Genomic DNA, 112,310 nt, shown 5'->3' on the forward strand with positions numbered 1-112,310 from the left:
GAGGGAAAGAGAAAGTGTGGCACAAGGGCAGCCGGAGCCGAGTTCCTGGGGTTGGGTTGCACTGGCAAAAGGAGGCTGTTTACGTGGGAAGGTGGCAGGGCTGGAGCAGCAGGAGAGGATGACTGCAGTGGAGGAAGTCAGACCCGGGATGGGGTTTCCACTAGGAATGACAGAGCAGCACTAGAGGAAATGGATGCTGGGGGCGAGCCAACATTGTCTTTGCGATAGGAGAGGGTGTCAGAGGAGGAGGAGCAAGGAGGCTGGAGAGACCCAATAACCAAATAAATGTAAGAGAAGGGAAGGGGAGCCGGGAGCGGCTGGATAACACCCGCGGGAGGCTGCGAGCGAGGGCCGGCGGAGGGGGAAGACCTGGCGTGAGCACAGGGCAGGCCCGAGCAGCAGCAGGAGCAGCAGCAGGTGAGGATGCGGTGCCGAGCCGAGCCGAGCCGAGCCCCCCGCGCCGCAGGGCGGCCGCAGGGCAGGGGCGCGGGGCGGGGGCTCCTCCCGCGCTGTCCCCGCCCCGCTCCGCTCCGCGCCGGGCGGGGCACACGGAGCTCACGCAGCGGGGCTGCGGGACCCGCCGCTCCCTCCGCACAGCGCGGAGCCACCCGGGCAGCGCCGAGGTAGGGCCGCCAGCGGGGGTTTGGGATCGGGGAGCAGGGATGGGGGCGGCCCCGCTTCCCCGGTGCGCAGCGCGGCGCGGGCGGCTCCGCAGCCTTTCCGCAGCCCCGATGGGCGCGGAGCGGGCTGGGCGCTGTCAGAGCAGCCCCGCCCTGCCCTACCCTGCCCTGCGGCGGCCCCGGCCCGTCCCCGGGGGCCGCGGCCACCGCCCCTTCGGCTCCCTCCCTCCCTCCCTCCCTCCCTCCCCGGCCCTCCCTCCCCGCCCGCGGTGCCGCCTCCGCCGCGCAGCCGCACGCCCCGCGCGGTGCGGTGCGGAGAGCCCGGCTCGGCTGCTGCTCCTGCGCTATTCCTCGCTGGACCCATGTAATTCCTCCTTTATTTTTCTCGGTCGGGGCGGGGCGCGGGGGGCGGCGCGGGGGTCGCGGCGCCGCTGTCAGCCGGGCCCGCTGCGGGGCTTTGTGTGCGGGAGCGCCGCGCTGAGCCGGGCTGAGCCGAGCCGAGCCGAGCCGAGCCCAGCCCGGGTGCGGGGCTGCGGTCCGGGCGCGGCCATCGCCCGCCGCCGCGGTGCCCGCAGTGAGCGGCACGATGCGTGGGCTCGCTTCGGCTGGCTCGGGGCTGGCTCTGGCGCTTAGGTGGGTACAGGCCTGATTTAACAAAAAAAATATGGCAGACTTGTGCTAGAGACCGTGAGACTGCAGCAGCTCTGAAAAACCCTCGTTAATGCACCGGGGCTGACGTTTCATTCAGCAGCTGATGTTTTTCCTTGTGGAGTGAGGATACAGGGCTAGAGTGAGCACTGAATTTGTGATGTTGATGTCTTAATGGTGAATGAGATTGCATTCTTGTTTGAAGGTGAGTAGTGGTCGGTGTTTCTACGTTGTGCTGCTCCGCATTGTCCGTGGGTAATAATTGCTAAATGTTCAAGATCGGGATTGCAGGGAGAGGGAATAAACACAAACTGTCAAGATCCGGAGCGTTCGCTCATCCTTCGACCTTTATTGACAGGATAGCAGCATTATGAAACCTGCCTATTGAACAGTTCGGGAAAAGGGCTGGAATTCCCGCAGCCCGGCACGGGGCTGACAGGCATCTTGGGGAACAATGCTCCCCGGAGCCGGGCTCGGAGAGGCAGGGCAGGGACAGGAATTTATTCCCAGAGATAGCAGCCGTGTGGAAATGTCAGGGGAGGCTGTGACTCCTCAGGCCATTGCAGGAGAACTCTGCTGGAGGAAGGACTTGCATATGCTCAGAAGGCTCTGGAGAGAGAGAGACAGGAGTGAAAATGGAATGGGATAAAGGGCTGGGAAGGTGGGTGATGGCAGCGGGATGGGATTTTTAAAGGATTGTTCTTGTCCTTTAACGTTTTGGGTTTTTTTCCCTCCGTGTTTCTGGGGAGAACAGAAATGGCTGTAGCGATGGCTCCATGACTTAGCAGTGGTTGTGGGGCTGTGAGGAGGGACGAGGGGCTGGCTCATGTGTCACAACTAGTGCTGAAGAGGCGAGAAAATAGGGAATATTCTGTTACTTCATGCAGGAGCATAGGCGTGGAATTATGAGCGTGGAATCTGGAGGTCGGGTTCTGGAACAGAACCCGCTTCGGGTTTTTCTCTAATGCAGGTTAGGTGCAGCAAATGACACTCACTAAAGCAGGATGCAGCATTTTGGGATAAAATAGGAGCTTGCAGCAGCCATGTGGCAAAAAGCGTTAGAGATGCTGTTTCATCTCCGTGGTGGCACGGATCCTGCAGCCTTTGGAATTGCTGTGTGCCCCTGAACCCTGCCTGCACACAGGAGTGGGGCAGAGAGGGGCAAAACCCCCTTGCTGCATATGTGGAGACCTGATACCGCTGTGTGCTGCTCCGGGAGCCCCTGGGGAGCAGGAGTACAAACCATTTTATGGAAGATGTTTTCTTTTTTTCCTTCATCATCTGTAAAATGGAACCAGCTAAAGCCCCTTTATTGGATGGGCCTGGATTGCTCGTTTGCATGACGTCACCTGACTAAGGATTTATTTTTCATGTGGGTCAGTTACGGGATGTGATATTTGCAGCTGGACCGCCTGCAAAATTATTGTGTTTCGTTAGCAAGGAGTGCGTGGACATCTCTCGTGGAACACGGAGGAGAAAGTCTGTTTGTGCAGACGTTTAAGGGTCAGACTGCAAAAGTTATCTAGCTGTTAATTGCTCTACGCACCTAAATTCCTTAGTCATCTGATCTGGGCACAAGTGAACGAGCAGTACAATGGTTTATCATTGCCCCTTAGCCATGAGTCAGCTGCTAAATCCTGCCCAGGCTGGTGTCTGTGGCCACAGGCTTCCTGATTGCCCTTTCCCTGGGCTCTAGGAATACCTCTGGAAGTGCTGGAGCCTCAGGGGCCGGACAGGTGAGCTGACCTCAGGGCGAGCAGCCACCAGCTCCCCTGGCATCCCTCTGGCTGAGCTTGTGCAGGGCAGCAGTGCAGGCTCTTTGCTGGGGTGCCTGGAAGCTCCTGATGAGAGCAGGCCCATGCTCCATGGTGGGAGCCAGAAGGGCTTTCCTGGCATGCAGCTCCTGCCATTCCCAGCTGATGGGAGATGGCCAGCACGTCAGACCCTTACCTGCCGAGGCTCCTGGCAGCTTTGCCGAGTGAAACCAGCAGGAATCTGGCCTGGAGGTGTGACATGTGAAAATCCAGTTGCCTTCTCTTGCCTTAAACCATCTCGTGTTGGGCTGTTCTGAGCAGACACCACTTGTGTGGAGAGGCAAGTGTTGGAGCTGCAGCTCCACACCGAGGGGAGTGAGATCCATGTCCTGCTTTGGATCCTGCTTCCCCCACTGCTGGGTTCTTCTCCCCCCACCCACATGTGGTTTTCGTTTGTCAGCCTTTTATTAATACTCTTAAAATGATCTGTTGTGAATTTGTTTTTCTAATGAACATGGATACAGCGTTGTAGCAGTTACAGCTGCACCTTTTGGAGGCTTTTCCTCTAATGAAAAAAGGGTTTCAGAAGAGATTACATGGGTTTTTTAAAAGAAGAAAGACATGAGAAAAATTCTTCTTATTCCCAGTAACTCCAGTTTATTCAACAGCTTCATCAGAGTGACACAGATCAATTCCATATATATTTAAACAGACAGGGGTTTTTTTTCTGTTTTGCCCAATTTCATTTATTTTTCATGTGTTGCTAATCCCAGACACATTTTTTACTGTCCACTCCTCATTAAAAAAGGCCAGTTTTACACAGAAAAAGCTTTGATGTGTATTGTTAGGTGAGGGTTGAGTTCATAACAGGTTTTATGGCTGGGGGGGCTGTGTCTAGAAGTGTAATTTCTGCTTGCAGTGAAATGTATGTGATTATCAGAAGGAATGCACCAGTGTATAAAGGTTGTACTCAGGGGTTGGGTACATCTCCCTATGCCCAAGGACAGATTAAGGTTGAGGATTATGTTGAGCTATTGTTTTTCATCACTGTTAACATTTTCCTCATCATCTTCTCTGAGAGGTTTTTCCTTGTTGAATGGTGATAATTTGAGGATGTTCTTAATTTATCATGTCTTTTCACTTTTCTGCTACTCTCTTAATACATTATTTGACTGTTTAATGTATTTAATCTCCTATTACATTGCACAAACTTGCATTTGTTTTGAAGCTGCCTGTGTTTTAGCCTACCAGAAACCCCTTTGGTGTGTCACTGCTGCCACCAGAGAAACACATTCACTCTGCTGTGCTGCCACTTTTACTGCACAACGTGCTGAGTGCTAGAACTTTAAACAGGAACGGTGAGCTGGTTTGGTTTGTTCAGCAGCCCCCTCGTGTCAGGAGGGCACTGGGGACTGGACAGAAGAGGCACTGCATGAGCAGCCCTTGTGGCAGCAGATGCTGACCCACACCTGTTGGATACTGGGAATAGCCTCGCTGGTCATAGCTGTGCCCTTGGAACAGGAGAGGTGTGCCATTAACACTCTGTCCTGAGAGCTAAAAATACTCTGCCACCAAACTGTTCACAGGTAAATGTTCCAGATTTAGCCTTTTTTCTGTTTACTGGGATTCCAAACATAGGATCTTCCCTATTTTGGGACAAATAGCCAGACCTGCTGAACAATTTGCCTGTGATCTGTGAAACACGTTCAGGAATGATGTTCCTGGATTTCATCTCGGCTTTTGTTCATGTGTGCACCAGAGAAACAATTTCTCCTTCTCTGTGAGACCAGGGAACACAGATGCTGTGGGTTTGCCATGAAAAATGAAGTGTTAGTGTTTAATTTTTAAGACAGGAATAGGGATTGACTGACAGCTCAGTTTGATTGGTGTGACCGCTGGGTTTGGTTTCGGCAATCGTGTCTCAGTCCAACGTGGAATGATCCCTGGCATGGGCAGCTGCATGAGGTGTGGGTCTGGGAAGAGGTGTAGCTGCAGCCCCAGATTTAGGATGTGAGCAGAGAGGAGGAGATGCAGACCTGGAGCCACCCAGCCCACGTGAGCCCCACTGGCACGGGGCTAATGGGTTTGAGGTTTTGAGCTTAATGAACAAAGCATTCGTGCTTCATGTGTTCAGTGTCCCTGTGGGAAGTGCTGGAGTGGCTGCTGTCCTTCCTGCCCTCTGCCTGTGGGGACTCGGACACCTTCAGTTCTGCCTTTTGTTTTTTCAGCTTGCCTCGAGGTTTTGGAAAGCAGCATCGCATTGAGGTCATGCCTGTGCTAAAATCTCCTGGCCAGGGCTGCAGCGGTGCCTGCAGAGATCAGGGAGGATCGTGCCCCACCCCGAAACTGTGCAGTTGGATTTTCCATTTTCCCCCTTCTCTCAGTGGCCAGGCCTGGGTGGGAGGTGCTCCGAGGTGACGCAGAGGTTCCTCTCCAAGCCTGGCCTGACATTTTAAGGTTATACTGATTACCCAGTTTATCCCAGGCAGACATTTTTCCCAAGGCAGACCTACAGGCATCATTGGGAAGTCTTTAGTTTTTGCTGTGGGATTCAGTCCCGAGAACGTGGTTGAGGTCTTCTCTGAGGAGTTCCTGCCATCCAGCAGTAATCCAGATCTCCAGCTTTTGGTTTTGTAAGTTCCTGGCTTTTGTTCTGAGTTAATCCTGTTGCTCTATGGATTGATTTATTGCAGAATGACATGGGTATCTGCTTTCGGTTCTTTCGTGATAAAAGGGAGCCTTGTGTTTGGAAGGGCAGGGAAGCAGTGCCTGGTGAGCTCTGGCAGAGCCTGGGGTACAGTGGAGCTGATCACTCTGGGGTTGTGCACCAGGACCAAAAGCTGCTTTTTCCCACTCATGAAATCAATTTTGCTTAGTGCCTAGACACCACAAGTGCTCCAGCTAATTATAGCAAGTAGCTCCTCTGGTTTTTTGGCTTGGAAGGGAAAAGGTGCTGCCTGCTGTATATAAACTAATTTAACTCAGATACATTTATTTGAACACCCACAGGTTTTGGGTTTGGGCATTCCAGGTGTTGGCTTTTGTCAGTAACTAAACCAATGGTGAGATTTTTCTTGCCAAGGGCTTTACTGACTTTTCTCTTAGTAAACAAATATTTAATGAAAATGTTTCAGGGTGATCTGCGCTGGTCCCTGCGGATGAGGTGGATGGCTCATGGCTTAGGGGTGCCAGTGGCACACACATTTACAGCAACACTGGAATGCATTGGGGTTAACTTCTGAAAGGGGCTTTGGGCCTGGATCTGCCTGATAGAATTCTGGGTGTTTGAGACAGGAGGATGATCCAGTAGATCACCCTTTGCCAGAGCCTGGGACATGCAGCAAAGAGATCAGGAGAGTTCTCCTTGAGTTAACAGGAATTCTTTGTCATGTAGGATCCATCTGGGATGAAGATAACCTGGTTAGTTTTGCAATGTAAAATATTGTGACCTTCTTTGGGGCATAATGCCATGAATAACTCTCTACAATTTCATCATAGTAAAAGATGAATGGATTAATTTTTACCTTTTTATTTTTAACCTTTTTTTTTTTTTTGAGTAATGCATCGTTACAGCAATTTTGGATGCTTTTAGGAGGCTGAGCCTGAAAGAAACCTGGCTGACTTTGGTGGGGCTACACTGATTACCACAAGTTGAAGAATCTGCCTTGTAGTTTTCAAGTTTTCACGAAACAAACACTGGAGCCTGTTGTGCTTTATTCTGTTGGTGTTTTTGGCATCAGAGAAGCTTTTCCTGATTGTTTTCCTCATTTGAAGGCTGATTGTACTGAGTGACCTCTTGCTCCTGAAGGGTGGGTCAGTTTATGTGGGAAAGTCTTAGTCAATGTGTCTGGGAGATAAGTGGGACTGCATCCCAACAGCCTTGTGCGTTAAATCCTGGAATGTGCTGGGGACCTGCCAGGAGATTGGAAGCAGGACTGCGACAAGCCCAGTGCAGTCACACTCTCCCTAAAATAGCACCGTGGATAACAGGAGATCTGCAAAGTTATCACTTACCTCATTTTCGCACAAATTCTTGCCTAAAAATGGAGTATTGACTGAGGGTTCAGGCGGGTTTTTCTGCTGATATATTCCATTTACATTTTGGGAGCAAAGTCTTTGGCTGTAGGTAAGGGGGAAAAAGCTGTGGTGAAACCACACGAGTCCCAGCACAGGAAAAGCCATTTGTACCATCCTCATCATCACCTGAATGAGAAATGAAATGGGTTTTACCTCAGTGTAGGTCAGTAGGAGCCTCTTCAACTTTGTCCTGAACAGTCTGGAAGTATCAAGGCAGAGATGAATCAATCCAGCAGCAGCCTCAGACGTGCCTGGGCTGGCTGTGGGTGACAGGCTTTTGGCACCAGCTCCTGGATGCAAACTGCCAGTGTTTGGATATTCAAATGAGCAGTGGCTTACCACTGCAGACCGTAGATGGTTTTGTTTGAGGGGAAAAAGAAGCAAATTTGATTTCTCGGCCCCGCGTCAAATTTGTCGGGGGAAGAATCTGATTGTGCAGCTTTAGTGGTTAGCATAAGCCAGTTAAACTTGAAACCTGGGGTTAGTTTCTTAGGGAAAGAGGATGAGTTGGCTGCTAAATGGGATAGTGTGAGGAAAGTGCGGGGGCGGCCGCGTGGGGAGCAAGGTTGGGAGATCCTGAGTCAGCAGGTGGCTGCTCGGGCCACCCAGGAAAGCACAAACCCCACTAGCCATTCCCTGGATGTGTGCTTGCACTGCTGCAGGGACCTGCACGAGGAGCTCTGAGGGAGGGAGAGGAAAAGTGGGATTGTCAGGGAGTCATAAGATTGAGAACACAAAGTCTGGAGCGCTCCAAGTCGTGACCTTTCGGGGCCTGCAGATTTGAGGACGCGGCGCTCTTGGAAAGGCAAATGGATTAGAGGTCGTTTGTGGAAAATATCCCTCAGCTTGTGCTGTGCACTGCCAGCCTGGTGTCAGGGCTGTGACAAGATGGGGCTCCCAGCAAGCCTGGACCAGGACAGACACCCCTGGCCCCAGGGATTGTGTCGTGTCCCCAGTGCCACCAAGGCTCTCCATGGAAAGGGCACTCACTGAGCCACACTGCCAGGCTCATCCTTACCCCGCCACAGTGCCTCGGGAAGGGAGAGCTGGGGCACTGAGCTGTGCCCTGAGCTCCTGGGGAGGAGGATTGGCACAGCAGCCCCACCCTGTGCCCCCCGGGGGGATTCCCTGACCCCAGGTGCCCCGCTGATCCAGCTTTGCAGCTGCCCGGGTGTGTAAAGGAGCTTTGTTGCTGCTCCAAGGAGGGACATGGTGACATCAAACCCAGGTAAAAGGGAAGGAGAGGTAAAAAACTGCAATCCAATGGAGTTTCACTGAGCTCTGCCTTCTGTCTTGCTCACTTTCAGGTTTTGTGTTCATAAAATTTTCCAGAAATTGCAGTTTATGTAAGAGATGTGAATAATGGCTAATAATAAGTGAAACTGCCGTGAGGAGCTGGAAGAGGGGGGAAGAAGGTTATTTTTAGAGATCTATTCTCATTGTATGCTAGACAAACAAGAATAAGGTGACTTTGCATTAAATATATACCACAGAGAAGTAAAGATATTTTCCCCAGACAAGTCCCCATGGTGCAGTAATGGTCTGTACTATCTGCCAGCTTAGCAATGCGACTCCAAACTGCTTCTTCACTGTTTAGTTAAAAAAAAAAGAAAAAAAAAAGAAGGGACCTTCCATGCTCATTTTCATTGCAGTACTGTGATTCTTCTTGCTCTGTGAAGCTTGAAAGTGAAGTATCTGAATCCCCACTTGTGCCAAGTTACACAACTACATCCCAGCATGGGATGTTGTGTCCATTTACATCATCACAGTCTGGGACTTGAGGTTTTAAATCCTCTTCATGGAGAAATACGCACAACAACATCTCAGAGTCACAGAATCAACTAGGCTGGAAAAGATCTTTGAGATCACTGAGCCCCACCTATATCTGAGATAATTTTCTTGTGTTTCAGAGCCATTTTAGAAGTGTAAAGATTGTAAAAAAAGTGACAGGATCCCCAAATGTCAGTCAGGGATGGTGATCCCTCTCCGTGGACAGGTGACAGGGAGCACACAGCTCTTATGTAGCTGTGTTTTTAGTCTGAGTAATCCTAATCAGGTAGTAAATCCTGAGTGAGATTATGCTGCTGCCAAGATCAGCTGGATCTGGAGATGCCTGCTTGGGTATTCACTGAGGCAAACCAGAACTCTGGAGGCTTTGTGGGATCTTCCTCTGCAGGAGTGGGGAAGAAGCCCAGCAAAGACAAACGATGTGTTGGCTGCAGCAGGGCTGACAGGTGAGGAGCACATGGACATTCCAGGGCGAGGCAGAGCACTCAGGGATGTTTCTACAGCTGCTGCTGACCAGCAGAAAATAACATGAACCACTTGGGGTTGCAGTGGCACAGCAGAGCTGCTGCAGAGTTCAGAGAGTCCCAAAGTTCCTGGGATTCCTGGCACGGGGCGTGAGCCCCCACGTCACCTTTAGGGCACTTTTCTGAGCAGAGCATCCATGTCATTCCAGAGAGCCTCAAACAGGAGGACAGCTGTTTGCAGTTTTAACTCCTGCTTGTCATGAGCTGCAGAAGGAATCCAGGGAGCTGTGGAAGAGCCTGACATTAATTTCCAGCCAACTCGATTAGCTCGGCACCCGTAGCAGACTTACCGCTGCAATTGGTGTATTTTGGGGTAAATGCAGCCCCTGGCTGGCCTTCATGTCTAAAGGAGAGCTTGGAGGGCATGCAGGTACATCAAACAAGGAACAGAAATATCCTGGTATGCATTTTTAGTGCTCTGCTTTGTGGATTGATCAAACGGTGCAATTTGGTGGGGATGAGCATTGAGAAACGGTCACAGCTGCTCCATCAGAGGGGAATGAATTCCCAAACTGCATCCCAAGCATGTTATTAGAGGATTAAAGAGCTGGGCAACTCACCTTGGGTAACTGTCCTGAAACTGTGCTCACACCCATCATACATATAAATAACTATTATGCAAATATTACCAGAGCAACAAAGCAGGTTTTGAATTTGCTTTGTGCCTTGTAAATGACCAAGTCTCTTGTCTCAGTGTTCCAAATGATAATGTTGTTTTCCTCAAGCACAAAGCTGAAATTACCTGTGTAATAATTGGAATATACCACTCCATTCCTCTTTCTCTGGGTTGGTCTCAGTGTACAGTAACAGACTGAAATGTTTGGTACGTAATTTCCTTCCTTGATTAAGTTAAAATTTAAGATGATTTCCCATTTGGGCTGTCAACAAGAGCAATAAATCTTTGTTCCTTTTAGAAATCTTCCCATTCTGGTTTTGACTGACATCCCTTCACCTGCTGCCTGCATTTGTCTCTGCAGGAGAGGTTTAGTTTGGATATTAGGGAAACCTTCTCCATGGAAAGGGTTGTCCAGCCCTGGAAGGATTTAAAAGCTGTGTGGATGTGGCACTTGGGGACATGGTCAGTGGTGGCCTTGTTGGGTTAATGGTTGGACCTCAGAGAGTGTCAGGAATCAGAGGCTGGATGGATGCTGGTTTCTGCCTCTGTGTGCTCGTGGGTTTTGTGCTCCTTGAACATTGCACCTCAGGGATCTGTTCCCCAGGAATCACTTGGAGAACCCTTTGCTACTCCTTAGAGAAGCCTTGGATGTGACTTGCCACAGAGAGCTCCCTGTTCCCTGGGGTGGTGGTTTGGGAATCAGGGTGTTGTGATGGGAGGCTCCAAATTAACTGCAGATAATAATAGTAGTAGTAATAATAATAGTAATGATAATGATAATAATAATAATAATAATAATAGCACTGTTAACAGCTCCCCTGTCAGTGGAATGACCGTGTCAGCCTTGCCTGGGGTTTGAGTTTCTCCTGCAGGGGCTGATGAGGCAATTCCCAGGAGTGACATGTTTGGGGAAATGATGTGCCCCTGAGTTTGGTGGCTAGCACTTGGCACATTTTCCTAGATTTGTTGCTAGAGAGCCCAGGTCTCCTCAGGGACAATGAGGAATTTTCCTGGCTCTGTTGGCATGGAGTTATTTTGCTCTACCTGTTCCTGATGTTGGCAGGTGGGAGCCAGGGCATCCTCCATGGGATTGGAATGGGATTAGCTTTGTGCTAGGAAGTGTGTTGTTTAAAAGCTGCATGTTGTGGTGGGGGAATGCAAACACCCCAAATTCACGGGCTTGTTCCCAAGCTGCTGGGTTTAGAAGGAAGGCCAGGGGCTGTCTTGTGGTGTCAACAACAAGGGGGAGGAGGCTTTGTAATTTGAGTGTTGCAGCAAACAGAAACCCGGCAAAGGCCACAAGAAATGCAGCTGAGGGAATTTTTATACAAGCCTATGGTTAATTTTAGCTGGGACTTTGGGATGTAGGGTTTTTTTAATGGCTTTTAATTTCATGGGCTGCTGAGGGATGGGGAAGAAAGGAAGAAAGGATGGTGTGTGTGTGTGTGTGCTGACCTCCCAGCCCTGGTTTTAGCTGTGACACCTGGCTGTGTTTAGCAGCTGGATGCTGGAAAGCTTTCATAATCAGTAATTTTGTGCTTTGTGCATGGTGGTTTCTGTTGCAGACTATGATGAGTCTCCCCAGCTCTGTTTCCATGCAGAATTCAAAATGGCATGGGCAGCACAAGAGCTGTGCCACAGCCTCTCCCTGTTACAGTGCTGTGATTGTGAGGCATCCATAAAGCCAGTGCTTTGCTAAAAATAGGCCATTCCTCTTGCAAATGCTATTACAATTCTGATATTCAAATATTAAACCTTCTCTGCAGTGTTAAAAATAGCTGGGAGCAGAGAAATCCTTTCCTTATTCTCAGCTGAGGGGTTGAATATTGAACGAGTCAAAGGCTCAGTCCCGAGGCTGGGGCTGTGTGGGAGTTGAGCTGAGGCTTCTTCACCCCTGTTTCTTCTTCTTCTTCTTCCTCTGCTGTTGTTGAACACAGAGGACAAGTGGGGGAAGAGAGAAACGAGCAGGAAGTGGATCAAAAGAAAGTGAGGAGTAGCCAAAAGGAAATGGAGAAAATAAGAGTGGAAGCAAAGCGAGAAGAAAAATCAGGATTTAAGTTCAAAACTGCATTGGGAGTGTTTCATCAGAGCAAGATTCCAGTCCCAAAGGCTGCCAGACAGGGATTTGGGGAGCAGCTGGCAGAGGCTGTGGGGCAGACCTGCCTCTCTCTCAGGGCTGTGGGTACAGCCCTCCTGCCTGTGGCAGGAGCACTGCAAATTGCAGCAGGCCACTAATTACCCTTGGGAGGCCACTTACAAGGGTGGGAGCATCCCGAGGGCTGAACTCAGTGGGAAGATCAAGGGCTTGGCAAGCTGGGGTGTGTGCTCCAAGTGCTGATATCCTCAGCCTACACGTTTCAGGAATGCACCAGTTGAAAGGCAGGTGTTTATTTTTCTCCCCCTTCCAATGCTCTTGTGCATGAACTAATGCAAAATTTAATAACAAAATACCATTTCAGCAAAATAATTTCCTTCCATTTGCCGTCAACAAAGGATGTATTGGGAAAGAGAATTTCCTCTGGGGTGAAATAAAGGACGAGCAAACAGAAGTGACTGTTGTAGATTTAATGGGGGGAAAAAATGGATTTATCACGTGGCTTGAAAGTCATCTTAATGATATTATGAGGCAAGGAAGGAACCAAACAATGCCCACCTTTTATCATGGAAATGAAGCCCAGGAAGGCTTTCAGCAAACACTGTTTAGCCAAAAAATAAGGGTGAAGGAAAACCTAATTTGACAATATAATCCTGTTGGTCCAGGTGAGTGATGGCAGGACTGCTCTCTTTTCCTTAGAAGTTGCAAGGGAAAGGAGATCCTTTTTCCCTTTCTGCAGGGAGGAAAAGGATAAATAAACCCAGCATTTATCAGCTTAAGTTGGGTTCAACCAGTTGTGTTCAGCTGGAAACCCCTCTGATGATCATCCCTCACAGCTGGAGTCTTCTTGGGAGAGAATCCTGGAGCAGGTGGATCCCACAGGGCAAACCAGAATGCTTTTTGTCTCTGGCAGCATTATCCATAGCCTTGTCCTGGATTTCCCCCAGCAAGAATGCCATTTGGGCTGAGGGGACAGAAGGCTGGCAGTGAGGGCAGAGCTGGATAAATCTCCTTGTCGTCGCTGTGTCTGGAATCACTTTGGGATGGCAGCTCCCCCTCTGTGCCCTGACAGCTGTCCCTGGAGCTCTTCCCTCCTTCAGGAGGTGCTCCAAGAAAGGGAAGTGTGTGTGTTCTCCTACCTCTGCTGGCACAGCCCAGATCTTGGAAACCCAGCAGGGCACAAATTTCCCTCACAGGTGAAAAGCCCAGAAAAAACCCAGACATGCTGTGGAGCGGGCATGGCATGGCTGGGCACACACCAGGACTCACTTTGGTTTGCAGTGGCCTCTGGCTGTTGCTCAGGGTCTCAGTTAGCCACTGATGTTTCCTTTGTCCCCAGGTCACCTGTTGCTGTAAGTGGAGCCAGGATTGCTGGGCTTAGATTTGTGTCAGGTCCCCCAGGTGTGGCACTCGCGCCTGTTGTCACACCAGTGGCAGCAGATCTGCACGCAAATGAGTTAATTCCCCTTGCTTTAGCAGTCCAGGGAGAACTGAGCACCTTCTCTGGGAGGCAGTGCTGATGTGGTGAGGTGTCCATGTGTGCTGTGCTGTCCTGCAGGCCACCAGTGCCCCCCTTAAGGCTTTACCTGAGTCCTATTAACCACTTTGCATGCAGAGATGTTGACGCACTTCTCACACCACACTGCTGTTAAGTGCATTATTTTAATTCACTAACATCCTGGAGGGATTAAATTCTGCACACTGGCATTGTTTCCTGCTCACAGGAGATAACAGAGGTTACCAGGCCTCCCAAATAAGTTAATTTTGTTTGTCCTCTGTTACATTTGAGTTATGGATGAGGATGGGTGGGTGGTGTCAGCTCTGGGTAGTCCAGGTGTGCAGATTGTGCATTTCCATGGATGTGATGGCACTGATCCTGGTGCTTCCTGCCAGGTATCACCTTCACCTTTCTGTCTGGCATCCCCACATCTTTTGTCTCCTTCAGTTTTATTCAGTTCTTTCCATTTTCAAATCACAGTGTCCTCATGAACCTGCCAGCCTGTTGTTGCAGCCCAGGTTGTTGCAGCTGTGCCTTGGGTTTTCTCAGATAACTTACGGGGGATATGAAAGTAAAAATATCTGGAATATCTTAAGGGACCTTCAGTGCTCATTTTTCATAGGAAAGGTGAGCAAAGTTGAAAGTTATGTCAAGAAGAATGCAGAGCGTTGCTCTGCAAGGGAAAGAAAAAGAAATTGTTCAGACTTATGGCTGGCTGTGCTCAGGAGGGCTGAATTGCAGATCCCTTGTCCTCAGCTTGCTCATAAACCATCCTTGATTAATCTGGTAGCAGGTCCAAGTGGGAGGAAGGAGAGGGAGCTGTGCTAGTCTTGATGAAAGAAAATCTGCCCGAGGAGCAGACAAATCCAAGCTGTAATTCCTGCAGAGCTTCCAACATGGCCTTAATTTTGCTGACTCAGAACTTCTTTTCACCTCATCTTGGCATGGATACCTGCAGGCAAATTTGTCCGTGTCTTCATTTGTCAGAGCAAAGCAGGGAGGGCTGAGGTAGGGACCAGAATTCCCAGGACACAGATTAGTAGGATGTGTGCTCCCAGTGCCCTGTGATGCGGGGAAAAAGCCCTAAATGGGGAAAAATAAAAGCCAGACAAAGCCCTGTGACAATTCCTGCATAGCCCTGTGACCACCTGCTGCTCTTGGGGCTCCTCCCAGGATGTTCTGTGGCGTGTCCACTTTCCTGTTCCACTTGCACTGAATTAGATGTACTGATGGGTGTGATTTTTATTTTTTCTTGGTTGAAATTTTAGTGGGTATTTCCTGGACTTGCAGAGCAGATGATGGCTCTGTTTTCCCTGCTCTGACCTTGTGAGCCTTCCCAAAGCTGGGGCAGGGTGAGGCATCCCAAAATCCCTGTGCTAGAGACACAGCTGCTGTAGGCTGACTGTTTGGGATAATGGAAGGAGGGAGATCAGAGTTTTGCCTCAGGCTGGGAGCATTGGAGACCCAATTAATTTTGATGGGAGCTGTTGGTGTCCAACACCTGTGGAAATGAAGCTTCCAGCATTTTGCTGCAGGTAAGGAAGTGGCTCTGGGTTGGGATCTCGGTGCTGTTTTGTCTCAAGTGAGACCTACAGAGTTACAGAAGTAGCCACTTTGGGGATAAAACGTTGCTTTTGATATTTTAGTTGCTGAAAGGAGTGCTGGTGAGGCTAAATTTGAACCCCTCAGTAGAAGTGATTAATTAATGTGTTATTTGTGCTCACTCAGTCACAAATCAGTAGGCAAAGGTTTAACATCAGAGAGGTGAGGTGGAAATGTGAGTATCCATTTCCCCAAACGCCCAGCCTGCCCCCTTGCCGGTTTATTTATTGCCCTGCACAAGGACTCTGCTGTCAGACACTTGAGGGTGGCTGTTCTATTTTAGCTGCTAATTTGTCTGTGGTTGGGTTACTCCTGACTGACACTTGCACACAGGAGCCCAGAGCCTGCCCTGTGCCGGTGGGAGATGAGCTCATGGATGCCTGCTCGGCTGGAGGAGGCTGTGAGTAAGGAGTCATTTTTGTCCTGTGAAATGCCAGCCCTGGTGCCTGGCTGGGTCCCTCTCCAGGGGAGGAGGGAGCTGGCAGCCCTTGCCCTGCACAGAATGTCTGAGGCTCTGCGGAATTTCCTGCTCTCCAGATCCCCCTCCTGCCTGGAACCCACACCCTGCTTTGTTCTGGCTTTGGCCAGCTTGGAGAGGTGCCTTGCTGTGCTACAGCTCCCAGGACAGCAAACCCACTCCATCTCACCGTGCTCCAGGCTCTGGAATTCCAGTGCTGGATGGGGCTGGGGTGGTGGCAGGAGGTGCCAGAAATGCTGATCCTCAGGGATAAGAAGCTCTAGGGAAAATGGCCTCGTTTAAATCAGGGTTGCTGTTTCTGACATATGTGTGGGCTCCTGGCATTAACTCAGGCTTGAATGGTCCCCAGGTTTGAATTTCACCCCCTCTGTATTCCCTGCAACAGCATCCTTAAATCTTGTGCTTCACCAGGATCCTGGGAGAATCCAATAGCAGCCACTGGGGAAGGGAGCAGAGGAATACAGGGGAAGGTGCCCTCCTTGTGATGTTTGAGATTTTCTGCAGCCTTCAGGAATTCAGGGGTTTTATTTCAAATCAGGGTTTCTATTCATCTTTCAGCTAAATTCGCAGGTAGCTCCAAGCTTCTGTAATAGCATAGCTCTGGTAATTTTGCTGCTTATACCCACTTTGTATCAAAATTCATCACAACAGGCTCTGAAGAGTGTGCAGCAGAACTGAGCTGCAAAACAACCCCTCTGTTGTTGTACAGAACCTAGGGTAACTTTGAATGGCATGAAGTTTTAATAGGCATTAAATCTTTGTAACATACCCAGTACAACTCCTGTGTATCTGCAATTAATAAGTAATTCAGCCATGCCAAAGTCAAGCTAGCACAAATCCCCTTTATACCACACTGTACCATCTGTCTAATCTATCTGTGTCAAATATGGCTTGTTTGGGTCTGTCCTTCCACAGGCTCTTCTGGGTAGATTAAATTAAAATTTCTGCTCAGGGGAATACTTTTCATGTTTCTAGCTCAGAGAACAGACATGTGTTTGGTGCTGGTTTTTTGTGATGTATTTGGTAAACAAGGATGTGGTAGTCAGCACAAATATCTTTTTGTCATGGTTGACCAGAGGGATTTTACAGCTCCAGCACCTTTCCAGCAATTCCTGGGGAAGAGCTGAGGGAAGGGATCATCCTTCAGGGACCTGCAGGTGGACAAGCACCAAAGTGGATCCTGTGGGTTCATCTATTGCCCAGAGCTTGTTTTCTGTTTGCTCTCTGCTCCTCTGGGAGGGCTCTGTTTGCCTGGAACTTGCATTAGGGTGGTGGGATGTCAGAAAGGAATATTGAAAAGGACTTGGTTTGCTTTCTGTGTGAGTTGGAAGTGCTGGGGGAGTGCAAGGAACAGCACTGCAGTGGGCAAAAGTAAACTCTGGGATTTGCAGGTAACCTTTTCCTTGGGTGTTTTCCCAAAGCTCCTGCCCTGCCTCTGAGTGCCTGCACACTCCTACAGCTTGGGAATGGGAGATTTCCCTCTGGGGCTGCTGTTAAAGCAGCACAGACACAGCCTGCATTCATCACCACCCTCTGGAGAGAACCAGAGCGCAGAGCTTTTCCTGAGATGCCTGTTTGGAACAAGAACAATCTAAAAATTCTCCATTTTAACTTATTCAGTCGCATTACCTCGCTCTGCTGCTCACCAACCCCCTCAGCCTCACTCAGGTTTTTTTTGTGTCTCCATCCCTCACTTGCATGTGCTTTACAGGCAGAGATCCCTGGTCTCCAGACTGCTGTGCAGTGCCATGTGAAGGGAAAGCAAACTCCAGCCATGCAGGAATTAAAATGGCTGAGTTGGAGTGTGGTGAGCTTTAAGATGGAGTCAACCAAGCAGATCGTTCTAGAAACTACAGGGGCTGATTTTGCTGTCCCTGGTGAAGTTGTGAGGCTTCCCCTTGTGTGTTGTGTTGGCATTGATGGCATCACTGATAGAGATGTTTTATTTCCAATCCCACTTTCAGTGCAGGAGTAGGAACCAGCAGTGGGATCCTCTGGAAGAGAAAGGGCAAAGCCAAGCTCCAAGGTCTGCTTTAACCTCTTGCTGCCAGTGCCAGGCTTTTCATGGAGAGCATGATAATTGAAAAGCTGGCATAGTGTAATCCTGAGGTTTATATTAAAGCCTCTTACGAGTGCATCACGTATTTCCAAACGCTCCTATTAATATATTCTCTTTGAGAAATGCTCTGATCCAGGCCTTTTCTGGTTTACCATTCCAAATAAGGATGCTTTAATTACTGCTGACCTGATTTGAATAAGGGCTGGACTGATTTCAGGTAAAATATGAATTGTAGCTCATTGGATTGGTTATGCTTTTGCTTTATTCCACTGTCCTGTATGTTGAGGTCCTGTCTTACCCCAATTCCCATCAAAAGGGATGCAGTGCTGACCTGATCCTCTCAGTTTAGAGTCCCATTGTGCTTTTACCTCTCATTCCTCCCTTTCACCAGGGGTTTTGGAGTCTGGTGCGTGGGTGGAAGCCACGGAGAGGATGGTGGTCAGGGCTCCAGGAGACATCTGGTCCCATCCCAGGCCTGTGTGAGGTCTGGGAGCTGCAGTGGGGCTGCACTTTCCCCAAGGAGCTGTTACACTGCATTTTTGGTAAGGAGAGGAGCTGGGCTTCCTCCAGATCCATGGGAGCTACGAGGGGGAGATCAAAGCACAGCTGGCCAGGAGCAGGGAGAGCATCCGACCACAAATAATTGTTCCAGCTGGAAATGCCAAGTGACAGTGAATGGCACTTGAAACAAGTGGTGGGGTGGCTCTGCTCACATCTCTTCCTGCCAGGGGTCAGGGAATTACAGAACTGGTCCCACTTCTTTTAAAAGCTTTGAAATCTTTGGAAAAAACCAGGTTTTCTGGTTGGCTTTATTTTTTTCCTCTCCATGCTCTCACTCGGTGAGGCTTTGAAAGCTTGGAGGTTTTGATTTTGCCTTGCAAGTGAACCAAGGCTCAGGATTTCCCCTGGGAAGAGGAGCTTTTCCAGGCTGGAAAGGAGAGCTTTCTGCTCCAGAGGTTTGTCCTGCCCAAGATGGCTGTCAGGAGGGGCTGTGGGAGAAAGGAAAAGCAGGAAGATCTGGACAGCTGCCAAGCTTTTAAAAGGGCTGTGTAGTAAACAGTCATTAGGTGGAAAATGATCAGGATTAGCGCTTTCTAAATGGCTCCAGGGCTGGTCTGGGGTTTGTTGGGTTGGTTTTTGTTATACTGTAAATCTGCAGGTGTAAATCTGAAATTTGTGGGAATTTGAGCTTTTAAAAAGTGAAAGCTAAAGAAGGTTCTACCACTTGTTTGCAAGCATTCCTTCATAACCATATCACCCCTGATGTACTTATTCTCCCTAGGTAATGCTTGAATTCTTATTAAATTAAAGAATCATCCAGGTACATGAAATAAGATAACATTGACATAAAGCCCAGTCTGCTCAGGATCCAAGGCAAGTGATCATGGCAAGTGAAGGATGTCTCTCTCTTCCTGTATGGGAATTACTTCACATATTTCCATAACCCAAGATGATTCCAGCCTTCTGTAACCCAGGGAAAGGTGGAGGCTGTCCATAGGAAGCCCTGGGTGCAGGGAGTGTGACTCAGGAAACCAGAGAGAATGGGCTCTTTGCTTTTTGTGACAGCTGTTGGCTCGGTGACTGTGACAGAACATGGGGGGAAATGGAGCTTTTCTTTCATTCTCTGCTTGTCCTTTCCTCATGGTGCTTTTGCCATCTGAATTCCCTTCAGGAATTCGTCTGACACACCCCAGCACTGTGCTCTCTTCACTATCTCTTCACCCACATTCAGTGTACAGGCTGTAGTCATCTTGTGTGAGCTCAAGTGAGCAGGAGCAGTAAAACATTTTAAAACTTTTTTTGAGCTAAAAGTACAATTGTGACTGATAAAGTCGGTTTCAGAGCTGTGGGAAAAACATTATCTCCATAGGTTTGTTTGCAACCCTCCCAATTTTCCAGATTAACCGTTTTTCAGATGGGAACTGAGTGCCTAAATCTGTAATGAGGTCCCTGACCTTTATAGGATCTGTGCTGTCGGGAAGGATGAAATCATTTTTCAGGAAGAATTCCTCAGCAGCTGTGACTTGTGGGAAAGGTGAAGGGCGATGTCAGGTTATCCAGCCAAACTGAGGTGTGCCTTGGAGAGGAGGGAGGGAGCCTGGGTGCTCCTTGAGGGGTGTCAGAGCAGAAACTCAGTGGTCCCACACACTGCTCTGCAGAGATACAGCCTTTTCTGATTTATCCTCCTTTGTAAATGCTTGGAAAAACAATTTCCCAGTGAAATGCACCTTGTTTTGCCATTTTGTGCTGGTGGAAAGAAATCGTTCCTGATGTAATTTGAAATGGCAAAACCATTACAGGTCACTTATGAAAAATGCCAGTGACTTCCTTGTGTTTTCACTTTGGTGGTGTTTGCTGTCAGCTGCAGAGCTTTGCACATTTAAAATATTTTGCAGAATTAATTTAATGGACCGAGGTTCAGAAATCTGGATGGGAACTGAGATGCTTTTGCAGGCAGCTTAAGCTGAGTTTGGGCTCTGTGCACTGGGCAAGCAGCAGTCCCCAAAAATGCTGAGCAGATGTTGTTTGCCAGAAAATAGGAAAGAAGGTGAAGATTATCAGGTGTTTTGAATGCTGAGAGATTTAATCGTGGATTCTAACTTGGCATGATGTGTCAGGTTTATTTTGTGGGCCATGAAGTAAGAGTGAAATTGTCTGATTGCATTTGAAAGTTGCTGGGTAATGAAAACAACAGCCAAGATCATATTTAAATATGAAATTAATATCAAGTGGCATTTATGGAACTCTGAGGAGAGAGGAGACAAGTGGAGATCAAAAGTTATTGGTTTTTGAAGGAGGAATTCTGGAATATTCTTCCAGGATAGCACACATAGTTATCTTATTAAAAACTCCAAAAGCCAAACAGGTGATAGAAACAATCTGTAAGATCCTGTCCAGTGGGGAGAGCTCCATAAATCTTCAACATCTGTACCCAATTACTGAGCTATTTTTTTTTTTCCTGTAGCGCACATTTCTCACTATGAACTAATAGTACACAATAATAACGTGCTGGCCGTGTGCCAGCACAAACAGGGCTCTGGCGAACTTCGCGGTGTTTGTGGAAGTGGAAAAGCAATGCAGCTGTTGGGCTGGGGCCGTGCCAGCTGAGCACCCATTTCCCAGACAAAAGGCTCGGATCGGGAGGGAATCAGGTATTTCACACATCTCCGCCTCGCTGCTGCTCGGTTTGGGCTGTGCCCCTGCAGTGATCACCCAGCTCAGTGCTCTCCTTATGCCTCCTCCTGCTGCAGGAGCTGGCCTGGAGCCCTCGGGGTGACAGTGCCTGCTACGATTTCCCTGGGGAGCCCATGCAAAGGACCACGAGGCTTTTGGACCCTTTGGAGCCGTTCTGTGCAAGGCAGGCCGTGTTTGTGTGCGGCCACAAGCTGCTTGGATCAAGAGCCAATAACAATAGCTGGCTGCTTTGAAGGAGCCGGTGTCGTCGGGGTGTTTATTTGCCTGTTTGGCTTGGAGAATCCAGAGCTGTGAATAACACGTGGCACCTCGTGCTCTGGGCTCCTCTCGTGGCCCCAGGGAATTGAGGAGCCCTTCTCCTGGGAAGGGATCAGGGCTGGCCAGGGTTTGCATCCTGGCTGGACTCACTGGGAGTGGCATCTTGGGGATGGTGGACAAGACAACACCCCAAGGATTAGCAAACCGATGTGGAAAACCTGGGAAGAGTCATCACTCTATCATATATAAAATGATAAATATCTCTTATCTCAGATGAATCAGCACACAAGGATGTGCACTAAAATATTTATTTAAAAAAAAAAGGCTCAGCCATAGTGGAAACATCAAAGAACCAAAATACTGACCCAAGTTATTTAAGACATAACTTTTTTGGGGCTTTCTCTTCCCATCTATCATCTTATTTCCCGGGGTTTTACATTCTGGACCATGTTCTTTCTCCTCCCAGGATGCAAATTGTTTGCTCACAAATGTTCTGAATAACAAATTGACTTAATTTAGATGGCATTAAGGCTCTTTAACCCATCTCAAAGGGCAGGGATGTACTGAAGATCTACAGGCATGCATTTAAATGAAGGCAATAATGAGATAAATTTCTTTTCCTTGCCTAACCATTTTATCTATGCATCAGATGAAAGTTGGAGGGGGAAGGTTTCTGTTAGTCTTGTCGGGAGTTGGCCAAAAAAAAAATGTGAAGAATGTAGAAAGGAATTAACAGCTGGTGTCCATTTAAAACTTCCATGTGGGCAAATGCAGCACAGGCTGCTGAGTTTTACCTGTTGTGTGCCTCTGGTCAGTGCCCACTAACCCGTGAAATGTTTAGTTCAGAGGAGAGGAGACCAGCCTGGATGTGGTGCTGTTGATTCCCCTGCCAAGAATGGGATGATGTGTGTTGTGTGTCCCCTGGGAGCACGAGACACGTTTCCTGCTCTTTGGGAAGCAGTGGCTCGAGCTGGGCTTGGTTCCTTGAACCAGGAATCTTGTTGGCCCGATGGAATCGTGACTTGGTGATTTACTCGTGTGACATCTGACATTTCCTGGGGAGGGATCCTTTTCCAGACTGCCTTCAGCCATGGCTCTGGTTTAGCCTAGCAGAAGATGTGCATGTGCATTGCTGTGCTGGTTTGCAGGACAATTCTTGACACTTGTTTGTTCAAGTGGGTGTTTAGTATCGAGCTCCTCCATTTCTCAGGTCACTTTACAACCAGCTCTAATCCAGAGAAATGCTGGCATAAAAGTTGTTATTCCGGGTTTATTTTCATTCAAGAGAGAACATTTAGAATCCATGTGCTACTTATAACATATTCCAGTGCAAGGGATGAAGCTTTGCATGATCCTGGCTGTGACTTGGCCTCCAGCATCTGAAGGAGGTGCTTGTTCTGGAGCTGGCTTTGATGTGCCTCCTCTGGGACCACCACACCGTCCAAATCCGAGTTCTTTCTCAAATTCTTCTTGACCAGGCCAGCTCTTTGATCTTTGGTTTCCAGATCTCAGGAGCTGATTGAGCATCTCTGGCTAGAGCAGAGCTCGCTCAGCGAGGGAGGTCTCGGCAGCCTCTGGTACCTGGAGCCGGTGCCTGTGTGGGAGCAGGTGGATCATCTCGGCTTTGCTGTGGGGTAATTAGCGCTGTCTTGTGTCTCCTCTTAATGACAGTCTCTGCGTGTCTGGACTCGGGGCTGCTCCTTCCTGGGCTGCTGCTGGAGCTGCTGAAATCAGCTGTTGCTTCAGCTCTGTTGCCTTATGGAAGGTGTCAGCAAATCCTTCCCCACTCCTGCCCCCAGAATCCGGTATTTGTTTGTTTGTTTACTGATTCCAAACCTGCGGGTTTTTTACTCCAGGCTGGCCCTTTAAATCGCTTCCCTGCTCTGCCTGCCCGGCTGTGAAGTGTCGCTAATAAACAGAGTCCAGAACAAAAGCCTCCACAACAAAACATCCTTTTTTCCCTGGGCGTCTCCCTGGGTGCGGTTTCCCACCGCTGCTCTGCAGTTTGGGGGCAGAGCCAAAGCAGCTCAGGCTCATTCTTCCTCCCTGGAAGTTGTCACCAGGCATCCTTCCCCGGCAGCAGCTCCGAGCAGGGAGGAGGTGCCTGTGCACAGCCTGTCCTCGATTTCTCCTGTTTGGCTGGAGCGGTGGAGCCTTTCCCTGCGCTTCCATCAAACCCTCCAGCACGGGGGAGGTTTGCCTAGGCGTTGATCAGGGTAGCTTGACATTACTCCCCGTTTTTGTGCCCTGCCTCAGGGACATTCCGGGATTGCCAAGCCGTGAGTGTGCTCAGCCTCCCACGGCCGCATCTCGTTCTGCCTGTGCCTGGGTTCAGCACTGCGGCACGGCCCGGGTCCCTCCTCCCTGCGGGAAGCGAGCGGGAGCTCGCAGGGATACCGGGAAGGGAAGATGGGCAGAGGCTCTGGCTCACTGCCGCTCGCCCACAGGTGGAACGCCCTTTGGATGGGCCGGGACCTTTCGGAAGGGTGGGGTGTGGAAGTGGAGAGGGACAGGAGAAGGGCAGGGGAGGCAGCAGTCGGCTGCCTGGTGAGCCAGGGCTGTTTACTTGGCAGCCCTCCGCCCGTAAGGAGGTCAGAGCTATCGCATCTCGGCTCCGGAGACCGAGCACAGGGGCAGGAATGTGCTCCGGATGGAAGTGTGTCAGTGCCTGGAGTCAGCTCTGCACCGAGGGGTGCTCTCCTCCTAAAAGTGATCCATCATTTCTGTGTGAGACCCCTTCACAGGAGCAGGAGGTGGGGCAGGATCTCCAGTCCCAGAGCCATGGCACAGCACCTCGGGTCCCTCTCCCACCCCCAGAAAATTGGCTGCAGCTCTCTTCAGTAGAATTCATACAACAGATGAAAACTGATACTGATAAATTGTGCGGTCAGAGGCAATCGCAGCATTTCTTGAACGACCCAGTGATGCCCAAGTTGTCTTTTTTCCCTGAGGAAAACTTCCCTGCAGGTTGCAAAGGAAGGGGCTGTCTCCATGATGCCCCTCAGGCAGGGCCACCTGGCACTGCCAGTTTGGTACCCAAGTAAACAGTGATGTCACCGAGGGCGTTCAGGCTGCCAAGCGAGGGTCACAGCCAGGGTCGAGATGTGAAGCTTTTCCTGCCCTGACAGCAGGAACATCTCCAGTTTCAGTCCTTCCCTGACACACAGCAGGGTCCCAAAGCTCAGAGCTCTGTTTCTCCTGAGCTGGGTCATGAGAGAGTGGAGACCCAGAAATGGGGAACTCCTTTCTGAGGGCACCTGGTTTGCATTGGAACTCTGCTCTGCGTGAGCGCTTGAAAAATAATAAAAGGACTTTTTTGTTTTGTTCTGCTGAAGAACAAAGGTAAATACCACTGTAGACAATTGTCCTGTATTTTCACATTCTTTTGGTGAAGGTCAGCCCACAGATTGCTTCTAGAACAGGGTGATACTAAATATTGTCCTTTAAATGCTCAGTGACTGCGGAAGGGATATTTTGGGTAGTTTCTTTGGAAATGTGTTGATAAGTAGTGAGATACATCAGTTTTCCTTCCTGACAGACAAGCTGTCCCTGGTGTCCTCCACCAGTCCATCCTCAAATACTCCTTAGAGGTGTTTGGAAAGAGGATCTTTGCCTTGCTCCCTGATCAGGATGGCTGAAATGCAGAGGCCTCTCACGCCTCTACAAGGTGGTTTGGTGAAACAAGGTCCTGGTCCCCTCTGTGGAAATGGCTGGGCTGTGCTAAAGCTGAGGGGTGGATCAGAGTAAAGGTCATCCTGAGTGAGAACCTACATCAGAAAAGTTCTTCCTGTAGTTCCAGAAGGGACTCAGCTGACCTGGAGCCTTTTTGATTCCAGCTCCTGTTCATTTCCTCTTGAGGATTTCATTTGGGGCTCAACCCAGAGCACCCTTTGTGGTACATACAGACAACATATTATTAATCCCACTCAGATTTTTAATCACTTTTTCTTAATTTACCACCATCAGAACATTTTTGCTGTTACTTAATTTATCAAAAAATTCAGGCAATTCCATGGCCAAAGTTTCCTAAGAATTTTTTGTACAATAAGTGCATGGGCTGTAAGAGCAGAAGGGCTCTTGGCCTGCGGGCAGTGATATTCCCCAGAAAAAGGAGTGGCATGCCAGCTGCTGACCCCACAGATCAGAGCACACAGGTGCACCAGCACACACTGGCTGTCTTGTGAAGCCCTCCCAACATTCAGGATGCTATTCCAGTCCTAAGCAGAACATAATCCCTGCTTTGCTGCTCATTCCTTCCTTTTCAAAGCGACCAGCTGCGTTTGCACCAGAACAAGTCTGCAGAGTCTCAAGAGCAGATTCAATTAACACTCATGGACTGGCACTTGAATTTTCCTCCATGGGAACATCCTTCCTTGGCCTGGGCTTTGGAAAAGGCGCCTTCTGGATGGGTTACCCTACTAAAAAATGCATCTCTTTCTGAAAATGGGTGGGAAATCTAATAATTGGAATGCAGAAGTTATAAATAATGCAAGAATGGAGCTGGAGAGAGAAACTGCTGAGCTGAGCTGGTCCCCCAGGTTTTTTCCAGCTAAGACATGTGCATGGCAGGACATTCCCAGATATCCTAATAATTTCAAGGTCTGTCTTTCACTGACACAGGAAAGAATAACATGATGTTGAAAGTGTTTTTAAAAAGTGAATGACCAAGAGCTGCATGAATTTAAATCTATGAGAATTTCTTTGCTGACTTACTTAGAAGCAGAGAGCAGGTTTAGAAAATGCCCAGCTGATGGTTCATAAGATTTTTTGGGTCCTGAGTTACATCTCCTTTGGCTGTGTGGGATACAAAGGTGGTTTGTGAGTTGGAGTGAAGCTGTATTTGATTCTTGGATCTCACTGGAGCAGCCATGGACTATTTGGAGTTGAACCAAGCTCTTGCTGCTTAAATACTAACCTTGCCCAGCAGTGCTTGTTTAGGGAAAACCACAAACACATGACTGAAGAGGTCGAGTACTCTGTGTTTTGCTTAAAAACGAAATGAGGAGTTTAGGTCTTTGAGCATTCCTTGAGCTGGGCCCAGTGTGTGGAGTTTTATTCTCACAGCCCTCGTGGGTGTTCATGCTCTGTGTGTAACTCCAGGCCCTGCTGGATCCCTGTAGACTTTCCCTTTCTGGAGGGATGCAGGAATGCTGCTCCCTAGGAGCTGCTGATGGCTGAGACAGAGCCCTCCCCTCAGCAGCTTGGCAAAATGTGTTTTACATTCTTCAAGTGATGGGGGGAAAAGGAAGGGCAGTCCCAGAAGGAATTCGGTGCTCGCTCCACCCTGAAGTGTAATGTGTGGTAAGTTCAGTTCTGCTTCATCTTTTTATTATCTTCTCTCCAAAACCAGCCACTTTCTACCTAAAATGTCCAGTTTTTATCTGGTTTAGTGTGTTCATGGTTTGTATATAGTTGTTGGTGGGGCATGGCCTTCTTTGGGGGATGCTTCAGAGGTAATATCTATTCCAGGATATTCCACAGGGAAATATAGAGGCCTAGAGAATCTCACCCCACAACTCCTGTTATGTCTCTGACCTTGGATGAAACCCTTATGAAGCCTCCTTCCACCCTCTTGGTGTTTTAAGGAGGCTCTTCCAATCACCTTGGCACATCTTGGGTTCTATCCTCAGCTGGATGGAGCTGCCTTGGATTACAGAGGGCAAATTTGGGCCACATCTATCAATTAAATTATTCTGGGATAAAATGTTGGAGTCCAGATCTTCTGGTGTATGAAAAACTGGTGAAACTTCATTGCTCCCAGTATAGAGAAATGAAGACCAGAAGGTTTCAGTGGTCTGTGCTGGAACTGAAAGGTTTGAAATCGAGATTTGTGATTTAAAATAAGCTGTTTTCAGTCATTTAGCGTTTCTCTGCGCCCTTGGCTGTGCTTGGTTGTTGGAATTCTTGTCCCATGTGGGACACGTGGTGCTGGGTGTGCACTGGTCACCCCTGCTGGCAGCACTGGGGGCTCCAGGACAGTGAGGCAGTGTCTGTTCTCAGGGAGCAGCACAAACACTTTCTGAAGTCGTTTCAGCGCTTATTTAATTATGTACCCACCTCCCAGCTAGAGTGTGATATCCTGGGGACCTCAGAAGGAAAACAAGAGCCTGGAATCCACTCTCAACTGCCTGCTCTTTGGAGTGCTGGGTTATCTGAGGTGTGGGAAGCAGACCTCCCTCCTGAAGGACAGGCTGCCTGATTTTAGTGACCTTTGCACGCTTTTCCAGCCTGTATTGGGAATAAAGAGGCTTCAGTCTTGCCTTGTTTGTGCATTCCTGCAGTGCCCCACACACTGATTGTGGCATTTGGTAGCACAGCCTGTCCCCCCTTTGCTGTGACCTTTCAGGGGTGCTTTGGGCTGGTGGGCTCCGCGTCCTGGAGTCAGCACAAAGTGGGAAGCACAAAGACATGGAGCACTCTGGGGCTGGAAAATGCAGGAACAGCATGGTTCTGTTTGTGGAAGGAAAGATGGGATTGGGAGAGGGGATATTAGAGGTCAAGGGAGTTGCAGCCCTGCTGAGTTACTGCCTATATTATTTTGGGATTGGTTCAGCAGCTGAAACAACAAGGCAGAGCATAAGTGAGTGTGCTGCCGTCTCTGCCCTGTTGGGACAGGGGAACTCCTGTCCCTGGAAATGTGCTGCAGTTCAGGGGCTGAGCAGGGAGAGAGCCTGGAGACACCTCCTGGGCTTCAGGATGAGGAATGGCTGCAATTGGGACATGCATTTTCCACTCTTTCTAAGCTTCGTGCTCTGGGCTTCAGTTTCTCAACCCAGAAGTTCTGTACAACCCCTGAGTTTCTACACAGTGTTGGTAAATGCTGGCAGAGTTTGACCTGTGGGGGTGTTTGATGTGTATGTTCATTTGGCATCCAGCCCTGAGCCTCTCCCTATTGACTCTGACCAGGCCACTTTGCTCTGTGTGGAAGTTTTTTTTTATTCTAGGGTGAGAATCTCACCCTGTTGGGTGACAAGATGTGGGTGGACGCTGAGAATTCAGAGGATCTTCCATTCTCCTGGTTAAAAACTGTCTTAAAATGACATTTAAAAAACCATTAAATGTCTGTTGTGCTGCTGTTAGGAGGGAGCTGAATGTTGCTCAGAATAAATGCAAAGTTTGGCTACATTTTATCTAAATTTCCATCTTTTTAATAATAATCTTTGCTCTAAAGTGAAGAGCTGATCTGAGGCATCAGTAGGGGAGAAGGACCAGCTGGGAGGGAAAGCATCCTGCAGAGAGGGTAATGGAATTGCTTTCTGTGCTCACCCAGCCTTGGTTTCAGAGGGCTACCAGAAAGGAGGCAGTGTGTAATTTTGGTTTCTTGGAGGTACACATCTGATCTGTGGGGTCAGGACAGCACTCTCTTTGTCACAGTGGTTGTGTCCCTGCTCTGGTGACCTGGAGATGGGAGTGGCTGTGTCCCCTTTTCAATCCTGTCACACAACCAGTGGGAGCCAGAGATGAATTTACAATTTATCTTTAATGCCAGGAAAGCTGCAATAGGTTGGGCTGTGTGTTAGCCAGGGAACAGACTATTTACATAAACCATGAATTTGGGGATTGCTGTTCAAATGGCTTTTCTTCAATCACAGCACCATAAAAACCTCTTGACAATCCTTAGTTAGAGTAACATGAATGTAACTACAGCTTAGCATGTTTCCTGGAAGAATAGTAACTCTTGAAAAAAAAATGTTTACTTTAAAGATAAATGTAACTATTAGGAAGTAATTCCAGATGTGTGGTTATGGCAGAATTTCAGGGATTATAGTCATAGCCTGTTTAGTGAATTACATGATTGCATTTAAGGGTAGCCAATGAATTTTTTAGAAATTAATTCATTCTTCAGATGGTCTGAATAAAGCTGTTTGTTTTCTATTATCTGAGAAACCAACAGAGCAGAATCTGGTCTATTTATGAAAGTAAATACAAAAGGTCTGACCCCTGGATGTGGCCTTTGAAAACTGTCTGAGAAAATGCTCTTCCTGGTAGCTGATTTTTTTTCTTCAAGCCATTCCTTCTTTTTGAAGATAATGCCAACCTCCCGCCCTCAGATTATGCAATAGGTTTGAAGGAATGCTTTGAAATGAAATGGTTTGATCTCTTTTGTCTCATGAGGTCGTCTAGCGTGGTACCCATGGCAGAAGGCAACAGAGTTATATTTTATCAATGAGGAAGCAGTTTGGGAATTTACAGATTTTTCTCGACCCGTTACAGTGGGTCTGTGGATTCAGGGCCTGGAGCAGTTCCATGCTGTTTATTAGTTCACCCCTGTGCCTGCTTATCCCTGGAATTCTGCTAACATCTCCAAGCCAGGTGCATGCAGCACTGGCAGATGAGTTTAAGAGGATGTGGATTAACTGAGAAAGCCCAGTGCTTGCTTTCTCTGGTTTTAAGCACTGTATGGCATCCTGGAGTGACTCTGAATTGTGAATAGGAAAGGAACTGTGACCTGCCATCTCTGAAATGCCTTGTTCCCAGTGTGTTTATCCAGGCTTGCAGGCTGCTGCTCGGGATGTTGGCAGCTGAAATTCCTGTTACCTCTGGCTCTCTCTGCAGAAAACATCATTCCTTTATTAGAGGGGCATCCCAGCTTAAAGCCAGCCAGGATGTTTGAGTGACAAAGGTTGTTCCTGCTGGAAAATGGGCTTCCCTCTGTCCCTGTGCTCCGTGGTGATCTCTCTCTGGATGTTGGTGGGTGCTTCATGCAGAGGCTTAACCTGGATCTGTAAATATATGTGTGTTACATGTTTGTGTGTGCAAACCCACACAGAGGGTTTTCAGCATGCTCCTTCAAGTGCAGGGCTGCTTTCACAGGTGGGTCACACTCAAGGTCATTTACAGGAAAATTCCAAACCATTTCCCCTGCTGCTCCCTGGGCAGTTGCTGGTGTTGTTCCTGTCAGATATGTGGACACAAGATGTGCTGCAGGACCTCCATCCCTGCAGGTTTCTGCCAGAGCTCGTGTTTATCTTCCCTCCCTGTTCCCGGAGGCACCAGTGGGTCATGCTGGATCAGAGCTGCAGCAGGGCTCAAGAAAAGCAATTTTCCAGCTTTTCTGCACCCTCTCTAGCTGGGTTTGTCTCTGGAATCATGATTCCCCTGTGTTCCCCTCACCTTGCTTTGCTGCAAGGTGCTTATTTTTATCCCTGCAGCTTTCTCCTGCTCCGCTGTCCCTGTGGCAGGGAGCTGCATCCCAGAAAAGGGAGCCAGGTGTCAGGGAGCGAGGCGCTGCTTTTATTAGACTGGGAAGAAGGATGCAGGTTTTCCAGCCCTATAGGTGTGGGATAACAGGCCATTTCATGCCCAATTTAGCTTTATCTGGGATAGATTTTGCTTGTGCAGTGCTCAGGGTGGGAGAAGCGATAAAGCACAAGTTAGAGTTGAATTTGCTCTGGATCGAGTTGTGTGTGTTTCTAACAGCAGTGACACAGAAATAAATTAAATCCCATGGCTCATTCCATCTATATTAAATTACTTGTCACTGCAGCCCGATTTTGGGGTCACTGATTTTTACGGTTGGAGCTGCAGCTTTTCCAGCAGCACATCTTCTCTTCCTTGGGCACTGCTGAATATAAAAAAGACTGAAGATGATGCTGCTGTTCCCACTCGTTGTTTATACGCTGCCTGCTCCGTGGATTTAATTGGAATTAACCCTGATCTCGGCCTGCGTGCGGGGATCAATGGGAGGTTTTTGTCTAGGCCTGATGCTCGGCGAGGATCAGCCGGCAAGGGCTGTGCAGAATCGCGGCGAGCGGGGTTTAATCCTTGCCCCCGTCTTTGCTCCGTGCTTTTGTTTGTTCCCAGCGGCAGGATCCCGATCCATGCCCGGCTCCTGCGGGATGCGCCGCGGGAGCATCGTCCCCGCGACCTTCCCCGGAGCCAGCTCTCCTCGCCTTCCCTCGCTCTGCTGGCAGCTTCCCACACGGCTCCAGCGATCCCTTCCCACTTTTTGTCAAGGTTGAACCCTCGCGCCCGGCCCTCGCTAACAGCTCCTTATGTAACAGCCGCCCCGGCGCGGCTCCGCTCCTGCGCCACACACCCACATCTGTCCGCGGGGAAACGCGGACCGGGGACAACCAGCCGGCTCTGACATCCCGGGCCCGGACGGGGAATTACGGGCGGTGAGCCACGGCAGCCTGTCGCGGGCCGGGCGGATTTATGTCGCGACATGCGGGTGGAGAGAGGGGCCGGCCGGCAGGTGGCGCCATCGCGGCGGGCGGGGAGGGCCGTGAGGGCCGTGAGGGGAGGGTTCGGCTCCTCCGTGAGGGGCGGGCTCGGCCCCCGGAGGGCCGTGAGGGGCGGGCTCGGCCCCTCCGTGAGGGGCGGCCCTGGCCCAGGGGAGGGCCGTGAGGGGCGGGCTCGGCTCCTCCCTGAGGGGCGGCCCCGGCCCCTCCGTGAGGGTGGGCTCAGCGGCCCCGGCCCCGCCCTGCGCTCCGGGCGGCTGTGTGGCTGCTAGTTTGTTAATCTTGATTTTATTTCAAAATAAGAAAGTGAGATAAAATAGAGAAAAGACGAGCGAGGCGGCGGGCGGGGCGCCGTGAGGGGAGGGCGCGCCCCGCCCAGGTATAAGGGCGGCCCGCTGGCTCCCCCTCGCCCATGTATTTAACTGCATTTCTGATAATTATTGCGTTCTGCAAAGGTGAAGTTTGTGTTTCTGGGGAGCACACTTCCTCAGGATCTCTCTGAGCTCTGACTGGTGTCGGGGATGCTCAGCGCTGTTCTCAATGCTCTCACAGCTGTGGATAACCTCCCTCCTTCTCCTCCTGAAGTGTCTGCCTCTCTTATACCTGATAAATACATGGAAATAAGAAAACAGAATGAATATGCAAACAGCACCCTGAAAGAAGAGAATCTCACCCCAAGGGTCGCGTTGGTGGGTGCCATGTTGTTCCTGTGGAGAGTTCAAAGTAATGCATCATTTAGTTGGTTTTATCTGGGTTAGTTCATAAATAAATTGCCAGGACCAGTCACAAAGTCAGTATTTGCATGTGGAGACAGAAATATTTCTTCAGATACATGTTAAAAGACTTCTGCTTGTCAAATGCTTATGTGGCTTTTTGAGGATCTGTATTTTAGCCCCCATCAGTGTTTGCACCATTTTGTAAAGGTATTGAGGTCATCTTTGTGCTTGAGGTTTTTCTTAGCCAAATTATCCACAGCTCCGTATGCTTTAGCCAGCACTCACAGATCTCTAAAGCTCTGGTAAAACACTTATTTTTTGAGAATGTTTGCTCTCTGAAGGAGTGGCTGGTATCTCACCTGTCCTTGAGCTTGTCTTCAAGTAAAAGTCACTGATGTTTGAAACCAAAACTCCTGAGCTTGACCTTTACGACTTTCTTCCAATACACGTGCACCATCGAAACAATTGTTTTTCTGTTTTTCTCTGACAGAGGGTTTTAGGAAGAGTCTGATGGTGAGGAGAGGCTAAGGAGAAGGCTCAGGATGACGACGACGGTAGCGACAGATTACGACAACATTGAAATCCAACAGCAGTACAGCGACGTCAACAACCGCTGGGATGTCGACGACTGGGACAACGAGAACAGCTCTGCTCGGCTCTTTGAGCGCTCCCGCATCAAGGCCCTGGCTGGTAAGCACTACCTCAGATTGGGGAAATCAATAAAATGTGGGTGACAAGGCTCTCCTTCAAAATACCTCCATCTGGAAGCGTGCAAAGCATCTCCCTGCTCCTGGGAAGGAGGAATGTGGTAGGTGGAGGTAGTTGTCATGTGGTACTTGAGTGATGGGACTGTGCATTCTTTCTGAAATACTTACTGTCTTCTGCTGAATTCCACTGTCATCAGCAGAGAAATGAAACTGGGTTGGATCTTTTCTCATCTGAACTGAGATTGTTGCGTATTAAAGGCTCTGCATAACCATAGCTGTTGATAGAGCAAAGAGATTATGTCATGTCCCCTCAGCTCTGAAGTCACTGCCCTGCAAAGCAGTTTTTACGCATTCTGTAAATGATTTCCTGACTTTTATGGTAACATGCCCACATTTCTGACCTCTGAACAAAATGCCTTGGCAGAGTGGGACAGGCACAGAAAACAGCTCAAAACTATGCCGAGCATTCTGCTGGTGAAATCTGAGCTCCAGGGATGGCTTTAAACCCAACACTTCACAAGGTGTTGAGACAGGTTTATTAAATCAGCTGCCCTGAGACAAAGGTATCACCTGCTTCCATTTGTGATTCCAATGGAGTGCAGCGTGCCCTTTCCGCTCCCGCTCCGGCCCTGGGGGTGCATTGGATGCCGAGCACCTCTGCGTGTCAGGCACAGGCCGGGATCAGGTGTGGAGTAGTTCATGCAGGTGGGCAGAGAGCAGATCACATAACTCATCCTGGGGATAGTAATGCCAGTGACTCAATGGCGCTGCTCACTGGGAGGGGACGTGTGTTAGACTGTGCTGCCTTTAATTGCAGCAGTTCCCATCAGTGTGCACTTGGAGTGAGAGGGAAAGTGCCTTATCCTGGGCAGGGCTGTGCTGAGTGGGGTCCGAAACAACTTGCTGTACCTGTGGTGATAGGCAAAATGAATCTCAGCTTGGGTTGCTTTATTTTATTTACGCTTGTTTGAGGAAGAAACTGTGTTTTACTCCTGACACATTAGTGGTTGTGGGTTGTATCCTGTTCCTTGGGTGGGGAATGCTTTTAGTACAAAGCTCATGAGCTGTGCTTGGGTCCCAGATCTCACCTTACTGAAGCTGCTTGTTCCACTTACTTTTGTAGCAAGCAGAGCTCCCCACCTGAGTAATGAATAATAAACATGAAACTCTTATTTCAAGGAGAAGTAATGTAAGGAAAGTACTTGAATTATTTAGCTAGCCTAAAACACACACCAATGTCAAAGCAAATAATTTTACTGAAGATTCAATTCAGATATTTAAACATTTTCCCACAGTATGGTGTATTTATTTTTCTTCTGAATAAGCATTACTCATAGTTATTTTAATTTGATACATTTCCATACCTGTAATTCTCTATGGTTGGTGCTGAGAATGCTGTGTGCTGCCAAAACTTGGCTTAGCATCCTGCATTGCTGCAGCACTGCCTGAAAGCTTAATCATGGTGCAGGGCTGAGAGGCAGTGAGGAGAGGTTTGTATTTCAGATCCAAGGTTATGGTTAAAGGCTGAGCTGTTCTACTCCTGGCACTGTTCAGCATATGTCTGCTGGCTCCTTGCATCTCCCCAGAAAGGCACTGGCAGGTTTTTAACAGCTGCAGCCTGGAGCTGGGCTGGCAATGATCCCTGTCATTGTCCTCTTTCAGTGGAGACAGCTCTTTCTGGAAAGGTGTTCTCTGATTCAGCTGCGCATCACAGGACCGGGCACAATGAGCACCGGGTGAAAGCCTAGCGCACACACAGTCAGCTGGGGATGTCAGGGGGCCCTTCTGGGCTCTGCAGCCCCTGCCTTTGGCTGGCTGCTCCAGCCATCACTTTCCTCTGGGTGAACTTCACTGCTCTCTGCAGCAGGAAGTAGCTGTGTGCCGCCTTTGGGGTCTGGATTTACTGAAGCAACACTCTAGCTTGACTTGGTGAGAGCTGGGCACGAGCGCCTTTGTGGGCACGAGCACCTTCCCACATCCCTAAGACTCGGCATCCTCTGACAATGACATTCCTCTCTCCAGAGGTCACGGATGGGCTGTATCTCAAGACTGCTTGTGGCTGTCCCCTTGCAGTATGTCAGGGACAAGACATAACAAAAGACTAGTCAATGCAGTCTATGAAAAGCTCATAGCCTCATTATCCCCTTGTCCTAATAAGAAAGGTTTCAAACAAACACACCAGGCACTGGTTCCTTAAATTCTATCACCAAGTATGCAAGCTGCTGTATTCTAAAGCAGAGCAGCCGTGGGCATGTTACACTGCCTGACTAATGGCTCTGTACTCTCTGTGGGTGCAGGCATCTTCTTTCCATGACTCTTCCACAAGCTGTGAGGTGCCTCCTTGGCAGAGCTTCCATCTCGTGTTCATTCCACTTCACTGTAATTGAACTGGAACTTACTTCCTTTAAGGTAAAGTAAGGTAAAGAGTGAGGGAATAAGAAGTGAGGTTTGTAGCCAGAGTCTGATACTCCACTGCAGGAGGAATGCTGATGGCCCCACATTCCATCAGGATGTTGAAATATTTAAACAGCAAAGGCAGGAGGCGGTGGTCAGAATAATCGGTGATCAGAACAATGTCCTAAAGGAAAGCTCAGGTAAAGCAGGTGTGATACAATAATAGCAGAGTACCTCTGTTGTTAGCACAGCAGCTGATAATCAATGTCATTGAAGTGGTCTCTGTGCCATGAAAACCACAATGCAAAGGGTTGTTTTGGTTTAAAACCGAGAAATCATCTGGGAACTCAACTTTCAATCAGAATCCAGATTTGGAGGGATATGCAACCAGATTGGTTGCCATTCATGTTGAGCTAACTCACTCTGCAACTGATATGAGAAGAAGGTAACTGATCCCTTCTTCGCCAGGTAAGGTATCCCACTGTAGGAAATCATCTTTCACCTGTCCTTGTTCTCCCTGGTTCTTTGGAAGGTCTTGCTGGAAGACCAGGTAATTCTACCTGCTCTGTAGGAGCCAAAAAGATATCATGTTTGTGCAAGATCCTTCATTCACAAATCCTCAAGGGGTTGGATTTCAGTCTGTCCAGGACCATTAGCTAACAGGATTTGTTGTGCAGCTCCTTGGTACATGAAGGCTCTTGCAAAAACCTTAAGGAACAGTTCAGTTGTTCAGCAGAGTTTTTCACACTCAGCCTTTGGGCTGTGAGGTTCAGGTGTGCCAGGTGCTGTTTTCAGGTAGCGTGAGAGTTGTCACCTCCAAAACTTTCCATTTCTTCAGTTAGCTAATTCAATATTAAACTTGGCTACAGTTACTTTTCTGCTCATTTGTATTTTGCCCTTTTATCCTCTGGTTCATCCAAGTGACCAGAAGGTCTGTGACTCTGCTCTCTGGCCCATGAACTTAAAACCAGCTTCAAGGTTTATGAGATGAGGAGTTTCCTGGTGTGAGCAGGAATGCCTTCCTTTTCCAGCTTCACCCAAGTGGCCATGAATGGGTTGGGGCACTCAGGGAAAAAGCATTGAAATTGTTCCTGAAGTTATGCTATTGAAAAGTATTTCTTTTTATGGTAGTGGAATAGCCATTTCACAAGGTTCATAAAAAATTACAGCAAACTTCCAGCGGGAAAATTCTGGATACCTCATGTGGGGCTAATTAGCCCCCTGTGGCCCTGATATTTGAGGCATTTCCCCCACAGCTCCAGTACAAAAAGTCAGCAGAACAACCCCACAAGGAAGTGAAAAGGACGATTCTGCTTCTAATACTCTTCAGTTATCACACCTGCCTGGCCCTGCTGTCGAGCATCTCTCTCACAGCAAAATTTCTGTTTCACTCTGAGCACACAGGATGAAGTTTCAGGTCTCAAACCAATAAAAAAGGGCAAAGTACAATGATGTAGAGCTTAAGAGAATAAGCCTTGGATTTGTTCTTGGCTTTGAAAGAGCATACTGAGAATAATCTCTTAGCAGGCTGTTTCCTGAGTATCCTGCACCTGAGCTATCCAGGACTTAAAAATCAGTCACTAATTTAAATAGCAGCAAGTGGTAAGGAAGGGAGAGCTCAGCATTATAGTGATGCTCATAAATCAACTTGAAAGGGCATGTGAAGGATTCACTTGAGACTGAAGAGAAATAAAAGCCTCAGAGCAGTGAAATCTGCTCTGCACCGGCGTGGCAGAGCTGGTTATCAGCCTGTGGGTTTGTTTAGAGCTACAGACCTAATGCAGGCGTACCCAGATGAGCATGACAGGGCTTATTTTGAAAAATCCTGTTTTGTTCAGATAAAAGTGGATGGAATTATTTCAGCAAAAGCTTTTCCAAATGTTGACCTCACCCTATGCTTTCCTTCTGGATTTTACTTCTGGAACAATTTCTCGTGTTGTTTCTAACCTTCCCAGGATCCGCAGGGGCGGGTGTCAGGAGCAGCAGTGTCATTTGGTGTGTTGTGTGTCATGCAGGCATGAAGGGAAGGAGCAGGGCAGCAGAGAGGCTGCTGTAACTGCCTGCCACATGTCACCTGTGGTGCTGGCTGGCACTCCTGATGCACACTGTGCTCTTATCAGAGAGCAAGGGGAAGCTCAGCCCATCTGTCACTGTGCCTTGGCTTTTAAAGTTGCCGTTGAGAACCGTTTCTAAAGCAGGCAGCAAAAAGCAGACAATAAATAAGGCTTTGTTCTTAGTGGGTTTATTCTTAAAGATTATCAGCAGACTGACCCAAAAAGAAGAGCCGGTATGTCTGTGAAACATAACTTGCAAAAAGAGGCAAGCAATGTATTCAATGATCAAAAATGTAACGTAGGTGCACATGTCTTTTGTATCTTGCTGCTGTAACAACGTGATTTTTAGTTTCATTTGGGCATGGTTTGGGGGTTTGCCCTCTCTCTCTTCAGAATCAAGGAAGTCGTGTTGCAAACTACATGGAGGTGTAGGTCAGGTTCTTGGTAGTCTGGTTAGATCCCTGGTTCTGTGTATGCTCTAGAGGAGAGAGCCAAGCTACTGAAAAGAAATCCTGCTGAATGTACCTTAGGAATTGTCTGGAACTGTGAGTGCTTGTCTGCTCCATGGACAGGATTTATGAGTACTTAGTAACCGAGTGGTGCAGGACACTGGTTGCATCCTGGTGAATGCTGTAATCTGGCACGCATTGTTCAGGCAGGATGAGCTGGGGCTGGAAAAATAGGCTTTTTGTTTCTGTGGGACAGAGCAGGATAGGAGCAGTTCTGGCAGCCCTGCTCTGGAAAGTCTGAACGCTGCCGTCATTTTGCACCTCCCCTGAACTCCTTTCAGGACTGAGCACTGTCGAGTTGGACACGTATACAGGAGAGCCCAGCATCTTGCCAGCATGAGCCTGTGCTGATTGATTCCCTGGATCTTGGAATTCCTGTGCATTAAGCTCCTGGGCTCAAATACAGGTCCATATCTTCTTCTCCTAGTTCCTTGAGGAGAGCTCTAGCCATACACCAGTCCTCCTGCTCAGAGGGCTCTGTGCTTGAACAGCAGTGCAGTAATTTAACAAAATAAGGTACAAGAGAATTCTGTGCTCTAGTTAAGACTAAATATAACAAGCCATCTGTACCCAGGGGAAGTCAATGGAAAGCTGATGTATGTGTGCTGGCTCTGTGTGCATAGGTGTATTTGCCTTTGGGATATTAGCAGTGAAATGTGCATGGGGATTATCCTGCAGCAGGTCAATCTGAGTGCTCATAACTGGGCATTCTGATAGCATGGCACTGCACCGACTTCCAGAGTGATCTTCCTTAGGTGGGAGCTGTGCCTTCATTCCCAGAGCAGCACAGCACACTGCTCTCCTCCTGCCTACTCCACTTTTCCTCATCCTTTCATCCCATGGCATCAGTGAAGAGCAAGAGCACCAGGGGACATGCTTTTGGCTGCCCCAAAGCACTGAGCTGAGTGGGAGGCAGCGTTCAGCAGCAGCAGGGCAGGAGCTGTGAAGGGAGGGTAAAGAGCTCTGGCTGCAGCAGCTGCTCTGGGAAAGGAAGAATGCTCCCAGAGAGACACCCTCCATGGAGTCAGTGAGAGCTGAGCCAGGCACTGCCTTAAGCCTGGGATAATATGCTGAAGTTGACAATTTAGAGGAGACCTTCCAGCCAGATTGTCACCTGGTATAAACTGGATTCTCCCCTGGCTTCTCTGAGGCCATGCTGTCTTTCACCAGCTGGGAGCCTGACCAGAGGTGGCCCCTCATGGGAAACCTGGAGACTGAAAAGACTGCAGATGTTCTTTGCTGTTGGAGTCAATGTTTTAGGGATATTTAGTCCAGAGCAACCATGAGACCCTTCACTGAGATAATGAGATTGTTTTTAGATGAATTTGCTGAATAATCTTAATGGAATGGATTTCTTCTTTATAGAAACTACGTGCCAATATTGGCAATATATGTATTTTTTTAAATTATGACTTCTCTCAGGGGTGAGCTTAGCTGTGGATGAATTTCAAAACCTAGTCATGAGTCTGTAATTCCAAAGAAGTCTTTCCACAAAAAATGCGTATGCAGAAGAGAATGTTCTCGTCTCATGTCTTTAGCATCTAACTAGCAATGTTTCTGTATTTATGTTATTTATTCAGCCAAATCTGCAATGTGCCTTGCATTTTTTCCTTCTATTTGTTGCTGGGATACTGCCTGAAAGCACTCCCTGAAGTATAAATAATGTCTAACAGAGCACACTGCAAAGGGAAATTCGGTGCAGGATTCAAACATGTTTACTAATTTCTGTTAACCTTGGAGCTTTTCTAATGGGAAAGATTAGGGATGAAATCATTCCCTCGGATCAGAGCTTTGATTCTTATCTTGAGGTAATATCCTGGAGAGATATAAACCCAGATTGCCTGGAGACGAATTTCCTTGATGGGGAAGAGGCAAAAAGAGCAGGAATAGGGATGAGAACCAGCCACATAGAGAGGGTGATGAAAATCCACTTCTAAGTTCCACTTCTTTAGTTTCCAGCGTTCTCCCTAACAAGTTTTGAGCTCTTCTAGTGAGCAAGGAAATCACTGCTATTCTTTTTGCCAACCATTTTATATGTGTATGTTGTACAAGGTTTTTTTCAAGATTCTCTTCCTTTATTAAGCCTTGAAGGCAGAGGGGTGTCAAGTGACAGTGTTTGTACATCCATTTGTATAATGTATTATTTTTTCAATTCTTCATATAAAAATGAAGTTGGTTGCTCTGCAATAACAACTTCATGAGTTGGACACAGTTAATATTTGTGAATGGATCACAAAGCATTTTTGTGGAGAGAGGCAGTTTCCACATGGGGACATACTCTGGCTTGTGGAGATTTGTAAAGGTTGGTGTATTCTGCTGCTTGCTTTCATCCATTTCCATTTTGCTCAAGAGTAGCAGGACATTGAATTGTCATGCCTGAGTGATTATGGTGTAGCAACAGTGCATCTTCTCTGTTCCTGGTGAGACTGGAAAGAAAATGGTGCAAAAGAGAGAAAAAGGAGGGTGGGCGTTTCTGTCTCTCCCATGCATATAAACATAGATGCAATTCAGGTGGGAGACAGGAGGGAGAGGCAAAGGCAATAACCCCAGCTTCTGAAAAAGCAAATCAAAACCCACAGAAAATGAAGAAGTGTTTCCATGACAAAATTCCACAGCCAGCAGGTGTGTTAAGTGTGTACCTGTGCAGTGTGCTTGATTTGAACAGGCATTGCAAGGGCTGTCCATCCATGCCAGGGAGCAAGCCAAGTGCATTTCATGGGCAACAAATAAAACCTGGGAGTGTAGTTACAGCCTTTCAGGGCTGACTTCCCTGTGTTGGTGAGTTCATGGAGTATGGGAAGCAGTACAGGTTGGAATGCAAACCAACAGAAACCATCACTTCTTCTGAAATGTTCCACAAGTGCCTCCTGTAGCTCTTCCCTGCAACATTGACTCCTGCAGTTAGCAAGGACATGCTGTCACAAAAGTCATGTCAGCTTCCCTGTTAATCTGGGACTTGTGTAAACTGAAACCCAAAACCAGGTGGAACTGACCCAGTTTCAGTAATAAATTGATATTCTGCCCTGGTTTGTGAGAAAATCCCCAAAGGTTTTGGTCTCAGATGTCACAACCTAGAGACTGACCTGGAGCCCAAAGCTGGTTTGTACCTGGGACTCGGAGCAGAGCTGCTGCATGGCAAAAGGAAAACATGTGAACCGACCCTTCTGTAATAAAAATCCTTGTCTCCTGCCTTTTAAAGGGCCCCTTTTCCTTGCCTTTGGGTTGCACTGGCTCTGCACAGCACACGTGAGTCACAGGGAATGTATCTGGAAGGGACTGCGTGCACCCCCAAATCCCCTTTGAACAGAAACGTTGAGATACTTTGTGCAATGGAAATGTTACTGCTGGGGAGAGCTCTGGGTTTGCTTGTATTCGTTTCACCCCTTGTGAGAGAGTTACCAAGTGTTGCAGGACGCGGCAGGTTACCAACTGGAGGGCTCTGTTCCCTCCGATACCTGCAGCAGAGATAATGAGCTTGGCAGCTCATTTCTGCTTGGTGTGTGGGCTGCTGCTCCCTGCTTCCAGCATCTTAGATAAAAACTGGAGGGAAACCAGCTAACTCTTCAGGATTCATGTTGTGCAAATTGTCAATTAGGGTAAAAATAACTATTTCCTATTATGTTCTAGAACAATCCCCAGCAAAACCTATCTCTCCCTGTCCAATAGACAAGGAAAGGTTTTGTTTTTACTGTGAGGATGGAGGCAAGAGTGATAATGAGTTTTCAGTTCCTAATTGTAGCACTTAGGGGATGTGTAGAAACTTTACCCACCTTCAGGAGAGGAGCAAAATGTTACGTGATCTCTCTGGCATTTTAGTTTAATAAATCATCCTTTTTATCTTGTAATTTTTTTTTTTCTAGTTAGCCACCAACTAGAGAATTTACAAGAGTAAAGAGAAAAGTCAAAGGTGATGATTAACCAGGCTCATAATTATTGTAAGCTCTGGCTCAAAAACATGGATAATTAGGAATTTGGAAGGTAATTTTGCTGGATCTAACATTAGTCTCTTCCTTAGAAACTCTAGGGTTTTTTTCCCTTTGTGTCAGAACCTGTTTGCTCCAGCAGCGTTTTTCAGAACCATGTAAAGACAGAGCCCAGGAGAGACCCTTTTGTGTTCTGGGATAAGCAGCTGTTTCTAAATGTCACTTGTACATTCATAATATTGCTGAGATCAACCTGTCGCTCTCCTTGAGGCTTTGCAAAGCTCTGATCATGTCAGCTAGGACACTCTGCATTATGGCTAAGTGGAAAATCACTTGTGTTTTGTTTACTCTGAACGAGTACACAAGCCATCATCACCTGGCAGGTGCTCTGAGACAGGGGCAATTCAAACCGTGCCAGCAAACTTCTTTGACACTTATGGGCAAAAAAAATGAGAACAAAATTTAGAGGGTGAAAAAAACCCCCAGCACACCCCTCCCTCCTCAATATGCTAAGTTTAATGTATGATCTGGCTCTTCTTTTCCTCCAGTGCTGAGATCAGTAATGAATTACACCACGGACAATTTCCAGCTGCGCTGATGTGATAAGTTGCACTTGGCCCAGTGCTCCAAAGCTATCTATGACTTTAAAGCATTCAATCCCCTCCATAACATATTGTCTAATTAGTGTTGTCAAGGGCTTAGTCAATTAAAGATAAACAGGGAAAATGAGTAGAACTGGGTGTCACAAAGGGCTTTGTGCACGCAGAGCCTTGTGATCGATCCGGTGCATCGGCACACGGCAGCAGGAAAGGGCTCAGGTTCTCTCATTTGCACTCAACAGCAGAGCAATGGATTAGGCTCCGTGTGACTCACACAAACCGGGAGCTGGCAGCACGCCCGCTTGGAAGCTGCCCTGCTACATACGGTGTAGCATTTCACAAACACAGACGTGTCCCCATTTTGCTTTGCTCTTTCCACTGAATTCCCACCGACTTGTTCAGCAGAGCCTTCAAGATGTACGGCAGCACCCAGCAAAGAGCAGGAGGGCCCTGGCAGCTGTGCCTGGCACCAGCCCCAGGAGCTGAACCATCAGCAGCAAAGTCTGTCACAGCTGCTGCTAGGGGCACATGGGTCAGCCCAAATGCCAACCTGGATGGCAGCTCAGATGAGGTCAGATATTCACAGCAAGTGCTGCTGACAACACCTCAGGGTCCGGTGTCTCTGTCTGTCAAACCTTGCACAAAATCAGCTCAGTTCAAGCACAGGTTCTTCCCTTTTCCTTTAACTTTCCCCCCTGCTGCCGTGTAGCCTGCATTGCTCCATACCTGCTGTACTTCCTTCTCTTTAAGGCAGTGTTCAGTGCTGCTGGCCAGGCCAGAACTGGGAGGGACAGAGAGGGGACAAAAAAAAAGTCAAACCTCAAATTTTGTTCAGTCTCTCCTGAAGCTTGCCAGCTTCAGCTGTCCCACAGGGACATGTTATGTTAATGTTTCATGATGGGGTGGGTAAGGCCAGTCTGTTTTATATGGGCCTAAGCCAAATAATTATTTTTAGTTTTGAATATTTCCCTTTTGTAATAGTTTACTTTTTAATATTTTTAATAATGACCACGTGCATTAGCGCGTTGCCTGCCAAAGGTTTTGGGAAAGCTTTCAGCTGGGGAAAAGTTCCTGCCTTGTGGCCTTCATGGTGTTAAAAATGCTCCAGTTTTCCCGTCAGTCACTTGGACTTTAGTTTTACCTTCTGAGCTCACATAGCAACACCTGTTTGCTCAAGGTGGGACAGAATGAGTTGATATGCCTGCAGGTAGGGCCTGGCTGCCTGCCTGCTCTTGAGGGGAAGGGTTTGCATTTAATTATAGCGTAGGTCAGGCATGGCAGGCAGAAGCTGCTGTTGGTAGGAAGCTGCAGGAGAAATATCTGTGATGGAAATAAGCCTGTACTTGTGTGCTGGGCAAAACGTGCTCCTCCAGCTTGGCAGAGTTCACCTCACTGTGCTAACGGCTGGGAATTGGGGAGCCTTTGGTGTTTTGTGCTGCCCTTGTTCCTTGGAAACCCCTGGAAATGCCAGGGCTGGTGTGTGGGTGCCTGTGTGCTGGAGGGACAGCTGGCTGCACAGAGATGATCAGGGGAGGGTTTAGCAGGAGCCTGCCACACCAGCCCATTGTTGTCTGGAGAGCAGCATCCTGCCTGCTGGGGCTGCAGCTGCAGGTGCTTCCTCAGCTCCCCCTGACGCCTTCCAGACACGTTTTTAGGGCATGAGCCTGGTCCCCTACACAGCCACCTTCCTCCCTGGTACTGTCAAACCTGTCTGGGGCAGCTGAGGATCCTTTGTGACCGAGTGGGGGTAGTGCTGAAGGGGTTGAAGGCCAGCTTTCACAAGTGTTTTAGCTCTACTGGGGCTGTGCTGTGGTACCAGGAGCCTTGTGTAAATACAGCTCTACTGAAACAAAGGGATGCACTGAAACACCCCAGAAAAAGCCCTTCTGTATCAGTATAACTCCAGACTAGAGCTGTGGTGGTGCTTTAAGTAAAACAGTATAGTTAAAAGCCATCAATATTTTAAATGCATTTATGACCTCAGGAGCAGTGTGCCAGACATTTTCAACAGTCCATGTGTTTCTGGAAAGCCCAGCTTCAGCTGAGAAGTGTTGGCTCCCATCAGTTCTCCCTAAATTGGCAGTGCTCGTGGTTGGACTTTGTGCACATTTGTTCCCTGGTGTGCTGGTGAGGGCTGGTTGAATTTCCACCTTGCACCAAGCAGGACCTTGGGCTGCAGTGAGTCAGGGGAGTGGGCTGAGCTTCTCCCACAGAAATTGTCCTCACAGAAATTACTATATCATTTAAACCTTGTGAAATGACGGTATCGAAACAAAGGCAACATTTTGAAATGTTTCGTGAAGGGATGGAGTGGGAGGAGGAGAGAACATGGATTCCAGTGGAAAGGAATTTGGAAATGCAAGAGAAGAAGAAAAAAGAAAACATTTGTGTGAACATTATCAGCAGTTTTTAAAATGAACAGGCAAATGTTATGTACTGAGACTATGAATGTGGAATTGACCTTTTAATTTCACTTAGAACTAAGTGAGGGCCGGGAGCTCATGTCCCTGAGGGAAAACTGACATCCTGTATCTAATACCATCTGCAGGAACTGACTTCCAGGGCCAAGCCCAGCTGCTGCTGCTGTGCACGTTTGTATTTCGGCAGGGTATTGAGGTGCCAGTCAGAGCTCGGCATCCTTATTTACGCTAGAGCCCTCCCCCGAGCGCACAGCCCATTAATCTTGCAGTAATACCCAGCACACTGATAACTGGGCAAGGAGCCACATGCACAGGGCATGTCAAAATCCTCAGTATCGTCGAGTAACATAAACCGAAGTGACAGGAATTGGCTGTTTAAAGAACCTTTCGACAAAGCTTTCGTTTGTTCCCGGTGTGCTGGAGCGTACATCTCCCCGCGTCCCCTCCTCGGCCGGTGCTAAATACTGAATGAGCGCTTCTGTGTGCGTGCGGCGCTCCTGCAAGCCGACAGCCCCGCAGATAAATAAAGAAAAGTGCCCTCCTTTTCAAGTGATAGTAATCTGAGACTTTTCCGTTACATGAGGCTCCTAACAAAAGGTTGTAATTCCAGCAGCTCGGCTCGGGAAGGTACCACCGTGCGCGGCGGCGGTGCGGGCGGCGCGGGGCCGGGACCCCGCGGGCAGCCGCTCCCGGGGCGCGGCGGAAGGACTCGCTGGGGCGTTGCATGAGCCGGGCCGCTCTTCCCCTGCTCCGCCGCCCCTTCGCCCTTGGTACAGCCTTCCTTTCCTCCACCGTGCCGTATGGTAATCGAGTGACATCAGCCCGCGCCCGGGCGGCTGCTGTTTATATTACAAACCAGCAGAAAGGTCTGAGGTGTGCGCGGCTCCTGGGAGCGCCGGCCAGGGCGGCAGCGCGTGGCTCCATGCTGCCTTCACTTCGGGCTGAATCGCACGCTTGCTTCTATTCCGCTTGGTTTTGGAGCGTTTGAACCAGATTCAAGCACTTGAGAGTTGCCTGTTGTGGAACTGGGGGAAAAAAAACAACCCAGAAAACCACCCTGCTGGTGCTTTAAGTTTGAATCCATTACAGAGAGCTTACCGCCAAGCCACACTGCTGGATTTTGAACCGAAGCTGTTATTTACTTAGGGCTCAGGGGGGAGCGTTTTCGCTAGGGACAGACGCCAAACGACTGGAGGAAGCTGGGATTTACCTGGATGTGTGGTAAAGAAACCTGTGGTTCCTTTATGCTACAGTTCATCGTATCCCTGCGCTACCTGTAAATGGAATTACAAAAATCAACCAGCATGCCCGGGCCGTTGTCCCCAGGATACGCAGCTCAGGTGCCGTATAACTATAACCAGTTAGAAGGACGATTCAAGCAGTTACAAGGTAAGCCTGTGCGGGGGTTTTGGAGGTGTTGCCGTGCTGTGATCCTTGTAAACACGTTAGCCCGGCCTTATTCTCGTTGCACCAAGGTGTTAATGGGAGAGGACAAGAGTGGTGCTGTGGGAAAAAGCTTTGGGTTCTTTTAAGGGATACTGTGTGGCTTTTCTCACTCCCGAGCCTTACACAGCGCTGAGGTGTGTGTTCAGCCTCTGAGCCACTCAGCCTTGCAATGAGGACCAAGCCTGTCTCCTAGAACAATAAGAGGGAGAGTGAGGAAGCAGTCTTGTGGTTATTTTATCCTTAAATAAAACGCAGTTAGAACTGGCCATCAGTCCTAACTCCTCGCTGTGTTTGGGAGCAGTTTGCAGTGCAAGGGCCCTTTCCAGCCCCTGTGCACCTCCTGCAAAGGCGGGCGGCTTCACTTCTTCAAATGAAGAGCAGTTGCATAATTCCCTAACGAATCAGTTTGCTCACACCACAGATATCTGAGAAAGCACTCATGTGCTTTAACATTCCCAGTTTTCCTTGCTTTTAGACAGGGAGGATGGCCTTTAATGTTTTCCCATTGAATTCCCTGTCTGTGTGAGAACTGAGGTTTCTTTGGGGTGCCCGTGTGCTCTCTGCAGGGAGGGCAGGCCTCGGCCCGGGCTGCAAACCACCCGTGCAGGGGGAGCATGGTGCCCAGCAGCTCTGAGCCTCAGGCAGGAGCAAACAAGCTGTGCTGTTTCTCTGTGGCAGACACGTCCCAACAATGAATGAACTCCGGCGTTGCAGTTGGGAAATAAAAAAGAATTCTTCACTGAAACCAAACCTCCTCCTCCTCTAGATCCATGTGACTCGGGAGATAGTCCCAGAGCAGCCCGAGTGCAGCAAAGTGCTGCCCTTCTGTGCATGTTTCTTAATTTATTCTGGTCTGTGCTGCAAGTGTGGTCTGTGGTTCTGTCAGAGAGGGGGCAAGAGCTTGGTTAGTGCAAAGAATGTTCCTATTTGTTGGCTTAAGGAGGGAGGGAAAAAAAACCTTTCATTCATAGCACTTGGTTTATCTTGTAAACTGGCTCACAGCAATGGCTGCACACTGCATGTAATGAGGCAAAATGACAGCATCCTAAACACTGGGAACATGGAAATTCCTGGGACAAGGCATGGAAAATCCAGGCTCCAAACTTGCACACCAGGGAATACATTACAGGCTTTATCTTGGACATCTGTCAGATCTTAGGCTGTGGTACTTGTGTGGAAAGAACTAAGTTTGTGGCATGAAGAAAAACCTGGCTCATGCCTCTTTCTTTGCTGATTTAGTTAGCAGTCTAAAGAAGGCAGATTTTATCATTTTCAGGGTCACTGCTTCAGGAATCCATTATCTGTGTGTTTACATCACACTGAGAGAGGAAAGCAGACTGCATTGTTGAAAGCACAGAAAGTGAGTTTTCCCTTCTGTGGAATGCACTGAGTTGACTTAAAAAAAAAAAAAGGTTAAAAAAAGATGCAGTGCTCTCCCTCAAGTACAGCAATTTCCTCCAGCAGAAGAGATAAAGTGCAGTAAATTCTGTGCAGCTTTGCAGCACACCATCCTGAGGGTTTTTAGTCCCATCACAGGCTTGAAAATGAGTGCTGCCAGTGATCTTGTTCAGGGTTGAGCTTAGGTGTAGGCAGTGTTGTAAATTATGCACCAGATACTCCATGAAATGCTAAATAACCATACAAAATATTGTGTGTGATGGAAAGGGAGTGGCTTAGCTCTGCTGACACAGAAGAGGTCTTTCCTCGGATTAGTGGCTCTTTGCTTGAAGAATGTCTACAAAACCATTGTTTTGGGGTTGTAAGATTTCCAGGGGATCCTTGCTGGAAGGCTCTGGTGTGAACAGGGAGTGTTCTGTGGTGCTGGGCAAGGCTCAGCCCAGCAAGGATGAGCTGAATATATTTAATTTTTTGAAATTAGAGATTTATCACGGGTTTTACCTCTTTCACAACAGAGGTTCACAAACAAATAAGAGCAGATGTATTTCAAATAATCAAATGCTCCTTGATAATTTTTTCACCCCTCCTGCTTCTGAATTTACCCCTCTTTTCTTCACAGCTCCTGCAGTTACCATGTGAATCCCCAGCTTTGCACTAGATTATAGTAAGGCACTGTTTAGATCTAGTGAATGGTAAATCTACCTCAAAAAAAGCACTTGGGAGTGTATTGTGTTGTCTGAAATAACACAGAGCAAGTGCTCAGGCCCTGTATAAAGAGAAGTCTGAATCAGCAATGAGTAGAAGACAATTCTCTCTGATCTCTTCTTTCCTAAGATAGACAATACACGAGGTTTGACACTGCCAGCTTCACATGAGGAGAGGAGCCAGCCTAATTCTGCCCCAAAATGCCGTGGACAAAGCAAATTCACATCATTCATACGTGATTCCCTAGGCACTCCTGTGTTCCACCTCTTTTAAATGCCTTGAAGTGATGATTGTAAGGAAACTCTCGTTCAACTTGATGATGGTTGTGGGGTGATTAAAGCAGATTTTCCAGCCCGGTCCCGCTTAGGCTGTGGGACTGCACTGGAGGGACCAGACCGGCTCCTTCTGCACCTGCAAGTGTCACCTGGCAGGGGATCCCAGCTCCCATCTGCCTCGATGGCCCAAAGAGAAGCAGGATGTGGCAGAAGCCATTGCTAGGGGTGAATCAGTGCTGTCTTTGTGTCAAAAGAAACCCTGAAGTCCAGTGCACGGGTTCACCATACCCAGTCCTTGTGCCCATGAGAATGCTGGCACAGCTGTGGGGAGAAAAATGCTGCGGCAAGTTGTGTTTCCTTGATGAAGCTTCAGTAAGTTCCTACTGTGCTGAGTTCACCCGGTCCTGGAATGATAAGTGAGCGATGCTATCAGCGGTTGCTATCACCTTAAACCTAGGTGTGGAGTTTTGGTTCTCATGGCCACTTGTGCAGTGGAGAGGGATCAGGTTGCACGGCTGCATTTGCTCGCTGCAAGTAAAGACAGAACCCCAAAACTTGTTTGTGGGAAACACGATGCCATGAAGCTTGTGCAGGTTCTGTCGGTGGAGAAAATTTGTCCTGCTACATTGGGGAATTAAATGCAAGTCAAACCAGATATGTTGTTGATGCTAATGTGGCAGGATGCTGTGGATTGGCCGGGCACGGCTGTAGGAGCTGGCAGGAAGAGGTTAATGCAAGTCAGGAATTTGGAAGGAGATCCCTGCAGCTGTATCAGCTTCCAGCGGGAAGGGTGCGCAGGGAAGCAGCTATCCGTCACTGCTCCAGGGGCTCTTTCCCAGCTTAGCAGGACAGTGGTATTCATTAACATCTCTGGCATTCGGAGCTCGGTGACACTGTCTCCTGCCCTGTCATTGCAAAGTTGGGTCTCAGATCCGGGGCTGTGCCCGAGGTGTGAGATTTCCAGCGGTAATTACAAATGTGGAATCGCGGGGGGTGGGGGTGAGCTAGATCGGCACTCCCGATAAGTCCCAGGGGAAAGGCAGCTTTCAAAGGAGCTCTGCCGTGTGTCCTGTGTGGGATTTCAGGTTCGGGCCGTTCTGTAACGCTGCCTTTCAGGCTGGACACTGGGCATTTTAGTGGGAGCCTGGTGTGTTTTGGTGCTCAAGCTGCATTAGAGGTAGAGCCTTTAGCTTGGGCCGTGTTAGAAACTGTATATTTGAGAAGCTGGACACTGGATAAGCTGTAGGAAAGGTGAGCTGCCTTTCCCATCAGAGCTGTTTAGGATCAGTTCTAAGTCGTGTTTCAAGGCTAACTGTGGCTGCACAGCACTACCTGCACCTGTAAAGGCAATGCAAATGTATTTTGGGTGTTTGGGCAAAGCCTCTGTCTCTGATAAAAGAGCCTTTCAGCAGGGGAGCTCCTTGGCTTGGAATCCTTTGATCTGCAATGACCCAAGGAGGTTTGGCACATAAAGAGACACACTTGCATTTTTAAGTGGTCACTGGTAATCAGCTTGATCATGTACGAATATATGTATAGGTTGGACAGCAGGAAGATTTTCTTGGGTTTCCGTTCTCAAGCAGGGCTTTCCCACAGCTTTTGCTGCAAGAAATTCTTCCCCCAGCTCCCTGTGTGTGCTCGAGGTTAAGCAGGGAGCTCCTGCCGCCGACAGAGCAGCCTGCAGAGTTGCAGTGCTGTCCTGCACTAGGCACAGACTCCCTGTGTGACACCGGGATCCTCGGAGTTCCTGCCATGGGTGCCCTTGGAGCAGGCAGCTTCAGCAGCCGCCTTCCTGCTTGGGAGATTTACCTTGGGAGGCTTTGAGTCTGCTGGGAGCAGTGACCTGCATAGCTGCAGGCGCTGATTACTGACCTGGGACACCCTACTTTGTCTACCAAATGGGTCACTGGCATTTCTTGTCATGGTAATTTCTGTTACAGCTGAAATGCAGGGAGGCTGAATTCCATCCTGGATGAGATGTGTCTGGGTTACACGGGGTTTTGGCTTACCCCCCATGTTCTCAGATCCACCAAAGGTGTGGGGATATGAATGCTTTCATCATGTGGGCCTGTAAGGCTCCCTGGCCCTGATAGTAGCTTTAAAATGCTGTTAAGCAGTGAAATTTTTTGTGGTGATGATGATAAGAATTCAGCAGCCTGGGCAGGTTGAGGAGTTTGGAGATCTTTCTGTTCGTGTGGCAAATTCTGCTGGATTTTCTGGTGTCTGCACCGCTCCAAAGCCTGAATGTGTCACAGCATCCTTCAGTCTGCTTTGGGTGAGCACCTGAGCACAAGCTGCAGCTTGGAAACCCTCTCAGATGTGCAAGGAGTCTTAAAGGGATCCCAAACTGACTTAAATTGCGTTTCTGTGATAGCTGGGCCCTTATTCCTTCCAGTGCAAAGATCCCTGCAAATACATCCAAGCCCTGACTCAGTTATTGGGCATAAATTTACCTTTTCTGGTCATGGATTTTGGTGCTTGTGGAGATAGAGAAGGCAGGTTAAAGGAGCTAAGGGTAAGGTATTTCTGCTCATGTGGTCAGTGTTGATACAGGTCAAAATAAACATTTAAATTGGATTTGGCTTTTCACTGAAATAACTGTGAACATTTACAACTGTGAGTTGTTGGCTCAGGTTTTTTGTAGTCTGTTCAGTTTTCATTTAGAGTATGTTTGTAACATTTGGTTTTTTAACTGTGTGTGTAAGGAACTTAGTTTAAAAACAATCAGAAATCTCTATGTGCTCTAGCCTAATTTTGTTTTTAAAAGGGCAATTCTGGAACACTTTTTATGGCTCTGAAATGAAGTAAACAAAGCTTGTCAGCAGATATTTTCACATGGGATGTGTTTTGAATACCCTGCAGGAGATATGTAGCCAGAGTAAAATGATTTGTGTGGTGCTCAACTGGTGTAAATCTCCACAGCTCAGGGATCTGGGAATGCAGCACAGGAATCAGCCCTTGGGTGTTTGTGCATTCCATGGCTCCAAGAAGCTCCGTGTCACAGACCATCCCAGTGTTTCATGGGCATGTTGTAATCACCTGGGAGTACAGGCTCCTACTCCAAATATTTTTCCTATTCAAATGGATTGTGGGTTTTGCCATTAAGTTGTGTGGAAAGTGGGGCAATAAAACAAGCCTACGGACAGAGATGAAAGTGGTGATAAAACAACAGAACAATGGTTGCCTTCCATTCCTGAGCTCTTTCAAATCTGTTTTTGTGCTTTCCTCTTTTTCCTTAGTTTCTTTCATCTCTCTGCTTTCTGTTGTGACTGTTAAATGATGAGTGCTACCTAAGCTTAGTAGAAATGGTGAAGAAAATGGAATTATGTGATTCACAAAATCCCCATTTTCTCTTCCCTCTACCAAACTCCTCTTCTGTGAGATCCCAGCACAGGGTGTGGAGTTTGGTAACTCTTCTGCTCAGGGCCTGAATTTCATGAGTATTTTATTACTGACAGCTCTGAAAGTCTTTTTGTTCCTGTTTAAGTTGAATTGAGAAGTATAAAGTATCAGCTATTAAGTAGCAGGGTATGACAATGACATCTTTTCCGTGTGTGGAAATGAATTATCTTCATTGAATAGATGAGTTTGGGAAAACTCTTACACCAAATATTGGAAATGGGTCTCTGTTGGCTTTCAGAGCTGTGGTGAAGGAGTTAGAACATCACAAATAAGGTGGCTGAGAATCTGCTTTGCTCTTCCCACAAGAAATGAAATCTGAAATTCCATTTGGATGTTTGTATCTGGGCCTGGCAGGTAATGGCCTTTATCCCAGTGTGATTGTCCGAGTGAAGTGACACTCTATCAAAGATTAAAGTTGTTTAATGAGGATCAGTAAACAGCTCCCCTCCCACTCCAAATGAGTCCTCTCAAAGTGAAGGGTCATTCGTGGACAGAGTAAGAAGCTGGTGGATTGCTCTGCACTGCAGCAGCTCTGAACCTCAGTGCAACAGGAATGGGGTGGTGGCAGCAGCAGAGGGGACCCCGATGAGCACAGGGGCGCTGTGGGGAGCAGGGCCTCACTCCCAGCTGTGCCTCGAACGTGTCCCTGGTGGGAACCAGAGCCTCTGTGGCCCTGCTGTCCGCACAGGGAGCCTCGTGCAATTAGGGAGAGCAGGGAGCCCAGAATTGCTCACTGCTCCTGAGAATGCATGGAGCTGAGTCCTCACATTTCTGTCCGAGGAGAAAGGCCCAGAGGGATGGGAAAGGCCCCGAGGCATGGGGAGCACTCATGCTTGTGACTTGTGATGCAGAGCCCGAGGTCGCGGTGGCCGGGAGAGCCCACGCTCACACAAAAGCCCTTGTGCACTTGCTGCTGGAGCGAGGGTATCCCGGGCTGAGAGCCTCCTTTGTTGGGAGAGCACTGCTGTAGCCAAACTAATATTAACCAGGCTTGTAGCCCTGCTCAATGCCCCACTGTTCCCGAGAAAGGAGCTTACAGAGAAAGGCCCTTCAGTGTGCAGGGAACAGCACAGCCCGGCAGACACGCAGGCAGCCACTGGGACATGGTCTGGGGGCCACGCTCCTGCCTTTTCAAAGGGCTTCTGAAAGAGCTGGCATTACCCAGTGGCCTTTCCATGGGGTAACTGCAAGTGCTGATCATTCCCTCTTCAGTCAAGTTGGGTTTGTGCACAAAAATATAAGCTGGAACTTGAAAGGACAAGCCCAGCTACACGTATGTGACAAAGGGTCAGTTTGCTCTTTGGTGGGAATCCATGCACAATCCTGCACTGATTTTAGCTCAACTGTTTGCAAAGGAGGTCACAAATATGATTCTTATGTATCACTTTTATATTAGCAAAAAGAGAACAGTATCATCCCAAATGGCATTGTACAGAAGGCATATTTGGTGTCCTGCAGAGACTTCAAACATCTCTGCCTACATTATTGCCAAAATGGCCAGGCATGTGCTTCTTAGGACTGGTCTTGAGATTAGTGGCTTTAAGTTCCATTGCCTGTTTTAGTTCTGTTAGGACTGTTCTCAGGTTGAGGAGCTGGAGAACTGCTCGCCAAAGGGTCAGTGAAAAAAGTGCAGTGGCAAGGTACAAACATGATCTGTGTGACCACAGCACTCTAATCACAAGCAAAGGGTGACCCTATGCCTTCAAAGATTAAACAACACAACATGTGGTTACAAAGAGATTTAAGAGTTTATCTGAACAGAATAAACGCTGGCTGCCCAGATTTTTCTTGGAATGGAACCCCTGTGGTTTAATAAAGATACCTAAACTTCACTTAATGGCTTGGCAAACTGCAGAAAATCAGCCAATATGCAGCACCCACTTCTCAGATAGTCTAAACCAATGCAGCCCCATTAAAAGGAACTGCACAAACAACACAGTGCTGAGGGATTCTGTCTCTCAAATCCACTCCAATTCCTACATTTTTCTCAAATAACAGCTCCCTGTGCTAATACCAAAAGCCTCAAAGTCCAGTTCTTAATGCTCGTTTTGTCCAGGAAGTGTTTCCAGTTTTTGACAATATGATCTGATTATGGTTTTGTTCCAGGAAAAAAGAGAAGTGAATACCTGACCATCCCATCTGTAGCCAACGAACTACGGTTTGCTTTGGATAATAATTAATTCTCCATCTACTTTAGTATCTTTCCACAGTTATTTGGAGGGAAGCTAGACCTTGATAGTGCAACGGCTGCTTTTTCCAGGGTGTGTTCCTCTGTCAGCTCAGATTGCCCGGCAATATAATGGGAGAGACTGCAGTGAAATCACGGATGTGACTGTACCGTGATTGCAGGCTGACATGAGTAAGAGCCATTACGGAATGGCACTTAAGGCAGGCTCTGAATAAATAGGGGAGGTGTCTGGAAACATCAAATATTGGTGGTGCTCTGAACTCCTGACCTTTCAGTTATCCTCGTCACAGGCAGCTCAATAATTTGGGTTATCTTTACCTCTGAGCGCTGCCTGTCTCGTGCTCTCCCTCCCTGTGTCCTTGCTCACCCTGTGGGCTGTGAGGTGAGATTCAACCTCAGCCTCCCCTGGGATCAGGACCAGAGTGTGTCCGTTGTAGCTCAAGGAAGTCTCTTCAGAAAACTGGCAGTGCCTGCACACTGTTTCCCAACTGCTCCCTGGTGAGTCCTGGCCACTGTCACTTGTGCAGGTGCACTGATAATCTGTCAGCCTTCAGCAGCAGATTGAGTGCTGCTTGCATCTGGAGCTGTTTGCTCTCAGCTGTGGCCCAAGTCCTTAGGAGAGGAGCTCACAAGGCAAGACATGGAAGTTATGGAACATTTTTTCCATAAATCCCCTGTTGCTGATATATTACCAAACGCTTCTCTCTCTGCCTCTCCTCCAAAATAAATACGTCTGATAGCGTATATAATAAAATTCCCATGATATAAACCTTGTTTACTGGAGCCTTTGCTCTCAGCAGTTGGCTTGCAGTGGTGTTTGCCAGCACACCGATGCTAATGATGCTCTGTGCAGCTTGAAGGATGCTGCTGTATGCTCAGCGCCTGGCGCCAGCCGTGCTCCAGCTAATTCCTCACTGCACTCACTTTTTTCCTAAATAAAAGCAGTCACAAGTTGTCCCAGAGAGCAGACAACTCTTAAGGACACCTCATATGTAAAAGCTTTGACCACGCAGCACGTCCTGGCAGTGCCATCCCCGCAGGGATGGATCGGAGCTCTGCCCTGGCGCCAGCAGAGCTGCTCCCCAGGCTGGCTATGGCAGGGCTGGGACAGCATGGAGTAAAGCAGCAGCTCCAAGGGGACTTCCCCCTGTTTTCCCAAATGACTGGAGTGGCTGGGCAGGGCGCTGTGATCTCTGCAGTGCCCGTTTCAGGGTGCTCTTTGTGGCTGGGCAGGGTGCTGTGATCTCTGCAGTGCCCATTTCAGGGTGCTCTTTGTGGCTGTCCTTTCCCTCTCCTCCAGCTCCTGAGCGTGACCCGTCCCATCCAGTTCCTGGCAGCTTTCAGCTGTACCTGTGTGAGCCACCTAATGCCAGAACACCTTTTGTTTTCTGTGCTGCACAACTCAGCTCTCCCTTCTGGTTTAGCTCCTGTTGCCAAGTTTAGAAACATTTCCCTGGCATCAGCTGCAGGTCACAGTGGCCTTCACGGGAGTGTATTCATGTCACTTTTCCTTTTGCATAAACATCTGGTGTATCTGAATTAGGCTGGAATGTGTGAAATGTGTGTAAGTTTGGAGACCTGAAAATCAGTGAGTTGTGGCTGAGGCTTCAGGAGCATACAAATGAGCGTGAGGTGCCCCAGTGCATTGTCGTGGCTGTGCACCCTGTGTCCATGTGAACTGGAGGTGTGTAAGGTGGGAGCAAGCACAAACAGCCTGTGCAACAGTTCTGTGCTTAACCAATAGCTGAACTACATTCTAATGACATTGCTGTTACACTGGCAGACTACTGGGAGCATTAATTAGACACTGAACTTTCAGAAGCTGCTTTTCCTTTATTAACTGCCATTACCTCATAGTCTGTTTGGGGATTTATTCTGTTTTTTGGGGGGTTTTAAAGAAAGCACCGAATCACCGATTCATATTTTGAGGGGGAAAGCCCAGAATGTGCAACATGGCTAAGGAGGCATCAGTGAAATTACTCTGATCAGGAGTCTCTGAGTGCTTTTATAATTTTCTCATTGTGCTAAAAATGAAAGAAACTGAGGGTGAATGCTTGGGAGCTCTCCTGGATCCCTTCCACAGGAGCCACACCTTTGTCCCTATGTAAGGCCTTCCAATTGTTGCAGTCAAGGCCTTGCACAATCAGCACAACTCACAAGTCCACTTTTCAGACTAGAAAAACAAGAAATAAGTGATGTTTCTGGATGAAGGTACACATTTAAGATATTCAAAGTATAATTTCACTCTAATTTCTTCAAATTTGCATCACCTTTTAAATCTGAGAGAGACTTTCGAGGGTTTCAAACACAGATTTTTTTCTGGTGCTGCTTTGAAAGTTATTACCCAGGCAGGAAATACTGTGCTGGAAAGGGATCCCTTTTCCCCACTCTTGCATAATTCCAAAGGCTAAAATGATTTTGCTTAAACCTGCCATATTGTCCCACAAAAGCAGATCATAAATGACCTTTGGATTGGAATCAAACAGGCAAGTAAGAAAATTTTGAGGTGAGATGAGGAATGCATGTGCAACTTGTTTGTGCCTCACAAGTCCCAATAACGTAGGTGTGGCATGAAAAGAAAGATTTCTTATTATTGTTATTTTTTTAATTGCTACATGTATTTCTTAAAGAGCTCCTTTACCATGCAGAGTGACAAGTTGGAATGTGTGTTCAAGCTGAGATCATGGTTCAGTTTTCTGGAGCTTTTCTTAAGCAAGCAAACAGGTGAAGGTGTCAGCTCTGCCAGTCTCAAAAGACACCAACTCCAGGACTTTCCTGGGAGCTCTGCATGATGGGTTTGCAGATTAGAGCCAGAGAAGATTAGGGAGTTTTCCTCTAATGCTTCTTATTAGCAGTTTGTCTCAAATCTCATTAAAATTAATGCATTTTTTAAACTCCTTTTTTAGAGATAATGCCATTTTATAAATATCAAGGTTCCTTCAGTTACACAAGTGATTTTTATTGTAACCTTCAGTATTTTGGTTGCTGTTACTCATTCACTTTCCACCTTTGGGATTTAGTTTGCTGAGCTATGGTCTGGCTTACCTGTGGTGCTGCTGCTTTTATTCAGCATCCTGTCAGCACAGTGTAGTGATCTGACTCTACAATGTGGCACTCAATTAACAATAGTAAATTATTGTGTGGCCATGGAAACTGCAGGAACTAAACACATTGTTCAGCAAGGCTGTGAATTCAGCTCTTATTAATCCCTGATCAACGCAGTGGTTGTTTAAATACATGTTCTTCCATTTAAAATATTTCTGTGATAATGAAAATTACAATTTAGCAGCAATTAATTATAATGATAACATCTCTTAGCACAGAGATTTAATATTTTGAAAGGATTAAATGCAGTCATTGTAGATTTCTTTATTTTCTATTCATGCTTCTCTGTCATTAAGGTGAAATTAGATTTAAACATGAAACCAAAAAAGGTTTGGCTTTCTTTCATCTATTCTTCACTCTGATTGCAGTGAGTTTTTGCAGAAGCATGGTCAAAACACACTGCAGCTTTGACTTTGCTCTTCATGTAATGTCTCAACTTGTGCCTCAGATGCAAGAAGAGGTTCCCTCAGTGGGATCCCATAGGCACAGCAGTCTTCTGGCCTATTCCACAGAAATAATAAAAACCCCCAGCTCCTTCTTCCTACCCGTGCTTTCCTTCCCATAGACAAGAGAGAATCCACTGTAAAAACTCTCATTCTGCTGGATTTGCTGAACACAGGAAGAAATAAGATGGATCTGATGCAGGGAAGTACCTGGCATGTTCCCTGCCCATGCCAAGCCTTGCTCTCATCCCCACTCAACACTGCCAATCAAAGAGTGGTTTGGACAAGCAGAGAAAAATGGTTTTGTCCCTCTCAGAAATCCCCTGGCACTTCCCTGCATTATGCATATAACATGTTTTAGAGGAAACTGCCAAGAACCCCCCAAGATTGTGTGCACTTGAAATAGTGCAGTGACCTCAGGTTTTCATTGTTTTCTGTGGGAATTTTGCAGTCAGTGTCCTGGGACAGGCAGATGCCTTTTCCATGCTCCTTTTGATGAAGTGATTTGTTTCTTACGCAAAAGGGAAAAGCGGCAACAAGCACTGACATCAAATCGGCCAGGAGGGGTTGTGTCCTTTTGTGTAAAATGCCAGCAGCACTGAGACATTTTCCATGCTGCTTTTTAAAGGAGGCCCGTCTGAGCACTGCACGTCATGAGGCCAAGAAGTTACTCCTTGGTTCATCTGTACTGCTATTCTGCTGTGGATATTGGTTTTGTAACATCTTCCTTCAGAAAGGAGGATGAGAGGCTCAGAGGATGGTTGGAGAGATGGAGCGCCTCTGCTTTGGGAAAGGCTGGGAGAATTGGGATTGTTCAGCCTGAGGAAAAGAAGCTTCAGGGTGACCTGACTGTGACCTGACAGTACCTGAAGAAGGTACAAGGAAGATGGGCAGCACAGCCATCACCAATGCAGGGAGAGCTGGGCACCTGCCCCTCTGAATCTGCTTAAATGTCATCTTCATCTCCTGAACTGAAACAAAAACTATAAATCAACAGCTGAGTTCTTCCACCAGTTAATCTGTTAAACCCAGATGACTTCTACATTTATTTTCTGTGGGAGGCTTTACAGTAACTTTTTGCAGATGAATGTAGTCATTCCTGCACATGAATCTGCATCTGCTTGTGGAAGGTTTGTTTTTGTGTTGCTGACACCAAAACGCCACAAACTCTGTGTAAAAAAAAAGGCAGTGAAGGGACCTGCCCTTCCACGCCCCGTAACGCTTGGCTGGCTCCCGGACATTGTTCTGTGCACCGTGTCATTGTGAGAGGGAGCTTTAGTGCCATCAAAGAGAGAAAGCAGCAGAATCGTTTGTTCCACATGCTGCATGATGGAGCTTTCCCTTTTTGCTTTTCCAGAGCATTTTCAGCAGTGAAAGTGGTCACATGCTGCAACGTTTATTAGGGAAGGGTAGATATTTAACAGGATTTAGCAGCTGGCTGGTGCTTCCTAGTAAAAGCAAAAGGATTGCTGAACACACTCCCGATTTCTCCACAATTGTCTCACCTAGCAGGATCGGGAAAGCAGCAAAGATTTTGCGCCTAGTGAAATCACCAGCTAAACACAGCACGAACAAAAATCCCCTCGTTGCTTTGTCATCTTTAACATTTGCATTCAGGTTCTTGTTTAAGTCATGCTGGAGCACGTAAAGGCTTTGGTGTGATCTCACCGGTTTGGATTGGAAGTCACTCCGGAGATTACTTTGTGCCATAAAATAACCATTAACAAATGCACCCCTATTTGCATGAGAATGATCAGCTGCTCCACTCCCATTTCTCCATGGTAAACTGTCTGCAAGATGAAAGTGAAGGAGATGCCCTTTTCTAAGCACTGGACCCACGTGTATCATGTTCTCTGGATGTCATGTGTAAATTTGACTTTCCTGCAGGTTTTGGTCTAATTTTTCCCATTGTCCCTGCATGTGTGTACTGTGGAATTGTGTTTTCTACACTAAGCTCTGTTTCGTCCATTTTTATCAATCCCAGTTTTTACTCCTAACCTGTCACCTGCAGCTGGAGAAAAGCAGCATCCACTGCTCAGTTTATTGCTATAGGACACCTGAGTATTATGAAAAACTTGAATTTTAAGAGAAAATTTCCTTTTTTCTACTAATAGTGATCTTTCCTCCTTCCTTCATTTTCTTCCCTACAGATGAGTTCTGATATATTTCCATTTAGATTCTCTGTGCCTGGCTGTGCATGCTTACGCATTGTTCTCCGGGCTTCCTGATGCCCAAGGACTAATACAGCATGTGTGGGACCATGTGGAAAGGCCATCACTTCGGGAGTGTTTACCCGAGGCAGATGTTTCTCTCCTCAGCCGATCCTCGGTGGATACACGCGGTGCATTTTCCCCTCTGGGCTATATTTAGCGGTGCATGAGCTCAGCGCTTTGCATAGCTACACACCCCACAAGCCGCAGTCCCACAGGGGGTCTCAGCCCCGGGTGGGTCCTGCTGGGCTGTGAGGAACACACAGCCCCAGCCTCAGGCTCCTTGCCCAGCCTGAGGCACAGCCCAGGGCTGCTGGCAGTCCCCTGCCTTCCATTTGGACAGGGAATCTAAGGAGCAGGAACCACAGTGCTGCTGGAGTGGTGACCAGAGGAGCTGTGTCACACCTGCTGAGTGAGGCTCTGTGTGCCTCAGGCTGGGCTCATGTTCTCTGTCACTCTTAGCCTACTCCAGCAAACAGTGAAGGTTATCACAGCACATCTGCTCTGTTGTTTCCTGATAAAATCTTATTTCAGCACCACATTCTGGTCCCAGAAGCTGATCTGCCCTTCCCTCACATATCTTTCTCAACTGAAAAACCTCTAAGCACAGCTGGAATTTGTGAAGTTGTGAACATTACTGGCTGTTTCATTTCACATCCGTGAGAAAGCCTAGGGAGATGTCCTGCACCCCGAACACCAACAGAAATGGGAATGTTGTCCTGTGAAAGGCAGCTCTGTTTTCTCTGTGCTCTGTTAAATGAGGATGTGATCTGGGAAATTCTGGGTAGCTGTGGATAGTGGGTATCAGCAGAAGTGGTGTGCTTAGAGCAGCACTCAGCTGATCTCTGAATCAGTGGATGCAGCAGTGCTTCATGTAGGGCACACATTGGATGCTACAGTGAAAAAAGTAATCATTTTAAGCTGGAGAAATTAATTCCAGCATGGAACTGTAAGACGGAAACCTGCAGGAGATGGAGCTTTTGGAGTTAGCCATTAAAAGTCATCTGTAATTTGTCTTGCTGGAGGTACTGCAGGGATCCAAGGGCAGTGCCAGTGCTGAGAGCAGCTGCCCTCGGGCTGGCTGGGAGGCTGCTGGTGCCACTGATGGCTGGGCTGTCCTGAGGGGCTGAGAGCCCAGCAGCAGTCCCAGACTGCTCCTTTCAGCTCTCCTTTTTGTGCTCTGGTTCCACAGTCCAGGCTCCTTTGAGAGCACCCCCTTTGCTGTGCAGAGGCTTTGCCCCTCTCCAGAGGCTGGTGAGAGCTGTCACACACCCAGAGTCTCTCTACCTGTGCAGGTAAATGGCCCAAGCACATTAGCAGTCCATTTGAAAGGGATTCAGGGTCAGTTTGTTGAAATGTGGTTTGACCAGCACAGAAGTGATCAGTCAGGGTGTCTGGAAGCTGTTTTTAGAGGCAGATGGCTGCACAGGTAACCTTTGCCACGCTGTGGTCAGTGCTGCTGCACACAGCCCTGGGGCCTGCTGGCATGTGGGAGCACACAGGGTCACGTTGGTCTCAGCCAGCTCCTGTGGCCCTGCCTTCCCAGGGCAGTCATTAAAACAAGTTCTCCATTATCCTGCACGGCCCTATTGAGCTCACCCAGCACAGCTGAGCGTGGCACAAGGGGTTGGTGTGTGTGACCCCCCGCCCACTGCCCTGCATGGGGACTCCTAGCTGAGCTTTCAGAAAGTGGGCTGCATTTGGTCAGATTTTTTCTCATCAAATTAGTGGAGGAAGAATGGTCTCCCCTCAAGCGAGGAAGGGCTTAGATGCCTGTTTGTGATCCTGTCCAGCTCAGTTTATGTTTGCAGTGTACCAGCTCTGGTTTATTTACTGAACTCCTAAACAAAGTCAGTCCTTGATGCATCACAATCACAGTGCTGCAGTCTGCAAGCCCCTGTCTGCTGTAGCATTGTCATGGGGCCTTCCGCAGAAAGGAAATTTCCTTCCCAGTGTTGCTCCAAGATAAGTTGGATTCTCTATTATCGATACTGCTCTGAGAGCAGCTTCCGTTTTCCTGCTGTGCATGTTTTGCATGTTGCTCATTTCTCTTTACCCTTGGGAAACAAATGTTTTCACAAGCTGTAGGACACTTGGAGCTCCACCCATATCCTCTCGTTTTAATTAATCTTCAAAATCCATAACTGTGTTTTTGAAAATATGAAGGACGTTTGTCAAATCCAGCACACGAGGTTTGCAAACAGCACTCGGGGCCGTGGCTGCTGTTAAATCCCTGGAGTCACCACTCGTGGATGCACCTGGCCCTTACTGTGGAGGTTTTTGCACATTAGGAGAGTCACAGTTGTGTTGTTTGCTTCAGGGCTCTGAGCACCACATTTCCTCCTTTATCTGAAACTTTCAACCAAAATTCTTTGGTTTTAATTCTGTGTGTGTTTTAACCTGAAACCCCAGAGCAGAAAAATATTTTATCAGTTAGAAAGGGTTGATAAAAGCATTGCAAAAACCTGCTGTCATTGTGAAACATCATGTGGAAATAATCAGGAGAGGTTTTAACATGACCAACCCCAGTCACACCACCTTCCAAACGGGCTTGGTTTGCTTTCCCACGTTGTGGGAGTGCAAGAGGAGCGAAGTGATGCAGGGTAAGAAGGGCTGTGCCTTCTTCCTCCAGGGGCTTCTCTGCCTGAGAGTGTCAGTGGGGAATTAGAGCTGTGCTCTGCCCGTGCCAAGTGCAGATAAAGCCTGGCCTTCCTGGGTGACTGCCCCATTAGCAGCCTGAAAGAGCTCCTGTGTCTCTCCAGCCTGACATGAGTCGCTGCTTGTCCCCAAAAGTTGGCAGTGGCACGTGGGGCCTGGCCCTTGTGTGGTGCCACAGGGTTTTCCCATGGGGCTGCACCCAGACAATTTGGGATCTCCCTGCTTTGGGCCCTGCTTGCTGTAAATCAGAGAGATGGAGAGCAAGTGAAAAGCCGTGAATAGCTGGAGCTCGTGTGAAAAGCTGAGCTGTGGTGACTTTGTCACCGTTTTGCATCAGCGGGGCCAGCAGGGAGGAGGCCGGTTCCACAGAGGATGGGTGGGGACCAGGTGAGAGGAGCTGGGGCAGGAGCGAGCAGGGGCGGAGGTGGGAGCCGAGAAACCAACGGGGCCCTGCAGCCCCGCTGTAAACAGGAAATCGAGGCCACCCAGAGCAAGGCTGAGGAAACGGGAAAGCAGAAGGGGAGAGGCAGCGACTGCCTTTGAACTCTAGAGCAAAGAAAACACTCCTAACCATCAGCTGCCCCAACACAGAGATCCTCCAGCCAACCTGGGCTCCCATCCTCTTCCTCCCTGACACTTCACTGTGCTTAAGGATGCTGAGACAACACTCAACACAAGAAGTCAGCCAGACTTTATCAAGTGGGGACTTTTTCCCCAAGTCCCCACTGCCTGAGAAATGCCCTTTGTCCTCCTTTGGGGGCACTGGAAGTGCTGGGGTAGGAAAGCTTTTAAGTGGTCTCAGAGCCACATGGACACTGTCCCCAGGAGAGACCTGTCCTCCCTGCCCTGGAAGAGCTGCTTGCTCTGTTGGCTTCCTTGCCTTGCTTTCAACACCAGAAGGTCCCAAGTTGGTTCAGTTAATACCATAGCTCCAAAGGTTTCACAACATGGCTTGATGTGGCACTGCATTTCCCACAGCATGTCTTCCCTCTGCTCAAAATGAGGCCCTGGCTCTCCATCTCCTTTCACTAAACCCACAGGGATGTTCTTTTCCCACACTTTACTTTCACTGTGACCCCAAATTGGGAGGATTATTGACAACCATAATTTTTGATGTAATATTTTTTAAGATGGTGTTTGATAGGTCTTTTTGTTTCACATAATATTTTGTATATCCAACTCTATTTTCAGGGTCCTGTACGTTGGCATTTCCCTTTGGAATGAATATAAGCTCAGGGATCACTGGATGTTGTGCTTCTGTGTAGAGACTACAGTGATTAAATAAACTTGCTGAGCTGTTTTGGGGCTTGTACAAGCTGGTGAAAGGAGACAATTTCTGTTGGAATTTTCTTTAAAAAGCACCAACTATTGCAAGGTTTCTCTTCTGTGACTCCATTCCAAAAAATACCTCAAGCAAAGGCATGGATTACTCGACAAGCAGATATGCAGATACAGCATTCCCAGGCACTTGCTGGAAATAGTTCATAAAAGTATATATTTAAAGCTAGCAGACACTAGCTGCAGTTCCTGCTGGTTTCCTGTTCTCTTCCTCTATTACAGGGATCCTCTGCTCCGTACAGAGCGAGGGCAAACACAAAAATGCAAACTGTCAGTTCACCCAAAGCACATTGTTTTGTCACTAACCCCAGCTTTGACATTTTTCCAAGCCACATTTGTAATTAGGTAAAAGCTGTCAAAAATGAGGCAGTTTCAGGGCAGTAGATTTGGTCATGTCCAACCACATGGGTAGGAAGGACAAGTTCAGAAATAAGTGGGAGGAACTGAAATCTTAGGGTGGGGTTTGTGCAGTTGTGCAAACCACCACTCAGTGCAGGTCTGCTCTCCCTCCCACTCACCACCATTCTGTTATCTGATTTCTCTTCTGACTGTCTTTTCTTATTTTGCTTGGTCCCCACCTTTCTGTCCTCTTCTCTCTCAGCATCTTTGTCATCCCATATCACCACCATCAGATTTTTGCTGCTGCCCCCAAGTCCTGGAGGCAGTGAGTGGTTGTGAACATGCCCCCACCATGCTGCACTGCCAGGAGGGGAGCACATCCTTCCTTTGGGAGGACAGCATCCACCAAACCCCTGGGCACTCAGATCTGGAACTTTCTCCGTGTTTCAAGTGACATTCCTGGAGCTTTCAGAGCTGGGGACACTGTAGTTTAGGATTGACCTGTCTTCATGTCCTGCTCCTGCACATGCCAACAGCTTTATAGGGGCTGATGGGAGGCTTGGAATCTTGTCTGCCTGGGAAAGCAGAGCACTTCCATTCATCTGTCTCACTGTGGCTTTCAGAGCCCGAGTCAGAGCACCTGTGTTTTGACAAATTTGGTCTGTAGTATTTCCCAGCTCAGTGAAATGACTTTTGGCTAACAAGGAAGGGCTTCATCCAAAGCCCTTGGCAAAAGAATGTAACCACAGAGATGTATAATGTTTTCTGTCTGAGAGCTCTGGGCTTGGCAGATAGCTGGGTAGGAGTTTGTGAATTAATGTGGACTGCAGTGCAGTAAGAGAGCTCTCCCAGCCAATGTTTTCCTCTATAAACAGTTGTGAAAGACTCTGGGAAGGGAAGGTGGAAAGAATCTATTTTTCTATGGCTTGATATAAATGCTCGTCTACCTCAGGCATGTAGTTATGGAAAAATTCATGTTGACATTATGTAAATACAGTTATAAATGTTGAATCTGCAAATAAATATTGCCATGAGAAGGGAAAAAAAGTCAGTGGGAAGCTTTGGTCTCTGCTCTCTATCATACTTGTCTTAATCCAAAATGACTTGTGTTATTTTGGGGGATCTGTTGTGGATTTGTGTGTGTGCTCCTGAGCAGGTGAACTCAGCAGGTGAAGAATGAAAAGTCCTAATTTCATCAATGATTGCCCCAAAAAGACAAGCCATACCTTTGATTGAATCTTAAATATTTGAGCATCCCATTTTCACACAGAAACATGAGGTGGGATTGATTTTGAGTGATGTTTTGTTGCTTTCCCCACAGATGAACGTGAGGCAGTTCAGAAGAAGACCTTCACAAAGTGGGTGAATTCCCACTTGGCTCGTGTGTCCTGCCGGATTACAGACCTGTACACTGACCTTCGAGATGGGAGGATGCTCATCAAACTCCTGGAAGTGCTTTCAGGAGAGAGGCTTGTAAGTGCTTATCAGTATCCATTATCAGTATCCATTGTGGGGGGTTGGGGTTGGGTTTGGGTGGGGTTTTGTGAATCCTTGGCTCCACTGCAGTATAGGAAATCTGAGTGCTGAGGGTTCAGCACTGAAAATGTCTTTTTACATTTTGGAAAAAAAAAAAAAGAGCTCTATTGCTTCAACTGGATCCAGACACCATTAAAATGCCTTCCTGCTGGCTTCAGTGGGAATCAAAGGAAGTCTTCTTCAGAAGCTCCTTGCTGGTAACATGCTGAGTGCTTCCAGCATGTTCCCTGCTCCCAAATGTGACAGGCACAGAGTACAAAATGTTCCTGAGCCCCTTAGATGCCCTGGTGGTGGTGAGTTAGATGTGCTGGGGGATATTCCTGGCCCCTGTGGGCAGTGGCCCATTTCCCTGCTAACAAACCCTGCAGGTGTGCAGCCTGGCACATCCCTGCTCCCTCCCCAGAGCGTGCCAGGGCTGTGCAGGACAACAAGTGGAGAGGGAGCAGCTGGAGGTGTGGTGTTCATCACACCCCACTGCTGAGGAATGTCCCTGAGTGTGCTTGCTTTTACTCACATAGATAAGGCTAGGGCTTGCTTTGGTCAGGGGAATATCTAAAATCAGTTTAAATAAATGGGTCAAATTGTTTCTTTGGGTGTGCTGAGGCACCCCCTCGGTACCAGCACAAGGAGTGGTGAGTAAGAAAGTCCTTGTAGTGGAAAATGCTGCTGCACAAGAGGAGAACTGGGTGCCAGAAATGGCTGGGTATCAGCTTCTCCCTCAGTTCCTTAAATGATGGCCATGCTCTTAACTGCCTAATTTAGAGCAATCTTTTCAAAGAAATACCAGTCTTTAGCTAAGACCCAAGGCTGCAGGGGGCTGGGTAATCACTTGTCATCAAGCTCTCCTATTAGTGGAGCTCAGTGGCTTAAGACTCTGGTTAATGAGTGGAACATATGGCCCAGTGTGTGTGTGTGGGGAGGCAGGAGAGGAGCTGTCAGAGTGCGTCTGGGAGGGCAAGGGGGTTGTGACATGCACAGAAGGGCCTGTGTGGATGGGGTAACAAATCCTGGTGCCCATCAGCTGCAGGGGTAACAAATCCTGGGGTTCATCAGCTGCAGGGGTAACAAATCCTGGTGCTCATCACTGCAGGGGTAACAAATCCTGGTGCTCAGCAGCTGCAGTTTGCTCAGAGCCCTCTCTGTCTCTGCCAGACCGCTCACCTCAGCGACGTGTTGGGTTTGACGTGCTCACTGTGGCTAGCAGGTGTTCCTCACACAGGGATGGTCGAGGCCAACATGCCCCATTATGTGAGGGCTGAGACACCAACTGTGTCACCTCTGGTTAAATCTGCCTGTCTGCCTGCCAAGATTTGACTTTCAGCAGCAAATAGGAAGCTCAGAGCAGTCCCATGACTTTGGCTGCGCCGTTCATTTCCATATTTCAATCCAGATTTTGGAAAATGCAAACAGAGCTGAGGTGGCTGCGGGGTGGGGAGAGGACAGGAGCCTCCTGGAGCTGCACTTGCATCATTGTTTGTGTCTGGCATTGGCAGCACCACCACACATTCTTTTTGTAGCTTCCTTATCTGAGGCTGGAGGACAGCAGGCTGTGTTTGAACAGTGCATTCCACCACACCTTCCTCTGCAAACAAGAGCAAACGCAATGCACTAAAACCTGAGACAATTACACACACCAAAAGTATTCCAGGAGGAGCTTACACACACCAAAAACATTCCAGGAGCATTGCCATGCAGCACCCACTTGCTGATGTTCTCCAGTTTTTGGAATTTATTTTAGCCAATATTAGGTAGGTTCTGACATCTCCATGGTGCCCCAGGGAAATTTGAAGGCAGATCTTAAGCAGAAGACTTAAAATCAATACCAGAAACATCAAATGGTAAGAAAGCAGAAACTAGCATAAATGACTATGCCATAAACATGGTGTATTTACTGCTGCAGTGGAACAAACAGAAGTTGTTTCCTCTCTTTTGAAACTGGGATTCACATTCTGGAGCTGGAGCCTGTGGAGCAGAGTCCAGGATTTTGGATGCCAATCAGGGAAGCAGGGCTGCTCTTTGCCCTCTCACTTTGATTGCACAAACCCTGCATTTCCCAAAACTTACTGAGATTTTTGTTGGTGAAAAATCACAGTCCTTGGAGTTGTGTTGGACAAACTCAGAATGAGAGCAACCAATGACAGCATCACCTACATCATCCTAACCTTGCTCAGTTTGATTCCTAATCCTGGAGTTTATTCCAGACCTTACAGCATAATGTCCTCTGCACAGCAGTGTTGGGAAGGAAACTGATAGCATGCAATGCTCTCACTGAACACAGTGGGAAAGAATCCAGCCAGCATGAAAGGACAGTTGTCACTTTGGTTTGCACACACTGCTAACCAGCTTCTCCCAAAAGGGAAAATAAAACTGGGAACTGTTTTCAGCCTAAGATTAAGCATTTATCTCAGTTTCTTCCATAACCAAATGAAGAATTAGTAAATTCCTTGCAATTCCTGGATGCTCAAAGGTCAAACCACTTAAGCACGTTCTCTGTAGTGAATTCTGCTGCATTTTCACTTGGAAAAGAGGGAGGGTTTTGATGTAGAACCAGTTTTCCTGCAATGTGCGTGTGAAGGCTCTGGGTTTGGTGCTTGCTTTCCCTGCACTCAGTGTCTGGATCTGTGTGAGCCCAATAACTGTGCAAGGTCTGTCTCACTGTGCCTCATCCTGAGGCTATGCAGGGGAGTGTGGCAAGCACAGCCACACCTTGCACAAACCAGACTCAGGCGTCTCTTCCTCTACATAAAACATCTCTGGTGAATGGTTCTGGCTCTGTAACCATGGCACTGGAGCTTCTGAGAGCACGAAAGAGCTTTTTGAATCCTCTTCTGCTCCCTAGTTTGAGGCAATAGAGGCAGTGCAGGTACTGCTTCAGGCAGTGGGAAGGGCAGAGGAGACAGGCTGGGCTCTGCCACTGCTGCTGAGAAATGGCCACAGTCACAGTCATTGCTGAGCCTTGGGAACATCCTCGTGCAGGTGAGCAGGCCTGGGAAGCTGCTCCAGGGCTGCAGGTGTGGCCATGGGCTGAGAGGAGCTGTGGGCTGGAGCTGAGGGTGCATCCGGGCCTCCGCCTTCCCTCCTGCCCCGGAACTGCCTCCTACCTGCGTTTCATTTTGCAAGGTTCAGTCAAGCCTTGGGTCCAGCTTTTCTCCTGATGGGGTGTGCACAGGCTGTCTGTGCAATCTGGGCCTCTTTGGAGAGTCTTTTATACCCCAGTGCAATCTCCTGGAAGTTCTCCCCCTTGCTGGGAGCTCTGGGTTGACCCAGCATCATTCCCCAGCCTCAGGAGGAGAGCTGACCCAGGCTGACTGAGGCTGAACTGGTGGCCTCAGGGTTTGTATGTCCCAAAGGGCATCTTCCCTCTCCACCATCCCCTGTGGCACAGGCTCTGTTTCCAGGGACTGTACCATGGTCCTGACCAAAACTCTTCCCCTTGAATGCAGGCTGGAGCAAGGATATTGCCAGAGCTGTTTCCATGGCCACTTAATTACATTCACTGCAGAAAACAAGGAAATTGTGGCAATTAGTCCTTTGTGTGAGTGCCTTTGGTGACATCCCAGTGAACACTGAGCAGGCTATGCAGCTGTAATCCTTATCTGCACAGCAAAGGTCCTTTAATTTTATTCAGTTTTACAGCAGAATTTTGCATGCTGATAGCACATGCGTTGCATTTTTGCAGTTGCAACTGTGCCTTTATAAAATTGTGTTATGTTGGTGTAGCTGATTTTTTAATTAGTTTTTTCCTATGAAGAACAATTTGTAATCAATCTCTGTTATTTTCTTACTCTTAATCCAATTTACTGACCAAAGAAAAGCAATGCCACTTCCTTCTGGAGGAGACTGACTGTCTAGCTCCCAGTTCAAATCTGAGCTTGTGAGTGAATATCCTAGAGAGGAAACATGAGGGAAGTAAGCAGGAAAAATCCTGTGAAAGCAAATGAAACTGGGGCCATGTCCAGCTCAAGTCCAGGATATTGTTTTTTCCACCATGGGTTTGGCACCTGCTTCCATCATCCTGGAAGATGCAAGGAGTGGTTTTATCCCTGGAATTTGAGGAACAAATGCAGTGTTACTGCCTGGAGTGGTGATGCACCAACCAGGACTGAGGAGTTCATAAACTCTGACTTTCCCCCCTCCTATCTAGAGCAATAAAAGTTTTTATTCTTGCTTTTACCTTCCAGCCTAAACCAACCAAAGGAAGGATGCGCATCCATTGCCTGGAGAACGTGGACAAAGCCCTCCAGTTCCTGAAAGAGCAACGAGTGCACCTGGAAAACATGGGATCTCATGATATTGTGGATGGGAATCACAGGCTGACACTTGGCCTCATTTGGACTATCATCCTGAGATTCCAGGTACAGATGTGTGCACACACACACACATACATGGATGAGCTTTCCACTCCTGTTTGTCACAAACTTCACTGAGCATTTTAGGAGCAGAGTGCTCCAGGTGCTCCCAGCTGATGGCAGGGAGAAGTGCTTGGGAATCTGTCAGGATGAATCAGTCTCTGTGGTGGGAGTTTCCTGTGGGGAAATTCCTATGGCTTTATTTCTAAATCATTAATAAATGTGAAACTCCTGTCTCTATACTAGATCCAGGAGGAAATGCTGCTCTCCATCAGCTGGTTACCCATAACCTGGCTGGCTGGCAATGACATGGATTAAATAATTCCCTCTTCCAAAAAGGTAATATGTTTATCTTCTATGTTACTCTTAGATCCAAGATATCAGCGTTGAAACTGAAGACAACAAAGAGAAGAAATCTGCTAAAGATGCTTTGCTTTTGTGGTGCCAGATGAAAACAGCTGGGTGAGTGTGGATTAAATGATTATCTCTAAAGTTCTTACAGCATTTTGAGTTTTTGCTGAAACATTTTAAATGGGCAAATGTATCTCTTCTTAAGTGGATTCAGAGAGGGAATTCAGGACAAGTGAGTTGATGTTTACAAGTCAGAAAAGTCTGAATCGGTGATGTTAATGCTGGGTGATGAACACACCAGTCTGATAATCCATGAATATTTATAGTGACATGCTGACTCTTTCTCACCCTGTTCTGAAGAAATAATGACTTCATGTCTCCCTGCTCTGGCTTTTGGTGCCAGAGTGTGCAGTGCTCTGTACTGATTGCACTGTCCTTGTGTTTGTTCTGCAGGTATCCCAATGTCAATATCCACAACTTCACAACAAGCTGGAGGGATGGCATGGCGTTCAATGCACTGATCCATAAGCACAGGTACCTGGGGCTCAATTGCTGCCCTGGTTTTGCAGCTACCTTGCAATTTGGTTTTGAAAATCTGTGGAGAGCAGGAAGTCGAGGAGTTGCTCAGAGTTTTACAGTAACTTGCCTTGTTTTGAGCTTTACAGCTCTTGTGGTCATTGTGAGCTCGGCTGGGCAGCAGCTTCTCACACCAAAAGTCAAAACAGCCTGTGTTTGGTTTCAAGGGCATAAATCACTCCTGTGATTATTATTTGGGTTGGGTTTGGTTCTACTACCTCAGTGGGTAACTCATGCCCAGGTCTGGAATTCGGGGGCAGGAGTGGGGAAGCACACCTAGGGCAGCCTGAGGGAAAGGAAATCCCTGCCCAAGGATGGCCAGATGTGGTACCAGGCCACATCCAGAGTTATCCAGATGGATTGCATGCTTCCATGGGCATGAGGAGAGACTCATGACCACAGCTTTGTTCTTCTCCAGGGTCACCTTCCCTGCTCTAAATCTCTCCCCTGTTCTGTCCCACAGCCAGGTCCTGCTGTGCCATGTGCTGGGCATTGCTTCATTCCTTTAGCACTGCACAGGGCATGTGAAACCTTGGCCAGGTTTTCTAAGGGTTGGAGATTTTTAGTTCATTTGAGGGTGGCTGCACTGTGCTTTGGGAAATCTAAAGAATTTTCCATCCTGTCTAGGCCTGATCTGATTGATTTTGACAAGCTGAAGAAATCAAATGCACACTACAATCTGCAGAATGCTTTTAACCTTGCAGAGCAGCACCTTGGTCTTACCAAGCTCCTGGACCCCGAGGGTAAGAATTCCAGCAGTTTCAGCACTTAAGGACTCTTTCCTCCCACCCCTCCATGTCAGAGCACATCTCTGTGGCAGCTTTTTGTGTCCAGGAGCAGCTGGATGCTGCTGACTCACCTGGTGATACAGGCAGAGAGGGAGGGGGAGAATGTGAGATGTCTCCAGCAGCAAACTGAGCAGCAGTAGCACAAGAGCCCTTAATCCTGTGTTTATTTACTGCCATCTGACAAGTCTATTGGCCTGGCCATGGGTCCATAAAGTCATTCCAGTCAGGGGCTTCCTTCTGAGAAGGAAGAGAAGCCCAGGAGTAGGGAACCTTCAACCCATGCATCTCTGGGAGTGTGTGTGCTCCCAGTGCTGGGGAAGAGCCTTTGTGTCACAGGGCAGGAGCGATGTGTTTGGGCAAGTTTGTTCTTGCTCCATGCCTCAGAATTGCTTCAGGAGAGGAAATGTTTTGTTTTCCACCTCTATCTCTCACATTCACCTGGACAGACACAGGTTTGAATTCCTCTCTCCAAATGCTGATGCAGCACTGAAGTTGTCAATTTACAGTAGTTCTGTCAACTCCCACAGACACCAGAGGAATTATTTGGCTGTGCACAAGCTGTGACAAAGTCTGGGGCTTGGCTGTAAAGCCCAAAGACCCCAAGCTTTAGCCCCAGCTCACACTACTGCCAGAACCAGTGCAAAGCTGCTCAATTTATTTTTTATTAGGACACCAAGCTTAGGGGATGAGCTGCCACTGAACCCATCTCTGACTCCCAAACTCATCCTTGGTGCACTCTGAGCTCTGTTGGTGTAACCCCTGCAGCCTCAGCATGCTGAGATAACTCTTGTTTGGTTTGCAGATATCAGTGTTGATCACCCTGATGAAAAGTCAATCATCACCTATGTGGTGACATATTACCACTACTTCTCCAAGATGAAGGCTTTGGCTGTGGAAGGAAAGCGTATTGGAAAGGTCTGCAAGTCCAAATTGTATATTGTTACAAAGCAGTGAAACATTTCTGGTTTTCTTTCTCCTCTTGGGTGTTGATTTTTTAAGAGTCCACTCTCTGGTGGTTTTTATTTTTTTGCTTTTGAACATGTTTTGAATGTTAAATATTCCCATGTGACTATGAGGAGTAGTTAATTTCCAGCTGCCTCACATTAGAAAACACTTGGCTGGTGTTTTATTTTTGCTTGTTAATTTTGCATCATTGCATCACTTTTCCTTTCTCATTAACTGCTCCTCACCCTCTGGGCCCTCTGTCTCCTCTGGAAAAGTCCCTCATTTAAAACATGTGCAGTCATTCCCTGTCCTTCAGCGACATTGCCCCCATCCTTACAGCTGGCAGACTGAGCATGAATCCTTGTGTGAGCCTCGACTCTGCCCCCTCTATTGCTGTGGGATTTTTGGGAATTTAGAAAAATGCCAAGCTCTCATTGCTCAGGGATGCCAGCAGTGAGTACTCTGATTCACAGCTCGTCTCCCAGCGGTTTCTTTTATGTGGCTTGTTGGATTTAAATGACTGAAGAGCACTGCCCTTGTGACTCATGTGTGTTGTGCTGCTGTTGCAGGTGCTTGACAATGCCATTGAAACAGAGAAAATGATAGAAAAATACGAGTCCCTGGCTTCTGACCTGCTGGAGTGGATTGAGCAAACCATTATCATCCTCAACAATCGCAAATTTGCCAACTCCCTGGTTGGGGTGCAGCAGCAGCTGCAGGCGTTCAACACTTACCGCACAGTGGAGAAACCACCCAAGTGAGTTCAGTCTCTGCTTAACACAACACTCAGTGGTCTTGTTGGCTTAGTCACTCATTGATTTTTTTAGAAAACAAACACATCCAAGTCATTTTAATTGTGGCTTAAGAATTTATTTTCCTGAGCAAGCCCAGCTCTCATGTTCCTGATTGGTGCTCATTGATGTTGCTTGGGGCCCGTTTGCTTTGTGCTGTTCAGTGTGCAGATAATCACAACAGCAGTGAGAAAAGCATGTCTCCCACAGGATCTGGGAGTCCTGGAAGCTGTCCCTGCCCTGGGATGCCTGTCTTATCATATGAGTGGTGTTAGCATACCGTGGTAGTACAGTAATGTCACCACTCGTGCTTTTAATAGCAGTGGATAGTACCAAAATGCTGCTATTAAAAGATCCCTACTGCTTATCCAACATGAAAAGGAAGAGTGTCTGGCTTTGTCAAACAGCTCTGCTTACTCAAACTGATACAAGCAAAACTGGGCAACTTATTACTGGAAAGCCTCTTTTAGCATCGTGATATCAAATCTGTTTATTATTTTTTGTCTAATCCGAGTTCTAATGGATAATACTCACAACCCGACACATTACACAGGATCCAGACTTCTAAAACTGCAGACTATTCCCTAATGCCCATGGAGTTTATTTATTTCCCAGGCATACAACAAAGGGAAAACAGTGGGAAGAGTTTATTGACTGCAGAGGGCTTTAAATAAAACTTCCATTTCTTGTGCTGATGATGTAAACTGGGACAGTGCACGTACTGGAATTGAAAAAAAGCCTTTTCCTGTCCCCTGAGGGGTTTGAATCCAAACATTCAGACAGCTGACTTCTGTGAAGTTGCTTTTGCTGTCTGCCCCAGCTGTCTCCAGGGGAAGTGTGGGCTAGTTCCATTGCTCCCAGCTTCACACAAGATGGAGGTGTTTATGTGAATGCACCATTCACCATGTCAACGTTTTAAACAAGTACTTTATTATAGTTTATTGTAGTCAACTAAATTCAGTGTTTCATGGAAGTGCTTCCCTGTGAGACTGGGGAGGCCCTGGCCACAGGTTACCCAGAGAAACTGTGACTGCTCCATCCCTGGAAGTGTTCTAGACCAGGTGGGACAGGGCTGGGAGCAGCCTGGGATAGTGGAAATGTCCCTGCCCTGCCCATTCTTTCAATACATGATTCCATGATTATACTTTAGCAGTAATGAAAGTTCGATTGTAACTCAATTCTCTTGCAAAATTTTGTTTAGATTTACAGAAAAAGGAAACCTGGAAGTGCTGCTTTTTACCATCCAAAGCAAAATGAGAGCCAACAATCAGAAAGTGTACATGCCGAGGGAGGGCAAACTCATCTCTGACATTAACAAGGTAAACTGAGCAGCTCCTCCCCTGTGACTCAGGATAGTGCTGTTTTCTCTCAGAAAATTGGCAGAAAAACATTTGTAATCTCCAGCCTTGGTGTGGGGGCTGTAAGGGATGGGTGAGGTGGGGTGACCTTTTCCTGTAGCTCAGATTTATTACCCTGAGCCAGGCCCTGAGTGTCCTCAGCATCTGTAGGAGCTTCTGCTGCCGGGGCTGCAGCTCTGCCTTGCCCCTCGTGGTGCTGGCTGTTGGACAGAAGGGACAGAAGGCAGTAGGTGCTGTGCCCTCCCCTTCACCTCCCAGTGCCTGCCTGGGCACTGTGCATCCCTCTGGGGTCCTGCAGCCTGCTCTGTGCTGCTGCAGCTGGCAGGGCAGGGCTGGGCACAGCAGAGCTGACAGGCTCTCTCGAGGATAACAAACAGCTTCAGCCTGGCAGCTTCCTCCTTTGTGTGTGATCATGCTTGGCATTCCCAGAGCAGCTGTTGTGGGTGTCTGTGGCCTCATCCCAGGGAGCAGCACACTGCTCAGCTCTCCTGCTAGCAGGAGGAATGCCCAGAATAGTTGTGTTCCGGGCAGTTCCACATCTGCTTGGATTTAGATTTAGTTTGTGTCAAATTGAGAGTGTTTTTGTTGTCTGTAAGAACATCTGAAAGGTGATTAGCTGACTTCCAACATGCTTCTAAGACTTCTGATTTTTGTAATATTGTCGTCATGCATATGTATAACTTCTGGCTTGGGGGAAAAAAGGACTTGTAAGCACCAGAAATAACCGAATTCTGCAGTTGTTTTCTTTTCCAAAGTATAATAAAGAACAACAATTGTATGTTGATCTTGGAGGTGAGAGGCCATGAATCTCTAATTCCCATTTCCTAAAGGAGGAAGATAGAATCTGCTTGTTTGGGAGTAGCACTCAGGAGATTTTATTTTTTTAAACAAACACTTTCTTACACATTCAATCCAGGTGGTTTCCTTAGGCTTTGTTGGGAAGGGGGGTAAGAAAGGACGAGAGAAAATGCATCTGAGATAAACAACTGACTAAATTGAGAACAGATTTGAAGTCATGTGTTTATATTAGCAAACAAGGTGTAGGGCCAGCCAGTGCAAACTGGATTTATGGGCTTATAAATAATTGAACCAGTGAAAGTTGCCTGTAGTGACTTCAGCCCTGATTTCATGCAAAGGAGATGGGGTTTATCATAATCTTGTAAGAATGTGTTGTTTAGAAACCTTGTGTTTTCCCTCCACGTCTTCAGGCCTGGGAAAGACTGGAAAAAGCTGAACATGAAAGAGAACTGGCACTGCGAAATGAGCTCATCAGACAAGAGAAACTGGAACAACTCGCACGGAGATTCGATCGCAAGGCAGCTATGAGAGAAACTTGGCTGAGCGAAAATCAACGTCTCGTTTCTCAGGTGCTGCTCTCTGAAATTGTCTGGGTGGCTAAAATGGTTCCCATGACTAATTACAGGATGCAGTTCTTGCAAGGAGAACATTTTCTTCCTTGTGCCTCATATTTTGCTGCATCTATGTATGTGTATATTTATTTATTGTATTTAGTTACTCTGTATGTGTATGTACTGTTATTACATTTGGGATTCCCTTCCTTGAACCTACCAGCCTGTGATGAGGAAACAACTTTCCACAGTCAAGATTTTCCTTATCTGAATATTTTGGGGAGTTCAGTGAAATTAGCCCAGGAGTTAATTTTATTGATTGATATTAGAGATGATGATATTAGCCCCAGCCTAATCCTGATGGCCACGTGATTCTTCCCCCAGAGACAGTGAATAATATCTCTGATTTTATCAGTGGCTCTTTATTATCAGAGGCACCTCTTATTTTATGAAAGGAGACTCTTGGGAGCATTTTGAGGTCCCAGATTTGCTCACAAGTGTGTTTTGCCAAGTCAGAAACGACAGCAGAGGTTGAGCAGTGAGACTTTATTCCTCAGCAGCCATTCCTGAAGGAGTGCCTCTGTCTTTGCAGGACAATTTTGGCTTTGACCTCCCAGCAGTGGAGGCCGCCACGAAGAAGCACGAGGCCATCGAGACGGACATCGCGGCGTACGAGGAGCGGGTGCAGGCCGTGGTGGCGGTGGCCAAGGAGCTGGAGACCGAGAACTACCACGACATCAAGCGCATCACCGCGAGGAAGGACAACGTCATCCGCCTCTGGGAGTATCTCCTGGAGCTGCTCCGGGCGCGCAGACAGCGCCTGGAGATGAACCTGGGGCTGCAGAAGATTTTCCAGGAAATGCTGTACATTATGGACTGGATGGACGAGATGAAGGTGGGTGGAAGTGCTGGGAGAACACAGAGTGTGCGTGTCCTTTTCTGCCAAGTTCTAAGATGCATTTTGCCCCTCTGGGTTAGTAGACAGACCCAGCAGTGAACGAATTCCCTATGATTTGTTAACACTAAAGATTAAAAACAAGTAAGGAAAAAGAACAAGTCCACTCCTATAAAAAGCTACTTTCCAGCTTCCTGTCTGTCTCATAGAGCCCAGAAGTTTTGGTCACAATGCCTGGGTAAAGATGACAGATTTGGTGAAAGGGAATGAAATCATCTCTCTCCATCATGATTTACGTGGGGAGCAAGTCACCTCTTCACCTCTGTGCTTTAAAAAGCTTGAATTTCTTCCTGTCTGTTCTCCTGGGATCTGGGGAGGGAAAGGACCATGACTTGTCCATCAGCCAGCAGAATTTGGATGCTGTTGGAGGACAGAAAGCTCTGTGTGAGCAGGAGCTCACAGCTCCTGGGCTGAGTGCTGCTCCTTGGCCCTGCTGAGCTAAGTCAGCCTCTCAGCATCCTAGACTGAAAATTCATTAAAGACCAGTCAAGTCCTTCATGATTGTCTGTGATTTCAAAAATACTGGCTCAAATTTGTATCAGCCATGTCCCTCCATTTGGAATTTCTGTCCTTATGGGCTTGGAGTATCAACAGATAAATGGCCAAATGGCCTCCAGCCCGTTTGACTCTTTCTCCTTTTGTTCAGGTGCTTTTGCTGTCCCAAGACTACGGCAAACATTTGTTGGGAGTTGAAGACCTGCTGCAGAAACACGCTCTGGTGGAAGCTGACATTGCTATTCAGGCTGAGAGAGTGAGAGGGGTCAATGCCTCAGCTCAGAAGTTTGCCACCGATGGAGAAGGTACCCAGCACCCAACACACCTCTTTTGTCTTAATTACCTGTGAGGTTATCTGTGAGACTCAGATAGGTTAGCTGAATTCCCCACCAGAATGAGAGACTCCAGCTCCATTTGTTCCTTCTGTACTCAGTGTGTCAATGATTCATTTGTCCAGGAGCTGCTCAGGAATTGAGTGTGACATTGTGCCTTGCCTGTCACGCTCCTCACCAGCAGCCGCCTGGCTTTGTAGCGGTCACTGTGGTTCCCCATGCTGTGTTCCCAATGCAGGCATTTACACAGCTCGTTGGACCCAGTCTGATGGTGTCCTGACTTATCCAAAAAGGAAGCAATGCCCTAGAACCCAGTGTTGTTAACTGGAGTAAATGAAATCCATTTTGTGCAGCTGTGTATAAATCTGAATTCAGTGAATTTTGTCCAACTGGAAACAGTCATGAATATCTTTCCTATTTTTTTTTTTGTCTTTTGGAAGAAATAGTATTTTCTGATCTGTGTTATTGTGTGGTAGAGCTTGACCACTCCCCACTCACTTTCTTAGACTCACTATGGATTCTTTCACGTGAAGCTGAACACGCAGGGACTCAGAGCTCTGCGTGTGCCCCGGCTGTGGGTGCGGTGGGCGAGCCCAGGTGGTAACACAGCTTCTCTGTCCGAGCAGGTTACAAGCCCTGCGACCCGCAGGTGATCAGGGACCGCGTGGCTCACATGGAGTTCTGCTACCAGGAGCTCTGCCAGCTCGCGGCCGAGCGCCGCGCGCGCCTCGAGGAATCCCGGCGCCTCTGGAAATTCTTCTGGGAAATGGCTGAAGAGGAAGGCTGGATCAGGGAGAAGGAGCAGATCCTGTCATCTGATGACTACGGCAAGGACCTCACCAGTGTGGTCCGACTCTTGAGCAAGCACAAGGCGTTTGAGGACGAGATGAGCGGCCGCAGCGGCCACTTTCAGCAGGCGATAAAAGAAGGTGAAGACATGATCGCGGAAGAGCATTTCGGGTCTGAGAAGATCAGAGAAAGAATTAAGGATATCCGGGAGCAGTGGGCTAACCTGGAGCAGTTATCTGCCATTAGGAAGAAGCGGCTGGAGGAAGCCTCTCTCCTCCACCAGTTCCAGGCTGACGCTGACGATATCGACGCGTGGATGTTGGACATCCTCAAGATTGTCTCCAGCAACGATGTCGGCCACGATGAATATTCCACTCAGTCCTTGGTGAAGAAACACAAAGACGTGGCCGAAGAGATCGCGAGCTACCGGCCCACCATCGACTCCCTTCACGAGCAGGCCAAGGCGCTGCCGCAGGAGCACGCCGAGTCTCCAGACGTGCAGGGCAGGCTGTCGGGCATCGAGGAGAGGTACAAAGAGGTGGCTGAGCTGACCCGGCTGCGCAAGCAGGCCCTGCAGGATACCCTCGCTCTCTATAAGATGTTCAGTGAGGCAGATGCTTGTGAGCTTTGGATCGATGAAAAGGAGAAGTGGCTGAATAATATGCAGATTCCAGAGAAGCTGGAGGACCTGGAAGTGATCCAACACAGGTGAGAGTGCCTTCTCCAGGAAGTTTGGGGAATACTGGGTGGAAGTGTTTTACCCCAGCTACCTTTCTCAACTTGCCTGTGGCTCAGATTCTCTAATGCCTGGGGGATCTTGTGTTTGTTTGTTTTCCCCCACTCCAGGTTTGAAAGCTTGGAGCCAGAAATGAACAACCAGGCATCCCGTGTGGCCGTGGTGAACCAGATTGCCAGGCAGCTGATGCACAGCGGCCACCCCGGGGAGAAGATCAAAGCACAGCAAGATAAACTCAACACAAGGTAAGCGAAAGCCTCGTGCTCAGGAACATCACACCAGCTGGAACAAGTATGGTGGGGTCATTTGTTTTTCTTAAGTAGGCTTTTTTAAGATATTCTGATGCTGTTACCTGAAGTATCTTCAAGGTAGGCCTTTAAAGCTTCAAAGGGAAAGAGTTGTGCCTTTCAAATACTTGATTATCAGATGGAGTTTTGCTCTTGACTTAATCAGGCCTTGAATGTGTCAGTACCTTGTTTTGAGAGCTGGAAATTGACTGTAATAATTACTATGATAAAAAAGAAATCAATGTAGTTTTGTGTAAACTGCCTCATTTTTTAGCTTCAGAATAAGCCAAGGGAGTGTGAAAAGTTGATGTAACTGCCAATTTTTCACTTGAGGAAAAATTATACTCAGTATGCTGGTACTTGTCACATCCTAATACACACCATATCTGGGTTAATGATTGCTTTGCTAGAAATTCTGATGGTGTGGGAAGGACTGAGAAAACCCTGAGTCCTGGGTTTACCAAGCTGGTGAGAGCAGCTGCTCACTCAGCAATGCTGCCAGATCCTTTTCCCACAAATCTCAATTTCTCTGCTCTCCTCTCCTCACACATTTCAGGTGGAGCCAGTTCAGAGAACTGGTAGATAGGAAGAAGGATGCTCTGCTCTCTGCTCTGAGTATCCAGAACTACCATCTTGAATGTAATGAAACCAAATCCTGGATCAGGGAAAAGACCAAAGTGATCGAATCCACACAAGACCTGGGTAACGACCTGGCTGGAGTGATGGCCTTGCAGAGGAAGCTGACGGGCATGGAACGGGACCTGGTGGCCATCGAAGCCAAGCTCAGTGACCTGCAAAAGGAGGCAGAGAAGCTGGAATCAGAGCACCCTGACCAGGCACAAGCCATCCTCTCCCGGCTCGCAGAGATCAATGATGTGTGGGAGGAAATGAAGACCACCCTGAAGAACCGGGAGGAGTCCCTGGGAGAGGCCAGCAAGCTGCAGCAGTTCCTCAGAGACCTGGATGACTTCCAGTCCTGGCTCTCCAGAACACAGACTGCAATCGCCTCCAAAGATATGCCCAACACCCTGACAGAGGCTGAGAAGCTGCTCACTCAGCACGAGAATATCAAGAATGAGATCAACAACTACGAGGAAGATTATCAGAAGATGAGGGACATGGGTGAGATGGTGACACAAGGGCAAACTGACGCTCAGTACATGTTCCTACGCCAGCGCCTGCAGGCTTTGGACACCGGCTGGAATGAGCTTCACAAAATGTGGGAGAACAGGCAAAATCTCCTTTCCCAGTCCCATGCCTACCAGCTGTTTCTCAGAGACACCAAGCAGGCAGAAGCTTTCCTTAATAACCAGGCAAGTGGTCAAGATATACCTGGCTTCATTTCTGCAGGTTGGCACTGTGTGCTGCAAGCAATTAACAGACCAAGTCTATTGGTAGGAGAGCCACAAGCAGACAAATTGCCCTTTTCTAATTGTATTTTACTTCAGACTGTTCTGGGGAGATGGCTGTTGTTGGAGCAGCAGCACAGCCTGAGTGTAACCATTTTCTCTCTGATTTCTTTAATCCCAGGAGTATGTTCTGGCGCACACAGAGATGCCAACTACCTTGGAAGGAGCAGAAGCTGCTATTAAAAAGCAGGAGGATTTCATGACCACCATGGATGCCAATGAAGAAAAGATCAATGCGGTTGTGGAGACAGGCAGGAGGCTCGTTAGTGATGGGAACATCAACTCTGATAAAATCCAGGAGAAAGTGGACTCTATTGATGACAGGTAAGGGCAGAACAATGGGACAATGTAGCTGTTCCTCCTTTCATTCTGTTCTCTGAGAGATGCCCTTTTTACCAGGATTCAAAGGCAAAGTAACAGCTTAGAAAATGTCTGCTCCAGACTCTTTTGTCTCATGGAAAAATAGAAACTGTCATGTTTCAGGAATGTGCCAGGCAAACCTTAGTTAAACAATACCTCTCCCACTTTCTGGAGGCTTGGTGGGTAATGAGCTCCCTACCCGGAATTTGGCTGTGGAGTGTTGCTGTGTCGTTCCTGGACTGTGAGCAGACTTGATGCTCTGCTGGGAGCTGTAGCAGTTGGCTGTGTCTGGTTCCACAAGTCTCAGTTTCCTCTGCTGCCCCCAAGCTGGTGTAATTACAGTAACGTGTTCCTGTCCTTCCTCTGTTGAAGGAATGCGGCTCTTCAAGGGTGTAATTGGCATTGCATCCACCCCACCCGCTCGACTTTGATGGCCTCTTCCAGCTTGTCTGGCCCCTCTGAGATCAGATTAGGAGGCACTGCTACAGTGTGTCTTTCATCCCAGAACAAGTCCTTTGCTTTTTCTCTCTGGGGATGCTATAGAACATTAAAAGTTTCTTTTTCTTTGAAACCCAAATGTTCAGTTTTGATGGCTGTTGTTCTTTTTGCTTTTGGTTTGAACAACAGTGGAGTCTTTCAAGGCACTGTGAGTGTCAGAACACAGCAGTGAGCTGTGAAATGTCACTGATGACTCTCCCATCAGACTTGCATCCTCCCACAGCTGGTAAGCTCAGAGTTCTCCAGGTGCCTTCATCTCCAAGGAGAAACTGCACTGAAGTAGATCAGAAAATGTTTGGGCAGAGACGTCCCACTGTGTGTGCACCCACTTTAGCCTCATGGCTCCAGGAAAGGCAGCTCTTCCTGTTTCCAGAGCCTGCTGAGGACAGTTGAACCCCCAGGGTACCCCATGTTTCCATTCTCTCTCTCACCAGCTTGGCTCTAGATCCCAGAGAGGATCTGCAAAGGCCAGGAAGGGGAGATTATGTGAAAGCAATCAAAGGGAACATTAGGAGAGTGATTTTCCTTATTTACCCTCTCTAAGGGCCCTCTAAGTTTTCCCATTAGGAAAGCAGGAGAGCTCAATCCCAGCCTTCTGGTTGGGTGTCCTCTTTCTGCAGCTTTTGGAATGTTAAAAGAAAGCATCCAAGGATATCACAGCAAATGGCCAGCTGCACCTTGCAGCCCTGTCTGAAGTGGCTGCAGTGGGACACAGCTTCAGCCCACGTGCTGTGTGCTCTGCAGAGCTCTGGTGCTGTCACCCCAGTGCAGCTGCTCCTCTGTGCCCCACTGTCCCTGCTGTCCTGCCCAGGGGACGTGTGCTGGAGTTCCTACTGGAACTGAGCATTTCCTCAATCCCAGAGCTATTTCTGCAAACACCATCCTGTGTGCTGCTATCCAGGAAATCCCTGTGACTGCTCCCCTACTCTGGGGGCTGATAAGGCTCCAGAACAAAGCCTTGGGGCTGCCTGCACTGGGAGGGGTAGCAAAGGAAGCCTCTTTGCTTTCACAAAAAGTGGCTCTCCCAGCCGAGCTCCACCTGGATGTCTGACAAAGAACCAAACAAACAAGCACAAATATGTGCAGTGGCTCCATACTTCCCACAGGGAGCTCTTTGTAGTTTCTGGTATTGTTCAGAGTGGGTTTTGCAGTTGTGCTCTCGAGCTGTTCCTGAGGAGACCCCGCTGGCCCTGCTCTGGGGATGGTTCCCATCTCGGTGGGGATGGCACAAGGGGGCAAAGTGCAATAGGGAAGGAACACTTCAGCACAACCTTGTAGTGCAGTTCACAAGCAAGAATGAATGGGCACAAGGACATGGAGTAAGGGAGAGCAAGGAGAGGGTGAGTTTGCATCAAGCTATCACTTTTCCAGCTGGTGAAGAAGCTGGTCTCCCTGGGCAGCTCTCCATGCTTGGGTGACTTCTGCTGCTCTGAAGCATTTTCTCCTCCATTTTCTCTTGGAAGAGTGTTGGGGAGCTGCCCCTCTCCATGTGCCTGCTCATGGCCTCTGATTCTGCAAGGGAGATTTAGTCTAAAGAGAGGGGCAGATCTGGCACAAGTTGAGATCTGAGCCTGTTTTACATCTACTTTTGTATTTGTGCAACTTTCTGCTCAACAGAGAACAGAAGTAAGTTTTGTTCTTGCCCATTCAGAAGGGAGAGTGCCTCGTTTGCTGGAGCAGTGAAAGAAGCTAAAACTGCCTTTCATATATCTCAGGATTCCTAGCAGGCAGCTGCATTCACACCATGAGTAAGATTTATTATTTCTGCACAGGCTTTGAAACCCACAGGCTTACAGTTAAACCACAAGTGGTTTTGTCAGTTTTCAGCACTGTCAGCATTCTCAGGGGCCTCTGGGAGTCAGCTTGGGGACACCGGGCAAATTCTGGAATAATTGGTGTCAGACACCTCCTTGTGCTGAACACATCTTACACTTATGGTGTGAGTCATATATGTGACACGGAATTCAAAGCCATTCTAAGCAACTGGAGCCTGCAGAGCAAACTATTCTTCTTCCACAAACTAGTTAGAAGCAATCATTGACAACCTTAAGTGTGAATTCTTTAAAGGAATTTAGGGATATTTGAACAAGGAGTTAATAATATTTAGGTACAGCTAGTCTGGAGCAGGAGAACAGACTAAATAACTACTTAAAATCCTTTATTCCCATGAAAAAGCTGGTGATGAAAACACAGGAATTCCTGTCTGTTCCAGCAGTGCCCATCCTCAAAATGCTTCTACTTTGTTATGGTTCAGCCCTGTTCTTCAGAGAAAACTCATTGTCCAGTCTCACTCCAGGTCATCTTGAACAAAACAGCCTTGTACAGTTACATAGCTCTAAGCACCAAAGATCATATTTGTTATGCTATGGCATCATCTGTTTGATATCCCTGCATGGTTTCCTTCAAAGTCCTTCTACTCAGTACTTCCAACACTCCATGGGAGATATTTTTATTAGTTTTTTAAAATTTGGGTTATCTCAACATGAGAACTTCTGTACTTATCTTAAATCTGTTCAAGCACCGTGAAAGTTCTCCTTTAAACTTCATAACTCGTGTCCTCTCCAGAGTACATGAGTCTGTAATGTAATCTCTGAAATCAGCCTGATAAAATCACCCAAGCAGTTCTTTGCTTCATTTTAACAGCCTGAGTAATGCAGTGTGTTTGCCCAGGCATATAAAAACCAGCCAAGAAAGAGTGGAATCAAACCCAGGGATGTTTGCCTCATTAGAGAGGTTTTTCCTAAGGCACAGTTTGTGTCTTTTCCTTTGTGTTCCCTCTGTCAGAACTTCAGCCTCACCTGGGCTCAGACTCTAGGCTCTTGCTTTGATGGTTCCACGTGTCTTCCTTGCCATGCAATCTAGAAATCATTTTCTTGACTGCACCTATAGAGATGCTGCTTGCCTGGTTGGTTGGAGGCAGCTCTTGAGGCCAAAGAGAAGCAAACTGTAGCCCTGTAAAGGGTTTTCTCCTATTCCTCTGCCTACAGACCTTTTGCTTTTACAGAAAATGTATCTCCAAGTGTTTTTGAAGTCACTAAACTGGTGCCAGAGAGCTTGCTGTGGTAACTTACTGCAGACCAGGAAAAACGGTGTCATAATCCAGTTGTCATCAACATGTAATTTATGGGCTTCTGGGGTATCATGAGTCTCTGGAGATCTCCACTAACATGGATTTATTTAGCTTTTGCCAGCATGTGCTGAGCTCATCTTATAAATTGCCACCCTTTAAAATAATTTCCAACTCTCAATCCATATTTATCTTATTACAAATGGCAGCAATATTTCACTTCAAACTCCAGCACAGTGCAAGAGGAATAAGCCTAGCAAATGAGCAGTAAATAAAAATTATCTTCTTTACTCTGTCTCTTCCTTGTAAATTGCCTCATAAATAATGAAAGCATGGAAAGACAGGGATAACTGCTCCAAATGAAGCATTTTTACAAATGCCCAGAGGTCCCTTGGGAATCAGCCCCATTCCATTTGAAGGACCCACCACAACCTCTGGGACTGCCAGCATGACAAATCCCTCAAGGGGCAAACAGTGATGAATCAAATTAGGGCTTCTGGATTAACCTTCCCTTCTCTTCTGGCTGCTCTTGAACACTCTGAAAAATATGTTCCAAGTGCACAAAGCTTCTGTGTGCAGAAGCACACAGGGGTGGTTAAACACAGCCTTGGGGAGCTGGGAGCAGGACAAGGAGGGGCTGAAGGTTTGTACAAAGAGCATTCCAGCAGGTGCACCCTGCAAGTGGCACAGCCTCATCTCACTGCTGCAAGCTGCAGCTTTCTTATGCTTTTTGGCAAACAGCCTGAACTGCTCCTGGGGTCTTGAAATGAGTGGGCCAAATTCTGTCCATCACACGTGGTGCAACCCTGCTGGCTTGAGAATGTTCTCTGTGTATTTAACAGGTCACAAAAACAAGGAGATGCTGAACTCCAGCGAGCCCTTTAGATTACACACTCCAAAATGTCCTTTCAAAGGCAGCAAAGGACACTCACCACAAACTTAGCAGCACCTGTAGTCCAAAGAGGCTCCAATGGTGACAGTTTTTAATTAAATGCCTGTTTCATTTCCTTTCTCTATGGTTGTTTTTTTCCTGACCAGACATAGGAAGAACCGTGAAGCAGCCAGTGAGCTTCTGATGAGACTGAAAGATAACAGGGATCTCCAGAAGTTCCTTCAGGATTGCCAAGAGGTAAATCATGCCCTTTCACTTTTATTGCTGAAAGCTGCATCCTGCAGGAGAGCATTCTTACTCCATATTTTATGAGGACTGGAATGCTCAGTCATCCAGTAGTATTTAGCATGGAGTAAACATGAAAAAAGCCTCTGACCATACCACTGCAAAAAAGGGTGTTTGCTTTTTTTCTCATAAAGACATAGAAAACTGTCAAAAGCAGTGAAGATTTTCTGCTGTGACAGAAATTACAGCCATGTGGAATGTGGTGGGACTAGCAGTGCACTTACTAAGAGTTTTGTCTACAGCTGTACAGATGCATGTGGTCTGGTGCAGGGGACTTCAAGTGATTCCCAGCAAACATTAGAAGAATAGGAGGTAAAGAATAAAAAAGGAGCAAGATTAAGCTGTGTCATTTATGTGTGATTTACCTGATGGTTTACATGTGTTTAAAATTGTTAAGTATTATAACATTTGAAAAAAGAAATTCTTTCCAGATTTTCTAGTCACTTACATAGACTGTTTCCACTGAAGACAACATTTTAAAATTTGGAATACTCTTGTTCCTAGCACAAGGAATTAATCAAGTAATTTTCAGATTATTTCATGGAGTTCTGGCAGATAATAAAGAGCTTTGCTTGTGAGGTTTTGATCATAAACTGGGCAAGTGGTATTTGCTGCTTGGTTGCCTGGATTCAATCTGTTTCCCAGCATTGCATAACCTTTCCATGAGTTTGCCTTCAATTGCTCCTTCCTTGGTAGTTAAAACATGACAGATTAGCAAAAATTCTGCTGTTATTCTCCTTCCTCTGTGACAGCTCTGGTACAAAGATCCCCTGGCTCTCAGGGCTCTCCTGGCCTCAGTGTCAGTGTGGGTGTGTTCCCTAGGACCTGGTTTCCCCCTATATCACTGGAAGAAAAGGGAAAGCATAAAAGCTCCAGTGTTGGCTGCCTGAATGCCTTTCCTCTCCCTTGTTTCTCTCCAGCCACTAAAACATGGATGTCTCGACTGCACGGTTCACAGACAAACTCACAATTACCCAAATGTCAGGGATTTCTCCAGTCCTCTCTGAGAGGGCATTAGCTTTGGTGCTAATTGAAGGGCTGTTTCCTGAGAAAACTTGGAATTTATGGCAGGGCCTGCTGACACCTCCACTGGGCTGGGAGGTTTGTGATGGAGCAGCACTGTCCTGTGGGGTGGAAGGGAGCCAAGGCAACACCTCCCCCTTGGCTTTTTCCTCAGCACTGCCTGTGAAGCTGGGAATTGTTAGGGAGCAGCTTGGAGCCAGTCCCCACTTCACCCAACAATGATCCTTTGGCCTTCCTGCCTGCTGCTGCCTTGGAGACAGTTTCCCATCTGTGTGTAAGCTGAGGAAAGGCAGAATGTTTTCTGCAGCCCCTCCCTTCCCAGGGCAGCCACGTTGTCACTGTCACCCCGTGCTGAGGTGTTTGAGAGTGTGGCCTCCTGCCCCTCGCTCCTTCCTGCAGAGCCAGACGCTCCAGAGCAGTGGGATCAGCCTCCTCACAGCAGCCCAGCAGTGCCAAACCCTGCTCTGGGGTCCCAGGTGAGGGAAAACAGCAGATTTTGTTGTGAGGAGTCAGAAACACTCTCACGGGTTAGTCCTGGGGCATGCTCTTCTGTTTCTTGCACTCACCAATATGAATGTTAAATACATTTGCTGAGTGAATGAAACAGTGACAGCAGAGAACGCTGAGTGGAGGAGATGTGATAAGTGTTGCCATTTAGTTTTTCTTAGCTCACCTTCGAGGAGTTTACAGCTGACCTTGCCTCGGAGTGCTTGGAAGTCCCAGCACTGTCTGAGCTCATTTCTCCAGGGACTTGATGAAAGCTCCTGGCAAGGCTCTGCTCTCTGAAGTTTCTGTCCCAGAGTGTGCTGGCAGGATTTGCCATGGGAGCCTCCCTGCAGGACGGCTGGCAGCTTGGCTACTGGCAGTCTGGGAAGTGCAGCAGCACTCAGAGCCCTTTCCCCTTGCCTTGCTGTGCCCCAGGCTCACAAGGGTTTGTCTCTGCATTTCCCTTCCTTCCTGCCGGGCTGGCACTGCAGAGTACACTGCCTGTGTACAGGTGCAAAGGGTGGGAGAAAATCTCATCCTCTCCTGGCCTTTACTTCTGGAGAAGTAAATACCCCAAGTGTCATTCTGAGGCAATTACGGGAGCTGTATTATTTTCTACTTTCATACTCAAGGTACTGACTTTTAGAGCCTATAGTGGTTGCAAAACACAGATTTTAGCAGTGAGCCCTTAAGTACTTTCTCTGCATTTCTTTGCTCTGAGGGGTTTATCCCAACAGGCCCTGGCTGTGAACCACATGTTGTCCCTGTCTTGCCTTTCTCCAGCTGGTAACAGGAATGATCCAGCCTCTCCTTGGGAAGCACTTTTAAATCCCCAGAAGCCTTAATGCTGTGGCTGAGTAAAAGCAAACAGTGAAAGCCAAGCAGTGCAATTTGCAGAGCAGAGCAGCTGTCTCCTCCCCAGACAGGCAGGAGTAAAACCACTAATTCTGGGTTATATCCTAATCTCCATGTAGCCTTTGACTGTTCAGCAGCACAGCAGCCTGTTCTAATGCACACTTCTGCCTACAGAGCTCTTCACTCACGTGAGCATTTTTCTGTTTGCACTTGATGGGAAGATCCAATGAGGAGTTTCTCTGATTGCTCTGATAAGTTTTCCCTTTTTGGGTAGGAGTGCATTTAAGGGGCAAATGAAATGTTAAGGGGCAGTTGAAAAGAGGCTCATGAGTGATCAATGGAATTTGTTGCCCTGTGTCCTGAGCACACAGCAGAGGCCTCTGTTCCTTTTCCTTTTGGGCTGCTTGCTCACCCAAGTGCTGTTCTAGAAACCAAACTGAGATTTGTTTTGACATTTTCCGCTCTAAATATGCAGAAAATGGACCTTTTCAAATTCTATAAACATTCCTGTGAGTGTGGTTTTTATCCACACCTCAGGGATAGATGAAGCAGTCAGACTCACCCTGGGAGGAAATGTGATTTTGGCTGCTAGGATCATTTTCACATTCCATTTGCACTTGGCAAATCAACTGTCTCTTAAAGTATTGGTTTTCTCCAGTGGTGATATGGAAATTGTCCCCAGTGCCTTTGTATTTGCTGAAAATCAGACTGAAAACAGTCTTGGATTTTATATAATGGGAAAAGGAAAATCTTCAGTACCAAAACACTCCTGGAGATGGGACAAATAAACCAATTACTTATGTAAACCTATACAGAGAAAAGACTGAGGGGAAAAGGTACAAATGTGCTGTGAATTAATGGTACAAAACCATCTCTAACAACCTCCACAAAACCATCTGACCAATCAGTAGGACATGAGCTGGGTGAGACCTGTGTGTTTGATTTTGTTTATCACAGAGGTGATTCCTTTCTGCTTGAATCAAGGGTTATTTATGCACTGAAGATGGATGTTGGAATTGAACTGTTAAAGAGGCAGATCCTTGACTGACCCTGAGTAAATCCCTGAGTAAGAGCAGTCTCTGCATCTCACTCAACTCTTCTGTAGAGGCATCTCTTTATCCTTGATCTGGAGGCATTTGGCATTGTTTCACACCAGGAATGTTTCCTCACACCCCCATGTACTTTCCTTTGCAGCTCTCCCTCTGGATCAATGAGAAGATGCTCACAGCCCAGGATATGTCCTATGATGAGGCAAGGAACCTGCACAGCAAGTGGCTGAAGCATCAGGCATTCATGGCAGAGCTTGCATCCAACAAAGAGTGGCTGGAGAAGATTGAGAAGGTAAGTAAAGAACACGTGGAAAGTGCCCTTATCTTTGTCCAGGGTGGTTGTGCACAGAGATGGGATCTGCTCCTCTGCAGAACTGCTCCTTAAATCACCCCACAGCCAAGGCCAAAGGAGATTTCTGATGCACTGTGTCTCCATCCAACCAGTTTTATTCCTCACTGATGTTAAAAGTCTTTTATCCAAGACATTCACTCAGACATTGGCTAAGGTGCCAGTTTAATTTTGTCTAGTCTTTCCTATCTACCAGAAGGAAGGCACAGCCTAAATTTCATACCCAAAGAGTGAGTGGGGCAAATGTTGGGATTTGAGCTAATGAAGTACAAGCATTTCCCAGGAAATAACAGAATATGGGGAATAGCTGAGTTTATTCTCCTGTGCTGCTAAGCTGGCTTTCATTCATTCAGAACTATAACCAAGCTGCCTTTCCCCATGAAAAGTAGGGCATGAGGTAAAGAACAGCCAGTTTTGTGATTAATTAAGATTCACAGCTTTGTATCAAGTTTTTTGAAGCCTTAATACACTGTGATGAGCTGTACTTCCCCCCCTCATTTCTCCTGTGCAGCTCTGGAGCACTGAGGAGTCTCCTCTTTAGCTCTGACAGTGGGTTTCTGTTCAGTGTAAGTTAGCTTAATTGCTCATTTCCTCTCCCACTTTGGCACTCCATATCCCATTAGAGGCTTTTCTGTGATCTACAAATAGCAATACCCTTTAATGGTGTAATTAGAAGGCTGCTCTTAGTACTGGAAGTTCCTTTTTAGTGATGCTAATACATCCTTCTCCTTTGGCTCTGAGAAATCAGATTGCAGCAAAGGACCAGGGTTGTGTACAGAGTTGTGACAGTCCCTGGATTAACATCCATATGGAATGTGCTGGCTTGGGGCAGCATTCCCATCTGCACCCAGCTGAAGAGATAGATAGGAGTAAGCAGAATAAAGACAGTATTTGCCAGCACTGTGCTGTGTGTTCATGGCTCTCTGGTGATGTGGCCCCCAGGAGCTGGGCCTCAGGAGAGGCAGTGTGTGCACTCCAGCTCCCTGCTGCACCCTGCCTGAGCCATGGCCCCAGGAGCTCCCTTTGGGGAACACGTGCAGTGGAGAAGGGAAAAAGGCGTTGCTTGACCTTCCCATTGCTAAAAAACCCTCTTCCAGGCAGCAGAGAGACCTGGGAGCTGATGTTCTGGAAGGAGTCACCGGATAATTGGAGATAGAAAATGAGTGGCTGATGCTGCCAGCAGATGAGGAATCCTGAGTGCTTATTAATCAGGATAATTGCCCTAACGGGCTGGGAGTGCTCCTGAGGAGGTACCATTGGGCTGCTCTTTCCTTGCAGGAGGGAATGCAGCTCATTGCAGAGAAGCCAGAGACTGAGGCCGTGGTGAAGGAGAAGCTGACAGGTCTCCACCAAATGTGGGACGAGCTGGAATCCACCACCCAGACCAAGGCTCAGCGTCTCTTCGACGCAAACAAGGCAGAGCTTTTCACCCAGAGCTGTGCAGACCTGGATAAGTGGCTGAATGGTCTGGAGAGCCAAATCCAGTCGGATGACTACGGAAAGGATCTCACCAGCGTCAACATCCTGTTGAAGAAGCAGCAGGTAAACAGAGCATGGGGTGCAGTGGGCAGGCAGCACTCAAAGGAACAGGCAGGGCAGGCTTTCAGTTTAGAAAAAAACTGCTCTTCTTTCTTCCTATTCTTTCATGTATCTTTAAGAAGAACAAGAAATTGATCCAGCAACAAATGAGACAATAATTATTAACATGGTAAATCCTCACTGACCAGCATCTGTATGAACAGCTTCCATGCCAGTTTTCAGCACCTTTTTGCTATGTTTCTGTTTAGATGCTGGAGAATCAAATGGATGTCCGTAAGAAGGAGATAGAGGAGCTGCAAAGCCAGGCAAGGGCTTTGAGCCAAGAGGGCAAGAGCACAGATGAAGTGGATGGCAAACGCCTTACTGTAGAAAAGAAATTCTTGGAGCTGCTGGAGCCTTTGAATGAGAGAAAGGCCAACCTGCTGGCCTCCAAAGAGATCCACCAGTTCAACCGCGATGTGGAAGATGAGATTGTGAGTATCAAAGAAATCCCATTCCCCAGCTAACAAGAAAATGTTGGAATGCTGCAGCTTGTGTGCACCAGCCTCTCTCTGCTGCCCCAACTGTGTCTGGGGTTGATTCAAATCGTGTGTACTCCTCTCTCTTTCAGTTGTGGGTCGGAGAGAGGATGCCCATAGCTACATCTACTGATCATGGACACAACCTCCAGACTGTGCAGTTGCTAATAAAGAAAAATCAGGTAAGTAGGTGCTGCTAGAGCTCCATACCTGCTGTTTGTCCTTAGTGCTGACTAATTTGGGAAGGAAATGTTTGGGGTAAAACAATGGGTGCTGTGGTGTGACCACACAGCCCCAAGTTGTGCACATGAGCTGATGGTGTGTGTTTTGGTGCCTCCCTGACTTGTATTCCCTTTTCATTTGTGCATTGTCTCATCAGTCAGTTTTCTCCCATGCAGACCCTTCAGAAGGAAATCCAGGGCCACCAGCCTCGTATTGATGACATTTTTGAGAGGAGTCAGAACATTATCACAGAGAGCAGCCCCAATGCTGAGGTCATTCAGCAGAGACTTGCAGACCTGAAGCAGCTGTGGAGCCTCCTCATCGAGGAGACGGAGAAGCGCCACAAGCGCCTGGAGGAGTCTCACAGGGCTCAGCAGTATTACTTCGATGCAGCCGAGGCCGAGGCCTGGATGAGTGAGCAGGAGCTCTACATGATGTCAGAAGAGAAAGCCAAGGTGAGCAGCTCCTCAGTGACACTACTTTGGCCCTAATTGCTCTGCTGGAGGGAGGCAGGTGACATAATTTAATGTGGCGCTGTGGAATGGTGACATAAGCAAATTTAACTTCCTGCTGAAGCCTCAAGTGATCATGTAGAGCTTCTGTCTGTTCTGACATCTCTGAGAGTGTGCAGGATAGGCTGTGCTCTACAGAACCAGGGAAGCAACTCTGTGCCTGCCTTCACTGCAAGGTCAGGATTGCCAGCATGGTCCAGTTAACTCCAGTTTTCTGCTAGTTTTGAATGATAGCACAAAGCACCCGGCTGTGAAACGGGGCCTGGTGGTCAGGCAGCTGCTACCATTGTCCCCAGCCTTGACTCCCAGTGACCACCAGCTTTGACTCCAGCTTCAGACCATACCAAAGAGAATGTCAACTCCTGTTTTCCAAGGAGCTTGTTATCGACATTAATGCACCACGTTTCCTGCCCTGGTGAAATAAAGCTCAGCTTTGTATCAGGAGAACACATTCCACAGGTGTTCAGGCTCCACTTAAAAATGGCTTGTTTCCTTTTTTATCCATTGCAGATAGCTCACTACGCAAAATATTGTATTGGAAAGATTTATTAGCAATATCAGTTAACACTGAGATTAGGGGGCTGTTTTTCTTAGCTGTAACAGAGCATAAAATGTTTTGATTGGAACTTCTCCAGACACTTTGGTGGACAATCCGTTGGCATAGACTGTGTAGGATTTCTTTTCTTTGCCCCATGCTGTTGTTGAGATGCCTGACAAGTGGTGTGTCTTAATCTGTTCCACGTTTCTGAGCCCTGCCCCAGTGCTGTGGAAACACATAAAAAGCTTCCCAGAGGAGGAAACTCAACATGCTCAATGCCCAGCTAACGTAATTCTGTTCTGCACCCCAGAGGGGCTGACACATTATCTCTTTCACTCATTGTTTTACTGTGGCATCAACTGTTCTACACCATTGGCAGAAGGACTTGTCTTCAAGCTGTACTTGGGAGCAGCTCCTTGTAATTCTTCCTGTCATTTTCTGTCCCCTTTATAGGATGAACAGAGTGCAGTGTCCATGCTGAAGAAACACCAGATTTTGGAACAAGCTGTAGAAGATTATGCTGAAACTGTGCACCAGCTTTCAAAGACCAGCAGAACTTTGGTGGCAGATAACCACCCAGAAAGGTATTAACTGCCATTTTTAATGGGATCATGAGTTCTTTTAGTAATTCAGTCCCTTCTTTGGGTGGTTCTGGCACACAAACACCACAGCAGAGAGTAAGTAGCTCAGAATCCCATAGAGGGGAAGAGGAGTTCAGCCTCACTCAATCCAAGGTGTCTGTTGGACCACCCTGATTTGGCCAGAGACAGGGTCAGTATGTGCAGCTGCTGATTCCTGGTGGTTCTAGACACCTGGAATACCTGTCTGCTGTGTCCCCTGTGCAGGCTGCAGTGGCAGGGCAGGTCTGCCAGCACTGCTGAACCCTCACAGAGGCAGAGCAGTCCTCAGGCCAAGGTCCAGATCTGCTCTTCCAACCAACTTTAATGTCCAGCAGAGAAGGTCATTAATGCTCCCCAAGATCTGCCTCTTCTCTTTGAGATTCTAGCAGAATCAGAACCTGGAATCAGATGCTTGAAACATGGGCACATTAACATCTTACTTTTGGTAGATTTATCTCATCTTTTGTAAATGGCTTTCCCTGGGGAGAACTCAGGCAGCTTAAGAACCATTTTGCTGTAAGAGCTGTAGCTCAGCAGACAGAATTCTCCACTGGCTTCAGCTGCAAGGCTGACTCCACTCTGAGGCTGATGGATTTAACTGCTCAGCCTGCACAGGCTGGAAGGTGGCACTGGCCTAGGACAGGCACACTCTGCCTCTGGTGGCAGGTTGTTATTTAACTCTAAAGCACTCTCTTGTGGTCACAATCACTTCTGATGAGAGCAGATTTCCTGGCTGAACTGTCTGAGTGCTGGAGTAACATCAGCAGCTTTACAAGGCAGATGGAAGGCACTGACAGCACTGTGTGGCTCAGATAAAATACAGGCAAAAGATACAGCAAGTAGAAATATTCATCCCTTGTGCAAATGCTGAGCTTTAAGGGGTGAGAAACCCATGAGTGCTGCAGAGTTTACCTGAAAAGGAACTGCTCCCTGCCTCGGCAGCTCAGATCCCACCTGTAGCTTTGGGAGAAGACTGGTGTGATCTGTCCAGGAAAATGGAGAGCTGGATTCCAGCTCCTCTCTCTAAAGCCAGGGGTTTGCAGTGCAGGACAGACAAGCTTCCCAGCTATTGCTACCTTGGTCCAGCATGTCCAAGTCAGATTCCTGCCTGCAGCAGGCATGCATTCCATGGATTAAATCCCCAGAGTGACTTTTATTGCCTGCAGTTTCCCCTTTGGTTGTGCTTGCAAGGGCAGTGCAGGCTCAGTGCTGTTTGGTTTTCCAGCGAGCGCATCAGCATGCGCCAGTCCAAGGTGGACAAGCTCTACGCAGGCCTGAAGGACCTCGCCGAGGAGAGGAGGGGCAAGCTGGACGAGAGGCACCGGCTGTTCCAGCTCAACCGCGAGGTGGATGACCTGGAGCAGTGGATCGCGGAGAGGGAGGTGGTGGCAGGCTCCCACGAGCTGGGCCAGGACTACGAGCACGTCACGGTGAGTGCTTGCGGGGGCCCGTGCGGGTGGCTCGGCTCGCTCAGCTCTCCGTAGCCACGGCTGCACGAGGCTCTCTGTGTGCCCTCAGATGCTGCAGGAGCGCTTCCGGGAGTTCGCCCGCGACACCGGCAACATCGGGCAGGAGCGCGTGGACACCGTGAACCACATGGCCGATGAACTCATCAACTCCGGCCACTCGGACGCCGCCACCATCGCCGAGTGGAAGGACGGGCTCAACGAGGCCTGGGCCGACCTGCTGGAGCTCATTGACACGAGAACGCAGATCCTCGCGGCCTCTTACGAACTGCACAAATTCTACCACGATGCCAAGGAGATCTTGGGCCGTATCCAAGACAAGCATAAGAAGCTGCCCGAGGAGCTCGGTAGAGACCAAAACACAGTGGAAACACTACAGAGAATGCACACGACGTTTGAGCACGATATCCAGGCCCTGGGCACCCAGGTGTGTGGCAGGTGAACTGGGGGTGGGGGAGCCTGAGCTGCAGAGTTTGCTGCTGCCCTTGGCCCCTCCGTGGGGCTTGTGGGAATAACCTCACCTGCATCCTTTCCTTATCTGTGTCTGCTGCTCTGACGTTGCACTTGGTTGCTTATCTAAAGTAGCAATCTGTAAGTACACGGGCTTCTGAACATGTTGGCAACTGTTGGATGTTATTCCATTTCCTGTTCTTGGCTGAAGAAGAGATGGGAAAGGCAGAGAGCTTCTGTATTGATTTACAGTACAAAATGTGAAGGAATGTATAAGCATGGTTGGCTTTTTGAGGCTTGGTTTTATTTTGGTTAGTCAGTTTAGTTATTGTGTTTTTGAAAAGCCCCAATCAAACTCTTTGTGGCAGACACTGTTTATTTTTCCTTTCTGAAGACCTACACAGAGGCTTTCTGACTTGGTTGTGAACCTGGGCATTCTGAATTAAATATGGCCTTTCCTGGTGCTTCCTAAGAGCAAAAGAGATTTAAAATCCACAGTTCAGGCCAAGATTTTTGAAACCATCCAAACTGTATCTAATTCTGAATCTTTTGAAGCCAAGGTGTGCCAAGTAGAAGGTGGCAGCTGCTCATACAGCACAGGGGGGATTCTAAATCAAAATACAACATTCAGCTGCCACAAGGAGAATTTGGGAAGAGAACAAGTTGCTTAAGGAATGGAGGAATTACAAGTGACTGTATTTATGCCAGGAAAGAGCTTTTATGGCCCAGCTGCCAGCCAATTCTCAGTTATGTTGCAATTTACACTAAAACAAAGGAGATAGAGCAAGCATTCGATTTGCAAGTGTTTTACTTTCAGAAGCTGTAGATTTTATACAGAAAATGGGAGACATTCATAAAACATCAACCTCAGTCTCTCAAAAAGGTAATTATAATCAAGACCTAAATGAAAGAATATGTAATCACAGCACAGAGCTGGGGGGAAGGCACTTAGAATAATTTCTGGGTGAAACAGCCAGAGCACTGAGGTGGATCATTTTGAGAGAGGCATGGTCTCTCTGCCTGCAGCTAGAAGGCTGTTTGATTTGATTTGATTTTTTAAAAAATTAATTATTAGACAAAAGCTAATGGAATGTTTCCTGGCTTGAAAAATATGGAAAACAGTCAGGAATTAGCATTTGCCATCCCAAGGCAGTGTTTGAAAGGAAAAGATTTCTAATAGTAGAAGGTTCTGAACATTTCCATATTTTCTTATTTTCTTCTCTTTGAAGTCATTATCTACATTTTTGAAAAATAACCTCTGTCAGCTGCAATAGAGGTTTGGTTACAGTTCCCAGGTGCCTTTGTCACTTGTTGGAGAAGAGGGGAATTTGATGATGAAAATGGCGTGTACCAGTCCCTTTGTTTTGGCACTGTGGCTTTGTCTGGCAGTGGCTTCAGGCAGTGACAAATCCTTGCTTGACCCTGGGGTGTTCTCTGAGGGATAATACTGCCTTACTAACAGCACAGACCTTTCTAGCCTGGGCACACCAAATCCATTTGCAGTGACTTTAGAAAGCCCTCAAGCGGTGAATTGGCAGAGAAATGTCCCTGTGCTTGTGACTCAGGAGTCACAAACCCACTGCTGGCTCTGTCTCTCCCAAACCGCTGCAGGTGCGGCAGCTGCAGGAGGATGCAGCGCGCCTCCAGGCTGCCTACGCTGGGGACAAGGCTGATGACATCCAGAAGAGGGAAAACGAGGTGCTAGAGGCATGGAAGGCACTGCTGGATGCCTGTGAGGGCCGCAGGGTGAGGCTGGTGGACACAGGAGACAAATTCCGCTTCTTCAGCATGGTTCGGGATCTCATGCTCTGGATGGAAGACGTTATCCGGCAGATAGAGGCCCAGGAAAAGCCAAGGTAATGCAAGGCACCCCTTCTGCACCCAAAGGAGGGGCTGCAGCTCACCTGAGCAACATCTGGGGCTCAGTATCACTGACAGTGCCCTTCAGAGCCTGCTGCTGCAGCCACTTGCTCGTGTGGGTGGCTGCTGAAATAATTGCCATGGAAAATTGGACCCAAAGAGATCTGGTCTCACACCGGGCTCATTTGATCTCTGAACTACAATGTAGGAATCCATTCTTTCCTCACTGAGTTGTGGGCCAGTGTTCAAACATAGCTGTGAAATCTGAAATCTGTGTTTGTGATCATTTTAGGGATGTTTCATCTGTGGAACTCCTCATGAACAATCACCAGGGGATCAAAGCAGAAATCGATGCCCGAAATGACAGCTTCACTACGTGCATTGAGCTTGGCAAGTCTCTGCTGGCCAGGAAACACTACGCTTCTGAGGAGGTACTGTGCTCCCTGCAGACAGCCAGGGGCTCCTGGGGCTTCTCTCTGAGGGACAAACCTGCCCTGTGTCACCCAGCACTTCTGTGTGTTGGGAAATCAGGGTATAACTTCACTCCAGCAATTCGTGGTGGGTAACAGAGGTGACATCGAGATTTAAAGTGTCATTTTCAGCCCAGAAAATGCAAAGAAGCTGCTGCATTCCATTCTGCAGAGACTGGCTCTGGGGTGGGAAGGTGTCTTCCTCCAGCAAGGGCAGAGCTCCTTGAGCTGTGAGACAGCCTGAACTTCCTGCAGGGGAAATGGAATGTGTGCAGAGGCTGCTAGGGCAATGAAAATGTTTGTAGTATTGACTAAATTCTGGAAATATTTAAAGAACCATACCCAACTCCCTAAAGCCTTGATTTATTTTCTGAGATGCCTAGGCCAGAGGATAGAGGCTTAGCCCTTGGTTCTCCTGCCTCCCTTTGAGGAAGGGAGAATAACCAAACATTGTGAGGCACTTCCCTGTCAGGAAGGGGAGTGCTTCTGCTGAGCAGAACAATCCTGAGCAGCACATTCTGCATTATTTGATGGAAAAGGGCAGAAGATTCAGTGCCTGATTGCACTATTTACATTTGTTTGTCCATTACACCCTTTTATCGAATACTCTGGGTGCTGTAGCTTTTCACAGACACTGAATGCCTATGCAAATGTGATATTTTAATGGAAATGTCACATTTATTTATACTTGGAAGAGAAAACCAGCTGTTGTTTGCTCAGTGAAGTCACTTCCTGAGGAACTCATGCAGTGTCTGTCAGTGCAGGGTTGGGGGGAGCTGCTGCCTGGTGTTTGTGTAACAGCCCTGCTCTCTGCTCTCCATCCAGATCAAGGAAAAGCTCCTGCAGCTGACAGAAAAGAGAAAAGAAATGATTGACAAATGGGAAGACAGATGGGAGTGGCTGAGACTGAGTAAGGACACCCTTGGATTTCTTTTGGGCTGGGCCATGTCTAACTTTCTTCATTGTGCCTTTCTGAGCATTGAAAAAACCTGCAGCTCCTCACTTTTGTGTTCCAGTGCTTGGAAGTGTGTTTGTGCTGGAATAGTGCAAGGTTCACTCCTGTTGGTTGTCAAATAATGAAGAATTTGAAACCAAGAAACCTGCACCAAAGATCTTGCTCTATATGATCAAATTTGGAGCTCGGTGCAGTAGCTCTGCTGTGTTTGCAGGTGTCACATTCCAATTTCCATGCTGAAATTAGCAGTTTACTGCAGATTAGAACAAAAGAACCACAGTAAACTTTCAAAATGCAGCTTGTATTTTTCCTTAAAGCAAAACTAACAGGAGAGATGTCTGTCTATTCAGTGACCAGTTTCACTTGAGCTTAGCTAAGGCAAACACTCAGCCAAGTGCATTTGTTCCCTGAGCTGGGTTTAGGTAAATCCCAAAGCTGCCCAATGACTCCATGATGCTCTTCCTTGTGACATTACTGACACTGACCCTGTGCCCTCTGTGCTCAGTTTTGGAGGTGCACCAGTTCTCCAGAGATGCAAGTGTGGCTGAGGCCTGGCTGCTGGGACAGGAGCCCTACCTGTCCAGCCGTGAGATAGGGCAGAGCGTTGACGAGGTGGAGAAGTTAATCAAGAGACACGAAGCGTTCGAGAAATCCGCAGCAACCTGGGACGAGCGGTTTGCAGCGCTGGAGAGACTGACCACGGTGAGTGTCTGAACCTCCTGGCATTCCTCTTGTGATGGCTGGGAATAGCTCCCACATCACCAGCCTGATGGGTGGTTGTTGGCTCAACTCAGCCAGCCACACAGAGCCTGAAGTTTCCTGTTTCCAGCCATACTAAAAAACCCTCTCTGGTTCATTTAAACTCAACAACCTGCAAGGAAAAAGCTTGAATGGTAACTGACCTCAAGAGTCACCAGGAGCTGGGAGTGATAGCCCAGAAGGAAATTTCAGAGCTGAGCAGTTTGCTCCAGCTCTCTGCTGTACTGGTTGGCCAATTATTTTTGGTTAAAGATGACAGTGATGTTTGTTGTGCTGTGACCGCTCCAGTGCAAGGCTGTATTGTTCCCCAGGAAGACACAATAAGCAAAAAAAAAACCCCAAACCCCAATCTGAACACAGCTGCAGTGTCAGTCACTAAAGCTTGGAGAGCATTTTACCATCTTTGGAGAACAATTTAGCTTTAGACTCTACAGTTGAAGTGGCCTGGGTTTTCACACACACTGAGTGTCACAGCTGCAGACAAAAGGAACTGGAGTTTCTCAGCATCTTCACAAATCAGGCTGGTTTTATGGAGATGGGTAATTTCAGGGCTTCAGATGGGAAACATTTTATTTCTGTGTTTGGCAAGCACACAAGAAGATGTCACTTTTGGCTATTTAAATAACTTGGGCTCTTTCCTTGTTTGTCTGGGTTTTGTTCTAATAGAATGAGTTAGAAAATAGACATGGCCAGTGGTGGGCTGCTGTCAGAGGGTCTGATGCTGATGCCCTCCCTGACAAATTCAGTGCCACAAAAAGCTTTTAAAGACTGATGCCTTCCAATTTTATCCCCATTCACTTTAATTTCAGTAATGTTTCAGAAAACCATACAGAGCTGTTGTTGATTTCTAGAACACCCCATTAAAAATGAGCAGTGTTTTTAAATAAAACATGTTTCCTCTGCCAGCTGGAACTGCTGGAAGTGCGTCGGCAGCAGGAGGAGGAGGAGAGGAAGAGGCAGCCGCCCACTCCGGAGCCCAAGGTTGCAGAGGATGGAGACTCCCAGCAGCAATGGTGAGCTGGAGCCTGCACTTCCCTCAGGGAACCCTGGGGCTGAAAATGTGCTCTAAAAGGCGGGGAGGTTCTGTGGGTTTGGGACATAACCCTTGTTAGAAGACTTGGTGGTTTATGGGGACAGGACCTCTCCCAAACCCCTGAATTCCCTGGAAGTTCCCATTTTCCACTTGTCACTGCTGAGACATCCCTGGCCCATAAAGTGGGAATGCTCCTTTTGTCCCCTGGGCCTTGAATTGCAGTTTCTGAACAACCTTGGCTTTTTTCTTTGATGAACATCATTTACAGATTTGAAGCCATATCCATAGAACATGACATTTATGAAATAGTTCATGTGATAGGGGGAGGTTTATTTGTAAGGCAATTGTCAGTAAAGTCTGGTTAAATCTCACTTCACACTGGATTTATTCACTTGGGCCTGAGGATTTCAGGACCATGCTTGAATTTCTTAAATTAATATTCAGTAAGAATATCTCATTTTGTTGAACAAGATGGGTGACTTCCAAGAACCTTACACAATTTCTTTTGTTTTTCCTCTCTCCAACAGGGATGGGACAAAAGGAGAGCAGGTTTCCCAAAACGGTTTGCCCTCAGACCAGGAATCTCCACGGGTTAGTTACCGCTCCCAAACCTACCAAAACTACAAAAACTTTATTAGCAGACGGACAGCCAATGACCGCTCGTGGTCAGGACTGTGACCCACAGAATCACTTGCAGCAACAGAAACCTTTTTTCAGTATGGTTTACTGGTACTGGTTTCATCTTTTGGCTTCAGATTTCCCTGCTGCTTTTCTCTTCCTTCCCATCAGTTGACTTTTATTTAATTAGCAGCCCCTTGGACATATATTTGCTTCACTTTAATCTTTGTTTATTTGAATCTCCCCACTGACACTCAGTTGCTTTAAGGTGACACATTTATTTCATGTTATTTACTGTGAGTTTTTCATGTCGCTAATAGTATTAAGATTTTCCAGCGAAAGCGTCCCTTATATGAGTAATTGAGATGTAATGAGATTACATCCTAATGAAGAAGAGCACTAGGACCTGACAGGTATGACGCATCGAGTTATACTAACAGGTCTCAGCACGGCAACTTTATTAAATCAGCTGCATTAGCAAGAGTTATGTACCAGGCCAAAGATAATCCACATGGGTGAGCTGGGCAGGAAGGGCTGGGAGGGGGGAGTGTGACTGTGGGCAAATAAAAGCCTTAAGGTTAGTTTGTATAACATTCCATGCAGAATGGACTCCTTGACTGCAGAGGCAAATAAACGTGAAATAAACCATTCAAAACCAGTATCTAGATTTATCTGGGGGTTTAGTCCTCGTGCAGAGTTGTGATCTTGCTGTGTTGGGGCCCTGTTGGCACTACAGCAATTTGATTTCTGGGCACCAGAGAGGCAGGGGTGTAAATGAGAGCAGGGTGTAGCCCCTTGGGGAGAGGATGTGATGCTTTCCTTTAGAAACTAAATAAAATGCACCATCTAAGATCCCAGCTCTTAGTTTTACTTAGGTGCAGGCAGAATGCTCCATGCCTTACTCACTCCTCGGCAGGGAGTGTCCCGGTGGAGTCAGGTGCACGCCAAGAATTCTCACTGCAGCCATGACAATGCCAGTGAATGTGTCTGGAGTTAATGAACACAGGAGCTGATCTGGCTCCCCTCCCCACTCCCTTCCTGCAGAGCCTCCTTGTTTCAGTTAATGCTTTGAGTGAAAGGACATTTCTCTTTTTCTCTGAACTTGGCTCTCTGGGGTCACATTCAGTGCAGGAAAGGCTCCTGGCAGGCTGGGATCTGTGGATATCAGGCCTCTTACAGTGCTGCACAACAAACACGAGTCCCAGCTGAGGGCTCTGGCAGGAAATGCCTTTCAGCAGAGGTTTGCCTTGAAGAAGCCCATCCTAGTTAGGTCTGAGTCTGCACACAGGCTCTGCCAATGCTCCACAGTACACTGCAGTTCCACCTTTCTCTTTTGGTTCTTCTTCAGCATTCAGTCCTGAAGTGAGCTGTTGTACATTCTAATGTTTGTAAATTCTCTACAGTTGTGGCAAGGAATCTTCAAGCACATCCCAGACAATCATCATCTTGGTTAGCACAGCCTTATACATCACCTGTTTGCTTCTTTTGAAATTTTATTTTATTGCCATGCTACGTAATGCATTTCCATGTTCATCTTTGCCATCTGCACTTCAGTCTTCCATGAGAACCTCCAAGCTCAGTTTGTTGAGTGCTGTGTTGCAGTACCTTGGGTGTACAGAGCTGTGTCAGTGAGGCACAAGATGTGCTGCTGTTGGTCAGAATTTTGGCTTCTGACAACTGGCTGAGCAGTGCAGCTGGATTGTTCTGTGTGGGCTGAGCTTGTGAACTGAGAGCAGTGATTGAAAAGATGTGCTTCAGTAACTGTACTTCTGTCTTTCCACTTCATGATGCATGTTTTTGTTTTTGTTTTTTTTTCTTTTGTCAGGATAACAACATATAGCTTCTTAATGCTTTTTAAAAATTCCATATGAATTTATAGGGATGCTCTGGTGGCTGCCCTGTTCCTCTGAAGTGTGCCAGTTCCCAGGGCAGGATAGCTGTAGCTTCAGACTCCACCATCTGCAGAGCCTTCACATGTATTCTGGTGAAAAAGTAGTCTATAGAAAGAATTTATAGAGATAGACTTTTTATTTTTTGTATTAGTACACTTACATAAAAGTTCCATTTTTATGACAATGAAGAAAAAGTAAGTCATCGATTAAGGTCATCATTTCAAGCACTAGAAGAACAGGACTTCACCTATTTATTGCAGCCTGTGGGTCTGGCTAAAGGCATTAGGAAGGTCCTTTTAGCAGAACAGCCTAGAGGATGGCATCTGTCTGCATCTGAGCCAGGCAAATCACCTGGTTCTTCATCTGTGGGGCAGAGCCTTGAGTCAATGAACTGAGCAGATGTTGCTTCAAGCACTGCGAAATCCAGAGGGGCACCTCTGTCATTGTCACCACCTGTCTTGCTGCATGTCCCAGTCCTGCTCTAAAGATTTCCAGAGTAGCCTGTAGCCACTAAAGCACTTCCCACTAACCCCTCAGCCCCACTGAGAGAGCTGTACACGAGAGCTGTTGTGCTGGACCAGGGGTTTGCTGTTGCTGTTTGTCCTCCGTGGCGTTGTCTCGCATGCCCCACGCATGTTTCCATTGAAGTGTGTCTGGCTCCTGTTTGTCCTCTGTTTTCATGACACATCCTTTACAGAGCTGTCCATGATTTATTTTGCTTGTTTTCTGTTAATTGTAGATAACACATGAAAGGAAATAAAACCTGAAAGAGCATCAGAAAAGCTTTTCATAGCCCTTTTACAACCAGTAGAAATTGACGTAGAAGGTGCAGGTCTGATGATGTAATTAAAGTCAGCAGTTACCTTTCAAAGCCACAGGGTTGCAGCACTGAATTCCATATTATTTCCTATAAAATATGTTGAGTAGCTGTGTGGTGGCTGTTGGTTTGGAACTGGTCTGGTTTACCTGAGATTAGGGGTTCTAGGCACCCCCAAATCAGTCCTGTTTTCACATCTGGCTGGTACTTCTCCAGCAAACACAGGGCTGCTTCCTGTGTCAGTGCAAGGGCCAGGTATTTCTGGGGAGTTTATTGAAGTTGTGGAGACGAGTTCCTGTGGGCTGTGTAATTCCCCAGTGCTGGTCAGAGGTGTCAGGTCCCTCAGACAGGGTCCAGCCAGCAGCAAAGCAGAGTTTGAGGTTCAGGAGCTGTCACTGGACAGAAAGGTGTGCAAGGGACTCTCCTTGTTCTTGAAGGGTTCTGTTAGCCTGGGTGGTTGTGATGAATGGTTACTCAGGGGTTAATTCCACTACGTGTGTTCTGGCAGTGTTTGGATAATCTTCAGCCTCATCTATTTACCCTCTCCCCCACTTTAATGCCACATTTTTGTTGTACTTTGAGATTTGGGTCCAAGGAGTGAGGGTTGATGGCTTAGATTGATCCTAATGGTGAAGGAGCAGTGTAAGGCTATGTGTGTTTAGGGACAGGGTAAACCAGATCTGACTGAAGTGCAATGTGAGCTGTGCTTCTCTCCCTGTTTGAGGGTGTAGTGTCTGTACTCTAGGGGTTTAGGTTGCTAAAGGCAGTTAACCAATCCTTCCCATGTTCAGAGCGAGCTGACACTCAGATCTTTGTAGGCCAATGGTGAGGTACAAGGTGTGAGGCACAATAATGGGTACTGGGCAGGTGTAAGAAGTTCTAGCAAATGGTGGCAAAATTGAGTTTGTTGCATAATAATTCGGCTGCTTTTGATTTGTCCAGACCATGTGCAGAAGTGGGAATGTCTAATTATTGTGCCATTCACAAAAACCTGCTTGTCTGCATAAAACCAGTCCAGAATGTTTGTAATCTACTAGAGCATTAGCAGCACTGAGCTTTAGTAACGTGCTAATAATAATACTACACACTGGTTGTGTAACTCGTGAGCTGCTACCAACGGCTCTACACGTCAAAGTTATGGTACAGGAAAAAAAAAACAAACTGGGACCAAGCTGCATTTCAAAAGCTTATAGCCATTAGGATTCCAATTTAAATGATTTTTGGATGAATGGCTCCTGAAGACGTCGCCAGCTTGACCAGTGAGAGCTGCTGGAAACACGGCTGCTCTCTAGGCTATCGATCCCAGTGCGCCAGGCAACGCGACCAACAAAGCAAGTGATGGGCAAGGCCTTGGTTCTGTCTTTGTTTGGGGGTAAATAGCTGTGTGATGCTGTGTGACTGTGGTGGTTTTCAGCTCCTTTAACCAAAATCCAATCCACCTAATAACGCCAGTCTGAACCAGACCTCGATCAATTGACACGTGACCTCATTCCCCCTCTCTTTACGATCCAATACCCTAACTGGGATGGTGGAGATGCATGGTGTAATCTCTCTAATTTCTGCATGTTTTGATTTTGTTGTGTCACTAGGGGAACGGGGAAAGTGGGAAAGGAGCTTTTACAGAAACAAACCAATTGCACACATTTTTGTAAATGCTCCTGGGCGATTGTGACATCTTTCTCTGCTGACTCATAGTCAATACCTTTTATGGACCTTTAATGCCCCAGTAATGCCATAAATGTACTTAAGGTGGCTGATGTGTATAACTTGTACTGTTCTTCTAGGTTTGCAGAAAGTGTGATTGTTACTGTTCCAAACATTTGAGTACTTAGCAACGGAATTGAATGCTCTCATTCTAGGAATAACAATATCTAAAAGAATTGACCAGCAGAGCAAAGCACAGTAAAATTCACACTGATGGTCAGCTGCTTTTATTTTCCCATCTCTCCACCTATAAAATGGGTACTAATCCATTCCTACCTTCTAATTTCCTTGGCCTCCTGTGTCTCCATGGAGTGCGAGAAAGAACTTACTGGCCTGTGTCATTGTCCAGGCAAAGTTTATACACAGCCACGTTGTGCAGGGAGACAGATTAACTGCAGAATGCCTCGGTGCTGGGGGCTCTGGCTGAACGTGTTCTCCACTGTTCCTAGGTGGCAGAAACTGCAGAAACCAACGAAATGGTCAATGGAGCTGCAGAGCAGAGGACGAGTTCCAAAGAGTCCAGTCCCGTTCCTTCCCCGACGTCAGACCGCAAAGCCAAGAGCGGCGTTCAGGCTCAGACTGCTGCTACCCTCCCGGCCAAAACGCAGGAGATCCCCTCGGCCCAGATGGAGGGCTTCTTACACCGCAAGCACGAGTGGGAGACACACAGCAAGAAAGCCTCCAGCAGGTACAGCGCTCCCTGTGTGCCACAGGCAGGCTCTGCCCGAGGTGCCACACAGCCACCTGCTCCCAGAGACCTCCCAGGCTGCTGTGGCTGCAGGGCTGGGGCAGCGTGTGGGGTAATGCAGCCTGAAGGTATTTGGTACAAAAGGCAGTCTTGGCCACATTTATCAGAGAGGTACCACTTTCCCACTGCACATGATGGATTTGTGGCAGTAGTGGGATTTGATTCCAGATCCCTCAAGTTGTATGTTACTACAAGAAAAGAAAACCACGTAGGTGTGAGACTAGAAATGTTCATATTCTTCTGACATTTTCTATTTGCACATTACCACTTTCCACCTACTCTGTAATCTGTTCAGCATGAACAGGGGATGATTGGTGCACCATAGTCAGTTCCATTCCCAAGGAATGTCCTGCAGGTCTCAAACAGGCAGCACTTTGAGATTTGTCTGCACTGAAAAGGCAGACTGGGGTCCTTCATGACCCGAGAGAGTTCTCAAAAACAGATTTATGACTTGGCTGACAAGGGAAATGTTCACAGCAAGTGCTGAACTGCAGCAACATCTGTGGGATTTGGTGGGAGCCAAAGCACTTGGCAGAGCTGAGATCTCAAGTGAGTACAGCAGTACCAGGATTTTTGTGCCACTGGAGTTGTTCACACCGGACAGCACCTTTGAGGCATTGACAGCCACCAGTACTAGTGTCTGGGTATTCTTATTTCCAGTGATTGTTAACTTTTCACAGTTCTGTTAGAGAATGAGGTGGAGATGCCACTAAGAGTGTTTGTGTCAATCAAGGATTTCCCACACAGTCCATTCCATTCCATTCATCAGTGTGCAGCACAGTGAGAATTCCTTCTCCAGCAGAGCACTGCCATTAAAAGGTCAATCATTTTCTGTCTCAGGAATGCAAAGTACACAGTCTGACAAACAGTCCTCCCACTGTGAGGCCAGGCTGATGTGCTGTCACAGGGAGCTCTGGGAATCTCTGTTCCCTTTGGCTTTTGTCTTCAAGCTGTGCTTCCATGAAAGAATTCCCTGTCTGCAGTTCATGGGACTGCATAAGCTGTATTCACATCCTCACACCAAACCAATCTCCATTACTTACAGAAGGAATTACATTTGGTTTCTCCAGTTGTGCAGGTGAGGCCAATGGATTTATAACTGCTCTTGTTTCCCATGTCTCAAAGGTCATGGCACAATGTGTACTGTGTCATCAACAACCAAGAGATGGGCTTCTACAAGGACTCAAAAGCTGCTGCTTCTGGCATCCCTTACCACAACGAGATCCCCGTCAGCTTGAAGGACGCCGTGTGCGAAGTAGCAGTTGATTACAAAAAGAAGAAGCATGTGTTCAAGCTCAGGTAAGCCTGGGCCAGGGTTCTGCCCCTGGGGAAAGCCATGGTGGGTGTACTCACTGGGAAACCCAGCCCAGGAACTGACCAGGAGTGTTAACTGCAGCTCTTGCTTTTCCCTGAGTTGGCAACACTGAGTTTGGTCTGTTCATCAGAGCGAGCACAGTGTTACAATAATCAGAGCATTTTCAGCTGGGACAAGGTCTGTGTGCCTGCAGTTAGGGGCCTGCATTTCACAGTGGAGAGCAGTGATTGTGGTTCTGCTCTTTTCCAAATCAAGCCTCTTGTTTCATTTTTTCAGTACAAATTTAGGAGACTGCTGAAGACATCTCACATTTTCAGGTCTGAAATATATAGTTACATTTCACTCAAATAGGTGAAAGACCTGTTGCTCAAAGGTTGAAGAAAAGGCTTTTCCTTGGGAAACTCTGGTTTACTGAACAATCTTCTAGTGCCAACAGTTAAAAAATATTTATCATTACACAGCTGTCAAAGAAGACTTACTTTACAAACTGATTGGGTCATGTATTCCAAGACAGGTGTTTGGGGTTGGTTTTTTGGCAGAGCAGGAGTGGTGATGGTGTAATTTTATATTGGTACAGGAATCCTCTAAAGACCATAGAATCCCTGTCTGGGGAAAATTTGCTTTATAGAAAATATATGTGGAAATATATAGCAAATATTTAGGGAAATGTATCTTTCTTGAAGACAGGCCTGCAGCTATGTGATTCATCCTCTAGACTATTTTAAACCTCTCTGAATTGCTAATGGAATATATACGCTGTTCCAAATGCAAAGTTAGGCAGAAAAACCAACTGCCCTTTTTCCCAGTGCTCCGTCACCTGCACCAGGCCTCTCAGTTACTTGCATGTAGATATTTCCTTTACTCAAGCACTGTTATTTTACTGTTTAATCCTGAATTTCCTTCCATAAAGAGTTGTTAAAATGCTTGCTTTTTGTTGGGGAAGATGGGGAAGCCCACAGAAGCACTCCTGCTGCCCCTGCCTCCTGCTTCTTGTGGTGATAGTCAGTTGTTTTTATTTCTTTGTATCATCACATCCATTGTTTAATGAATCCCAGTAAAAGCACCCGAGTAAAATCAGCGCAGGAATCAAACAGAAGGGACACTCTGGCCTTCACTGTGAGGAGAGGCAGCTGCTGGTCACTAATACTCAGAGTAGGACCTCAAGCCAGCACCACCACAGCTACAAGAGCAGAGCAGCTGCAGAATTCTGCGGGGTTTTCACAGGAGCCATGAAAACTCCGGGTGCTGCCTGTGACTTTTTTCTTTTGAAAGTATTGGGTAAACTTTGATATGTGTTTTGCAAAGGAGAAAAGATGTACCTGAAAGAGCAAATACTGAGCCAGCAGCCATGTAGGAACAGGAGCACCACCCTGAGCATGTCCAGAGCCCGGAGCTACCACGTGTGTTGGGGGCATTTGGCACCTGGGCACTGTCCTGTGCAGTCCTGTGTGCCTCAGCCTGCTCATGTGCTGGAGCCAAACGAGCAGGAGTTGAAGTGTGACCACCCCTGAGCTAAATTTGTGCTGGTGTTTCCTTTCCAGATTGACCGATGGCAACGAATACCTCTTCCAAGCCAAAGACGATGTAAGTGTGGTTTTCTTACAGTTCCTTACTGTGCTGCCTGTGCTGCTGTGCCATGGGGAGAAGCAGCTGCTGAGAGCTGGTGTGCACTCTGTGTGTGGGTGATGCGTAGGCCAGGGCTGCTCAGCCTCAGCAGGGGGCTGTGGAGGTGCACAGCCAGAGGGGATGAGGTGGGGCTGCTTTTCCTCGCGTTTGCACCCGTGTCCGTTCCCTCCCCGCACCGCCGCGGGAGACAGAGGGGTGTGCTGCTTGTAACAGTTTTGTGATTTGGGGCTTCTTGAAGGAGGAGATGAACACGTGGATTCAGGCCATCACATCAGCGATCTCTTCAGACAAAATCGAAGTGTCCCCGACCACCCAGAGCACTCCAGCCTCCAGCCGTGCCCAGACCCTGCCCGCCAGCGTCACAATAACCAGCGAGTCCAGCCCTGGCAAGCGGGAGAAAGACAAAGAGAAAGACAAAGAGAAAAGATTCAGCCTTTTTGGTAAAAAGAAGTGAATTCCATCTCCACACACTGCACTTCTCTGACCGTTCCAGTGGAATTCCAGCATGCGAGCTCAGAACCAATACGTTACTCTCTGTGCCTCATGTTCCTCAATGTGATTGACATTTTTTTATTTATAGAGCGTTTTAAAATAAAAAAAGCCAACAAAAAAAAAAAGAATCTAAAGTTACAAACGTATGAGGTGCATTGGGCAGCTTCTGTAGGAGAGGGAGGACCAGGTTTTGGGGGTTTGTTTTTGTTTGTTTTTGTTGTTTTTTTCTTTTTTTTTTTTTTTAATGAAGTTAATGTAGATTAGATCTTAATATTTAAACTGTTCCTCAATTTTGTGAGGCTGTCTTGGAAAATAACCCACTCCTAGTGCTATTGGTATGCAAGGCAGCGGTGCTTTCGAATCTCCTGTGCACACGAGAAACCAATGTACAAATTCTCCAAGGCATTGACTTCCAGTGAAGGTTGTTATGCTGAGTCCTGGCTAGCAGAGGCTTCCCTTGCCATTCTAACAGGAATTAAGACAGTAGTGTGTTCTCTTTGCTGTAACAGAGTGCAGGTATGCGTTGACTCACAGCCCAACGTTGGTTTGACACCACCCCAGGCGTCCCCACACCGAGTACGACAGATGAGAATGTTGGTGTTCAAGATGGATTGACAGGCTGGTACAGTTTTAAAATAAGCTGTAATTTCAAATTTCTCTTTTTTTTTTTTTTAAATTTTTTTTTTTTGCCGAAATACATTATATTGTATGTTTCAGATAATTCTAGTACAAAGTATAATAAGACTAGATGTATAATAAACCCTTTAAAATCATCAATAAGTGTAAAAGTGGAACTGAAGCATTTACTGGAAAAGTAATGTTACTCAAATGGTTACTTGCTTGTCAGCTGCAGCACTGTGTGTTATAATTTTGCTACATTACCTTGCTCTTTGATACATAGTGTGCATTTCTGTCACTGTAACTATTGTAATGAAAAATTTTCATCTTACTGCACAATCAAAAATTACATTTAATAGGAATGAACTTTCAATGACTGGGCCTGTAGTCAAGAGTAGTACTGGAACTGGCTTTCAGTTGTATCGAACTGTACCTCTAGACTTTTACCCTATCTGTTAAATATATGCGATGTCATTAAATGCTTTTAAAACTAAATATGCTGGGTAAGTTTCTTATTTCATTTCTGACAATGTTAAAATCATAATTTTGAAAGAGGATCAAAAATAAAGTTATTTTAAAATGTCATCTCTCCTGTGCACTGAAACTGATGTCTTCAAATGTAATTCCATTCTTTTGTGCAAAAGTTCGTTCTGGAATAGTTGTTTTCTCTCTTTCCACTTTTCTTTCCCTTCACTTCCCACCTGCCCTCCCTTTTACCCTGCCTCCCAAATTAAGTGCCAAAAATAAAGAGAAAAGGAATTAAATTAATATTTTGAAAGATATTCTGATACAGATACTTTTTGTGGGAAGTGAAACCAGCAGAGTGGATGGGAGTAAGCACATCAGAGGCTGGGGCAGTGGAGCTCCCTGAACATTTACCCAATGGAGGCAAAGCTCCATGTTCCAGGTGGCAGCAAAAGGACATCATTTTGAGTAAGCACCACCCTCCAACTTTCTACCCACCTTTTGCTCAAGTGCTTATGTCCTTTCCTCACTTTGGATGCCACCTATGGAACCGTCTAATAGGTGTAGCTCTAAGAAGCTCCAACGTGTTTTAAAGTCAATGAAATGTAAGGAATTTAATGTACTGAGATTGTTAAAATCCGCTCAAATATTAATTTAGTAGAAAGCAGATAAACTGCAAACTCACGTGTTTCCATGTTTCCTGAACATGTGACCAATACAGTGTCTTAAATTATTTTCATGGAGTGTACAGTGTTCTCTGGGTTCTTCTTGTTTTCCAAAGTTTTTGGTTATTAAACAATGGAGTATTCATGTACACAAGTTTTTACTCTGTAATGTTATATTGTTCAGTCTGATTATTGGTAAAATGTAGGCTAACACTGCTAAGTATTGTAAATGTAAAGTGTGGTGCACTAGGAAAAGCTGAAGTTTAGCCTTAT

The 112,310-nt window shown here is 47.4% G+C and overlaps 1 protein-coding gene across 3 annotated transcripts; it reads left to right on the plus strand.

Annotated features, from left to right (window-relative positions):
- The first annotated feature begins 285 nt into the window (after positions 1-285).
- On the plus strand, positions 286-111,402 carry SPTBN1 (spectrin beta, non-erythrocytic 1). Of its 3 annotated transcripts, none has more exons than XM_033056310.2 (36): positions 286-417; positions 32,603-32,802; positions 65,547-65,698; positions 69,943-70,116; positions 70,481-70,572; positions 70,915-70,995; positions 71,665-71,780; positions 72,628-72,740; positions 73,340-73,527; positions 74,763-74,880; positions 76,128-76,286; positions 76,861-77,163; positions 77,870-78,023; positions 78,677-79,547; positions 79,686-79,820; positions 80,419-81,175; positions 81,393-81,595; positions 86,235-86,325; positions 89,932-90,078; positions 91,414-91,677; positions 91,923-92,147; positions 92,285-92,374; positions 92,591-92,869; positions 93,918-94,048; positions 95,310-95,514; positions 95,603-95,977; positions 97,612-97,856; positions 98,153-98,291; positions 99,156-99,240; positions 99,791-99,987; positions 100,951-101,057; positions 101,605-101,668; positions 106,558-106,796; positions 107,982-108,155; positions 109,713-109,755; positions 110,036-111,402. In XM_033056310.2, exons 2-36 carry the CDS (start codon positions 32,655-32,657, stop codon positions 110,249-110,251), a joined length of 7,080 nt encoding a protein of 2,359 aa, XP_032912201.1. In that variant the 5' UTR covers positions 286-417; positions 32,603-32,654; the 3' UTR covers positions 110,252-111,402. The 3 variants fall into 3 exon arrangements, with proteins under 3 accessions (XP_032912201.1, XP_032912200.1, XP_032912199.1); XM_033056309.2 differs by lacking the exon at positions 286-417 and adding an exon at positions 530-623; XM_033056308.2 differs by lacking the exon at positions 286-417 and adding an exon at positions 898-984.
- Positions 111,403-112,310: the final 908 nt, after the last annotated feature.

This window comes from Catharus ustulatus, chromosome 3, assembly GCF_009819885.2.
Source record: "Catharus ustulatus isolate bCatUst1 chromosome 3, bCatUst1.pri.v2, whole genome shotgun sequence".
NCBI classification, from domain to species: Eukaryota; Metazoa; Chordata; class Aves; order Passeriformes; family Turdidae; genus Catharus; species Catharus ustulatus.

Coding starts and splice junctions, on each gene's coding strand:
- SPTBN1 (XM_033056310.2), top strand. CDS start 32,655: ATGACGACGACGGTAGCGACAGATTACGACAACATTGAAATCCAACAG. Junction 72,741..73,339: donor AAGGAAAGCGTATTGGAAAG/GTCTGCAAGTCC, acceptor CTGCTGTTGCAG/GTGCTTGACAATGCCATTGA. Junction 92,375..92,590: donor TGCTAATAAAGAAAAATCAG/GTAAGTAGGTGC, acceptor TCTCCCATGCAG/ACCCTTCAGAAGGAAATCCA.